General features: G+C 49.5%; 2 protein-coding genes and 1 pseudogene across 7 annotated transcripts; 1 reads left to right on the forward strand and 2 right to left on the reverse strand.

The window, feature by feature from the left end:
- The first annotated feature begins 2,624 nt into the window (after positions 1-2,624).
- Camk2b (calcium/calmodulin dependent protein kinase II beta) lies at positions 2,625-87,796 on the forward strand. Of its 6 annotated transcripts, XM_070014535.1 has the most exons (21): positions 2,625-2,892; positions 40,618-40,712; positions 52,147-52,206; positions 56,551-56,605; positions 58,870-58,935; positions 62,983-63,055; positions 65,701-65,803; positions 65,880-65,963; positions 66,328-66,422; positions 66,542-66,664; positions 66,875-66,958; positions 67,986-68,028; positions 68,994-69,068; positions 73,284-73,321; positions 73,475-73,546; positions 74,935-74,979; positions 76,454-76,502; positions 84,540-84,615; positions 84,702-84,796; positions 85,022-85,255; positions 85,616-87,796. In XM_070014535.1, the coding sequence occupies exons 1-20, from the start codon at positions 2,828-2,830 to the stop codon at positions 85,252-85,254; spliced, it is 1,629 nt and encodes a 542-aa protein (XP_069870636.1). In that variant the 5' UTR covers positions 2,625-2,827; the 3' UTR covers position 85,255; positions 85,616-87,796. The 6 variants fall into 6 exon arrangements, with proteins under 6 accessions (XP_069870636.1, XP_069870640.1, XP_069870641.1 ...); XM_070014536.1 differs by lacking the exon at positions 74,935-74,979 and having other exon boundaries at positions 2,700-2,892; XM_070014537.1 differs by lacking the exon at positions 68,994-69,068 and having other exon boundaries at positions 2,700-2,892; positions 73,281-73,321.
- Positions 87,797-90,343: 2,547 nt separating this feature from the next.
- On the reverse strand, positions 90,344-104,464 carry Ykt6 (YKT6 v-SNARE homolog). The gene is made up of 7 exons (XM_070014590.1): positions 104,146-104,464; positions 100,087-100,169; positions 97,478-97,578; positions 96,288-96,392; positions 95,908-95,973; positions 93,167-93,268; positions 90,344-92,214 (listed from the first exon to the last, which is right to left on the reverse strand). Exons 1-7 carry the CDS (start codon positions 104,247-104,249, stop codon positions 92,179-92,181), a joined length of 597 nt encoding a protein of 198 aa, XP_069870691.1. The 5' UTR covers positions 104,250-104,464; the 3' UTR covers positions 90,344-92,178.
- Positions 104,465-107,660: 3,196 nt separating this feature from the next.
- LOC138822051 (large ribosomal subunit protein eL33 pseudogene) lies at positions 107,661-112,538 on the reverse strand (annotated as a pseudogene).
- Positions 112,539-119,833: the final 7,295 nt, after the last annotated feature.

The following is a 119,833-nucleotide window of genomic DNA, read 5'->3' on the forward strand; positions in this document are numbered from 1 at the left end:
TATTCCCTACAACCACCCCAGCTGCCACCTGGGAGGGAGAGCCCTCCATGCTTACGAAAGCAAGCTAGAAAGGACAAGGTGGGAGGCAGAACTGACATAGCAGAGGGGGTAAAGGGGGAAAAGGCCCCTTCCTAAAGGCGGGAGAAGTGGGGAGGATGAGGGGGCAGACTGAGCCTCTAATTAGAGCCAAAGCCTGATGAGAGAAAGAGTCATAGCTGGAAGCCTTTCTCGATCCCAATCTTTCTGCTCTGCTTGGGAGGCAAGCTCTGGGTCTGGGGACAGCTACAGGTGACTCTGTCTAGGCAGGAATAGCCCAGGTGCCTCTGAGGGCTCAGCCCTTCTCCACTGTCGGGTACTAGATCGACCGACCTTCTTGTTCTATCAGGTGCCTGTGTCCTGCCTTGAATATTTCAGTCTAGAGAAGGGGCTGCTGGGCCCCAAGAACAGAGGGGCACTTGATACAGTAGACCTTCAATTGTACTTCCTAGTGACCTCAAGTTTTTAACACTAGTCCTAGACAGCCTTTGTGTGTGTGTGTGTACACGCACGCGCACGTACTGGAGCTTGAATTTACTGGGCACTCTACCACTTGAGCCACAGTTCTACTTCTGGCTTTTTGGTAGTTAATTGGAGATAAAGAGTCTTATGGAATATTTTTTTTTGCCTTTGATGGCTTTGAACCATGATCCTCAGATCTCAGCCTTCTGAGTAGCTAGGATTATAGGCATGAGCCACCAGCACCTAGCTTCTAGACAACCTCTTTACCTTTTGAAAGATAGCTTCACACACACACACACACACACACACACACACAGAGTTTACAGCATGCTTCTCTCTAGGTGTGTGGGGGTGGAGAGGGAGAGAGGGAGAGAGAACTAGGGCTTGTGCTTACTGGGCACCATCATTACTACTTTACCCAAGGTGAGTGCTCTACCACATGAGCCACAGCTCCACTTCTGGCTTTTTGGTTTGGTTGTTAATTAGAGATAAAAAGTCTCACAGATTTTTTTTTTTGCCTGGTTCATTTTTAAACCATGAGCCTCAGATCTCAGCCTCCTGAGTAGCTAGGACTATAGACATGAGCCACCAGTGAGCCTTTTGAAATATAACCTTACAAAAACAAAACACCCAGAGATAAGCATGCTAGAAATGTGTGTGTGTGTGTGTGTGTGTGTGTGTGTGTGTGTGTGTCTGTCTGTCTGTCTGTCTGTCTGTGTGCCAGTTGGGGACAACAGTTTCCCTTCTTGCTGGTGTTTGCTGAGGTCAAGGCCAGGCTTCCTCTGTCTCGTGCATCTGGGATCCACTTTCTCTTAACCCGTGAGTATCCCTCTGGCTGGCTGTCTCCTTAGGTCAGGGACTTGCCCAGAGTCCTATTTATCATCCACCAGTTGAGTGCCAAGTTCATCCTAGTTGTGCAGGGCCCTGGTGGCCCACTGCAGAACTGTCACTTGTTCCTTTACCCAGGAAATACTGACTGTGGCTTCTAGGGTTAATCCTGGGTTGGCCTCAGGCTAGACAGTAGCTGGCTAGGCTTAGAATCTGCCTTCGGGGAGTAAGCAGGTTTACATCAGGACAGCAGTGTGACCCCATCCCTGCTGGGGGTAGGGATGACATCTTCCTTCCTTAAGAGGAATGTGGGTGCTAGCCTTAGGGACTTTGTGGGAAATTTGGGGGCCCTGCATATGCTCTTCTTCTCCTTGGCCTTCAGACTGGATTCAAGAGGCATTTGTGAGCAAGAGAGAAAAAATGGACCCTCTTACAATAGAAAGTCAGAAGCTAGACCAGGTCTGAAGGAGGGGAGTGACTGTCAGGGATCTCTGGACAGAGTGGCTGTGAGCTCTCAGGATCTGAGTCCCTGACAGCAGCTGCTGCTTCCCTGGCTCAAGGCCCAGAGGCCTGGACTCTCAATATCCGTGTCTGTGCCCCCAGCCACTAATCCCTGGAGAAGCGTGGAGGTTGTGGGACCACCTGAGGGGAGCAGCCCTATCCTCTCACCCTCACCCCAGTGTCCCAGTAAACACGCAGCCTGAGAGACTCAGGGTCAGCTGTAGGCCAGGGGACTGAGGTGTGTGGAGTAGTGGAATCTGGGAAGGAAGGTTCTGGCACATCTTCCTGTGGGAATGTGAGGAAAGGGCTGAGGGAGGATAAGGGTAGGACCGACCCTGCGGCCTCAGGTCACCCCTGCGGTCAGGGGGGAACCCACACTATGTATGATCCTCTAGATCTGCATGTGGGTTAGGATGGGGCTGCCCGCAGCACAGAAAGGGCCAGCTCTGCAGCATGAGTAGGGGGCTCTCGGGTGCGGGGCCCAGGTGCAGTGTGTAGGCCTTGTGCGGTTAAGATCAGTGTGTGTAGGTGGAGGGCGCGGGCACATCCTAGAGCGGGTGTAGGGCGCGGGCACGGGTGTGAGTTCAGGGTGCGGGCGCAGTGCGGGTGCAGGCGTGGGGTGGGTGCGGGGTGCGGGCGCAGTGCGCGTGCGGGCGCGGGCGCGAGGGCAGGTACCGAGCGCGGGTGCGGTGCGGGCACGAGGCCCAGAGTGCGGGGCGCGGGCGCGGCGCGTGCGGCGGGCGCGGCGGCGGCGGCAGCGGTGGCAGCGGCGCCCGCGCCTCCCCGCGCGTAGGTGTGCGGCGCGCTCCTGCGGGGACCGAGCGAGCAGATCTCGCGTGCGCTCGCAGCGCGGCGCAGCCTAGCTCGGCCCCCGCCCGGCGCCACCAGCCGAGGTGTCTCCCGCGCCCGCGCCCGTGTCGCCGCCGTGCCCGCGAGCGGGAGCCGGAGTCGCCGCCGCCCGAGCGCAGCCGAGCGCACGCCGAGCCCGTCCGCCGCCGCCATGGCCACCACGGTGACCTGCACCCGCTTCACCGACGAGTACCAGCTCTACGAGGATATTGGCAAGTAAGGGCCGCGGCGCGCGCCGGCAGACGGGGGACCCCCGCCCTGCCCCGAGGGCCGGCCCCCGGCCCCGCAGGCTCCCGGCGCACTGCGGGCCCGCGCGCCCTCCGCTCCCCGGGCTCCGGGCCCAGGCGCACGGTCCCGTGCGGCCCCGAACCCCGGAGCCCGAGGGCTCTGGGCCGGCCTGCCGGACCCCGGCGCGCGCGGCCAGTCCACCGCAGTGGCTCGCACTCAGCGCGGCGGGGGCGGCAGCAGGTGTCCCCCGGAGCGCCGGGCAGACGTGACGCATTTGGCGGCGGGGAGGTCGGAGAGGAGGGGCCCGCGGGGCAGCCGCGGCCCGGGGCTCGGGAGGGTCGGCCGTGGCCGGAGACCGGGGGTCGGCCGGGTGCCCGCGCGGTCCCCACCCCCACCCGAGGCGGCGGGGGCGGGGGGCGCAGCGGGGCTGCTCCGCGCCTGCTCCGCGCGCAGCCCTATCCGCGCAGGGGCTGCCGGCGTGGGAACAGCTTCTGCCGTAGGTCCCTTAAGGAAACTGGGTTCTGAAGGATTTCCCCCTCCCCCAGATTCTTCTGGAAACAAGAATTTGGAAGGGAGGGGATTGGACGAGGTCCAGGTCACCAAGGGGGAAGGATGAGGGGTTGAGGCGAGGAACTCGAGGGTCCCTGATTTCAGGTTTGGGAGCGTTGTTTCTGTGGCAAGGGGCTCAGGGAAAAGGGGGCTTCACAGGCTTCTCTCAGGTAGGGCGTCATGGGGAACAGGTGCCCGGACTCCAAGACTCCGCTCCGCAGCCGGTGCGAAGCCCTGGATGGACGCGTCCAGACCTGGCTTTGTTCCTGGGGCCAGAGACTGGAAAGGGTCTTCCTTCCGTGCAGCGAGGTGGCTCTCCGGGCACCCCCGGGGGCTGGCTATGGAGCGCCCTCCCCTCCCCCATCTCTGAGCAGCGGGGCGCTGGCGAGATTTCCTCTTACACATCCCGAAGCAAATCCTTTTCTTCTCCTTCTCTTTCTCCTCCGTCTCCTTTTCTTCCTTTACTAAAAAAGTGTCTGGCGAAAGCTTGTGGCGGGCGAGGGACGCTGATCATTGATAATTGTGGAGTGCCCAGATGGAGGCGAGTGGAGGTGTGTGCATTCTCCATTTCTCCCCGCACATCTGCAGAGGATTCGGGGTCAGGCTTGGGGGACCCAGGAGCAACATGGGATCCATGGCTGGAGGAAGTCGATGCTGGATGGTAGGGTGGGTGCATGGGGGTGGGGTGGGGGCCGAGCAGATCTGGAGAGCCACTTGGGCCTGGAGGGGCCCAGCACCCCTTCTCCCTGCGCTATGTAATGCTGTCTGTATGAGCCTCCTGGACACAGGAACTGGAGAAGTTTCCAGGAACTGCTGGGAGTCCTCAGGTGGGGGTGAGGCAGCCTCCTGCGTGGGTCAGATGAGGGCCTGTGGGAAGGGCTGGCACTGTAGTTCTCACCCTCTCCACCAGCCAGCCCTCTTGTCTCCTCACAGAGCCATGTCCTGCGCTGTAGAGACAATTGACAGCAGTGAGCACCAGCTTTCTGAATGGGAAGTCTCTCCTTGCTAGAGAAGTTTGCTTGCTTGCTTGCTTATTTATTTATTTATTTAATTTTTGTGCTGGTCCTGGGGCTTGAACTCAGGGCCTGGGCACTGTCCCTGAGCCTTTTCTGCTCAAGACTGGTGCTCTACCACTTTGAGCCACAGCTCCACTTCAGGCTTTTTGGTGGTTAATTGGAGTTGAGTCTCAGGGACTTTGCTGTCCAGGCTGGCTTTGAACTGTGATCCTCAGACCTCAGACTCCTGAGTTGCTAGGATTACAGGTATGAGCCACAGTGCCAAGGTCTAGAGAGTCGTCTCGTCTCTTCTGCATGTGTGCACTGGAGCCCAAGCCTTTACCCTGAGCCTTCTGGTCTCCTCCATGAAGCCCCTCTCAAGGCTCCCTATGGACCCCCATTTCCTAACCTCCTGCTCACCCCAGCTCTTCCTTTCTTCACTTTGGTGTGAGCAGCAGTATAAGGTAGCCACTGGTTCTAGCAGGGACTGGCTATGGAACCACTGCCATCCTAATGGGGAGTGGAGGTGGAGAGGTGACACTGGAGGTCGAGACCAGTGAGGATTGGGGCTGCCAGCTCCTCCCTAGGTAGGCAAGAGAATGAGGAGGGGGAATGTGTGGGCACCACCATGGGGGGCTGTGGTGACCTGGGTAGGAGAGTGATCCCAGCAAGAGGTGGTTGGCTCAGCCCAGCAGACCTTTGTGGTGGCTACTAGGTGCCAGGCCTCAGGGTATAGAGGAGGAGCGGGCGGAAGGGGACTTATCCCAGAACCAAGCTGTGGAACTCAACTGGCTGCAGTGGCTGTGTTGGCTGGTTGTTGACACTGCCTGCCCAGGGCACAGTTGGTGTTGCTTCCTGGCCCCAGGTGGACACATCCAAGTTTATTTAAAGCTGTAGCTCCTGGCACCCAGTCAGGCGATGCTGAGCTCCCTGTTAGGCAGAATGGCTGGGTCATAGGCCCACAGCTGCTTCTGTGTGATGGGGTACCCAGGCCTTTTCTCTCCCCTGCCCTGTTTCTTTCTTGGATGACTCTGGATCTTTCCCCAAAGGCCTGGATGCCACATCAGCTTGGCACGGGGAGCCATTCTTTGGGGTCTGACCTGCTCAGTGCTCAGTGTGTGCCCTATGTTGTCCAGACTTACCAAAGCTCAGGGCAGTTCCCTGGCAGCTTATGTGCTGGGACTCTAGGAGCAGGCACAGAGCAAGGCAGGGGCATCTTCAACCCACTTGGGCCAGCCAGCCGTATGTTTATAATTTTTTCTATTGGATAGCTTGTGTGTATAACTTTTTTTTATTGGATAGATTGTTTGTGTGTATACTTTTTTCTATTGGATAGATGTGTGTCTGTGTGTCTGTGTCTGAGTGTCTGTGTGTGTACATCCTGGGGCTTGAACTCAGGGCTTCTTGGGCATTGTCCCTAAGCTTTTGTCCTCAAGGCTGGTGCTCTACCACTTGAGCCACACCTGCACTTCTGGCTTTTTGGTGGTTAACTGGAGATCAGAGTCTCATAGACTTCCCTGCCTGGACTGGCTTCCAACCACGATCCTCAGATTGCAGCCTCTTGAGTAGTTCGGATTTCAGGCCTGGGCCACTGGTGCAAGGCTAGATAGATTTTTTAAATGCAGAAATTCCAGGAATAATAAAGCAAACAACAATATCTCAAGTAAAAGTATTATAAGTAAATATTAATATAGTTTTCCCTCACCTATTGTGGTTCAACTATTGTGGCTTCACTGCATTGTGGGTAAATAGTATTCCTCCATCTATCACAGTAGTTCTGTTCCCTAGATCTCCTGTGATAGATGAAAATCCGTGGAGTAGCAATAAATGAACCTCCATATAGGATGACCATGCAACAGAGTTTGCAGATTTCCACCTATCCCAGTGAGGGCTCACGGTAACCCCTTTTCCTATGACTTCCAGTCCACCTTTGCAGTCCCTCCAAGGCTCTGTTTTTGATAGTTAACACACAGATATAAGCATGCATTCTAATACAGATTCTTAAGTGTGTTCTCTTTTTAACTTTGCTGGAAAATCCCAAACTTGTTCTCTTGGTCAGAAGTCTTCCTGACATGTGTGCATGCTATCCTGATAACCGTGAACACAACCATCTCATCTGCTCAGCTCCTGGTAGAAATCTAGGCTAATTCTAGTTTCCTATCTTGCCTACCTCATCACCAATACCATAACATGTGTTTTCTGGTACAGGGTTGAGAATTTATTTGGAGGTGTATCCCTGACAGTAAAGTTGCCAGTAGGGGTCTTCCCTGTTACATCACTCCCTGCAGCCATGGGGGAGAGGCCACTATGTCACACACCATCCCTGGCTATGGCAGATTATAAATGCTAATGAACAGGGAGCAGTGACGTGTTCTGGATGAGACCCATGAGTTTTCTACTTTGGGGGATAGTTGATTGCTGATAATAGGGATGGTCTCCCTAGAGAAAAGCAGTTCCCACAGTTCTTGGATAGAATTTCAGGGGTCCTGGGAGAGAGGACGCTGGTCATGGTTCCTGCTGGAGCAGCACCTAACATGTGGTGTACTTGAAAGGTTTGATTTTATTTGATTCTAGCTGTGCCCGAAAGGCCCTCCACCCACCCCTATTTTACAAATTGAAGAAAAAGCTGGAGGAAAGTAGGCAAATTGCCAAGTGTGGATAAGGAAGGTCCCTTATTTCCAGCCCCCACCCAGTACCCCTAGAACCTCAAACAGGCCCAGAATTGACCTTGACGTGTCCTTGACTCTATCCAGTGACACTCCCCACCCCTCAGTCAGAAGAGAGAAGGTTGCATCATGGGGCTGGTGACCTATCCACTTTCTGAGTGGGGGTGTCGTTCTGAGTCGGGGTGCTTTGGCTAGCAAGCCTGCTGGGAACTGGTAGATGGCCTGCTAGGGAGTTCTAGTATAAACTTCAGAATTTCAGAGTAGATGGGGTTTTGAGTCTTCTTTGCTCTAATGCTGGTTGCCAGGGAAGGGTGGAATCTGGTGGTGGAGGAGGAATCTTGGATTTGCTATTGTGTTTACTTTCTGCTGTCAGCCCTCCCCCAGAGCACTGGGCCCTTCCTGCCTCAGGGCCTTTGCCAGAGCCCCTCTCACCAGATGCTCTCCCATCTCCTCTTCCTGTTCCCAGTCCTCCCCTCTGGTTGTATCAGAGAGGCTAGGTGTGGGCCATTCACCTCCACAGAGCCTGGAGCTGGGTTCCCAGGGCCTGGCCTGGGGGAGGGAAGGGTTGTGCCTTCACCCGTGGACTTCAAGCCTTTGCTGGCTGTTCTGGACCTGAAGAGTCTGGAATGAGGGGTGGTTGTGATTCCCTAATGTAGGGGGCTTAGAAAGAAGGCACACATACTGAAGCTGTTGGCAAGAAGCGCATTAAGGTGATGCTAGTTTAGTTACTATTTAATGGTATTTATATCATAACCTACTTTGCCGAGAGCTAAGAATATATCTGCATGCTTGCTGCTGGACTCTTTCTTTCCTGGTGACAGTTGCTAGAACTTCAGTGGCACATAGTGTATTAGCATACACAGTCTGTGAAATAGAGGCCATGATTATCCCAGCTTCCAGAAGAGGAAACTGAGGCACAGAGAAGTACTACTCTCTGGTGAAGGTCACACAGGGGCAGGGCTGAAATCCACGCAATTTGACTCTAGAAGCCATTTCGGCTCCTTTCAGAAGCGGATGGACCTATTCTCTTTTCTGTTCTTGAAACAAGTGCTGTGAGACTCTGCTGGCTAACTGGTGGGCAGCTGGTGGTTCACTCTGACCCCAGGCTCATGGAGCCCACACTGTCCAGAGCCAGTAGCTTCCATGCTGTCCTTGTACTTTTCCAAACCCAGGGCACTGCCCACAGTTCCTCTTTGTGAAAATGTCAGTTCTTTTTCTAATCTCTCCATGACAACCAATACTCTGACCCCATTTGAGACCAGCAAGACTTAAAGTTTTTTCTTTTATTAGTTGCAAATTACTAGGGCAATATAGTCTTGTAAAAAGAAAATGAAGTAATAGAGAAGGTGCGGTAAAATGTGGCCTTTTACACTGAAGTTCCTTCACTCCTCACAGAGGCCTGGGCTGTTTAGTGTCAGTGTAAGGCATGTGTGCTCACAATACATACATACCTGTGTGCCACATATAATGATTTTTAAGACAGATGGACTCACTATGCATTTGACTGCAGTTTGCCCTATTTACCCTCTTACTCAGCTTCCTTGCTCATGGTCTGGTGCTCTACCACCTGAGCCACATCTCCAGACTGACTTTTTGGTGGTTAATTGGAGATGAAGTCTCATAGACTTTTTTTTGGTCTGAACTGACTTTGAACCTTGATCCTCTGAATCTCAGTTTCCTGGATAGCTAAGATTACAAGCTTGAGCCACTGGTGCCAGCTTGGTAAATCTTCACCGATAGGGATGAGCTACTGCAGAGATATATGCACATATATCAGTCATATTTTTTGGACCAACTCCTGATGGTCTTCTGCAAGGTTGTTGAGAGGATGTGGCTGTCCTGAGGAGGGGCTGTGTTCTCACTGAGGCGACAGAGACCAGACACCTGGAATGTTCAGGGAGCTGTCTTCTGAGACCAAGGTCATTAGTACTTAGAAGCCCGGGGTCTGGGTCTCAATTGAAGGAACCAAAGGATGTATTCTTGACTTCCTTGTCCTTTTCCAGACTCCCCAGGAGTAGGGTAGAGGGAGATTTTGTTTTCTTCCTCTCTCTCTCTTTCTCTTCCTGTCTCTCTCTGTCTGTTTTCCCTTCTTCCTCCTTGCCCTTCCTCCCTTTCTCCCTTTCTCCCTTTCTCCCTTCCTTCCTTCCTTCCTTCCTTCCTTCCTTCCTTCCTTCCTTCCTTCCTTCCTTCCTTTTATTATTGTGTGTGTGTGTGTCAGTGCTGGGGTTTGAACTTAGGACCTGGGTGCTGTTCCCGAGTTTTATGCTCAAGAATAGCACTATACCACTAAGCCACAGCTCCATTCCCAGCTTTTTGGTGGTTAATTGGAGATAAGAGACTCACTGACTTTTCAGCTTGGGATGGCTTTGAACCACAATCCTCAGATCTCAGCCTCTTCAGTAGCTATGATTAGAGGTATGAATCACTGGTGCCTGGCTCTTTTAAAAAAAGTGTGTTTGTGTTTTTCCTTTAGAAAACAGGTTCTAATTGGGACAATTTCCACCACTCCCCTTTTTGTGTCTGTTGTGGGGCTGTTTTTTTTTTGGTTGGTCATGGGGCTTGAACTCTGGGTCTGGGCACTATCCCTCAGCTCTTCAGCTCAAAGCAAGCACTCTACCACTTGAGCCACAGCACCACTTCTGGCTTTCTGAGTGGTTTATTGGAGATAAGAGTCTCACAGAGTTTCCTGCTGGATTTGAACCAAGATCCTTGGATCTCAACCTCCTGAGTAGCTAGGATTATAGATGTGAGCCACCGATGCCCAGCTGTTGTAGGGCTTTAACTCAAGACGCTGTCCCTGAGCTCTTTTTCTCAAGGCTAGTGCTCTACCACTTTGAGCCACAGCTCCACTTCCATTTCATTATTTTTGTGTCATCACTTTTTAAAAGTCCATATTGAGCAAGTCATTTAACAAAAAACAAAAAACAAAAAACAAAAAACAAAGTGGGGAACAAGGGAAGGCAGGATGCAAGAGAGCTCCTGAGAGGATTTTGTATTTCTTGGTCTAAGAGATAAATGTGGTCTTTCTGGAAATTCCAAATAATTTTGGGAAAAAAATTACCCCTTGTTCTCTTCCTTACCAAAAAACAAAAACAAAAACAAAAAAGTGGAATCTGATTAGATTCTTCCTAAAGCATCTTCTACAATCGCAGTAATGTAGCAACATAAAAATGCATTATGTATCAACTTGATTTTTAAAACATTATCAAATGAATATAGTACATCCAACTATGTATTTTTTCAGATGAAAATTAAATTTGGATAAAATGAAAGCATGCTCTCATGTTGGAGGTAGGATTACCAGTTCCAAACTTGGGTGGAATTTGTCTCCCTCAATAGGAGCCCAAACACTGGTGAAAATGGCGCTTTAGGTATTGACATAATGATCCTAAAATAGCTAAAGCTAGGATTCTTTGTTAAAGCAGATGCATACTCTTGTTGAATTGGAGAGCAGATTGGGAGAGCCAGGCGGTGATTTAAGAACTTTCAGAATGTTGCCCAAGGATGTAACTTGAGAACTGCCATCCTTGTGTCGCTGTTCTGTGAGTGGCACGTGAGGACTGGAGGGAAGGACATGCTCTCCCATTACAGGGAGATGGTGCCAGGGGCTTTGCTCCGTGCTCACATGAGTACATCTGTGCAGCCAGCCAACATCCTTTCCAGCAAGGAGCCAAGGGGGAGCCCCGCCCCTTACCCCACAGCTTCAAGTGCTTAAAACAGTGTCCAGTATACAGCAGGTGCTCAGAACTAGCTCAATGGTATACCACAGCTACAGGCTGCTAGCTCTTGGACCTGCCCCATGCTGCCCATCTGCGTTGAGGTACTTTATGTTGTTGCTGCCTCTTCCTTTCTCCTCTTTCTCCACTCCTTCCTCCTCTTCCTTCTCTCCCTCCCCTTCCTCCTCCTCTTTCTCCTCCTCTCATCTCCCTCTTCTCCCTCTCCCTCTCTCTTCCCTTTTTCTCCCCACTGCCTCCTCCTGTTCTTTCTCCTCCTTTTCCACTCCTTCCTCCCCTCCTGCCCCTTCCTCCTCTTCTTTCTCCTCCTCCCCTCTCCCTTCTCTTCCCCATCCCCCTCTCTCTTCCCTTTTTCCTCCCCCTCCCACCTCCTCTTCTTCTTCCTCCTCATTTCTTCTTTGCATACTGGAGCTTGAACTCAGGGTCTGGGCTGTCCCTTACCTTTTCTCACTCAAGACTGGATCTCTACCACATGAGCCACACCTGCACTTCTGCCTTTGTGGTGGTTCATTGTAAATAAGTCTTACAGACTTTCCTGCTTAGGCAGTTTTGAACTGTGATCCTCAGATCTTAGCCTCTCAAGTAGCTAGGATAACAGGCATGAGCCATGAGAACATGGCTTTGTTTCTTCTATTCTTGCATGTTGGGGTTGCATTCTTCAAGTCCATAGGTTTGACACAGGTCATTTGTTATAGGTTGTCTGGGTCTGTCAGGAGCAGAACCTGCTGAAGAGGGGGACCAGTGTGGTGTCTCTCAGCCCCAGCTGCACAGTGTTTGGGTACTACCCAGGCCAGAGCCTCAGAAATGAGGAAGGAGCTATGCAAGTTTGGAGAAGTTCCCAGGTGGTTCCAGAAGCAACTGCTGATGCTGTGAGGCCAAACTCTTGCCTCATTTATAGCCTACTTACATCCCTTAGTCCCTTGAGAGCCTCACCAACTTTGTGTTTGAAGTTTGCCTTTGTTTTCTGTATGTACACAATGACATGAACCTTTACCCCACATTGCTAAAGAGCCACATGTGTGGTTTACATTTTTTCTATTATAAGAAAACAGCTAGACCAGAGTGGCAGCTCATGCCTATAATCCCAGCTACTCAGGAGATGAACAGAAGGATTGACATTCAAGGCCAGCCTGGACAAAATGTTATTGAGATCTGATTACAACCAACAAGCTAGGTGTATGTGGTGGTTCACAACCGTAGCTTAAGTAGGAGTCCTGTGGTCTGAGGTCCACCCTAGGTAAAAAAAATGAGATCCTATCTGAAAAATAACTAAAGCCAAAAAAGGGCAGAGGCATGGCTCAGGTGGTAGAGTGCCTGCAAAGCAATTGTGAGGCCCTGAGTTCAAAAAGAAACCATGAAAAGAATTTTCTTAACACGTTTTTAATAAATCTCCACAAAATTATTATAACATGTAATAAATCCAAGCATTTTAAAAATATTTTGCATTTTTATTTTAAATTTTTCTGTCAGTAGTAGGTCTTGAACTCTGGGCCTGCACATTTTTCCCTGCAGTTCTTCAGTTGAAGTCTAGTGCTCTACCACTTGAGCCACAGCGCCACTCCGATTTTCTGGTAGTTAATTGGAGATAAGAGTTTCACAGATGAACTGCCATCCTCAGATCTCAGCCTCCTGAGTAGCTAGGATTACAGGTGTGAGCCACCAGCGGCTGGCATATTTTTCATTTTTAAATGTCATGTGCTTGAAACCTATCATATATTTTACATTCACAGTGCATCCTGGCTTGGCCACAGCCAAAGTGCTTGTGGCCACATGGTGGTAATTGTTATCAGAATAGACAACACAGTGCCAGAGCTTCAAGATCACTACTACTCTTTATTTCCTCCCTCATCCTTCTCCTCTCCTTCCTCCCCTTCCTCTCCTTCTCCTCTCCTTCCTCCCCCTTCTCTTCTTCTTCTTCTTCTTTTTTTTTTTACAGTACTAGGACTGAATTCAGGGCTTGGCACTTGTTAAACAGGTGCTCTACCACTTGAACCACAGCCTCCTTTTACGTTTATTATTTTTTGAGGTAGAGTGTGGCTTTATGCTCAAGCCTGGCTTGGACTGCAGTCCTCCTACTTGTGATTCCCCAGCAAGGATAATAGGCACATACCCTGCACCCAGCCACTGTCCTTCCTCTGTAACTGCAGCTGAGAGAGTGCATGTGGGTGCTGTGCCAAGCCACTGGTTGAGGTGGAGTCTCAAAAACATTTATGCCTCAGCTTGTTTTTGAATCATGGATCTCTGCCTCTCAGTTAGCTAGGATTACAGGCTTAAGTCACAGCATCTGGCCACATTCCCTTTTATTAAAAAGAAAAAGATTCTGGTTTCTTTAAGCATAATAGTTTCAGTCTGGCTCCTGATTTCTCTTGCCATCCTGTTTAGTTCACTGCACAAGTCTAGTTGCAGGTCCACCATTTGCCATGCATCTTCTGATTGTGTGGAAGCAGTAGTGCAGCTTGGAGAGAGGTAGGTAAAAGCTGAGTAGAGTATATGATAGGGCAACAGGAGTGAAGGGCAGCCTCTGGAAGTGAAGGACAACGAGTAAGGAGGAAGGTTGCTGTTATGGAAAAGGTTGAGAGCCAAGCAGCTGTATTATTTGATAAAAACACTATGAATGGGGCTGGGAAGTTGGCTCAGTGGTAGAGTGCTTGCTTTGCATGCATGAGGCCCTGGGTTTGATTCCTCAGCATAACATAAGCAGAAAAAGCCTGAAGTGGCACTGTGACTCAAGTGGTAGGGCGTTAGCCTTGAGCTGAAGAGCTGAGGGACAGCGCCCAGGCCCAGAGTTCAGTCCCTCACAACTGACAAACAAAACAAAACAACAACAAAACACTACGAATGATGAGTAGAAGGAAATTCCTTCAATTGACAGAAGATATATTTGAAAAACTCACAGTGACATCATATTTAATGGTAAAAGACAATTTTTTCCCTAAGATCAAAAACAAGACAAATATATCTATTCTGTCCATTTCTATTGAACAAAATACTGGAAGTTTTAACCAGAGCTATTAGACAAGAAAAAAAAAAGGTAGATGTAAAACAACCTCTGTTGTGGATAACTTGATCTTGTATATAGAAAATCGTGAGGAGGGCTGGGAAGGTGGCTCAGTGGTAGAGTGCTCACCTTGCATGCATGAGGCCCTGGGATGGGTTCCTCAACACCACATAAGCAGAAAAAGCCAGAAGTGACGTTGTGGCTCAAGTGGTAGAGTGCTAGCCTTGAGCTGAAGAGCTGAGGGACAGCACCCAGGCCCAGAGTTCAGGCCCCTGACTGGCAAAAAAAGAAAGAAAGAAAGAGAGAGGGAGAGAGAGAGAAGAAGAAGAAGAAAGAGAGAAAGAAAGAAAATCATGAGGAATCCAATAATGGTACTACAATTAAAAGATGAAATTCAGCAAAGTTGCAGGATTCACAACCAAGATGCAAAAAAAAAAAAAAATGTCAATGTTCAATCTCATAATAAAACCAGGAAAAGGGGCTGGGAAGGTGGCTCAGTGGTAGAGTGCTTGCCTCCTCATGCATGAGGCCCTGAGTTCAATTCCTCAGCACCACATAATCAGAAAAAGCTGGAAGTGGTGCTGTGGCTCAAGTGGCAGAGTGCTGGCCTTGAGCTGAAGAGCGAAGGTACAGTGCCCAGGCCCAGAGTTCAGGCCCCAGGACCCCCAAAAATCAAAAACAAAAACAAAAAAAATCAGGAAAAACATTGCAAGTTACAATAACATCGGAAGGAGAAAAATATTGAATAACAAATTTAGCAAAAGAATCACAAGATTTGTGTACTGGAAACCATAAATAACTGTTGAAAAAATTTAAAGAAGATCCAAATATGTAGGAAGACATCCCATGTTCATGAATTACTAGGCAATATTAAGATATGTATCAATTACTTTTTCCATTACAGTGACAAAGGCCTAAGAAAGTCAGCTTATTGAATGAGAGATCTGTTGGGGGGGGGGGCTCACCATTCAGAGGTTTCTGTCCTATGGCTTGAACAGAGTCCTTTGGCTTCATTGCTTCTAGGGCTGTTTATGGTGAGACAGAACAGCATTGTGGGAGCATGGTATGGAGCAAATTAGATTACCTCATAGCAGACAGGATGCACAAGTGAGCAGAAGAAGCTGGAGACATGATGTTCCCTTCCAGGTCATGACCTGCCCAGTGATTGCTTCTTTCACCTAGGCTTCACCTTCTAATTAAACCACCAAATTATGACTCCATTAACATTAATCCACTGATGACTTGTGAGCTGTCATGATCCAATACTTTCCCAAAGCCTATCAGTGGGCAACCAAGCCTTTAATGCAGGAGTCTTCAAGGGATGTTTCAGGCTCAAATTGTAACAAGATAACAGCACACTAACATTGTACAGTTTCAATGTAATACCTTAAAATCTTACCTTTTTTTTTTTTTTCAAAAACTGACAAGGCTGTCCTAATATTTACATAGAAATACAGGGAACCCAGAATAGCAAAAACAAGCTTATAAAAGAAGGACAAACTTAGAGGATTTACACATTCTTATTTCAAAACCACACAGCTAAACCAGTGAGAATATTGGCAGAAATATGAAAGCATTAATCAGAGAAATAAGATTGAGAGTCTTGAAATCTATATAGTTATGGCCTGTTGATTTTTTCTCCTCCGTCTCATCCTCCTCCTTCCTTCCCTTCTTCCTTCCATTCCTCCTTCCCCCCCTTCCTCCTTTTCTTCATTATTTTTGGTAGTGTTGGGAATTGAACGTCAGACCTTGTGCATATTACATCCCCAGCCTATGGTTAGCTGATGTTTGATAAGGACGCTCAGATCATTTAATGGAGAAAAGAATAAATGGTCCATGGATACAATGGATATCCATGTATAAAAGAATGAAGTTGAAACTGAATCTGACACCATATTAAAAATTATTTCAAAATAGATAATAGACTTAAATGTAGAAGATAAAACCATAGAATACTTTAGAAGAAAATGGAGGAATACAGTTTTCTGAGGTTTGAACTCTGGGCTCAGTGCTTACTTGGCTCTACCACTTGAGCCATTCCACCAGCCCCTTTTTATGTTGATGAGTGTTTTTATTTTGCCAGGCTTGAGCTGTGGGCCTGAGCGCTGTCCCTGAACTTCTTTTGCTCTTGAGCTACATTGCCACTTCCCCCACTGGGTGCCACTTCTAGGCTAGCTTTGAATCATGATCCTCACATTTCTGCCTCCTGAGTAGGTAGGACTACAGGCATGAGCCCCCAGTACCTGGCTATGTTGATTTTTGGCATAGGGTTTGCTTTATGTCTGGCAGGCTTATGCTGCAATGCTCCTAGTGGTACTTCCCCTTGTTGATAGGTGTGCATCACCACATCCAACCACCAGTCAAGGCTGGCCTTGAACTGCAAGCCCCTTGATTTCAGCCCTCCAAATAGCTAAGATTACAGGCTATAACCATCTTGTCCCATTGGTAATGTTTTGTTTTATTATATGTACAAATTTTACATGAACATATAATATGTATTATACACACATATATATGTCACCAAAAATACGAGCAACAAAAACTAGATAAATTGGTCAGTGTCAACATTAAAACCTTTTGTGCTTCACAGGACACCATCAGGAAAATGAAAAAGATTAAGAAATGAGTTAGAAGCCATGTGTTTGATAAGAAATTTGTGTTCAGATTATTTTAAGAACTCTTACTACCTACCAGTAACATAAACATTGAAAAAAAGGTCTGACCCTGAGTAGACATTCTCAGAAAAAGATACCAAGATGGCCAGCAAGGCATGGAATAATGCTCAGCAATGTTAGTGTAATGGAAATGAAGAGCAATCACTCTCCTGCCATACCAAAACCAGGCATTGGTGGCTCATGCCTATAATATTATTTACTTACTTTGAGGTTGAAATGAGGAGGATCAAAGTTTGAGGCCAGCCCTGACAGAAAAGTTTACAAGATTCCCCCAAAACTGGAAGCAATGGCAAAGGTGTGTTATACTAGATACAAAAGCAAGGCTAAAAGAAGTAGATCACCACCTGAGTGCCTGGAGAGGAAGTATCTCAAAAGTAATCAGTCCTCAAAAGGACTCAGGGGCAGAACACCTGCCTAACAATTACAAATCCCAAGTATGAACTCCAGCACACTGCTGAGAGAGAGGGAGAGGGATCGTACCAATGTCAGGGAGGGTGTGGTAAGAGCTGGGTCCCTCAGAAAGGGCTGGGGTGAAGGGTGAGTTGGTGCAGTCACTTATGGACACACTGGCAATTCCTTCGAGGTCTCCATTCACAATAAATATCCCAGAGATATGAAAACTGATATTCACACATAGGTTTGTTGACAACTCCATTGTCCATAATAGTCAAAGTGTAGAAACAACTCACACGTCTACCAGTTAAGGAATGGATACACAAAATATGTTATATCTGTATAGGCATAAAAAGAAATGAGTCAGTTTTTATGTGTGTTACAATGTGGACCCTTTAGAATATGATATTCAGGAACTACCAGCTCCTACCTGAAATTTTAGCTAGTAGAGGCTCATAGTCAGCCTGGGCAGAAAAATCTGGAGATTCCATCTCCAATTAACTAGCAAAATGTTCAATTAGTGGCATAGCTCAAGTGGTAGAGCACTAACCATCAACAGAAAGGGCCAAGAGAGCTCAAGATCCTGAGTTCAAGGCCTTAGTAGGGGCCCAACAAACAAACAATAGAAAAACATATGCAGTGAAAGAAGCCAGTTGCAGGAGGCCACATGTTGCATGATTCCATTTAGATGAAATGTCAAGAATAGGCCAATTATTTAGACCTGAGGGCACAGCAAGGAGAGAGGATGGAAATTGGCTGATTGCTCACAGGAAGTTTGTTTTGGAAATGTTGTAAATGTAGATTGTGGTCATAGATGTAAAACTCTGAATATATTAAAAGCTATTGAATTATACACTTATATGGTTGAATTATTTGGTCTGTGGATTATGTCTCAAGAGGCATGGTGGCTCCCTTCATTGCAGCCCTCTGCTTGAAGGGCAGCTATGGAACCGTCTTGTCACCAGGGCATCTGATGACGGTGTCTCTAAACTTAGCCAGCCAGTCCCTGGGCCTCTGCCTAATGTGAGCTAAGACTGGAGCTCAGGGTTGAGGCCCAGGGAGAGTCAGATTTCCTCAGAGCTGGCAGGACCAGGAGACACATGCCACCTCCACCCTATCTCTGGATAGAATTGGGTGTGTGTCATTCTGCTTCATTTTTCCAGACTGAGGGCTCCACTTCAGGGACCCAGTAAATGCCAGACTTTGCCAGGGTTGCCTCACCCCACGTGGCCTTCAGGACTGTCCAAAAAGAGACTGCCCAGATCTTCCTTTGACTCTCTGTACCCCTTCCACAGCATCCTTCTTCCTTAGAGGAGACCTGGGCCCTGTTTTTCTAGCTGGGACCCTCATACGACATCTTCCCCTGCAGTGGATCTGCCAGGACCAGGGGATGTGAGGCATGTGTGAGCACTGGTTCACTGGGGAACTTGGCCAGGCAGTGGATCAGGAGTAGGGGGTCCCCAAAGGCTGTGTGTTGGGAGGTCATTGAGAATGGGGTGGTCACAAAGCCACTGTGTGCTGGAATTGTATCCATTTCCTGCCCCTGCATGGTGACTTTCCCGCTGTCCCTTCCTGGACACAGTGATGGACACCCTCTGCTGGGAGGGACATGGTGGCTCTGGAGTGTGGCCTTTGGAGGATGCATGTGGCTACCTCCAGCCAGCTTCTGTGGGAGAGGCTACTGCACTTTCTCAGCCAATGTGCCGTTAGGGCCACATTCACCCAGCTCGGGACCCTCCATGGGTGTTCTGATAACACCAGCTGCTATGCAGAGATGACCCCTTCCTGCTGCTATCCTGGGAGTATGCTGTGGGGGGGGGAGGGGCGGGAGGATACAGAGGCTGCTGTGGTGGGGGGTGCCCAGAGTCACCTGACTCCTGTATGTTCAGGGACATCCTGTCTCCTTCCAATAGCCATCTCTGTGCTTGGTGGCGGGACAGGCTCGGATATCAGGACAAGCACTAAACATGCAGGTGAGAGATGGGAGTGGGTACAGAACTGCCCTGAGGCTGCTAGCTCTGAGAGTGGGTTCTGAGTCATCCTAAGCCTAGCTGTGGTGAGCACCATCCCTTTCTAGGCCTGGACTGGTGCCTGCCCACTCTGTTGGGCCAGCATCTGACACAGGATGTCACTTGGAGTACTACACATCCTACCGATGTCAGGGGTATATGTCTGGGGTCTGTCAGGCAAGGTGGGCAGCTCCAGGCAATTACAGGCTGAGGACGAGTAATCCTGGGCAGGGGACTGCTGACAGCCCTATTCCCTGAGTAACTTTGCAAGATATGCCTGGTACTGTTTGGCCCATTGGGCAGTAAGGGGATGGGAGTGGTCTGGTATAGACAGATGCAGAGGAGAGCATGCACTAGACTCCTTACTTCTAGAGAATGTGGAGAATCTGCATGCTGCCATGTGTGCAAGGCCCACTGCAGGGCAAATGCTTTCTCTGGGCCTCGACCAGCCAGCCTTACTGATGCTAGTTGGCACTTGTGGTCCCTGTGCTAGATCAGGCCTGACCCTTGTAAATGCAGGCAGCCTCCAGGGACCTTCATAAGCTTCTCTGTAGCCTCCTGCCCCCTATGTCTCCCTGAATAGAATGGGAGGGGACCTTGTCCTACCCCAGGGCATCGGGCATCATGTGGACTCAGCCCAAAGAGGGCAGCAGAGGGTGTCCTGTAGTGGGTACTGGGGAGATGCCTGAGGAGGTGGGGATGTGGAAAGCAGCTCAGGCAGAGCAGAGGAGGTGAGGACAACAGGTGTGGGAGAGAGCAGGGGCAGGGGCCCAGCGCTCCGTAGTCTATCTGGCCTTCCTTTTTGTACACTGGCTTCTCCTGCCTGGGTGGCATGAGCATGCTCAGACCTAAGTCATCCCTGGCATTTTTCTGTTTCTTTTCTTTCTTTCATTTTATTCCATTATTTTAGTAGTTACGTTTAGTACTTATATTCCATTATTTTAGTACATTATTTTAGTACTGGGCTTGAACTTAGGGCCTTTGCTCACTAGTCAGATGATCTCCTACTTGAGCTAGGCTCCAGCCACCATAGCATTTCTCAGATGAGAGTCAGGAAAGCGCCTGCCCCTCAGTGGCTGAGTGGCAGCACCATGTGACTGTCTTCATTCCCTCAGTGCCCACCTCCATGTTTGAGGGACAGAGACTGTGCCCTGCTCCATCCCTCCCAAACATGGGCACTGTGTTGGTGAGGCCACAGCAAACAAGCAAGTGTTGGAGCTGCAGGTAGTGATCAGGTGGTTCCCCTACACATGAAGAGTGCTTGCAGATCAATAAGAAAATGTGCAAAGCACCACTGAGCTGTGGATGAAGTACATTAAGCAGGCTGCTCAAAAAAGAGAAACAGGAAGCTCGTGACATGTAAAACCCAGAACACAAATTAAACAGGACTCAGCCTCCTTCATTCTTCTTTGCAGATCCTTTGAGGCCTCTTTAGGTGGGGGTGGCCTACCTGCTAATGAGGCCACCTTGTCCAGTCACAGGCTCAGCCTCCTCCTGTAGCTGAGGGCCTAGGCTCTGGCCTGCAGGCACTCGGACACCAGAGCTATGGAATGGTCAGACTTGGCAGAGCCTAAGGGCTTCCTTCTCAGTGTGGGCAACAGAGCCCAGGGGCCTGTCCCTGCTGCCACGGAGACTTGAGCTCAAAAATCCAGGGACAAGCTGGATGCCAGTGGCTCAGGCCTGTAATCCTAGCTACTTAGAAGGCTGAATGTAAGGATCAGGGTTCAAAGCTAGCCCGGGCAGTAAAGTCCATGAGACTCTTCAATGAACCACCAGAAAACTGGAAGTGGTGCTGTGGCTCAAGTGGTAGAGCACTATCCTTGAGCAAAAGAACTCAGGGTTCAAGTCCCAGGACTGGGACTATCATAGGTACTGTTTTTGCTTCTTTACAGGTTGTTTGTTTTTTCCCAGTCCTGGGACTTGAATCCTGAGTTCTTTTGCTCAAGGATAGTGCTCTACCACATGAGCCAGAGCTCTACTTCCAGCTTTTTAGTGATTAACTGGAGATAAGAGTCTTCACAGGCTTCCTGCTCTAGCTGACTTTGAATTATGATTCTCAGATCTCAGCCTCCTACCTGTAATAGGCATTGGCCACTGGCACCCATTTGCCCATTTTAACATTTTCTTGTTTTTGTAGTGTGAACTCTGTGTATTTTAGAAAACCAGCCTTTTATCAAATAGGTAATTTGTAAACCCTGTCTTCGGGATGTAGTAGGCTTGTGTTTTCATTTTCTAAACAGTATCTGTCACAGAACAAAATCTTTGCATTTTGATTAAGTCCAATTTACCATTTCCTTTTTTGCTTTCATGGATTGTGCTTTTGGTGTTGTAACTAAGAATCATCATTGAACCTAAAGTCACCTACTTTTTCTTATTTTTAAAAAGTCTATTTTATTTAATGAGGTTTATGTTTTTACATTTTACGGTGGTAAGTAATTCATTTTGAGTTAATTTTTATAAAAGGTGTAAGATCTTTGTCTAGATTCTTTAAAAAACAAAAAACAAAAAAACTAATCTGGGCGCTGGTGGCTCATACCTGTAATCCTAGCTACTCAGGAGGCTGATGAGATCTGAGGATCGTGGTTCAAACAGCCTGAGCAGGAAAGTCCATGAAACTCTTGTCTCCAATAAGCTACCAGAAAACTGGCACTGTGGCTCTGTGGTAGAGTGCTAGCCTTGAACTGAAGAGCTCAGGGTCAGTGCCCAAGCCCAGAGTTCAAGCCCCACAACTGACAAAAAAAAAAAAATCTAGTTGTTAGCTAGGTAACCAGGCCTCATACCTGTAGTCCTAGCTACTCAGCAAGTTGAGATCTGAGGATTTAAAACCAGCCTGGACAAAGAAAGTCCATGAGACTCTTATCTCCAGTAACCATTAAGAAGCCAGAAGTGGAGGAATAGCTCAAGTGGTAGAGTACCAGCCTTAACTGACAAAGCTTAGGGACAGCATACAGGCGTAAGCCACTGTACTGGCACCAAAACCAAAAAAATCTTGTTGTCCATTAGATTCAGTACCATTGTTGACAAGATTATCTTTTCCCTATCTGATCTCTGAAGAACTTGGACTTTGTACTTTTCCTTCAATATTGTATTGACTATTCTTTTCCTTCTCCTAGCAGCTTTAGAGGAAGTTCATCATAAGCACAGAGTAACTTTTCTTTACAAGATTACAGGCATGAGCCCACTGGTACCTGGCTTCTACTGAAGATTTGTACAATTGTAAAAGAGGTACTGGCCAGCATATTTCCAGATTGGACAATGTCTTTGGTTTGGGTTCTAGGGTTACTCTAGTCTTACAGGATAGGTTAAGAAGTATTCCCTTTGTTTCTATTTGCTGGAAGCATTCCCTTTGTTTCTGTTTTCCGAAACAATACATTTTTCCCTTAAATATATGGTAGAATTCACAAGTAAATCCATCTGGGTCTGGTGCTTTCTGTTTTGGAAAGTTGTTAATCACTCAATTTCTGTAAGATGTATGCCTATTTAGTTCTTCATTTTATCCTTGTGAGTATGTGTGTGGTATTGTCATTGTGTTTTTTGTTTTTTGTTTTTGTTTTTGGTTGGTTATGGGGCTTGAACTCTGTCCCTCAGCTCTTCAGCTCAAGGCGAGCATTCTACCACTTGAACTACAGTGCCACTTCCAGTTCTCTGGTGGCTTATTGGAGATAAGAGTTTCACGGACTTTCCTGCCCAGGCTGGCTTTGAACCATGATCCTCAGGTCTCAGCCTCCTGAATAGCTAGGATTACAGGCATGAGCCACCAGTGCCTGGATTTTGTTTGTTTTTTTGATGTTTCCCATGTATCCAAGGCTGACCTTGAACTCATAATCATGCTTCAGCCTTCTTAGTGGTGGGATTACAGGTATGCCCTACTGTTGCATAAATTTTGATGAATTGTCTTTCAAGGAATTGGTCCATTTCAACTAATGAATTTGTGATTATCAAGGTTTTAGAATTCACATTATCTTTTTAAATGACAGTAGCATCAGTAGTGATAGTTACTTTGATTCCTATTAAGTATAAATGCTTTCTGACCCTTCCTTCCCATTCCTTTCCTTCTATCTCCTCTCAGTCTGTTAAGATGAAAAGTAGCTTTTAAATTTTATTTTATTGATCTTTTCAGCTTCTGGGTTTGTTGCTTTTTTTCTGTATATTTATTTCTTGTTTACAATTCTATTGGTTTCTGCTTGCTTTGGAGGGGTTTTGTGTGTGTGTGTGTGTGTGTGTGTGTGTGTGTGTGTGTGTGTGTGTGCGCGCTCGCGCGTGCGCGCGTGCTAGTATACTGGGGCTTGAACTCAGAGCCTGGGAACTACCCCTTAGCTTTTTTGAGCCATTTGAATCACAGCCTCATTTCTGGCTTTTTGTTGGTTAATTAGCACTAAGAGGCTCACGGACTTTCCTGCCTGGGCTACCTTTGAGCCACAATTCTCAGATCTCAGCTTCTCAAGTAACTGGGATTATAGGTGTGAGCCACAGTGCCTGTTTTGCTTTGGCTTTAGTTCTTTTTGTTTCTAGTATTTTAGGGTAAAATCTTATATTACTGACTTCAGATTTTATTTATTTATTTATTTATTTATTTTTGTTGGTCATGGGGCCTGAGCCCTGGGCCTGGGCGCTGTCCCTCAGCTCTTCAGCTCAAGGCTAGCACTCTACCACATGAGCCACACTGCCACTTCCTGCTTTTTCTGCTTATGTGGTGCTGAAGAATCGAACCCAGGGCTTCATGCATGCTAGGCAAGCACTCTACCCTTGAGCCACTTTCCAAGCCCCAAGATTTTTTTCTAAGATATGTGTTCAGTGCTATAAAATTTTCTCTCAGGTTTTCTTTACCTGCATTCAACAAAATTTTGCAAGCTCCATTTTTTATTTTCATTTATTCAAAAAGTTAAAAAAATTTTCCTTCAGACTTTTTCTTTGACCCATGTGACATTTAATATTCATGGATTTTGGTCTTTCCAAGCTATCTTCCTGTTGCATTTGCTGCCTGACTTTTATCTTTCCATTTAAAGTATGTTTGTAGCTCAAAATGGTGTCTGCCTGGGTGAATGGCCGTGCACATGTAAGCAGAGGGCCTGTGCATGGCTGATGCTGAACGAGATGCCCATAGCTAGATCTGGTGATGGACGGCACCAAGGCCAGCTCTATCTTCTCACACTCTGTCCATTTCAGACAGGGGGTGTAAGTCTCCCCTTGTGGTAGAGGATTTGCTTGATTCTCCCAACAGTCCCTTCAGGCTTTGATGCACACGTTTTGATGTTTTGTCGTTAGGTGTGTCACATACATTCAGACTTGTTAAGTCTTCTTAGACAACAGACTCTCTGAACCTATGCCAGCTTTATGTGATTAGAAGTATTGGGGTTTTTCTTGCTTTTTCTTTTATAAGGGGAAATCCCTTTCTTTCTTTCTTTCTTTTTTAAAGTTATCTTTAAGTATCGGTACCAAGGTGTTTCCATTCAACATATCAGTTTGTAAGCACAGTGAGTATTGGAGTTTGAGCCAGGGCCTAGCGCTTGCTAAGCAGGCCCTCTATGTTGGGGTCATGACTCCAGTTTTTAAATCATTTTAGAGGGTAGGGTCAGGGCTGGCCTTAGACCATAGCCACCCCTATAGCTCCTGCTATGGCTGGGATTACATACATATGTCACCATACGTAGCTTATTTGGTGAGATGGAATATTGCTAGTTTTATGTCCAAGTGTCTTCCAAGTGTGATCTTCCCAATCTGCCTCCTGAGTGGCTGGAATTACAGTTGTTCCCCACTATACCAGACATTTAGCTTAATGAGTGTTAGTATATCTTTCTCCATCTATCTACTTTTGAAATTGTGGTACAATGTACATAACATAAAATTTATCATTTTAACTATTTGAAAATAATCACTTGAGCATTTAATCTGTACCAGTTTGTGCCCTTTTTTTAACTAAAGTACAAAGAAATACTGTTTTCATCTCCATTTACAAATGACATTGTTTCTTTAGGACCGCATAATTAGTAAATAGCAGAGTCCAGACATGGACAAAGAATCAAGTGCAGGCTGGGGGCATGGCTCAGTAGTAGAGCAATTACTTAGCATGAGTTCGTCTCTAGTACTAGAAATGTGTGTGTGTGTGTGTGTGTGTGTGTGTGTGTGTGTGTGTGTGTGTGTGAACTACTGGCCCTATAACCTATTGTTTTCTCATATATATGTATATATATGTCATATATATATGCATGTACATATATGACTCAGTTACTTATATTCTAATGTGGTTAATCAAATCTTCTGTTGTGCATTATATATATATATATATATATATATATATATATATATAACAAAATTTCACAATTTTAACCATTTTCAGTGGTAACTGCATTCATGCAGTTGTCCTATCATCCTCACTATCTAAGTTGAGAAGGTTTTCTTTTCTAGTAAGTTTGAAGCCTTGGGTTCAAACCTCAGGACCATCAAACAAAACTCATTAACTCCCCACTCTCTCCTTTCCCCAGGTCCCAGTAATGTCTACTCCCATTTCTCTCTGTGGGTTTGCCTACTCTGTGCACTGCTCATAAGAGGAGGCATGCAGCATTTGTGCTCTGTGGCTGTCTTCTGTCACTTAGTGTAACATTTAAAAAATTCATCCATGTTATACTATATGTCAGGATTTCTTCCCTTTCTGAGGCTGCACACATACAAACACAAACACACTACACTTGTGTGTATATTTCACACTTGGTATAGCCATTCTTCCGTGAATGGAGTTGTGAGCTCTTCTACCATTAGACCATTGTGAATATTGGTATACAATATTGGCATACAAGTGTCATTCTTTCAATGCATTTGGTGCTACCTGGGAGTAGATTGCTGGATAATTTGGTAAGAGTGTGTGTGTGTGTGTGTCTGTGTGTGTCTGTGTATGTGTATGTGCTGGGCCTTGAACAATGGACCTGGGTGCTCTCCCTGAGCTTTTTTTTTTCTCAAGACTAGTGCTCTACCACTTGAATCACAGCTCCACTTATGGCTTTTTGATGGCTAATTGGAGATAAGAGTGTCATAGACTTTCCTGCTCAGGCTGGCTTTGAGCTGTGATCCTCAGATCTCAACCTTCTGAATAGCTAAGATTACAAGACTGAGCCAAGGCCCCTGGAATTTATTTAAATTTTTGAGGGATTGCTAGATTGTTTCTTATCATGGCTATCGGGGCATTGTGCTATCAGGCAAGTGTTCTACCACTAAGCCAGGCCTTCAGCCCTTTTTGGTAGTGGTAATTTTTGAGCCAGGGCTATGATTCCTGACCTGGCCTTCGGTCCTGTCTTACATTTCCCACAGAAGCTGGGACAGCAGGAGTACACCACCACATCCAGCTTCAACTGTTTTGACATGGAGTCTTAAGAACTTTTTTGCAAAGGCTTTTGTGGAACGCAGTTCTCCTGATCTCAGCCTCCTTAGTAACTATGATTACGAGGGTAAGCCACTGTTACTGGTTTAATTCTTTTTTTCTTTTTTTTTTTTTTTTTTTCCAGTCGTGGGGCCTGAACTCTGGGCCTGGGCGCTGTCCATCAGCTCTTCAGATCAAGGCTAGTGCTCTGTCACTTGAGCCACACCACCACTTCTGGCTTTTTTCTTTTTGCTTATGTGGTGCTGAGGAATCGAACCCAGGGCCTCATGCATGCAAGGCAAATGCTCTACCACTGAGCCACCCTCCCAGCCCCTGGTTTAATTTTTTTTAAGTTAAAAGTTTTATATTCATTATCCTAATGAATGTGAAGTGGTAACTCATGGTTTTGATTTTTTTTTTTGATGTTGAGAATCTTTTCATGAGTCTATACTGAGCATTTGTATATCTTGTTTGGTGAAGTGTTTAAGTTCTTAGCTTATTTTTAAAACTGAGTTTTTGGTTTTTTTGTTGTTGACATCAGGAATTCTCTTATGTTTATTCATTGCTAGCTAAATGAATTAGAAACTGTTTCTCCCATTCTGTAGGTGGCTTTTTTTTTCACTGTCTTTTTTAGCAACCTTGGGTACTTTTCCCTTTTTTTCCATTCATTTCTAGTTATTGAAACAAGGCCTGGTACATGGTAGACAAGAACTCATCACTGAGCCACACCCCAAGTCCTGAGGTATCTTTTGATAAACACAGAAGTTTTATGTCTTTATGAGATCTAATTTCTCTTGCACTTTTGGTATTATATCTAAGAAATCATTGCTAAAGCTAATAGCATAAAGATTTCCAGATGTGTTTTCTTCTAGTTTGTAATTTTATCTCCTTTTCCTGAGACAGCATCTCCCAGTGTAGCCTAGGCTGGCTATGAACTTGCAATCCTCCTACCTTAGTTTCTCAAGTGGTAGGATTACAAACATGAACCACCATGGTTGGATCTATAATTCTATAATTTTCTCTCCTAAATTTAGGTACTTTTGAATTAATTTTTGTCTCTGGTGTAAAGTAAGGCCACCTTGGTGTTTTGCAGTTGAATGTGTGTTAAAAGACTGTTCTTTTCTCTCTTTTTTTTTTTTTTTTGCTGGATGTGGGACCTGAACTCTGGACCTAGGCGCTGTCCCTCAGCTCTTCAGCTCAAGGCTAGCGCTCTACCACTTGAGCCACAGCGCCACTTCCAGCTTGTTCTGCTTATGTGGTGCTGAGGAATCGAACCCAGGGCCTCATGCATGCAAGGCAAGCACTCTGCCACTGAGCCACCTTCCCAGCCCTGTTCTTTTCTCATGAATGGTTTGCCACCCTTGTTGAAAAGCATTGGGCCATGTATGAGAGGGTTTACTTCTTGGCTTTCTGGTTTACCTTTCTGTGGTATGTGTCCTGTGTGCTGGTGGGAATCAAACCCAGGGCCTGTGCATGATCAGCAAGCACTCTGCAGTTGAGCAATACTCTAATCCCTCTCTAACTTTATCCTCATGATCTTTATGTCTGTTCTTATGTCAGTACCATACTGTTTTGATTAACTTTGCTTTGTAGCAAGTTCTGAAATCACAAAAGTATGAGTCCTTTCTTTGTCTTTTCTTTCTTTTTTTTGTTCTTTTTCTTCTTTTTTGAGATGGTTTTTTGGCTATTTGTTTTGTCTTGGAATTTCAGTGACTTTTGGGATGGGCTTTACTATTTTCAGAACAAAGGAAAGCTGTTGGAATCTTGCTAAGGAGGGTATTGAATTACTGGGTTGATTGCTTTGAATAGTACCCATTTCTCTACTCTGAATTTGTTTATGTCTTTATGTTTAAATTGGCCTTCTTGAAGAAAGTTGAGTCTTTTTTAATCTACTGCAGTTTCTGTTTTTTAGTTGGTATATTTAAACACATTAATATTTAAGTGATTATTGTTGTATTTAGATTTATAGCTACCCTATTTGTTACTAATTTCTATTTCTCTACTTTTGTCTTTCTTTGTGTATCATTGCTGTCATTTTTTTGCCTTCTGTAGCTTAATTGAGCATTTTACATGGTTTCATTTTCTCATTATCAATTATAATTCTCCCCTTTCATCCTTCTGCTCTTTTTTCCTTTTTGTGGATACCCAAGTAGTTGCAATAGACATTTAGAATAATCCCCATCCACTCTGCATATTACGCTATGTCACTGGAGGTAAAGTAGTTCAAGTCCCTTACAGTATTCTTTTTGTGTGTGTATGCCAGTACTAGACCTTGAACACCAGGCCTAAAGCTTTCCCTTGGCTATTACACTTATGGCTGTCACGCTATCACTTGATCTACATTTCCACTTCTAGCTTTTTGCTGGTTAATTGGAGATAAACATCCCTTGGAGTTGTCTTCCTGGGCTGACTTCATACTCCAGTCTTCAGATCTCATCCTCTTGAGTAGTTAGAATTATAGGCATAAGTCACTAACTTCTATGCTTTATTATTTATTTTATATACATACCTATTTATAACTTATTATTTAGTGCAACCTACTCTTACTTACCTAAGCTATAATCACCAAATACATTGTTGATATTATTATTTTGAATAAACTATTACCTCTTAGATCAACTAAGGATAGGAAAAGAATTCTATACCACTGTCATTCATTTTTCCCTCTCTTCCTTTTTCTATGTAGATTCACATTTCTGACCTACGCTGTTTTCCTTCTGTGTTAATCATTTTTATTATCACTGTAACCAAATACTTGACAGAAAAAACTTAAAGGAGCAAAGATTTATCTGGGCACCAGTGGTTTACATCAGTTATCCTACTTACTCAGGAGGCTGAGATCTGAGGATTGTAGTTTGAAACCAGCTCAGACAGGAAGGTCCAAGAGACTCTTGTTTTGTTTTATTTTGTTTTTGTCAGGCTTGGGGCTTGAATTCAGGGCCTGGGCACTATCCTTGAGCTCTTCTGGTTAAGTCTAGCACACTGCCACTTTGAACCACAATGCCACTTCCAGTTCTCTTGTGGTTAATTGGAGATAAGTGTCTCACAGACTTTACTTCCCAGGCTGGCTTTGAACCAAGATCCTCAGATCTCTGACTCAGTAGTGAGGATTGTAGGCATAAGCCACCAACATTCATCTCAGGATACTCTAATCTTCGATTAACCACCAAAAACAAAAAAAAGCCAGAAGTAGAGTGTGGTAGTTTCCTCCATGCAAAAACTCAGAAACAGTACAGACACACAGACACAGACACATCATGCTTTCTGAAGAATTTCTTAACATTTTTTTTGTAAGACAAGTTAACTGGTGACCAACTGCCTTTATTTTTGTTGGTGTATATAATGTTAAAATAATGTCATTATTTCTCTTTTTATTTTGAGAGGTAATTTCTATGTGAGTGATTCTTTCTTTCAACATTTTATATGTTGCTTTTGCTCTCTAGTTTCCATGGTTTTTGAGGAAAAGCCCAAGGCAATTTTTATCTTTGTTCCTGTATAAGTAAGCTAGTTTAAATTTAATTTTCTTCATTTACATATTCATTTATTTTGCGACAGGGTCATGCTGTGTAGCCCAGCTGGCCCTGTACTCAAGAGCTTTCTGTCTCAGACACCTGAATGCTTGGATTATGCATGTGAACTACCACAACTATATGACTTTTTTATTTTTTATTTTTATACTTTAAAGCCTAGATATAGATTTCTGGAGATTTTGTTGTCTGTCATTAATTTTAGAACGTTCTGTTATTATTTCGACGTTTCTCCTATTGTTTCCCCCAATACTTTCTTCCTCTTCTGGTATTCCCATTGCTTGTATTTATAACTTTTGTAGCTATTGTAATTTGCCTTTCCTTTTTTTCCCTTGCATTTCAGTTTTGGAAGTTTTTATTGATGTACCTTCAAACCCACTTCTTTAGCCATGCCCAGTCTGTAATGAGCTCATCAAAGACATTCTGCCTTTTTGTAATAGTGGTTTTGATTTCCACCACTCCCTTTTAATTCCTTATGCTTATATTGCCCATCTGTTCCTGCATGCATTCCGTTGAGTCATTAGAGCTTTTAACCCACTAACTAGCTCTTTCAGATCCCCAGTGTGATTGTTCCAGCCTCTCGCCATAGCTGAGTCTGCTTCTGGTGCTTTCTCTGTATCTTTGGAATGTGCTTTTCATCTGCTTTGTGGGTTTTGTTGTTGTTGAAAGCTGGACATGAAGTACTGGCCTAAAGGAACTGGTACATAGGCCTGTAGTGAAGTGGTGGTGGTGTGTGGGAGAGAAAAAAAACATTCTAAAGTCATAGGATCAGGTCCCAGTGTTTAGTGAGCCTCTTCCCTTTTTCCTGGGCTCTGACCTTTGCATATACTCCTTCGTCTCTTCCTCCCACCTCCAGTTGTATTGGGGCTTGAACTTGAGGCCTGGCATTCTCACTTGGCTTTTTTTGCTCATGGTAGGTGTTCTATCGTTTGAGATATACCTTAACTTCTTGCTTTTTGCTGGCTAGTACAAGATAGAATTGTTTGCTTAGGCTGGCTGTAAACCATGATTTTCAGATCTCAGCCTTCCAAGAAGTATGATGATAGGCACAAGCCACCAGTGCCTGGCTCCCTTTTATCTCTTATGTGATAAGAACAGCTAGGGGTTGGACATTGTCCTTCTCTGGGGCAGGCCTGGCTCTGACTAACCAGCATCTCCTGGAGGCAGACTTTGTTAAGAAGAAAGGAATGCTCTGGTATATTTCAAATGATTACTTTCTTGGGGCTGGGAAGGTGGCTCAGTGGTAGAGCGCTTGCCTTGCATGCCTGAGGCCCTGGGTTTGATTCCTCAGCACCACATAAGCAAAAAGAAAAAAGCCGGAAGTGGTGGTATGGCTCAAGTGGTAGAGCGCTAGCCTTGAGCTGAAGAGCTGAGGGACAGTGCCTAGGCCCAGAGTTCAGGCCCCACGACCGGACCACACCCCCCCACCCAAAAAAAAAGATTACTTTCTTCCTCCCTCTGCTCACTGTGAGGACCTGGTAGGTCTCCTGGAGGTAAACACAAGAGAGTGAGTGTGCCCTGTGTGGCTGAGCACCTGGTAGTTGAACTCTCAGATTTGTCCACACTCAGTTTCCAGCAGTTCATCCATAATTCCCTGCCTGGCACTGGTTTCCAAGGAGGTTTCTGCTTTGGTAAGTTATATTAGTATTTATCTCCAAATTCAGGAGCAGTATTTTGCTTTTGCTTATGACTCCATTTTTTTTTTTTTTGATGGATCTGAAGAGTTGTTGGTTTTCATTTGTGCAGACAGCAGTGACAACCTCTATGCTGTTCACGCTGGGCCACAGGTCTTAAGCTTTGTTTTTCTCATTCAGGTCTTTAAAAAATATTTAGCCAGGCACCAGGGACTGTAATCCTAGCTACTCAGGAGGCTGAGATCTGATTTTCACAGTTTGAAGCCCGAGCAGAAAAGTATGTGAGACTTTTAATCTCCAATTAACTATCAAAAAACTGGGAGTGGAGCTGTGGCTCAAGTGGTAGTATCAGTGTTGAGTAAAAAAGCCAAGGCCTTGAGTTCAACCCCCAGTACTGGCAGAAAGAAAGAAAAAGAGGAAGGAAGGAAGGGAGGGAGGGAGGGAAGGAGGGAGGGAGGAAGGGAGAGAGGGAGGGAGGAAGAGAGGGAGAGAGGGAGGAAGAAAGGGAGAGAGGGAGGGAGGGAGGGAGGGAGGGAGAAGGGCAAGAAGGGAGGAAGGGAAAGAGAGAAGAGGGAGGGGAGAGAGAGAGGGCAGGAGGGAGAGAAAGAGAGAGAGAGAGGGTGCGCGTGAGAGAGAAAGCGCACAAGAGAGAGAGCAAGGTGTCATCTGAAGCTAGTCCTAGGCTAGTTGCCTAGACAGGAAAGGAAGTCAATTCTGAAGCCCTTTGCTGAATATACATGGTACTCTCCGCTGGCCATCACATTGCTATCATCCCAGGAGGAGTGTTTTGGTCCTTGTCTCCTGCTCTGTCCTTGCCTTGGGAAAAAGCCTCCTGTGTAAGCCCCTGACCTTAGGGATTTAGGAGGGGGGTAGGGAGGACACAAGAAGAGAGAAAGCAGGAAGTGGCTCTGTGGCTCAAATGGTAGCACGCTTGCCTTGAGCTGAAGAGCTGAGGGACAGCGCCCAGGCCTAGAGTTCAAGTCCCACGACCGACAAAAAAAAAAAGGGGGGGGGGTCTCATGGACTTTCCTGCCCGGGCTTGCTTTGAACCTCAATCCTCAGATCTTAGCCTCCTGAGTAGCTAGGATTACAGGCGTGAGCCACCGGCGCTGAGCCCTGAGGTCTTAGCCAGGTGCCCATGGCTCATGCCTGTAATCCTAGCTACTCAGGAGGCTGAGATCTGAGGATCACAGTTCAAAGCCAGTGTGGGCAGGAAAGTCAGTGAAACCCTTATCTCCAATAAACCACCAGAAAACCAGAAGTGACTGTAGCTCAAGTGGTAGAGCGCTAGCCTTGAGCTGAAGAGCTGAGGGACAGCATTCAGGCCCAGAATTCAAGCCCCATGACCGACCAAAAGAAGAAGAAGAAGAAGAAGAAGAAGAAGAAGAAGAAGAAGAAGAAGAAGAAGAAGAAGAAGAAGAAGAAGAAGAAGAAGAAGAAGAAGAGAGAGAGCAACCAGGGTCTCCAGATGCTGGCAGGAGGAGAATGGAGCAGCTTTCCTGGAGATGTGAGGAGCCTCAGTAGCCCAGTACACCAGCTACTGCATATTGACATTGCACAGGCCTTGTTTTCTTGGGCTCCACAGGGGGAGCCTACAGTCTAACTGTGGCCAGGGTGGATGGTGGCCTGCTCTTGTACAGATTGGACCTGTGAGGTCGAAGCCAGTGCAGTGACATGGACATGGACATGGGTCACTACGGTACTGTTCTCATATCCTGTATAAGGAGGTGCCCCTCAGCCTCTATGTGGCTGTGTGACACTGGGGACTCCCCCACTTGTTAGATGACCAGGAAAAGGATTAAGAGGCAGCCGTTTATATGTGGTCCTTGTCAGACAAAAACAGGGCATTGTCATAAATGTAAAGAAAACATCTCTGAGCATACTTCATCGTTGTTTGGCAGGATGGAGAGGCAAGTGTGCAGAGTGGATGTGGGTATCTGGCATTTGCAGCACTAAGGTGAGGGGCTCTGGCATTGGGTGGGGGGGCACACATGCCAGGAAGGAGGTCCTGAGGAGGAGGTTCCTGGTCACAGGAAGCCCAGGATGAGGCACAGGCTCAGCCCTGCCCTGATGAATGTACAGAGAGAAGAGGGAGCCTTTCTGGGATCTCCAAAGTCGTGATGCGAAGGGCAGCAGCTGGTTCTGGATAGGGATGGACATGGAGCTTGGGTGTGTCCTGGACTGGTACAAACCAGCTGTGTTTTCTGGATGTTCACCCAGCTCAGTCATCTGTTGTTGGCATCTGTGGGTCACATGGGGTTGCAGAGAGGTGGGGAATGTTCAGGTCTAGGAGTGAGTGAGTGAGTGTTTAGTCCTCCAGAGCTTTTTTTTTTGTTTTTTTGTTTTGTTTTGTTTTGTTTTGTCGGTCGTGGGACTTGAACTCTGGGCCTGGGTGCTTTCCTTGCACTCTTCAGCTCAAGGCGAGTGCCCTATCTCTTGAGCCACAGCACCACTTCCAGTTTTCTAGTGGTTCACTGGAGATCAGAGTCTCATGCAGTTTCCTGCCCAGGCTGGTTTTGAACCGTGATCCACAGATCTCAGCCTCCTGAGTAGCTAGGATTACAGGTGTGAGCCACTGGCGCTCAGCCCTCCAGAGCTTTAAAAAAAATTTTTTTCACAGTACTAGGGTTTGAACTAGTCTGCTTACTAGTTGCTTTACTGCTGAGCCATGCCTCTTTTTTTGCACTGGTTATTTTTGAGATGGGGGTCTCACTTCCTGGGCATGTGTCTAAACTGTGACACTCCTATTCTTCGATTCCCTCTGTAGCTGGAATGTCAGACATGTACCACCATGCTCAGTTTTCTTTGTCTCACAGAATTTTCTGACTGTAACATCAAGCCTCTCCATCTTAGCCCCTAGGTAGCTGGGATTACAGATGTGAGCCGCTAAGCCTGGCAGGAACCTTTGAATAAAGATTTCTGTGGTCAAGTCAGTGAGAGAAAGATGTCACCTCACACATTTGCCTTGGAGACACAGGATACAGACAATTGTGCCAAAGGCCCTAAGAAGTCTTGCAGTGACAAAAAATGAAAGAAACATTGTTTTGCCTACTGATAACCTTTGTTTTTTTGTTCCCCAACCCCCTTTTATGACTAATGTTCCATAATTTCATGCATTGAAGCCCTAGGTCCATTACCTTAGACTGTACCTTATTTGGAAATAGAGTCAGTACAGATGTAATTAGTCCAGTTAGGATGTGGTCATACAGAGGTAGGACTGATGCCATTATAGAAAGGGGAAGTCAGATCCTGAGAGATGCACAGAAGATTCCATCAGATGATGAAGGCATTGGAGCAATGCATCTATGCACCAAAGATCTGGAGCCCAGGGCTTAGAGCAGGAGAGAGCTTCAGAGTCACCCATATTTTCTTGGCTCATGTCTATAATCCTAGCTACTCAGGAGGCTGAGACCTGAGGATCATGGCTCAAAGCTAGTTCAGGCAGGATAGTTTGTGAGATTGTTATCCCCAAATAACTACTAAAAAAACCCACCAGAAATGGAGGTGTGGCTCAAGTGGTAGAGTGCTCAAGGATGGTTGATTGGAAAAGCTAAGGAATAGCACCCATGACCTAATTTCAAGTTCCAGTACCAGCAGAAAGAAAGCAAGAAAGGAAGGAAGGAAGGAAGGAAGGAAGGAAAGAAGGGAGGGAGGGAGGAAGGGCGAGGAAGGGAGGAAGGGCGAGGAAGGGAGGGAGGAAGGAAAGGAAGAGAGAGAGAGAGAGAGGAGAGAGAGAGAGAGAGAGAGAGAGAGAGAGAGAACTCATAGTAATCTCAACATTCTGTTTGGTGTGGAAGTTACTGTTTCCATGCATTGCCTAGATACAAATTAGAAGTATGAATGGGCTGTGTGGTTGTAGTGCCAGCTACTCAGAGAACAAATCAAGAGGATCTCTTGAGCCCTGGTATTCTGCCCAGCCTGGAAACATGTTGAGACCCCTATCTCAAATAAATATAGTAAACAAATAGGCCCACTCTCCTTCAGTCCCTTCTGGGATCAAAGGTGGGAAATAACAACTTGGTTAAACTTCAAAATAAATAAAAGTAGCTTCAGTGCAGGCCCTCTGTGTGGTCATGAGTGTGTACCTTCTGACTGACCTTGGTCCCAGCCCAATTTGGGACTGAGTAGGCTAGGAGATTGGACATAGATGGCCTGGGGGTAGTTTCAGCCAGTTAGTAATTTACAACATGAAATAAAGGTGTCACATGCACAGCTTATTCTAAAAAGATCTGCTGGTGAAGATCTGCTGGAGAGAGGATCATTTTTGTCCCTAGGGGACAGTGGTAACCCCCACTTGCAGAGTGGAAGGTCCTTTCTTGAGTGGAAATGTCCACTTAGAAACAAGTCAACACAGCTGGATCTTTGCTTTTACTCAAGCTTCCTGGACATCTTTCAGCTCCCCAGAAGAAGAACCTCTGGACTCATCCGTAGCCCTTCTGTGGATGAACAAGGCACCTGACATGGCTCTGAGACTGGCCTTCAGAAGAACAGAAATGCAGTACGTTGTCAAGCAACTGCAGGTGCCCACAGGAGAGGGCCAAAGTCCAGTTGGCGGGTTTTGTTATACAAACAGCTGGCCTGATAGGAAGCTGATGTGGGCCCTGGACAGGATGGTGAGGCGCAGCGCAGAGGAAGGGAAGACTGGAGTGGCAAGGAGGAAGTGGGATGTTATGGGCATCAGGGTATGGGGGAGGCATGGAGGCAGAGGGAAGAGCAGAGGAGAGAAGCTATTGCCATCAGAAATCACCAAGGACTCAGAATCCAAACCTTGAGGGGCAGCTGCTGGGGTGAGGGGCTCTTGGCAGCCGGCTGTGGGGAGCCTGGTTCTCTGTCCACACCACCCTGGGATCAGAATCACCTTGCCAGGACTTTCTGGGTGCCAGGTCCCACTCTGTGGCATTTACACATTTGACTTTATCCAAACATTAGAGGGGACTAGGATAGCCAGCCCCCTTCACTGGTGGACATCCCAGTCTTCCATGCAGCTGATAAAAGCACCTGACTGGAGTAGGATCTGCTGTGGACACAAAGGACAGGCTGGGCCATGGAGTGTCATTCTGGTGGCTAATGGTACTCCAAGAGCTGGCAGCAGGAGTGGGGCTGTGAAGGCTGTTCTGTTGGTCCTACTGTGGGCACCAGTTTGCTAAGTTCACCCCAAAAAGCTGTGGGTATGACAAGGCAGTGGGAACAACTGGAGAGGGCTGTAGTAAGTAGAGCAAAGCCTGGTGAAACAGACAGGGCCACGTGGGAGGGGCCAGTGGGAGCTATGGGTAATCAGCAGCAGGGGCTAGGTTCTGCTGGAGGTTGTTTGGGGGCAGCCCAGTTCAGTGTGTTTAAAAATCCAGAGCCAGACTTTCTGTGAGGGTTAGCAGGGCTGGGAACAGCAGCTGGGAGGAGCAGTCTATCATAGGGTGGAGGAGCTGAAGGGACGTGGGAAGAAAATAGGTTCAAATGGGGTTCCTATGGATGCACCATCCTCTGACCTCTTTCTTGCCATTGATTTGGGTGGTGGTCTATAGAGATAGGGTTCCTCTCCCCCCAGGGCATTTCTCATTCTTGGGGGAGGCATCTGCCCCCAGACAACCCCCTGGCAGCTCACAGAAACAGGCCATGCGGTTCCAGGGCTCTGCTCCTGCTCAGATCTAATTCTTCCTCTTCTCTCTCAGGACCCGTTTCCTTGGTACTGTTGAGCCCGCTATAAATGAACAGTGTTCTTGAGCCTTCAGCAAGGCAAGGACTCAAAGAGTATTTTCTTGTTTTAATTAGCTTTATTTGATTTTAAAAGCCTTATAACATGCTTGGTGCCTGGGGACCTCAGGATCCGAGCAAGTTACTCAAATCACTTTCTACTAAGACATCCCTCCCACACCAGGCAGTCCGCAGGTAACTTTGGTGTTCAGACAAGGTTCATGGCTGGTCTCCAGCAGAAACTCAGCTTGGGATGCCCAGAGCCCTTTCCCTGCCCTGATGTAGCTGCCACCCATCCTCCCCACCTATGCTTCCGGAAAAGCAAAGAGGCCTTCAGCCCTCTATGGGCTCCACATGGAGTCCCAGGCTATTCATTCAGTTTCCTCTGGGTCTGACCAGAGAGGTGCAGCTTCCATCCTCCAGAAGCCTGTCTACTTACAGGGGAAAGCCTTGGCAAGTTGCCTCTCATGCTGGGCCTCCAGTGGGTTCCACTCCTTGTTGGATGGCTCTAGGAGTCCCCTCCTTCAGGGATGCTATAGGGAGCCCCCTCTTGCTGACCCTCTCACCAAAGACTAGCCAAGTCTTCTCTCACTGACTTTTTTGTAACCATTCTCGTCCTACACCACTCAGCTGCACAAGGGCCCGAGCGCCAGCAATTCCATTGTCCACTGCCAACCTGTGCCACTTTTTGGTCATTTCTGATTCTTGTGTCACAGGCTCAATGCTGTGCCTGGCAACAAGATCGAAGGCTCTTGTTGGGCCCTGTCTGTGGAAAGCCACGTGGGAGGGGCAGAAACGTGTAGATAAATGACTCTAATCAAGAGAGAAACTTAAATGAGACCCATGTGGGAGAATACTAGAGGATGTTGACTTTCTGTAGGGCCTTGAAGAATGTACAGGAGTTGTCCTGCAGCAGCAGGCACAGACTCACATTGTATACCAGAGACCTTTGTGTTGTCTCCATAATTGTGGGTTCTAGAGGGCAAAGTGCTCTGGGTCCACCAGGAAGATGGTAATGTCATTGTCCTTGGAGATGTCAGGGACTTAGTTGTGGCCTGCATGGCATATGCCAAATGTGCTCAAGGCCCTTCCCAGAGGTGTCCTGTGATGACATCTAGCAACTAAAAGTGCCTCTGGGGAAGAAGACAGACGGGTGAGCAGCTGCTAGCCAGGTGCCTGCAGTGGGAGGGGGAGGGTCTTTATGGAGAGGGGCTGTTCTTGAATAGCTTCGGAAGGACAGAAGAGGTGGGGCTGAGATGCTGGATGCGAGGCACAGTGACAGGACCTTCTTACCTCACCACCTGGCAGCCACCTTCTCCTTCTGGGGGTATCTAGGTCACTGGATGGAGACCCTGTCCTCTTCTCCTCACAAAAGCCACTCACTGCCCTGGCCTGTGACAAAGAGTCAGGCCTCCTTTACCTCTGGGCTCTATCTACAGAGTTGGCTGCCCCATTCTGTGCTTGCCACCGTTTCTGGCACATGGTGGGCAGCCCAGTGCCCCACTTACAGTTCTCCTTGATATCTTCCTTCTTCAGGACCTATTCCTGCCTCCTTCCTTGCTGTGCAGCTTCACTGACCCCTGTTCACCTCCCCTGATCCATGCCAAGATAGATAGCTTCAGAGCCTTCTGCAGAAGTAAAATGAGTGTTTGACCTTGGCAACCCCTGACCCACCCACCTGCTGAAAGCCTCCATCATTTTGTTCCATGCAGACACCTTGTGCTGGGGAAGGTTGTGGCACACAGCTGTTACTTGTATTCTCACTGGGGTCTGGACATCAGCTGAGAGCCTGCTCTTTCAATGGAGGAGGGGTAGTGGATGTGTGGGCTCCACCTGGGCACAGTGCCTGGCATCTCAGGTCATCAGAGACTGTGATCCTGATGTGTGGATCACTGAGGCTCAGCCCTCCAGTAAGATCCATCCCATGCGCCCAGCTCGCTTCAGGACCTGGCTGGGGATGCTGCCAGCCAGGCTGCAGGCACTCTGGGCTGTCAGTACAAATGGCCATTCAGGGCAGAGCAGAGGCTCTCAGCTCTGCAGAGTCCATAGGTGAGCAGTGGGTAAGAGTGGGGCAAGTTTCTCCCTAGTGCCAGGAGGCCCTTCTGTTCTGACATACAGATGAGGGGCTGAGATGTGCATGGAGGGTTTTGGAAGTGAAGGACAGATGATTAAATCAGAGCAGGCAGCAAGCCCAGGCCATCTTCTTCCCCATGCTGTCTCCCAGGAACAAAACCTGTGCAAACAAAAACAATCCCCTCTCTTTACATTTTTCTTCAACAGGAACATTTTGAGAATGTAACTGACACATTTAAGTGAAAAATGTCCAATGGAACAAAAGGCTTCAGAGTGAAGTACTGTGACTTCCCTACCTCCTTTCCCCTTCTGAAAGCCCCTGCAGCCCTGGGGCCTGGTTGAATTTAAAAAGCAAGGTACAGCAGGGGTGTGGTGGCTACACCAGTAAAATCTTGCATTTAGGAGGCAGAGGCAGAAGAATCATGAGTTTGAGACCAGCTTGGATAACAGAGGGAGACCCCATCTCAAAACAAAACAAAAATGTAGCTCAGTGGCTGCTTGCATCCCTGATCATAATAACTTGAGTCAGTTGGAAAATATTGAATTAGATATAGTGTGAAGATTTATTTTTCCCAAGAAAGCAAGAAGTACATTTTTACAAAGATTTGCCTCAATGGATTGTACCAAAAAAGAAAACAAGTTCATTGTCAACCACTGTGTTCTATCCTGGGTCCTTGCGGGACAGGTCCCTCAGGCCACCCCAGCCACAGGGGCATCAGAGGCAGTGCTCTGAGTGGGTGTCAGAGGAAGTGGGCACTTGGGAGTACAGACAGGTCACTGGTATACCAGGGCTTGGCTTCCTCCCTCCTGGGCTCCAGTCTAGGAAGAGGAATGCCTCTGAGGGCCATGATCAGGGCCTCCCTTGATAGCCTCTGTCTCTAACCCATACCCCTAAGCTCTGATTCATTTTGTTGACACATACTGGCTATTGGTATATGAATGTCACCCCCTCCCCAAGACTCTATACCAATACTATCTCCTAGGGACAGTGGAGGGTCTCATGGGCCCCTCTCTTCTAGCCTTGCAGTTTAATTCCAATACAGCTGGGCTCTGGAACTAGTGACCTGGCCTTCCTGGACCTGGTATGGAGCACCTGAGGGTACATTCTGAAAGTTTGTAGGGCTGGAGCCTCATCCCAGCTGATTTACAGCAGAGTCCATAGGTTTAGCTGAAGTTGAGTGGTATCCCAAGGGCCTCCATTCCAAGATTTGCCCCAAAAGTTGGCCCTTGTCTTGCTGATGACCAGTGGGGTGGGGTAGGAGCCATTTGGGAGGGACACAGGCCTTCTTTGATCCCTGGCCAAAGGATCCCTGCCCAGCCCAAGGCCTGGCCAGTGGCTAGATGCTGAGTGTTTGTAGGAGATTAATTGGCTCTCTCTTTCTCCCTGTCTGTCTTTGTCTCTTACCCTGCTTCCTCCCCAGGGGGGCTTTCTCTGTGGTCCGACGCTGTGTCAAACTCTGCACCGGCCATGAGTATGCAGCCAAGATCATCAACACCAAGAAGCTGTCAGCCAGAGGTAGGGCCGGGCATGTCCAGCACAGCCACAGTGGGCGTTGGGTAGGGGCAGGGAGACTGATCCTGTGGATGGGTTTGCAGGTGGGGCTCAGTCTGATTTGGCTTCAGAGGTCATAGAGTAGAGGCTGTGGTGAGGGGGATGTTGGTGTCTTTGGGAGTTTCTGAGGGACATGGGGGCCCTTACCTTCAGACCCAGGATGACCTTCACTGTCTGATTAGGATTCTTGGAGCCTCAACTTGGCTTCCCCTTCCCAAGTCTCTGCCCCAGAGCTAAGAGGACAGGTATTGACTGTAGTAAAGTAGAGGGGCCTCTCTCCCCAAGAAGGCCAAGGGTAATTACTGACTCAGAGTCTCAGGGAAATTGCAGGGCTGCTCTTGGTGTCTTCCCTCTGATAGAGTCCTGGCACTGAGCACTAGGAGGGGCGGGGGTAATGGACAGCTTTGTAACTGAGTCTTCTAGGCAGTGGGAGGGCCTAAGGAGGCCACTGTGGACTCACAGGGGTATGTGGCAGGGTCTGTGTGATGCTAGCCTTGCAGCATCCTGAGCCATGTTGGGGCTGAGCAGACAGATCCACCCTCCCAGGGTCAGGGGCACATCCTGTCAGAAACCAGAGTCAGTCTTCAGTGAGTTCCATGAGGATGAGACACAGATATGAGTGGGCTAGGTGTGGGAAGAGTCCCCAAGGGGGCTGGGATGGGGGCCTGACAGGGCTGTGAAGGCAGGGAGTGGGTGCCTCAAGATGACATTGCCACCTCACCTCTCTCCTCCCACACCCACCCTCCTCCCACCCCTCCTAGGACCTGGCTAGTGGCCCTAATGAGCATCCACACACAAATCCAAGCTAGTTGGGAGCCAAGGATCTAATTCTTCCTGACAAGGCCAGATGTTGAGTGTGAGCAGCAATGGAGCCTTCTCCAGTTGGCAAGTGTGTATGGGGGGTGAGGTCTACAAGAGCTACTGTTCACAGCCCTGTGACCAGTCCAGGGGGCTCACACAGCTGGCCTGCGATGAATTTGAATTCCTGCTGTGTACCAGACCAGCAACCCCCCACCAAGTATTTCTTCCTCTTGGGAACATTCCCTGAACCCAGGCAGGGGATCCTCCAGAACCTAGGGCGCTCTTGTCCCAACTTCTACCCTGGTGCTAAGTGGTTCCAGGGCTGGTCAGTCTCTGTGTGAGTTCCTGGTTCACCAGGACCAGGGAGGGTGATGCTGTGCAGAGGCCTGGGTAGGGAATGAAGCCAGGCAAGTGCAAGCCACAGCTTTCTACTAGCCTTCAGATGAGGCAGAGAGATGCTTTTAGGGGTAGGAGCCTGGATGTCCCCTCTTCTGAGACCCTTCAACGGGCTAGATGTCGACTCTGAGCCTGTGGTGGGCTCTGCTGGCCTCTCTCAGGCCTGGCTTTCTGACAAGGGTGTGATCCAGTGCTTGGGGCTTTGAGTGACCTGGGATGAGTCCATGGCTGGTGCAAGGCTAGTTCCCAGGCTGTGAATCTTATTCAGGTGACATCTCTGAGGCCTGGACATACCTCACCACTCACAGAACTCTACTGTGGGGAGAAGCTCTGTGAGGAGAAGCAGCCTTAGGCTGTGTGTGCATGCCTCTGTGTGTGTGTGTGTGTGTGTGTGTGTGTGTGCACATGCGTGCTCCTGTGTGTACAGGGCTGTGACAGGGTATGTGTGCATGTGTTCATGTTTAACTTTTTCAAACATTCTTAAATGTAGAGAAAAATGACACAATAAACTTCAGTCTATTTCACTTGTGCCCTAGACCTCAGCCCATCCTCTGACCTGCTTGTAAGTGCTTTGGTACCACAGGGTTCTAAAGACAATCACATACACTGCCTCACCTAAACCCAGCAGTAGTTCCTGGATATTGCAAATCACACAGCACTGTTACTGGTTCTGGTTTCTGGTTTCTGGTTATCAGAGCTTCATGGAGGGGTGCTTCTGGGTGGATGCCTGGCACTAGCTTTGGCTGTCATGTTATGACTTAAACTTCACTTTCCCCAGTCATAGAATAGGGCTAAAACTACACAAAAGTATGTGCAGTGGCTTGAGTGGCCCCATTCTCCGCCTTGCTGTCCCCCTTTCTTGACAGTGGTGACTCCCTGCTTCAGCGGGCCTTGTGTGGACATCTCTGTAGCATTCTGGTGGCACCTGCAGACTCCAGGCCCTTTATGCAGACCTTGGGATGTTTTTCCACTGACACAGCTAGCTCACCTGGAGGCCTCCCCAACACCCATCCCAGAACCTAGGAACTCCACTCCATCGCAGAGCCCCAAACTCTCTGCCTGTTCGGTTCTGTGTTCTCCCTCCTATAATGCCCTTAAAGAGGGAATGTGGGGATAGAGTCTCAGAAAAATAACGAAGGAAAGTTCTAGATGCCTGTACCCCATCTCATATTTACACCAGAACCAACATGAGGACCTCACCTCATTTCTTCCAGCATCTCTGGCATCCCCATGACTGTGGGGTACAATATCTCTGCATCTGGGGCAAGAGGGAGCTCACTAGGCTCAGCTGTAGAGAGCAGACTGGCACTGGATACACCAAAGCCACGGCCACCCAATAACTGACAGTACTCAGAATCACACTCACTATGCCATAAGCTCGAACAGTTGGATTTTTAAATTTTAATACTTAATTAAATAGAGAATTGTGAAACATTCAAAGTCTGTGAATGTGCTAAATAATTAGAGATTATTGAACTACTGTTAACAAAAGCAGTTAGAGGAAAATTAATTGACTGGGGGGGGGAGTAAAGAGATTATTAGGTACAGAAATCTTAGAAACATTTTTTTGTTATTGCCTCTCCCTGCCCCACCCTGCCCCGCTGCTCATATTACATAGCTGCTCCTGGGTGGTTCCTTGTGTCTCCATGATGCCCTTCGTGGAGGTGAGCCTGCACGTGCTCACTCCTAGTGCAGCTGCTTAGGAGGCAAATGCAGAGGTGACCCCTGGTGAGGCACCGCATATGGGGGATCACAGGGATGGTGAGGGGGGCTTCACTGGACCACCTCTCCACTCTGAAGCAGGGACTTGTATGTGCTAAGGGCCACCCTGCTGCTCCTCTTCCATCCTCAAGGTCAGCAGTGGGCCCACAGAGGCTGAGACCCGAGCCTCCCAGCTGGCAGTGAGGGTGGTCTCTGGGGTTCACCCAACTGGGGCTGACTGAAGTTCGGTCCAGTGAGCAACTCATAAGTAGGTGGGGGTGGCAGGTGAGGCAGACATCCCAGAATGGAGTGTCCATCACCCAGCACCTAAACAACAGGTGAGGAAATCTGGCCGAGTTCTGAGGCTTCCCTCCACACACAGGCTGGCCATTGCTCTTCTGGGCACCTGGCCTCCCCAAGTCTCCCATGACTTCCTTGCTGGGGAGGGGGACAAATTCGGGGAAAAGGCGGGGATCTGTACTCCTGCCTGAGGCCTGTCTGCGCCAGCACCAGCTCGCCACACCTAGCAGTGCGCCTTCCTGTGGCCTCGCGACCCACAGCCCAGAACGACCCCTACCCAAGGGGATCAGCTGGGCTGGCCCTGGAATCCGCGGAACTGGGTTAATGGAGATGCAGCAGGGCAGTGCAGGCCGGCCGCGCATGCGCGGAGGCTGCGTCTGCCCTTCCCGGACCCTGGGCTTCTCTGTCTTCTCTCTTCCTCTCCGTCCCCTTTCCTCTCCTCCCCTTCCCGGATCACAGCTCCTCCCTCCCCGTCCCGCTCCCTCTCTCCATGCAGCGCTCCTCCTGATTCCAGCCGTAGACCTTTCTGATGTTCCTTTGCTCGGGCTGGAGGTTATGGGTAAGGAGCGCTGGGAGCGCTGGAGGTGGGGTGTTTGGAAGCCTGGTGGGGTCCCCGTTAACATCCCAGGGGCCAACCTCCAAGGACAATAAGGGAGCCAGGCTGGCCAGCTAGATTTAGCCGTTAAATTTGAATTTCAAAGAAAAATGAAAAAAATTAAGTATAAGCATATTCACATTGAAAATTTATTTAAAATGTTTGTCTGGAATTTAAATTTACCCAGCCATCCTGTTTCTCTGGCAACACAAAACAAGACCATGGAGTAGACAACTTTTTGGGAATGAGTTCATTAATTCAGCAGCTACTGAGAAAGGCTTTTGAACATTAAACCCAGAGGAAGGAGACAGTGAGGAGCCCCTGGCTGCAAGGCAGGGAGGGCTGGGCCCCAGAGCCCCCTGCTCACAGGTACCAGGATATGCCTGCTTGTATGGACACAAGTCCCCGGATGTAGCTGATCTGGTCCAACATCTGGTTTCAGAGCTCCTTGGCCCCTGAGGGGCAAATGTCCCATCTCCTGTCTGTTGGGATAGGGAGGGTTAGAGGGTTCATCCTGAGCCAGGGAGGGCAGAGGAGTGGTGGACTTCCCTGGCCCTAGTTATCAGGAAGATCAAGGAACTCCAGGTCCTGCCTACATCCTTTTTCTGCTGTTCCTGAGTCCCACGTGGGTGGCTCACCTTCTTGGGGGGTGGAGTTGGGGACTGAGTGGTGATAGTTGGTTGACATCACAAGAGGCCCCTGAAGGCAGCCTGGGGGGGGGGAGGGTAGAAATACTGGGGGCTATCCTGGGCCCTCTGCCTCAGTCTCCTCTTCTATAAAATGGGTGAGAAGGGGCCCTAATGCTGCCTAGAGCGGACATCCCCCCAATCTGGAGACATCCTGACTGTCATCCCCGCCCACCTTAGATAAGTGCAGTGCCAAAGAGTAGATGGGCTCTGCGGTGAGGCTGCAGTGTGGTGTCAGCTCACCCCTCCTTGTCCGACTTTGGGCCACCCCAAAGGGGACAGGGCTACCCGAGGCTTCTGCTGTGAACATTAAATCCTTAAGTATCATGCTTTCAGTACTGTTACAATTAAAAAAATTGTGTGAAATGTAAGATCAATAAAACTAGAATGTTTTTAAATTCTTGCAAAAAAGGGGCTGGGAAGGTGGCTCAGTGGTAGAACGCTTGCCTTGCATGCATGAGGCCCTGGGTTCGATTCCTCAGCACCACATAAGCAAAAAGAAAAAAGCCGGAAGTGGCGATGTGGCTCAAGTGGTAGAGTGCTAGCCTTGAGCTGAAGAGCTGAGGGACAGCGCCCAGGCCCAGAATTCAGGCCCCATGACCGGACCCCCCCCCAAAAAAAAATAAATTCTTGCAAAAAAAGAGAGCAGATTTCCCTGGAGTAGTCAAGAGTTGGGGTGCTGACTGACTGACTGTCAGCAGCCAGTGAGCACCTTTACTTGAGTCACCTCCTCTTCACTGGTTGGTGAAGGCAGGTGTCCTGTCTACAGGATGACCAGTACAGGTGCTGACAATGGACAGATGAGAGGGACTGCAGAGACCAGGAAAGAGGGTGCATGCACCTGGGCCCCTCAGGCTGATCTGGAGCATGAAGTGAAGCTGAGGGAGGCAGGCAGGCTTTGGTGACCAGGAGAAGTGGTCCAAGTGTCCACAGAAGAATGTGCTTCACTGTTTAAATAATTTCATGAGCTGTAAGGAATGAGCAGGAACTATGCCTGGTCCCCTCGGTGAGGGAGTTGCCTGTCAAATCCCCAGTGGCTAAGTGCAGGACCTGTGCTTAGACTGGTTGAGACCTCCCTGGTGTCTCTGCATGTCAAAGCAGCACCAAATACTGGCCTAAAATTTAGGCCTTACACCACTGCCTCATACTAAATGCCACAGGTTAGCAGTGAAGGAGAAGTTAATTCACAAAGCTGAGCGCTAGAGATAGTTCTCATTCTCATTTAGGGCACCGGGAGTGGCTGCAAGAACATGGAGGAAATGCAATAGGGGCCTCTGCTATGTGGCCCTACATGGGCCATGCAGCACCCTGTGTGTCCAGACCCCAGAAGGCGGGGTCATTGCATGTGATTGACAAGTCATTCAGAGGTCACAGCTTCATCGTGGCAGCCTTCCTGTGCAGAGAGCATTGTGCAACCACATTGATTTTCAGGGTCCCTCCAGAGCCTCTCTGCCTTTCTTTGTGCCAGTGGGGTGTCAGGCAGCAGCAGGACAGGCACACAGGCACCCCTGCCTCATGGTGGTTGCTGGCTGACGCTGTCATGGTAATTGCTAGTTACTTTCTTAAAACAAAAGCCACAGCCAGAGCTGCCTTTTTCTATCTCCTCCGCCTGTGTCCTCTAGCCTCAGGTGGCTGCAAGGTCTGGATGGGTGTTCTCTGAGACCCCATTGCTAGTGGTCAAGCAGGAGGGGGTGTGTGCTTCCACTGCTTCTAGCATCTATCTCTGCCTCTACCTGGCCTCCCTGCATCTGCACATGCATGGAGAATTGGGGTGACAAGATAATAACCTTGCCTTGTGGAGTGCAGGGAGTCTCTCCTGGGCCTTCTCTAAAGCCAGACCAGAACTAGCACTCAGTGGGCAGGCAGGGCAGAATTGGGAATAATTTTCCTTTCAGAAGGAGTACCCAGGACCTCCCTGTGACCTTCATTCAGCCCCAGCACCAGCTGTACCCTGAGATTGGTCAAGCAGGCCTGCCATGTGACCAGAGATGACCAGTATGCAGGCTGGTTTAATTCCATGTGAACCAGCCACAGGAATCAGGGGGCTGCCACAAGCCCTTGCCTGGTTGATATTTTTTATTTCCTTTTTTTTTCTTTTTGATGGGGTTTGAACTCAGGGAATTGAGATTACTAGGTAGGTGTTCTACCACTTGAGCCACACTCTCATCCTTTGTTTGCTTTACTTTTAAGATAGGGCCTCATGACCCTCCTGCCTATGCCTCCCAGTAGCTGGGATTATAGGTATAAACCACCATACCTTTTTTTTTTTTTTTTTTTTTTGGTCAGTTGTGGGGCTTGAATTTTGGGCTTGGGAGCTGTCCCTCAGCTCTTCAGCTCAAGGCTACCACTTGAGCCACAGCACCACTTCCTGTTTTCTGGTGGTTAATTGAAGATAAGAGTCTCACAGACTTTCCTGCCTGGGCTGGCTTTGAACTGTGGTCCTCAGTCTCAGCCTCCTGAATAGCTAGGATTACAGGCGTGAGCCACCGGTTCCCAGCTCAGAACGTTCTTTTAATCCAACCTGGTGGCTTTCTATCAAAAAGGGTGGGCTGCAGGGTTCCTGAGTACACTTGCTTGAGTGTGAACATGGTGTTAAGCTCGGTGGTGGGTCAGGATGTGTGAGGCAAGCACATGTGTGTGGGTCTGTTGGTGCCTGATAATGCTCAGAATGCTCCTCGTGGTCCTGTGATTTGAACATATTGGTATTTCTGATTCTTGGAAGCTCTTGGGCTGTGAGATGCAGGAGCTGAGAAAGACAGTGCTGGTCACAGGGGGACCGTGGTCTTGCCAATTGCTGAAGAGACAAGGAGTAAGGCCCTGACCCCACTGTGGCCTGGAATGTTGGACAGGTGCAGGCTTCTTGGGGGACAAGAAGAGGAGGGCCAAGCCTGGCGTGGAGGCACTCCACCTCTGGATGGGGTGGGACTGGTTGCCCAGCCTCAGTAGTGATCTCTGTCCCCCTGCCACTTAGGCAGGGGCTGAGTGCTGGAATGTGGCCTGGCCATCAGGACATCTCCAGCCACTCCTCATCCAGTGTTCCCATGGCTATCTCAGGGCAGCATGCAGGTAGGCCGACATCTCTCAGCCTTAATGATGTTGGTCTCAAACTTGTGATAGCTGGCTTGGCCTGGGGGATTGGGGCTCTGGAAGCTGAGGTCAGGCTCTCCTAGCCGCCTGTGCCCAGACCAGGGTGATGGGGACAGGCCCTCCTACCGACCGACTGACTGGGTCCACATTCTCAGGTCCCCTCTCCAGTCACACTGCATATCCTTGAGAGCCACTCTCGGGCCTGGGCCCCACCTCTGCTGCTGGCAGGTGGTCCCTGGGAATGAGGTCTGTGGTATCACTAGTGACCTCCCAGGGCTTCCAGAGGGCAATGGGGACATCCTTGAGCATCCGTCATACACCAGGCACATGTACCCTCTGCATATGATTTTGTGATCAGTCCAGAGCATTCCCTTGGGACCCCGAACTGTCATTGTTCCTCTCATCCAGATGATGCTGGTGGAGGGAGGGGATGGGAGAACAGTTCCAGGCCACATGGCAGGTGAGACTCAGAACTGAAGCAGCTCCAGGTGGGCTCTGGTCTTAGGTGACCATGTTTGGGACTACTTTCACTCAGCTTCCTCCTGGTTCCCATAGTTCCAGAGGCCCAGAAACATGCTTGGGGGCTAGCAGAAGGCAGCCCCTCCTTGCAAGTGGGCCTCCTGTCTCTTTCCTGCCCCTCCTCTGCTCCACCCAGACTCCTCCCTTGACAGCCTGCAGCTGGGTGCCACCCACATTCCTCCTGTCCTCTGCTCACTGGCTCCTCTCACTCGCCACCCCCATCCCTCTCTGCTTTGAGTCACCCCTGCCAGGGAGCAAGGAGGTGGCATAAGGATGGAGGATGGTGCCCATGGCCTGGGGTAGGCATGGAAACCTCTACCAACATCACCTGTACCTCCCTCCCACCAAGACCCTCATGGCTTCAGAGAAAGGAAGAGGAAATGATGGAGTGAGTAGCAGGGATTTACTAAAAAATGTCACCTCAGTTCGTCCTTTGGAGCCTGATGCCATGGCCACCAGGTACCATTCCCATTGGACATGAGAATTCCTGGGTATTGCAAAGTGGCTGCCACTCCTGCCCCCTCCCAGCCCCCTATTCCTGGCCTCTCAGGACATCCTTAGAATTAAACAGATTATCACCTGAAATGTGTGCAGAACAGATGGTGCCTGTCGTGTGGCGATGCTCCAGAAGGATGGGTCACATGCTGTGTGGCACCTTGGGGCAGCTCCTGACTGCGCCTGTCACCGTTAAGAAAGTGGCAGATAGGAGAAGCCCACTGCCCTCGCTGAGCCCTGCAAGCATCACACCAAGGCCTCCCACGCCTATGGTTCAGCACTGGCCATTCCCTGGGACCCATGGTTCTGTGCATCAGTGATAACTTGACCTTTAGTTTGTGTGATGTCCTGGTGGATGTAACCAAGTGCTGCCCTGCCTGTGACACCAGGAGTGCTTTGCTTTGCTCCAGCCTCAGCAAGTGTATGACCCAGGCTGTCTGTATGACACAGACTCTCTGTTTTTCAGACTACTGTGGGGAGAAGGAAAAGAAGAGCCTTGTCATCAGGCCTTTGACTGCTTCCCTTATGCCAACATTGGGGTATCTCACCTTCCTCTATAAGCACTGGCTTTGCTAGCCCCCCTCCACAGTGGTATCTGAAGGAGTAAGCAGGATTCCTGAGTTGGGGGGGGGGGAGGCTGCGGGCACCAGCAATCACTGGCCCGTACCCCCCAGAGGAGCAGAGGACATAGACCAAGGTCCCCTCACAGAGCCCGTGAGCCTGGAGGAAAGACCTTGGCTTTGAGGCCCAGTGAGCACCTGCTCTGTATGGTGTGTGGGAGTGCCTTTGGTGGGAGCTACTGACACCCTGCCATGAGTCAGTGTGTGGGTGTGCAGGGCTCGGCTGGGGCTACTTCCCTTCCCCATCGCTTGGTGGCCCCAAGCCTTTCAGGTGTGCCAGCGTTGGGTCCCACACACTCTGCTGACCTTGAAGCACCTGGCAGAGCAGACAGCTGAGCAGGCCAGGACTCCACACTTGAGATGGGGGCGGTGTCACCTAGAAAAGCTCCAGGGCCTCGGCATTCCTGAGGGTGGATCTCAGGAGGTAGCGCTTTTCATTAGAATTCAGGCAGGCGGGTAGATAATTGTAGGCTCCAGTTTAGTTTGATCTTTGAGTAAAATTGTGGGGCTTTTTTTGGTATTTTTGTTTTTTTTTAAATCTATGCTTTTATGGGGATATAAATGAGTGCTGTATTGTATCTGTGGGGTATTTTCTCCGGTAGGAGCATTAAATAGCGCATCTTTTGCTGGAATTTCTCTAGGTCAGCCTCCTCAGGAAGCAGGTGTGTGTGTGTGTGTGTGTGTGTGTGTGTGTGTGTGTGTGTGTGTGTGTGTGTGTGTGTGTTTCACCATCAAAGAGAGGGTAGACATTTAGTCTTGCAAGGCCCACCCTGTGCCACAGTAGGAGATGCTTGGGTGCCTTTGGGAACGAGAGCTGGAGTGCATTTGAAGGAGAGGGAGGCAGGACTTCTGGTCATTCCACCTAAGCTTCTGCTGTCCCTCCACCCAAGGGCCAGGCACCAATACTTCCACAAAAGCATCAGGTGCTGGTGAAGAAACAGATGGGAGCTGGGGTGCACAGGGCAGGAAGTTTGAGGGCCTGTCCAGTGGGAAGAGGGAGAGCCCGCTGGATGAGCTCCAGGGAACATGTATGTCTGCAGGCATATATGGAAGAGCATTTGCATATGTGTCCCACAACCCTATATCATATAACACCCATCTCAGGACAGATGACTCCTGAGATGACTTGGCCAGGCCTTCCTGCAGATGGACAGGGACCAGACTTCAGCCTGGCTTGGACACCTTCTAGGCATCCTTTGTAAACTGGCACCTGCTGAGGGCTGAGGAGTTCCCTTGGTGAGGAAGGTGCTCCCCCCCCCACCATGGACTTGATTGGCAGATTAATTATATGTGCTTGCCTTCTGGCAGGCATGGGGGCAATGGACACTAGTGCCTCTGCCGGGTCTCGGCGGGAGGCAGGCGCTGTCCTTGGTGCTGAAAATCCTCTTGCCTTTCTCTTGGCTATGTTGTGCTGCAGTGGGAGGCTGAGTGTTCAAGGCTACACTGGGAGTGGAAGGGGCAGCCTGGGAACTCTGACCCCTTGCTACACCACATTCTGTCATGTGACTAGATCCCATGGATCTCTCTCCTTCTGTCACAAGTGGGCTTCTGCTTTTTTGGCTTTCACAATCTCCATTAGCTTTTTAAAAGCCTCTTTGGCACCTTTGTTTGAAATATAAAACTTATGACTAAATAAATGGATCCATTTTTGGAACCCCCATGGAGAAAGTTCCTGAGGAACACCAGTTCCTGGGAACTGGGGATCCCAGTGTCTGCTGGCTGGGGCCTCTACAACTCCTCTGTCCAGGGCCACTCTGAGGCCTGTGCCATTGAGAGTGGTATAAGCAGGTAAGCAGATGTGTTGTTCTGCAGAACCCACCATTGCCACAGAAGAATGACTTTGACTCCAAGAGAAAGCTTCAAAGAGTATGGAATCAAGGCAAATAAGTGAAGGAGTAAATCTGCAGCACTGTCTATTCTTTCAATCAAGCGGGGAAACTTTCAGCCTAGAGTTAATCTACCCACTGCCTCCCATAGGTGTCCCTGCCCCAGGTGCTACCACTTGTGGCTCGGAGGTGCCCATACCCAGCAGGTGAAGTCAGCCTGAAGGGTGCCCCAGGGCCAGGCCAGGGGTGGGCATGTCCTTTGGCTTGGGGTTGGTGACTGCTGCACACCCTTGTGGAGCTATCATGCCATGGCTGCTGTGAATCCTCAGCTACTGGGGCACAAGGTGATGCCTTGTCCTTTTCTGTCCCCAGATCACCAGAAGCTGGAGAGAGAGGCCCGGATCTGTCGCCTGCTGAAGCATTCCAACATTGGTGAGTGACCCCAAGGTGGTGTGTCTGAGATTCACTGGCTGAACACCTGGCAAGAGTGCCCAGAAGCCTGGGCTGGCCTCATCTCCAGCATCAGGGAGTCTGGTCCTATCAAGAAGGGGAGGGCATTTGGCAAGTGAACCACCTGTCAGCCCTGCCTGCCTGTGTCTGGGTTAGATGGGAGCCAAGATTTTCATGGGGCATTGATTCCCCCAGAAAACCCAGCTGCTCTACATGCCAGCTCCTTCCTGGAGCCTCAGAGAAGTCCTGAGCTGGGTCATACATGCAGTTCCAGTCCCTGCAGAGACCCAGGGGTGCAGACCCTGGTCAGTCGGCTCAGATCTCCTAGGTCACTAGGTTCTGCTCATGCTTTGCCTTCCTGCTACACATGTGCACACATGCATGTGCACAAGCACACATGCATCTGTGTCCAACTCTGGCCCTCTGAGGACAGCTGGAAAGGGGTGGAGTCCAAGTGCCCCCTCTCCCTTAAAATTAGAGATGCTCTGCCTCCTCCCAGGGACCTGGTAGGAGGAGCCAAGATGACTCATAGGGGCAGGAGCACTGGTATGAACTGTAGAGACCCTCTTTTCTGACACAGCCTGCTTGTGTAAACCAAGACCTTGATGGAAGCCCACCACACGCTCCTGGGCAGACTTCCCATTTGTGACATCATGTAAATGATGCTTACTTCATACAGTTGATTCATGTGTATGTTAGTGATCTGCACCACAGAGCAAATGACACCAAAGTCCTTACCACCTAACACAGGTGTACTGGAGAGTCATTCGGCCAGCTTGGCAGGCTTTCATATACCTGTGGTGGAGCTAGTGAAAACACATGTGTGGGGCTTTTGTCCAAAAAATATTGAGGCTTATGCCAGGCATAGATGACTAATTTCTATAGTCTTAGCTACCCAGGAGGGTGAGATCTGAGATTCATGGTTTAAAGCTAGCTTAGGCAGGAAAGTCTAGGAGACTCTTTTCCCTAATTAATTACCAAATGGAAATGGAGCCATGGCTCAAGTGCAAGAGCATTAGATTTGAGCACAAAATCTCAGCAACAACACTCAGGCTGTGAGTTCAAACATCAGGACCAACACACACACACACACACACACACACACACACACACACACACACACACACACACACACACACACACACACACACACACACACACACACACACACACACACACACACACACACACACACACACACACAATTACTGAAGCCAAGGCTGGTGACTCATGATTGTGATCCCAGCTATATCTAGTAGTTATTCCTTTGTCCCCTGGAACCTCTTTGCCCATGAAAAGCTTTCCCTGCTCAGTCAGGGAAAGAGGAAGCCTAGTAGCAGGGACCCCAGGATGGAACAGAATGAGGGACCCTGTCCTCCCCCTCCCATGGAAGACTGAAAGCAGTGTATCAGCCTGGGTATGATTTTACTCTGTCTTCTGATCCAGGGCTTCCCAACAGGACTTGGAAGACACTGCTGGGACCTTATTTTTGCCACCTCTGGATGCCATCAGTGTTACTTGCCTGCTGTTTTTATTTAAATAGATTTTGTGACAATTCACTCTTTTGCTCAGGCCAGTCTGTGAATTCACAGGTGTAATGTGCTAGTTAGGTTTTCTTCTAAATCATTAAAATAAGCACCTATTTTAAAAATGTTTTTTTAAAAACCCCAAAAACACAAAAAAACAACGTTTTATAGCCAGGCACCAGTGACTCCCAGGAGGCTGAGATCTGAGGATTGTGCTTCAAAGACAGCCAAGGCAGGCAAGTCTGTGAAACTCTTATCTCCAATTAACTACCAAAAAGCCTGAAATGGAACTATGGCTTAAGTGGTAGAGACTAGTCTTGAGCAAAATGCTCAGGGATGGGGCTGGGAAGGTGGCTCAGTGGTAAAGCACTTGCCTTGCATGCATGAGACCCTGGTTTCAATTCCTCAGCACCACATAAGCAAAAAGAAAAAAAGCCGGAAGTGGCGCTGTGGCTCAAGTGAGTTGAAGAGCTGAGGGATAGTGCCCAGGCCGAGTTCAGGCCCCACCACCGGATCAAAAAAAAATGCTCAGAAACAGCACCCAAGCTCTAAGTTCAAGCCTCAGGACCAGCACACCTGTGCATGTGTGCACATGCACACACACACACATACACACACATTTTATAAAAAGTGTCCAGATGCACACTGCCTGGACTCCCCACACAGAGCCCCAGTAGCTCCTTCACATTATAGGCTCTGCTGCCTTATAAGGAGACAGGACACACCTCAAGTCCTGCCCATCTCTGGCAGGCCAGAGAACAGTACCTGAAGGCCTGCAAATTCTACCTGCAGCCCATTCTTCCTGTACCAGGAAGAAAAGAGGTTGCTTAGTAAACTACTTAAACACCCCAGACTCTGCCTTTGAGGGCTCCAAGAGATAGATGAGGGAAGACCCCTCCTCCTCATGGTTCCCCAGAACCTTCTCTGTTCCCAGCAAGCAGGAGGAGGAGTGAAACTTGGCTCAACTCTAGGGATTTCCCATGCAGGCACTGGAAGGAGGCTACCAGAGGGTACTCACTGTATCCTATGGAGACACTGGCCAGTCTGGGTGGAGTGGTGAATGAGGCCCTAGGACCAAGGAAGGCAGAAGTCAGCCAGAGAGGAGATGTGAGGAGGTGAAGCCCTGACACAGGTTCACAAGCCTATTCTTGCTGGGGGCATCAGCCTGGGCCAGGTCAGTGTTGGCTCCCAGACAGCCCCAGGGGAAGAGAACTGCCCTTGTCCCAGGAAGCTGAAAGGACATGGGCCCTGAACGAATGGGCTAGGGAAAGTAAAGAAGAAGCTGTGCCTGGATCTGGGAAATGGAGTAAGAAATGAGGAAAGCCCGGGCCTCATGTGTCTTTGCTAGGCCAGTGCTGTTGTCCAGATCCATAGCTTTCTGTCCCGGATTTGAGAAGCAGCCTAGGTCCCTAAGTGGCCCCAGATCCTGGTACTGCAACTCAGTTACATGGGATTCCTTACACTCAGATGACAGTGGTGACAATGATAATAACTGGGCTGGGGTTTGCTTAGTGCTCACCATATCCTGTGAGTTTCATCATCACCATGGCTCATGAGTAGGTGCTTTTATCCCATTTCACAAAGGAGTAGACTGAGGCTCAGTGCTGTGTGTCTACTGTGGCCCAAGTCACATAGCCAGCATAGTGGCCTGAGGTACATGGCTCTGCATTTCGTGGTCTGTGGCAGGACTCAGGGCTACCCTTGCCCTCAGGGCTTGGAGGCCTTTGTGCCTGAGGTGTGGATGCTGTGAGAAAGGCCATTGGTCTGGAGCTACTGGAGCCCAGCAATCTGTAAGGCAAAGCCTGAGCCCCAGAGACCAGATCAAAATTCCTGGGTGGGAGGACTGTCAGTCTGGGTCCTGGGAGGGCCCTGGAAGCCAGCTAGAAACTAGGACAACATGACCGGGTCCCAGGAACAGGCTGAAACTGTGTAGACTATTTGTGCCTGAGGCCCTGGGGGCTGCAGGACCAAGGAGAAGCTGGAAGCTCTTCACCCTTAACCACTTATGGCTCAGTTTTTAGTGCTGAGAAACAATGAGACCACCAAGATCAGCCTGCTGGGGTTCCAAGAAACAGAGAGGCCAAGGCCAGTGCAGTATGAGCACTGGAGCCAGACTAAGCCTTGCATCCACATCCCTCTCTATCTTTTGTGGGCTGTGTGACTTTCAGCTCATTACTCAGCCTCTCTGTGCCACTCATCTGTAGCCACGCAGGGTGGTTGGCAGGTTAATTGAGTTGACACATGCAAAGTGCTCAGAGCAGCCCAGGCATTTGGTGAGCACTCAGTGCCTGTTGTCTTTCCAGCAAAGGGAAGATTCAGAATGTGGAAGAAAGAGCAGGGTACAATGTGAGTCATTCTTGGGAGCTCCTTTCTGCTTGGTGCAGACGAGGGAGCTGCCCTATGCTGAGACTGCCCTGCTCCCCCCTCAGTCCTTCCTCTGTTTGCTTTTGTGCTCCTTGCATCCTCTCAAGCTCCTGTCCTGTACCAGGCAAGGTCTAGAGCCCTGAAGCTGTAAACAGACTTTGGTATGCAGTGTAAAAGCAAGGGCACTGAGGAGAGGAAGATAATGGTGCCCCACACCCTCTGGCCTGAGGTTCTGAAATTGAAACTTAGGATCTGATCCTTTAGGTGTTGCTGCACCAGGCAGCCTGTCCCCATGCTGAGGGTGGGGTTGAGGGGGTGGGAGGGGAGGGAGCACTCTCTCTAAGCAGTCACACAGGTTGGTGTGTGCCTGGGTGGGGTGGAGGGTGGGTGTGTCCAGGGCTACCAGCACACATTTAATGGCTTCTCTCCCCCACAGTGCGTCTCCATGACAGCATCTCTGAGGAGGGTTTCCACTATCTGGTCTTCGATCTGTAAGTGCCAGAGTTAAGGATCGCCAGCCCCAGTCTGGCCTCCCTTAACTCTCCTTGGCTTTGCACTGGTCTAATGGCTTCCTGTGGGGTAGAGCAGATATCCTGGGTGTCCCCCATCCCCCCCTACCACGCAAAAGGCCAGTGGGAGTGAGAGAAGAGGGAGGACCAGACAGAGCATTCACCTTCCTTCTCTAGGGCCCTCATGCTGGCTGGTGTGGGTGTGTTGCCCGCGTGCATGGGTGCACATGTGTGGATGTTCTGAAGTGTGTGGGTGCCTGAGCGTGTGAAGGAAGGAGAGCGTGTGTGTGGGGGTGGCATACTGGGTCTGTGCATATGTGTGAATGTATGTTTGCACACGTGTTAGGAGTGATTTGTGGGGATAGATGCATGTATGATTGTGTGCCTGGTTGTGCTGTGTGTGTGCTTGCACATGGACGCACAGGCACGCACACAGTAGCTGAGCAAGAAGGCGTCTAGAGCCAGTGCCGCCTCGCACTTCCTGCTGGATTTAGAAGCGATGATCTCACCTCCCTCACTCTTGACAGCTCCCACCAAGCACTGCTATATTTAGCTGTCCGTGAATGAAGGCTGCTTCAGGACCCTGGGCTAGATGGGGGCCCATGGGCCTTGGCCTGCCCTTACAGCCTGCAGACCACACAGCCAGGGAAGCTGGATACTGTTGCCATGGTAACCACAGCCTCCCACAGCTGCCCTTGAGCAATAAGCAAACGATGACAGGAAGTACTTCCTAGAAGCTGCCTCTCAGCCTCAAAGAACAGCTGCTCAGGCTGTGGGGTGTGCAAGCCTGAGGAGCCTCCACCCACAAGGGATCCTCTGGTCTAGAGAGTCCAAGGCTGTATCTGCAGGGGCTTGGTTGCCTTCAGGCACCCCTTTTCCAGACCCTGTCTGGAATTGGGTAATTTGGACTGACCCAAGCTCAGCTACAACTTCCCAGCTGAGGTTACACCCTGAAATTGCACCATGGCCTGGAGGCTGGTGGGCTTGCTGAGTTCCCTGTGTACTCTGGACCTCCCTTTCACTAGCCTCTTTTCCCAAGATGTGGAGAGGCCTCTGGATAGAGGGTGGCCCTGTCCAGGGCTCCTAATAGCCAACCCATGGCTGCAGGTGCTCGAGGTGCTGTGCAGATGTGTGCACATACATGTCAGGGCTGCAGCAGCCCAGGCCAGGTAGATGTAGAAGCTGGAGGTGGTGAGTCCTGAGGGCCCGCATATCCTTCTCCTCAACTTGCAGCGCAACAGAGTTCAGGACTAGCATCTCCTTCCAGAGGCTTTGAGGCCCCTTGGAAGTTTGGGGGTCTGTGTCAAGGGTTCAGGGGCTGGATCTGGACATGGAAGAGGCTTCCATGTGGGTCAGGCTGCTGCCCCTCATAGGAAGTGGAGGGGCAGGTATGGGCATGTGCATGTGGTCCTGACATTGCTGTTTCTGCTTTGGGCATGGCATGCTGACACTGAAGCCATGTGGCTTGGCCAGGTCTAGTTCAGGCCTTGTAATTCCAGGACCACTGCTCCAAGACTGCCAACCCTCAGGTAGCCCTGTTAAGGGCCACAGTTCCCTCAGAGACAAAGTGAGACCTTAGAAGGTCCTTAGTCTGAGGGACTTTGGGGACCTCAGCGTGATCATTGGGGTGGATTTAGCCTGGAGCAAGGGCATACTAACACCAGCACTTCCTTGCTTTGTTTTTCTCCAATACTGAAACCCAGTCTCCATTCCTTTGGGTCACTCCTGCCAAGGACCTCATTAGCCCTGAAGGCTAGACACAGCTCTAGACTGGGGGATTTGAGACCGGCGGGGGAAGGAGGGGGGGAGAATCTTCTTAGACCTAGTCACAATGTGGGCATAAGATAGGAGAGCCCAGCTGAAATTCCCATGCTACCCACTCTGTAGAAGTCTCTTCTGTCTGTCTCTTAAACTCAGTGTGTGGTACAGTGGTGAGGACAGAGATACCAAAGGTCGTATGAGAAAGTGAGCACTTGGGATGTTGTTAGCCCTGAGTTATGATAGCAGTAGGGTGGAAGTGGTGACAGAGATGATGGTGATGATGATATGGTGATAACAGTAATGGAGGTAGTGATGGTGATAATGGTAGTAGTGGTGGTAATGGTAATAGATGGTAATGATAGTGATGGTAGTAATGGTGGTGGTAGTGGTGGTGGTGGAGATGGTGATGGAAGTGGTGGTGGTGGTGGTGACTGTGGAAATGGTGATGGTGATGACAGCAATGTGGCCATGTACTTTCCCTCCAGGGTCACTGGTGGGGAGCTCTTTGAAGACATTGTAGCAAGAGAGTACTACAGCGAGGCTGACGCCAGGTAAGTTCAGGGCCTCATACCACCTTGTTCCACCCTCCTCACCCTCAGCCCCTCCTCCCTCAGCCAACCCTCACCTCCTGTCACCCACCCGGCCCTCATGGAGGGTGCTGGCGGGAAATGCCCCCTGCTCTGTTGCCCTGGGTGCTACAAAGAGCTGCCTGGTGCAGTTGCAGCTGGTGTGGCTTTGACTCAAACAGAGGCATGGCCTCAGGGAAGTTTTTGTGTTTTGTAAAACAGCCTGGAAGTGCAGCCCCTGGGAACACAGGAGGATGATGTTTTTTTCTGTTTTACCTATAAGAGAAGCAGACAGTAGTGTGAAGTTGCTCTCTGCTCTGAGCGGCTGTGTAGGAATGTCATGGAGTTGGGTTGTCTGCTGGGCAGAGGGTCCTGGTGGCCCTTCCAGATGCTGGGCATCACCTCCTTATAAGTGCCCTGTGGCCATGCCCTCCTGCACTGTACGGGTTCCTCCTGCCTGCTTGTGGTATGGGCATCCCTGTGGTCCGTGGAGACTTTCATGGAATCCCCCCTGCCTCAACAAGTGTCCCTCCCCACAAAATGGAGGATCAGTGCTGCCCAGGAGGGGCTTAGGCGCAGAGGGGCTGCTGGGTAAGCCAGAATGGCTGTCTTCCCAGATCAGTGGCTACTTTGCCAGGAAGCTGGGCAGCCTTACTAGACTGCCTCAGTCTGTCTCTGACAAACATGCAGTGCCCCCTGGTGGCCATGATGACTCCTGCAGGCCAGGCCTGCAGAAGAAGTCCTACCTGCCTAGACACTCTTCCTGCCACAGGTGCAGGAAGGGAAAAGCCAGGTATTTATTCTCAGGTGCTTAAGCTGTTTGGGGTCTCAGGAGCCTTTGGAGCATTACAATAGAGGAGGAAGGAATAACCCTATATCCCCTGCTAGGGCTCTCCTACCAGCAGGTGATCCCCAAATTCCCCTAGGGATATTGGATTCCAATGTGGGGGTGTCTTGGGTGCTTGAGGTCCCCTGAACCCAGGCCAGAAGAGATGGGGCTCCATCTCACAGCATGCTTTTTGTTTCTTCCCACACATTCTCTGCTTCTCTGGGGCTTGGGGCTCCAATGATGGCTGACCGGTAGTTAGATTGTGCAGTGGGGTGAACAGCCTGAGTGAAGGGAGTGCCAATACCCAGGCAGATATTTTGGAGGCAGAGCTACACGGAAGAGATGGGGCATGAGGGAGCCCTGTGGAGAGGCCCCCCCTGAGCTGGTCCTGCAAGTGAGACAGGCCAGTGACCATAGGGCAGCACCTCCACCATTGTGCTGGCTGAGCCCAGGGCCTGCAAGGAGGGAGAATCATGGCAGCCGGGATTCAGACTCCTGGTGGCCTCAACTAATGCCTCAGGTAGTGTTGCCTGGAGTCTGACTTGGAAATCCCTATGGGTTGTACCCAGTGGCAAAGAGGGGGAGTTTGACTTTCCAGAATGGAAAACTACCACTGACTAGAGTCAAAATTGCTAACAAAGAAGACCAGGCCCCAGGTGGCATGGACCAGAAGCCCTGGACCAAACCCAGTGGGAGGGACACTCCTAATAGTCACAGATCTGGCCCTGCAGGTGTGTTGGACGCTCTAGGTGCCTGCCAACCACTTGAACCTCTCAGGAAGAAGAAAAAACAAAAGAGGAGTGACTGTTAGAAATGAACCCACTTCTAACCAAGACTGGAAGTTTGGAGTTTGTGGGAAAACTCAGGGGTGTCCAAGTCTTCCATAAAACAGGAAAAGCAAAGTTAAAACTCTTCAGAACCTACTTTAAAAATTAAAAAAAGTAAAAAAGAATACCCTTAGAAGCTGCGCACAATGGTATATACCTGTAGTCCTAGCTACTCAGGAGCCTGAATTGAGCCCAGGAGTTCAAGACCAACCCGATTAACAAACCCAAATCAAAACAAATCAAAATCTCATTGGAGTTCCTGAGAACCTAGACTATGAGAACGACATCTGGTACCTGGCTCATATTTAGAATGACTCTTGGGAATGAATCTGACCACAGAATTAACTTCCAAGCTGCTCAGAACATGACAGACAGCCCTAAGGGGCCAGCCCTGCCCAGGGAAGGTGGCATGATACTAGTTGAAGATGGAGATCATGGCCAGAGCAGCATGGAGAAAGGTCCCTGGAGAGTAGCCATTTCCCAGGTGGCTGCTCATGGCTTGGGAAAGTGTTCTGGCCAGTTTAGATCTCCTTAGTCTGGCATACCCCTGGACACAAGGCTCCTGGAGAGCCGTGGCCTGCCTTATTCATGAATATGGTGATCCTATTAGCGTGGATTCAAATCGTGACAAGAGGGCCAGGTGAGGGGGAGAGAACTGATATCAGCACCAGGGGCCACGCTGTGTGTACACCTGGAACAGTCTGGCACTGTTCTGGGTCCTGTACCACTAAAGGGGAGCTGGTGAGGACGGGGGGGGGGGCTGGACAGCACACAGAGCCATTGCACATTGGCTTTTAGTCATGGAGACTTCCTGGAGAGCAATGGTTTCCAGTTCTGGGCCAGAGTTTCGGCCAAGATCTGAGGCTGGCTGAGCCCTGGTGGCTTACGCCTATAATCCCCTATACGCCTATAATCTGGTGGTTGAGATCTGAGGGTCCAGGTTTGAAGTCAGTCTGAGCAGACAAATCTGAATCTTATTTCTAACCAGTAAAAATCCAGAAGTGAATGATAGGAATGATATTGTCCAAGACGAAATGTTCTTATCACCTGATTTATGAAATCGTGACCCTTGTACAACTCCTAAATAACAAAAATAAAATTATATGCACACACACACACACACACACACACACACACACACACACACACACACAGCCAGAAGTGGAGGTATGGCTCAAATGATAGAGTGTTAGCCTTGACTAATTCTCTAGTGTGTGAGGCCCTGAATTCAAGCCCCAGTACCAGTACACACACAGACACACACACTGGAGGAAGCTCACCCAGCAAAGTACTAATTTCCATCAGCACAGTGTAGGGAGTGCAGAGAAGAGCCTGGGCTCCTGCCAGTGTCCAGAGAGGTGACACTTTCTGATAACCATAGACTCTACCCAAATTTCTGCACAAGAAGAGTGCCCCAGATAGAGGGAAGGCTGGCCGACCAGTAGGCCTGTGCCAGCAGCAAAGATGGATTAAAAATTAAGTCTTGTAGTCAAAACCAGAGGCCCATGGTCTTCACAGCTGTCAGGATAGACCAAGGCCCATAGTGACCACAGCTCTGCAAAGCAGTGCACAGGGACTAGCAGCTGCTGGGAGGATCAGGAGGAGCCGCTTCACTTTGTAGGTCAGAGAAAGTCTGTCCTGGGCAGCCTGTGGCAGAGGACTTGGGCTCAGACATGTTTACCCAACATGGAGCTGTCCCCAGGGATTGGGGGCTAGATTGCACCCTATAGGGCTTATGCCTGGCTCCAGGGAGAAGAGAGCTCAGGCCACACACATAGCCTTTTGTGTTGAAGCACAAGTAAGGGAAGGTGGCCCGAAGACAGCTGAGAAAGAGCCTTCCCCAGCAGGCATGTTCTGGAAGGACCTGAGACGATGGCTGGATGGGGCCTGTATATGGCCCCTTAACCTCAGGATCTGAGCTAGCTAACAGGTAAAGCTGTGCTAGTTAATGTGGAAGCCATGAGGCAACATGTTTGCATTTGTTTAAAAGGAAATAATACATATATTAGCACATTATTGCTGCTCCTGAGTGGGCAGAGCCTGGGCCTGCACATATCTGTGCACGATGACCCCCTGCCCATGCCTGCTGGGCCCTTCCCTGCCTCAGTCTCCCTGCCTCCTTGCCCCCAGAGCTCATCTGGGGGCAAGCCTGCCTTGTAGAGTATAGGTCAGCCTGGCTTCTCTGCCCATAGCTCAGAGTCAGCCTGAGTCTGGGGAGGGTCAAAGTGGGAAGGAGAGTGTTTTCCCAGAAAGTCACTTTTTGTGAGTCCAGCACTACCTCCTGAGCAGCACCACCATCCTCCCTTATGCCTCCGGCTGCTCCTCCATTCCCACCATCCAGCGCCATCCACCTAACCTGCCTGCTGTTTGCCACAGTCACTGCATCCAGCAGATCCTGGAGGCTGTACTCCACTGTCACCAGATGGGGGTTGTCCACAGAGACCTCAAGGTGAGTTTCCCCCACGTGGCAGGTGTTTATCATCCCCACCTGCATGCTGTGTTAAAGGAGGTGAGGGGAAAGTGGAGTGTGGGTAAATGTGCACAGCGTGGGCTTGTATGGAGACCAAGTGTGCATATGTACATGTATATTGTACATGCCTGTTGTGAGAAACACATGGCCAAGCTTGAAGAATAGACTCAGATACACAAAGTACAGTGAAAGTAAGATTTAATGGTTAATAGCAGTCTTACAAGATGGAGTATCTGGTAGGCAGGCACATCCAAAGCAGTTTCTGTGGGCATTTTACTCTCCTCCCCTGATTCCTCATTGGCAGAGAACTATGGGCTGTACATTCACAGTCTCATTTTGTTCTATGGGATTATTTGAATACATGCACCTCTTTGTACAAATGAGCTTTGGTTGTCTCCATCTCTTCATGTTCTCTTATGGCAGGAAGGCTTCTCTGGGTTTGTGCGTTCTGGCATGCACACAGTTTTTACTTATTCTCATTTCATTGTGCTCCATCCTTCCTCTTGCTAGTTGGCCTCTTTCTTTCTTTCTTTCTTTCTTTCTTTCTTTCTTTCTTTCTTTCTTTCTTTCTTTCCTTCTTTCTTTCTTTCTTTCTTTCTTTCTTTCTGTCGGTAGTGGGGCTTGAACTCTGGGTCTGAACACTGTTCCTCAGCTCTCTTCAGCTCAAGGCTACTGCTCTACCACCTGAGCTACAGCGCCACTTCCGGTTTTCTGGTGGTTTATTGGAGATAAGAGTTTCACGGACTTTCCTGCCCGGGCTGGCTTTGAACCGCAATCCTCAGATCTCAGACTCCTGAGTAGCTAGGATTACAAGCGTGAGCCACCAACGCCCGGCCTAGTTGGCCCCTTTCTAACATCCTATTGACCTACCCTGTTTGTCTAGGAATCTGACAGGTACATAAACTTTACAATAAACCACTAGGTCATTGTGAAAGCAAGTTCCTTAGAAACTTTCCACTAAGGGTCTTTAAGGCCTTGCCTTGAAAATGGACCACCACTAATTTTATTTCTAACACTATCTATATGGCTATATTTACATGCAGGTACACTGAGGCAAGTGTGCATATACTTGAGTATACAGATTGAGGTTGCATTGTACATGTGTGTACACGTCTGTGGGATGTCTGCACATCCTGTCCAGTCTCTCTTGATCTGGGGCTGGCAGCCTGTCAACAAATGCACAATCAGGGTCTCTCTTTCTGGACTTCCATCAAGATGCATCCCTGGTAGGTGGGGACACAGGGGACAGAGGGCTACTGGGGACAGTGTGGTGACAGCAGGCAACTACATCAACCCCTTTCATCACTCCCTGCTGCCTAGAGATGGACTGTAGGCTCCAGGTTCTGTGTAAAAGATTTGTCAGCCCCAGGACACAGGAAAGCTGCAGCCTCTCAGAAGCCTCTGCATGTGGGAGCCTGATGAGCCTGGGGTCCCGGCCCTGGTCGCCTTGGCAAAGTCAGGATGATAGGGCCAAGTGTGCCAGGCCTATGGCCAGGAAGAAGGAGAATTCTAGGGGGACACCCCCACCCCTGGCATGCAGTATGGACCCTGCTTGCTCTGCAGGCATCAGCCAGAGCTCTGGGAAGCTCTGCTCTGTCTGTGGCATCTGAGCGCTTGTCTTTGAAATGCACATCTCTCCATGTGGGACTGATACACTTCCAGTTCAAGAACCATGCTTGCACCATTTAAAATCTTGGAGAATGTGGGCCCATGTTAAGAAAGCAGTGGCTTGTAGGCCACAGTGTGATGAGAGCAGTCTATGAGAGGAAGGAAAAGGAAGCTTCCAGGCTGCCTGGGGGGCAGGGTATCCTCTGGTGGTCAGGGATGAGGGAAGCCAGAAGCAGTAAGCTCCCTTGAAGACTTTAAGCACTGTGGGGCACCTCAAGGACCAGGAGATAGCGCAGACACGGGGCCAGGCAGCTGGACAGGAAGGCAGGGGAAGCATCAGTCCCAGCAAGTCTAGAGGCAGCTTCTGCAGGATAGGGTCTGAATTGAGTAACGGTGCTGCTCCCAGGGGGCTTTGAGTAATCTGTCTTTCCTTACCATGGGTGCAGACAAGAGGTGGTTGAGGCAGAAACCTCCTTTCTACTCTGTGTGCTAGTGCTGGCCAGAGCCAGGGACTCTGCCTGGCAGGTGGGTGTCCTGGGCATGTGGACAAGCCTGGAGGGCCATGGAAGCAGGAAGGGCTGAGCCCCTCAGTAATGTCTCCCCCAACCCCCACCTTGCACTATTAAGAAAAGGGAGGCTGCACCAGAGTAGTGCTTCCACCAGGGGGAGCCCCAGCCCTGCAAGCATTGCAGAGTTGAATGGCCTGCCCCTGGGGAAGTGGGAGCTCACATAGAAGAGTGAGCTGGAGCTTTTAGTCCCAGACTTCTGATCTGGGATATAGGGGATCCAAGCTATGGTTGAGAGCCAGCTTCCCTCTGAAAAGCTGCTATCCTTGTCCCCAAGGGGATTCAAGCAGTAGAGTACAGGCTTAGGGTTCAGCCATGCCTGAGATGTCCATGTGAGGGGGCATGCGGTGTTAGACAGGTAGACTGTTGTTCTGCAAACTGCTGTCATCTCTGTCTTGTGACTGCCTTGGGTGTAAACGCCACTCCCTCATGGCTGCCACCTTGCTGTAGCCCGAGAACCTGCTCCTGGCTAGCAAGTGCAAAGGGGCCGCCGTGAAGCTGGCAGACTTTGGCCTGGCCATCGAGGTACAGGGGGACCAGCAGGCATGGTTTGGTAAGTTCCCTGATGGGGAGGGAAGAGGGTGCTGGCAGCCCTGTGCAGTCCTTCATGGCCTCTTCTCCTTCCATAGGGTTTGCGGGCACACCAGGTTACCTGTCTCCTGAGGTCCTGCGGAAGGAGGCATATGGCAAACCTGTGGATATCTGGGCATGTGGTGAGACTCGTGTGTGGAATGGGTGGGTGGCACGTGTTTGGCAGCATTTCAGGGCATTTTTAGGCTTATTAACTCCGTTCTGGAGTGTGTAGGTGGCTGGCTTATCCTGCCCTGGGTCAGAGCAGCATGGCCAGGAATGAAGGGACTGGGGCCTGTCAGGGGTTGTCAGACCACCTGGCAAGGCTACTCCTTGCACGTGGTCTCCCCTGGGCAGAGGCTAGCCTGTCTGGGCACCCTGGTGAAATAGGTTGCATATAAAGCAGGAAGGGTTGTTTGTGCCATCCTACCAATATGTCTGCTGTTGGAGAGGAGTAAAGGGACATGGAGGACCCCAGGGCCCTGCTGCTCACAGCCCTGTCCACAGGGGTGATCCTGTACATCCTACTGGTGGGCTACCCACCGTTCTGGGACGAGGACCAGCACAAGCTGTACCAGCAGATCAAGGCTGGGGCCTATGACGTGAGTGCATGCACTGGGAGCCGGGGGGGGGGGTGAGTCTTCTGAGGTCATGCCCTGAGTGCTTCTCCTGACCCTGGCCTGAGAATGCTTCAGCCTCTTGGGACATTTTACATCCACAGTTCCCGTCCCCTGAGTGGGACACCGTCACCCCCGAGGCCAAAAACCTCATCAACCAGATGCTGACCATCAACCCCGCCAAGCGCATCACGGCCCACGAGGCCCTGAAGCATCCATGGGTCTGCGTAAGTCGTCCCTCAGCCTGGCGGGCGTGGTGAGGGCCCTGAAATGGATTTGGGTTTCTCTGGGTGTTCTTGTGGTCTTTGGCCTGGGAGACACTGACAGCTTTTGAGGGCAGAGCAGTCTGTGAGGGACCTCAGCTGGTCCTTTCTCCCATGGCTGAGACTTCCTTGGGGACAGCTTGTTGCTGTCGGTGACCTCCCCTTTCCCCACAGCAACGCTCCACAGTGGCCTCCATGATGCACAGACAAGAGACTGTGGAATGTCTGAAGAAATTCAATGCCAGGAGGAAGCTCAAGGTGAGGCACCACTCAGCCCCCACCACTGCTGTACAATCTGTCCCCACGAACCCTGGGCTGAAGTGTCAGCAACACCTGCATTGACCCAGTGGCAGAAGGGAACTCCTACCCCCACTATCCCCCCCCCCACGCGAACTGCTCATTCTTAAATCCCAGACCAGAAGAGTCTAACTCTGCAAACTGCCCAAAGTGTTCTTGTGGCCCTGGTGTGGACTTGGCTCCAGGCACAGAGCCAGCCCCTCCTAATATCTAAGGCAGCTCCTCCTAAAGGAGGCCTGGCCCACAGCTGGTTGATAAGGAGTAGAGACAAATGCTATTCTTTTTTTTTTTTTTTTTTTTTTTTTGTCGGTCGTGGGGCTTGAACTCTGGGCCTGGGCGCTGTCCCTCAGCTCTTCAGCTCAAGGAGAGCGCTCTACCACTTGAGCTACAGCGCCACTTCCGGTTTTCTGGTGGTTTATTGGAGATAGGAGTCTCACGGTCTCTCCTGCCCGGGCTGGCTTTGAACCGCGATCCTCAGATCTCAGCCTCCTGAGTAGCTAGGATTACAGGCGTGAGCCACCAGCGCCCGGCCAAATGCTATTCTTGTGGGCAATGAAAGTCAGGAAGGGAGGTGAACAGGGCTGGTCTTGATGGTCACTGTCTGATCAAGTCTGCCATCTTCAAAGATCCTTGGTGCCAAGGGCAAGGCTAGGCCTTTTGCCTGACCGGTTCTCCCCACTGCCCCCTAAAAAACAAAACAAAACAAAACAAAACAAAACTTCCAAGGAGCAGGGAACGGAAGCACTAAGGGGAAAGTCAGAGGGGCTACTATGGTAACAAAGGAAGTTCTCGGGTCTTAGGATCTTGGTGCCATGGTTAGTGGTCCTGGGTGTGCTTTGTGGATGGAGGCAATCTATCTTACTGCAATGTTGGGCTCCTGGAACTCACCACTTGCAAGGTTGAGCTTGCAAGCTAGAGGGCAGGGGGTCTTCTGGCCAGAAGCCAGCAGGGGGTGCTAACAGGCAGTCCTGGCTCTGTCTCTCCCCAGGGGGCCATCCTCACCACCATGCTGGCCACCAGGAATTTCTCAGGTGAGACGCTCTTCTCCAGGGAGGATCCAGTGTCACCCTTGTCCAGCAGGTGGCGCATGGCAGAACGCCCCTTCTGTCATTCCCTCGGCCCCTCTCCACCAAGCTGGCCTGCGCCAGCCTCTGCCCTCAGCTCCAAGACTCACTTGCCCAGCAGGCCTCTTTGGTCCCCTTCTTGGGCAGCCAGCCACCAGCCACCAGGCTCTGCTAGTGCCTGCCCTGTCTCCGTCATGTTGGGTCTTGTGTCCTTCACCTGATGCCCCAGTGTCTCTGCTGCCCACCACCTGGCCTGCGCAAGGCGTCTGTCGGGCAGCCCTGTGGCCCCCTTGTTTCCGGTGCTGTGAGTTGGGGTGGCAGGGGGGGGGAGTGTGAGTCGGTGCACAGGCATCCCTTGTGAGTCGCGGACAAGCTTCCTACCCTGGTTGCTCAGGGTGGATAGTGGGAAGATGAAGTCTTGAGGGTCTATTGGAGACCTCCAGGGCCTAGGGCGCTGCAGGCCCATCCAGGGCACAGCATTGGCCCCAGTGCCCAGACAGCTTTGCCTGTGGCTTCTTCGTCGTCCGACACTAAGTGTGTAAAGCGTCTGTGGTCGTCCTTCCTTGTCCGTCCGCCTCTGGCACCCCACCCCCCCGCCCCCTTCCTGTTACTTTGCTGTGATGCTGTACTGCCGGGTCACATCAATACTAATGGGACTGTCCTGTCTGCTGTATGCCCAGTACACCTCCCCCCACTGGGCACAAGAAGCCCCACCGGGGTGTTCTAAGGAGAAAGGAGGCAAAGGCTTTTCGTTGTCAATCGGCCCAGTCTTGTTTCACTCTCCTGAGAAAGGGATTCTGGAGCCATCTGCCACCTAAACTTTAACTCTAATCTTCTTCTGCTTCCTTTGTCTCTTCTCTTTCCTCACCTCGCCCCTCACCCCGTCTGTGTCCACCCCCTCCCTCCCTTCGTCTCTAACCTGGTGCTAACAGTGGGCAGACAGACCACCGCTCCAGCCACAATGTCCACCGCGGCCTCCGGCACCACCATGGGGCTGGTGGAACAAGGTAGATGTGTCTTGCCCAGTGTCCACCCGCTCCTGCCCCTCCCTCCTGTTGGCATGCAGCCCCCCTGCTGCACGCAGCTGCTGGCCAGGCCCCCCAGAGCCACCCCAGAGGCTGGCAGGTCCCCCGGGAGCCCTGCTCCCACCATGGTCACAGCTCAGCAAAGTGTACTCAAGGGCAGGGAGGCAGCCCCCCTCCACCCCAGTTTCATCATCATAAGAAGAGGGCTAGCTAGGCAGCCTCATTTGGCTGAGTCTCTGGCTCCTGGCCTCTAGGGTTTAGGAGTCTAGAGACACTTGGACTTCACAAGGAACCACAGGGTCTTCTGCTGGGAGTTCTGGATCTGGAAGGGTAGCTGAGGTGGGGGGTGCTGCCTCGAGGGAGCAGTAAGACCCATGGTTGGTCCTTCCCTCAGGGCAGGCGGAGCTGGTGGTCTGCTGCAGTTTCCATATCCTGTGTACCCGAGTGCGGGTGAGGGCCGCTTCAATGTCCAGGCAACTTTGAAGGCCTCTTCTCACAGCTTCTTTTCTAGAGACCCTTTTCACCTGGTCCAACACCCACAACGGGGAGAGAAGATTGCCCACATGCTCCTTCTGACAGTGTGGGCAGACTCCCCTTGGGAGCTGGGCTTAGGTCCTCTGAGATGTAGGTGGCTCTAAGATGTCTTCATGGGCTTTTAGCCACCACCTCCCCTGAGGAATGACACAAGTTTAGGATGGCTACCAAGCACACAGCACTAGCCCAGGTCGCTCCCAAACCTAGCTACAGTTTCCTGTCGCACCCCCAGTGGTGGCTGAGGGCTGAGTGTGGAGATGACTCCACCTCACAATCCCTACAGCCAAGGCTGGGCTTCACAGCCAGCAGGGCCCTCCTGAGGGAGACCTGGGCAGTCCTGGGAGAGGCCTGTGTTCCCTACACAACCAGGGGATAGGCCACATTTGACAGCCTTTTTGAAGTCTGTGTGGGAGTGAGGGAGGGGCTGAGTTAGGAAAAGGTGAAGCAAGTGACCCTGGGAAGGTCCCAGGGGACAGTGACGTGAGACAGGCTACTTCTGAGCCATGTCCTGCACAGGGTTCCTGCTGCAACACCCGCCTGCCTGCACAGTGAGCAAGGGGCCACGGTGCATGAGGCCACCTGCATGCGTGGCTCCGCCCCGGATACTGAGAAATACTCCATCCTGGAGGGTGATCATTGCATGTGGTGGAGCCCAGCATGGATGCCCAGGGTGACCAGCTAGGGGGTGAGGCAGAGGTGGAGCTGAAGGTCCCAGCCACACTCCACAAAGACATGAGTCCTGAATTTCCCTTTTCCATGCCTCTGTCACACATCCTTGCATGGCAGAGCCCCTTGCTCAGCAGGGAAATCCTTATTGTGGTGTGCTGTCCTTCCCCAATTAAGCAGGCATGAGATCTACGGCGACCCCTAGCAGCTAGGGCAACTGTGGCTCAACCTGAGCAGCTGGCAATAAGCAGTACGGGGTGGGGGTAAGGTGAGGGGGAAGAGTCACCAGCCTGTGGAGTCCCCCTCCCAGGTGTCTGGGATCCTATACTTGCTGCGTCCACCTTGGCTCCGGCTGCGCCTTATAAATGCTTTTAACTGGAAACACCATGAAGGAGGCTTCTCTACCTTCAGACGGTGGGGTAGGTGATGTGGACAGGCTCCTGGCCACAGTAAATCTCTAGTAGAAAAGAGAGACATGAATATTGGATAAAGAACTGGCCCCAGAAAACTCATGGCCAGGAGCCGTGCACTGGGAAAGGGCTGAGCTGAGGACCTAGCATATGCACAGGGACTATAAGCCCAGGTCCACAGAAGGATGTGGGAGCTACACAGATGTCTGTGCAGGGCTTCTGGGCCTGGGATCATCCAACCTTCAGGGGAGGCGCTCAAAAGGAATAAACTCTGACCTCTGACTTCCCACAGATAACTGTTCACATCTCTACTAACACAGCTTGGAAATGTGGCTTTCGACAGACCCAGGGATACAAATGGAACATAAAAATTTAAAAACTGGACATACATTTTTAAGACCAGAAACCATCCTGGGGTCTCTGAGCTCTGACCCAGTGCTTCCCTTCCTGTGAGAGTCCTCTGAAAAGGAAGGGGTGCGCATCCAGCAGTCTCGACCTGGCCTGGCCTGTGCTGCGCTGCTTCTGCCACAGAACACTGCTGGAAATGCACTGCATTGGCCAGGGCCAGGAATCTCCTGCTGGATTCATTATTCGTGGTTTCATTATTAATTTCAGGCTGGCCTCTGGAAACTACCCATTGAAAGTGCCTCCTCTTTGCAGTTTGTGTCCTTTGAGGGGATAGGGGTTCCTCCCTTGCAGCTGACCAACCCACCATAAATATCCTTACGAAGGAGCTGAGTGTCTCCTCCTTTGGGCCCCAGCTGTGTAGGCAGCAGGGGGAAATTCCAAGCTGAAGCCACAGCAGTACAGGGCCTGGCTCCCATGCCGGAGGCAGCCCAGGCCATGGCAGATCCATGGGAATGAGAGATAGAGATAACGAGGACAGGACTGGCTTGTCCCTGTGGAATGTTACTGGCAAGCAAAGCCCAGCCATAGTGAGAGCTGGGCTTTTGTAGGCTGCGCTGCGGGGAGGTGAGAAGTGACATTTCTGGTTCTAGGAGGCTACCCAGCTGGTCTGCCCTGGGATGACAGAGGTGGTGCAGCTTTGCCAGGCAGCCTGAGGCCTTGAGAGAATGGAACACGGCTCCAGAGTTGGGCTTCTGGTTAACTCCAGAGAGACCTGCTTGCTTCCTGGATCCTGGATGGACCTTAGCTTAGATCTACTCTCACGTTAACTGTGTGCCCACCATAGCAGCTCCAAATACCCCTCAGAGTAGTAGGCAGCTGCTAGACAGCCATACCCCTCCCTCTGCACGGGCTCTGTGTGCAGGGCCAGCCCATTGTCACCTTGGCTAGGGAGTGAGTAGTCAGCAGGCTGTGGACCCAGGCCTGGTCTCTGAAATGAAGCAGCGGCTGTCAGAACTGCACTTGAGGGTAGATGCTGGGCATGCACCCTCCCCTCCTGAGGGGTAGAGAAAGGGGCCTGGGAATTTGCATTTCTGGCCATTCAGGGTGGCATTGTTGCTGCTTCAGGGTGGGGTGGGGGTTATGAGAACACTACAGCACTGTCTCTGGGTTCCTGTCCCCATGTCTCTGGCCAGAACTGGCACAGGTCTTCCAACAGGTGCCCTCCAGCAGGGAGAGCCTAATGTCAGGTATGGCTAGCCAGAGAGTTACACTACGTCCTTCCCTCTGGGCCTGGGGACAGGGATCTCTCGTCACACACCTTGCTCACGCTGTGCCAGTGCTTCTGTAACCCTGTTCCAGCCACAAGGCCGTGTGGCTCTTCTTGGGGAATGCTGGGGCCAGGACAGGCTGGCCTTGCTGCCCTGTGTGCGGACATGACTGAACCAACACAAATCCTGTTTTCTCTCTTCTTCTCTCTTCCTTCCTCACTCCTTCCCCTCTTCACCTTTCCTTTTCTGTAAGGTAAGCTGACTTCTTCTTTTGTATTCTTTTCCTTTTTTCTTGGTTTTAGTTCTGTAACTGAGGTTCTCACATCTGCTCTGGAGGGTGTTGGTGCTAGGGGTAGAGGAAAGGGCAGAGCCAGGCCCGCCCTGGCCTGTGACGGGGTCCTGGAACCAAGGGGGCCTTCTGCTGGGCTAGGGTGCCTGACAGTGCTGAGGGCACTATGGGCACTGTCAGAGCCATCAAGAAGTAGCCCACAGCCAGGGCTACTGGGGCAGTTCAGGTGGAAACTATCAAGTCTGGAGCCATTTGGCCCTGGTAAAGTAGGGGTTGGGGGCTGAGAGCTGGGCACAGCCCGCTGCAGCCCACCACCCTATGTTGGGACACAAAAAGCTGTGAAGGGCATGATGGGCATGATCTTCCCTCCCTGCCCAGCTACCCACCATCCCGATTTAGTCAGCACAGGGCTGGGAGGCTCTTCCATGCCCTGTGGGGGATTCCGGGGGTCCTGGAAGATGTGGGGGCAGGGCCATCCCTGGGGGGAGGGGCCCTGGGCAGCCTGGCCCAGCCTCCTCTGGAGGTGCTGCTGCTGCTCGGGGCTGGCCTCAGTACCAAGGCCTTTCCTGCCTGTGTCCTGGGCAGCCCTCCTGGGGAGAGGGCAGAGGCAGGGAGGGGCTGGGACAGCAAGGCTGCCTGACCCATGGCCCTGACTGCACTTCCTTTCCTCCCCATGCAGCAGCCAAGAGTTTACTCAACAAGAAGGCAGATGGAGTCAAGGTGAGAAGCCAGCTCAGCCCTGAGGGTCCACATCATGCTGGTTCTGCCCCTCACCCGGAGGCTCCAGCTCTTGGGCCCACCATACCCCCAATGGATATGGGAGAGATTAGGTGTCTCTGCTCCCCCTAATAGCTCTCCTTTCTCTCTCCACAGCCCCAGACAAACAGCACCAAAAACAGTTCAGCTATCACCAGCCCCAAAGGATCGCTCCCTCCAGCAGCCCTGGTACTGAGCTCCTGGCCCCTGTCTCTCCCACACCCCAGTGTCAGAGAGGGCCCCTGAGGTGGGGTCAGCAGCCCCCTGCTTGTCCCTGAAGGCCCACTCCTGCTGCCCCCTCCAGTCCCACAGGGAGGGAGACAGACTGGAACAACACAGTGGGGGATTTGCCTTCCCAGAGGAGAGGCCACAGGTCCTCAGTTCAGGCACACTCAGGGCTGCTCAGAAAGCCCGTCCTTAGGGAGAAGTCTGGTGTCACACCAGGCTTGGGTCATCCCCCCAAGAAGCGACAGTAAGGGATGGTCAGGAGGATTTGAGGCAGAAACAAGGGGGAGGTGCCTAGCATCCCTATCCCTCCCCAGAGACCTTCCTATTCTGCAGATGACCCAGATAGAAGAGGTGAGGCTGGGCTCTGCAGGGGTGTGTCGTGGTGCTGTGGGGAGGTCAGCAGCAGCCAGGCCAGGCTTGGCTGTCTGTAAGTGCTTATCCAACCCAGCGTCCTCTGCTGGTCCCTATGTGCCCACAAGGGAGGCATAGGAGCTCCTTGCTGAGTAGTGGTGAGATTGCCCATGACATCCCTGTTGCGGTCCCCTTGCCTCCAAGAGGGCCCTTGGCCAGGCTGAACCCCCTGCCCTTGGGCGCCTCCAGGTGAGCCTCACAGCAAGTGTCCAGGGATTTGGAGCAGTGGCTGGGTCACAGGCTCCTGAGTTTGCTGGAAGTATATTTGGTGATCTCCATGGGTCCCAGTCCTGGCTTTTAGGGAAGCAGCCCAAGACTGCCCATTCTCAGGCTGACTTGCTGAGTGGCCTCCCTTTAACTCATAGGAAGTTGCCCCTTGTTGGGGACAGGGAAGCCACTCAGAGCAGCCAGGAGGTGGCAGGAAGGTACCAGGTGCTAGTTCACCCAGCAGCTGGGGAAGCCCACACACAGGCCTTACAGCCAGTCCACCCTTGGACTCCATCCATCCCACATGCTACTCCCACCCCATGACATCTCAGGCCTGTGCGCCTCTGTGCTGGGCAGAGGATCAGACAGCAGAGGGCAGAGAGAACTCCCAAGGCAGAGCCCACACACCTGTAGCTGCTCTTAGCCCCTGTGAGATCCATCGAAGGACAGGAAGCGCCGTCTCCAGCCTGGAAAGATCTATTGGTTCCACCATTTGGTCCAGCCCCAGCCTGCTCCACCACTCAGGGCCATTGCTGACCACCTGCTGCTCCATCCCTATCAGGCCATCTTGCTGACCACCTGCTCCTCCATCCCTGTCCCTCTGCTCTGCACTCTCTCTGGGTGGACTCTGGCCACCGCCCACTCCTCTGTCTCCCTGGCTCACACTGTCCTCTGCTTCCTTCTTTCTCACTCTCCCTCTCTTTCCTTCCTCTGTCTGCTGCCTTCTGTAGGAGCCTCAAACCACCGTTATCCATAACCCAGTGGACGGGATTAAGGTACTGCCACCGCCTCACTCCTCAACCTTTCCTCAGGCAGGAGGCGCGGGCCCAGGAGGAGGGTGTGGATGGTGATCTGGGGAAGCATTTCTGCCCCAAGGGAAGGCAGGTGTGCAGCCACCAGTCCCCCAAGGCAGAGCAGAGTTCACACATCCACCAGCCCGGAGGACCACAGCTGGACACACTGACTCAGGAGAAAACTCACATAGCCACGCATGCTGCCACAGTGCCAGCCCTCAGCTCCAAGGGGCGCTCTCCACCCAGGCCCTGGGTCTGGGCCTCAGATGCTTAGGGCAAGCTCCCTTCTCAGAAACTTGGCCTTTGCCCTTCCAGCTGCCCTCCGCCCCCACCCTCTGGCGTGGCCCCAGCGCTTCTGCTGAGCGGACCCCTTCTGCTCCTCTCTGCTCTGCCATCTGCTCCCATCCCATTGGCATCATCACCTGGGGCCGGGGAGGGGCTGGCTTTCTCTGTGGTGGGAGGCACCAGTAGGAGGCCAAAGCATTTGGCCTCAGCTGTGCTGGGCAGGCAGGACAGACTCATGCCTGCATCTGGGCTACCTAATGAGCCCCCAGAGGACCTCAGTGGGACCCCTGTTTCTCTAAGATTCCCACCCTGGGCCATTCTCTATGGTGGGGCTAGGGAGCTACAGCTCCCACAGTGCTGAGGTGCAGAGGCCTGATTTCCTCCCTCCCAAGTAGCAGGTGTGCCTTGGGGCCCTCTGTGTCTGAGATTGGGTTCTGTTTCTCCTCTGAGAGGCCCCTAGACAATGTCCTATGCTGGGATAAGCCATAACTCTAGACCTGAAAATCCCCAGTCTGGCCCAGGGCTTAGGCTAGTCAGTGTCCACGCTGGAGCGTAGTCCTGCAGGTCCCAGTGAGGTGCTCTTCCTGAGGGACACAGAGGTCTTCTGGGGACTGGGTGGTTCACAGATGCTCCTTTCCCCTGAAATACAGCAGCCACTTGAGGGTGCAGGCATTGAGCCTGCTTGTCTAGGCCTGAGAGGGACATGTGGTCCTGGGAAAGTCTCACCTTTTCTGGGAGAATGGATCCCCGAAATCTGTTCGCCTTGTCTGCAGAATGCACAGCTTCCAGGGCCTCCCATGGTAGCCAGAGTCCATGTGTTTTAAATCTTGGGATTTCAAAAGGCCTGGTCCTCTTTCATCAGTGAGCTGAGCAACCCAGGCCTCCTTGAGGAAGGTGAAGTTGAGGCCCCAGCTGTTGGGTATGTGGATGGATGCAGCCTGTGGGGAGCAGAATGAGCTCTTGGGGGACAGTGCCCTCCTGAAAGCACACACAGGGTGGGCAGGCTTCAGTCACTGCTTCCTTGGAATTTGGGGGCTGGGACACAGCCACCTTAGGGAGGGTCTTCCCGTGACCCCCTGTGAGGTCTGACCTGGAGCCTGAGCTGGTTCCACTGGCTGCATCCTGCCTATCTCTGACCTGGTCCTGAATTACACTTCCCCTGTTTCCTTAGGAGTCTTCTGATAGCACCAACACAACCATAGAGGACGAAGATGCCAAAGGTACCTGAATGGAGGCCTTGCCTGGCCCTGCAGGGCTGCTATCTGGGCTGGGTGGGTCCTGGACTACAGGGTCCTGTGTCTCAGGCTATGTGTGCAGCTGTTCGGGGCTTGCCCTGTGCAGGCCACAGTGTTTCTGAAATGCACAGGGGTGGCTGGACATCTTAGGCTGCAAAGTGCAGATGGCCTGGGCCAGGATACCAGTTCCTATGGGGACAAGCGTGTGGGTAGAATTTGCTCAAGATGTTTGTCTTCTTTTAAAGTTTAAGCTTGTGGTTCCACTCAGCTTGCTGCACTGGATGAGAGGCTGGGTGCTTCATGTTTTCTTTGCTGACTTGGGAGACCCTTCCAGAGGTGGGCTTCTATGCCATAACCCAGCAGGGGCCCTTCCCACACTGGGCCTAGTGACCCTTGGGCACGCAGCACCAGGGACTGGGCCCCCGGCATCTGCCTCCCCAGGATGAAGGCTGATACTCAACTCTCAGCTGCACCTACACATATATAATGAGCTCTAAGTTGTCCTCAGAATGGTGCTAGAAGTCACTCTGCTAGACTCCACTCTGCTCCTGACCACCCTACCCAGCTTTATTGCTGTCCCTGAGAGTCCCCCACACTCCAGAGGAGAGATGGTCAGGGGGCTTTGAGCCCTGGATGGGGGAGAACAGATAGCTGTGCACTTACCCCTCAGACTGAAATAGACCCAGAGTCACAGGGCATGGATACCATCCATACTGCTCTGTCCCAGGCCTGCCTCCTCAACCTGGCCAGAGGGACACTGGGCATTGAGGGAGGTGGCTGGACCTCAGGCCTGTAGGAGGACAGGGGAAGACAGACCAGAGATGCACATGAGACTTAGAGCCAGATCGAGGATCTGAGCTGGGACAGGCCCCAATACTAAAGGGTTGCATTTCAGCTTTGTCATACCAGGGAGGACCCCCCTCCACCCTGTGGCTAGGCCACAACTGGAGCAGCCCCAGGGGCTATCGTGCCAGGGGATGACAGTCATTCCCACTTGTCAGCCTAGCCTCTGGAGCTCCTGACTGGGAGCCACTGATGCAGCCCTAGGGGCAACCTTCTCCACCTCCGTCCCCCTGGTAGTGGTCTGGGGTTCTGCATACATAACTTCTCTCCTCGTTCTGGCCTCTTACGGCCCTGCCACTTTCTCTCCGGAGTACTCGCTGCTGCCCATCTGCTGCCTCTGTTCCACCCCAGCCCCCAGGGTCCCTGATGTCCTGAGCTTGGTGAGGAGGGGCTCGGGAGCCCCAGAAGCTGAGGGGCCTTTGCCCTGCCCATCTCCAGCTCCCATTAGCCCCCTGCCAGCCCCGTGTAAGTAGTTTGGGCCCTGCTGCTGAACCCCCCTCACCTCCCAGCTAGTGACCGGTGGGACACTCACATCAAGGGAGGATCAAACTTGGGTTGGTGGCTCTAGCCCAGCCCTTCTCCTTCCCCCCATCTCCCGCACTGGGATTCCACAAGGCACCCTCTGTGTGAACCTAGATAGCGCCCATTGATGGCCTGTTGGGACACTGCCTTAACCCACCTTCCCGCTCAAGTTCACTGGACAGCCTAGGAGACCTAAAGGATCAGGCCTTGACACCACTACCTCCAGGTCCTGCCTGTGCCTCTCTCTGGCCCACCTCTGGGGGGCTTAAGTAGGGGGCTGGCTCCCAGGTCCCCTTACTTGAGAACAGGGGCCTCACTTCCTCCCGCCTTCCTTTTGGCTCTGCCATCTCCTCATATGTCTGTCTGCCTCGTGTTCATGTCTTGTCTGTTCCGCCCCAGCACCCAGGATCTCTGACATCCTGAACTCGGTGAGAAGGGGCTCAGGAACCCCAGAAGTCGAGGGCCCCCTCTCAGCGGGGCCCCCGCCCTGCCTGTCTCCGGGTCTCCTAGGCCCCCTGCCCACCCCGTGTAAGTAGTGGCCTCCAGACTCACTGCCTCTGCTGCTGAGGGCTCACTGTGAATGGCCAGTGCTCAGCTTCCTGCACCTGCCGTGCATGGCCCAGGCCTAGTCCCTGGCCAGGGTGCTGATGGTGCCTGGCCTAGTTGGGCTTCCTGGGGACACATGTGCTAACTCAGCAGGCAGCTACCTGGCTTCTCCCCCCAGGACCCGGCTCCTCCCACTTTGGCTCATCCCCCACCCTCACTGCATTCGTGCACGCTGCCCACCTTGCTGTCAGTTTCAGGCCTTTTCCTCAAAGGGTCTGTCCTACACCTGGGCGATTGGTTGGCCCCTCTGGGCCCTTATGGACATCTCTGTAGAAAATTTTCTAGCTACATTGACTGTGCCTCACCTACAGTACCCAGGAGCCTGCTTCTGGGGCTGCCCCTGGATCCCTGTAAACCCCAATCACTCAGCACCACTCCTTGTGGAATGGGGGACTGAGGAAGGTGCCTGAAGGGGAATGACAGACAAGGAGACATTACTGAGAAGAGGCCTGGCCTTCCACTCACCGGCTCTGTGTACACGGGCCAGGACCATGCTTCCTCTGGGACATACCTTCTCTCCTACAACCTTTCCTCTGCCTACCTATCGAGCATTCCCAAGCCTCCAGCGCAGCGCTCTCTGGCTTCTTGCGGGCCAGGTTGCCTCTCTTTGGAGGTCATCCTCTGCCCAAGGCAGCTTCCAGCGCCCATCTAGACAATAAAGGCACCTGTGTTCCTCCTGGTGTCTCTTCCCACATCCCATGTTCCTCCACATTCCCCTTTTATCCTGTACCCCCAAACCTCTGTATCTTCCTTCCATTCCCCTTCCCTGTCCCCCTAATACCCTCACATCCCTTCCTGCAATCCTTCCTACTCTCTGGCTTGGCTCTCAACCTGTAGGTTTCTTGCCCCACTTGTGTTCATGTCTGTCTGTTCCACCCCAGCCCCCAGGATCTCTGACATCCTCAACTCAGTGAGGAGGGGCTCAGGGACCCCAGAAGCCGAGGGCCCTTTGCCAGTGGGGCCCCCACCTTGCCCATCTCCGACTCTCCCTGGCCCCCTGCCCACCCCGTGTAAGTAGCACTTCAAGTGGCCCTGGTGTCTCCTGGGAGGGGTTCACGGAGGTGAGCCCTCACCCCCACCCTGCATAGTCTGCTGCCAGCCTGGCTGCAGGGATGAGGGGCACAGGGCCTCTCTGCTGGATCATGGAAATTTGCATCAAAGTGGATGAAGAAGCCACAGGTCTCAGAAAAATGTGGCTCATAGTCATGAAGTGTGTGTCTGTGTGTATGTGTGCACACATGTGCACACGTATGCCTATGCATGCACACACCTGTGTAGAAGCATCCAAAGCAGCATTCAGCAGCCTGGAGCACTTGCTGCCCTGTGGCTACACTTGATTCTGATGAGAGTGGATTGAGCAATGATCCCTGCAACACAGGAGCAGAAGCCCCCCTCCCCCAGGACAGGGCCACCTGCGTGAGAATACACCTTCCTGGATATAGGACAGGAAAAGAAATTCAGTCCTGGGCCCTGAGAAATTCTCACATTCTGGCTGTCAAGCCAGACATCAGTGAGCAGACTTGAGGGGCAGCCAGGGGCACGGGCGGGCGGGGGGGCAGGCGGGCGGGCGGGCCGGCTGGAGAGGCAGGCGCAGGCGGGGCAGCTTCCCCAGCCTGTGTGCTGACTGCCCGCCAGTATCACTTACAGGGATGGATGACATCCCAGGGCTGCAGCCACCGCCACCCCCACCTCCGGGGAAGCGCGGGCCTGGGGGTGGCATCCACATGCTCTCAGAGAACAGGTTGCTGGGCCAGGGGCCTGGCATGGCCGGGCAGTGGCTGGGTGAGTACTGATGTCGGGTGAGGCCTAGGGCAGATCACCCCATCTTGTTTTCAGGCTAGGCCTGGGGAGGGGGAGAATGGGCTGTTGCAAGTGGGAGGGACCAGGGCAGAGGGGAGGGGACGGAGTGACCCAGAGAAAGTAGTGGTCCTAGAGATGGGGTTCAGTAGCCTGAAGCCACAAAGGGGCATAGATCCTTACTGTGTGGCCTGGGAGTATTGGAGCATATTCTGGGGAACATGACACCCTCCCCCAGCATTGCAGCATTGCGTGGTGGGTAGAGTAGGCTGGAAGTAAGGTGCTGAAGTGTGAGACCAGGTTCTAACTGGTGATTGGGGGGAGAGGGGGACAGACCAGGAAGTGGACAGACAACAGAACTAAAGAAGGAGGCTCAGGGAAAGGTGCATGTGGTTAATAGGCACTAAGTGAGGCTTCTAGGAATATCAGGACCCCCATTTCTGCAGCATCTCATCTGATTACAGAGGCCCAGTGTCTGCAGCAACACCTGTCCACTGGGTCTGTAGTAAATAGGTGCTCTAGGGAAGAGCCAGGGGTGCACTGAATGGCTGCATCACCCTAGGGCCATGATCTTGAGCTTGGCTTGGAGAGGTAGCACGGCAGGGATAATGGAACTATGAACAGGTGTCTTGGGAGGGACTGAGCAGAGCTGGGGGCTGAGGGCAGAGACATTGAGCAGGCTTAGGAGGAGGACCTGATAGGTAGGTTGTGGGTCCCCCTTTCCTAGGAAGGGATCCCTTGCCTTACTGTGGAACAGGGCTCTGTCCCTCCCCAAACACAGGACCCTCCCCACACAGTTCTCCTTGCAGCCTGGCCTCTTTCCCTAATCAGGGATTACTATGATCTAGGCTGATCCAGGCTGATCTCTAGGCAGCTGCTCTGCCTCTGGCAGCTCCAGACACTGAGGGTGGAGGCTTTACCAGAAGGCAGCAGGGGTTGGGGGGGGAGGGGGACAAGCCTTCATGGGCTCCACCTGGATGCTTGGGGCCTTCCTAGGGAACTTCAGGTGGGGGGTTGGAATCCCATTTACCCTGGGCCTGGGTAAAAAAAAACCTACTCTTGCTAAACTTCAGCCTCCATTTCAGTGTATGGACAGCTTGTCTGTAGCAACAGGCCTTACTACCTAGGCATTCGCTTCACTTTGGGCTCTTGATCCCTCCTTCAGGGCACTATGCCCAATGGGGTCTGGACAGCAGCTATTTCACAGGTCAGGAAGTGTCTGGCAACGTCAGCTTCCCTTTCTGTAGAATGGAGGTTGGCTCCCACAAAGGACTCTTTCCAGTAGTCACCAGACCTCTGACCTCCTCTCTGTTTACTTAATCCCTACTCTTCACACAAACTACCACTTTTAATGTTTTTATGGTTTGAAAACAATTATTGAAGTGAAGACGAGTTCCACTTTCCAGGGTGTAAGAAAGCATGCTGAAGTCAAGAAAGTAACTCACTCAGTTCCAGCCTCATAAGTGGGGAGGTGAGGGCCTCCTATGGAGGAGGCTGCTCCTGTCAAGAGAGACTAGCAGGCTGGGAAGGTGGCTCAGTGGTAGAACGCTTCCCTTGCATGCATGAGGCCCTGGGTTCGATTCCCCAGCACCACATAAGCAAAAAGAAAAAAAGCCGCAAGTGGCGCTGTGGCTCAAGTGGTAGAGTGCTAGCCTTGAGCTGAAGAGCTGAGGGACAGTGCCCAGGCCCAGAGTTCAGGCCCCACGACCGGACCCAAAAAAAAAAAAAAAGAGAGACTAGCAAACATCAGGAGTGACTGGGGCTGTAGAGGGCATAAAAGGGAACCCCAGTGGGGCTGGGCAAAGAGCTGGCTGCAGGTTTAGAGCTGTCACACCTGAAGCTTGGAGTCTCCTCCAGAAAGCACAAGAAAGGGGGATGAGTACTCAGAGGGGGTGAGATTGATTGGAATATGTTGTATGCATGTGTGGGGCTGTGGAATGAAACTCTCTCCTGGATAATGAATGTATGTTCATGTTAAATGAGATACAAGAGCCAGGCATGGATGGCTCACACCTGTAATCCTAGCTATTCAAGAGGCTGAGATCTGAGGAGCTCTAAAGCCAGCCTAGGCAGGAAAGTTCAATTAGCCACTAAAAAAAGCCAGAAGTAGAGCTGTGGCTAAAGGGGTAGCATGTTAACCTTGAGCACAACAGCTCAGAGACAGTGCCCAGACCCTGAGTTCAAACCCCAGGACTGCCCCCCCCAAAAAAAGAGCAATGAGAAAGGGGGGCAATGCCAGAGTTTTGTAGCTGGGAGGGGTGGGCTGCAATATCAGGGGCTGCCTTGGGATCCAGAAGGTAACAACAGAAGTCACCATTGTGTGTTTGATTCCTCTCCCAGAACCAGGCACAGATCAGGGACCCAGAGCCAGAACTGGAGAAGGGATTTGGAGCACACAGAGGCTGGCTGTTTAGAGCAGATGACTGCAAGCTATCACATAATCTAGATGCAAGCTCAAGTCCATGAGTGTACATGCACACATACAAGCATGTGTCCAAACAACACACAAATGGGGTACCCATGTACTGTGTCAACAAATAGGCATGCATGAGTATTCATGCCCTCAGTGTGTGTGCACTCCCATATGTACACACATACATGCACCCATGCTCATATGCATTGTGTATGAACACTGCCTGCACAAGCACACATGGATCTAGGTTCCATAGGAATCCAGAGCCAGTACAGCTCACATGTGCCCAGGCCAACACAGATGTCCCGGTGCTGGCACACACATGGCACACCACCACTCTTACATAGTGGATGTGGACTTAGTTCCCTCTGGAAGTGGTGGGCTGAGCACCCAGAGGGCATGGAAGCTGAAAGTGTGACAGACAGCCCTATCATTGCTTCTCTGCTTCCATGTTTTTTGTTTGTCCTGGATTATGTGTTTGTGTGTGTGCACATGTGTGTGCATTTCATTCCTGGGGCTTGAACTCAGGACCTTGCACAAACTAGGCAGGACTCTACCCACCCTTTTGTTCTCACTTTTTGAGACTTTTGTTCTTACTTTTGTTTTTTGCTACCTATGCCGAGGTACTCTCAAACTCTCCATACTCCTGTGTCTGCCACCAAGTAGCTGGGATTAGGGCAGTCTGCCACTGTGCTTGGCCCCCAAAATTTTATTTATTGAGGTGCCAATATGGGGCTTGAGCTCAGGGCTTCACACTCTTGCTTAGCTGTTTCACCCACCACTGTCACTCTACTTGAGCCCCCACCTCTGGTTCTCACTTTTGGTTGCTTAACTGGAGTTGAGTTTGGTGAATTTATCTTCCCTGGGTCAAACCTTGACCCTCAGATCTCAGCCTCTAAATACTAGATTATAGGATGAGCTACTGGTGGTACCTGGCTGTAAATTTTGTTGAGGGCTTTAAAATTTTATTATAAAGATGATGTATAGAGGGTTTCAATTATGTGTCAGGTAAAAAAGTACATTTCTTTGTGGACAATGTCATACCTTCCCTAGCTCCAGGCTAAAAGCTGTCTTATAATTCTACTGTAATCAAAGCAGTAAGGAGGGCTTCCAGCAAGTGCCCCAGAGGCCAGTGCTCGGAGCCTTGGGCCTGGGGTTTGCAGACAGTTGAGGTGGGAGAGTCTTCAAACAGTACATGGTCCAGGACTGAAGGCAGGTAGAGAGATGTGGAATGCAGTAGCCAGACTACCCTGTCTTCCTGCATGGAGCACAATCTCCCAAGTGATCCTGCTCTTGTCTTTCCTCAAAAGCCCACCCTCCTTCCAGGGCCCAAGCCTGCTGACTGCTCTTCTGTGGCTGCTGCCAGCCTTTGGTGACCCCTGGGAAGGGGGCACTCAGTGAGCAGGCACAGGTGAAGGATGGAACAGGAGGCCAGGCCAGGGCCCATGCTATAGGGAAGCCCAGGGTGGGGCCAGTAGATGCAGGAGGGGAACTGTGGGCTGAGTTATAGGGAGGTTCTGTTGTCTTCCATTCTGCATTTTCTGTACACTTTGTAATACCTATGGAGTATTTCTGCTATTTAAAAACATTTTCTCCAAGAACAACACGGTGGATGCTATGGCACTTGGAAACAAGTCATTGGTGTTGGTGAGGGTGCTGGGACAGTTTGGGCATAGGTGTCAAGGTCTGGGAAGGGGAGCCAGTTCCAGGACTGGGGCGGGATGTGCTGTGTGGATGGCACCTGCAGCTCTGGCCCAGCCCAGCCCTGCCCTGGGCTCTGGAGGGCTGTCCCGGAGGGTGCAGGCCAGTGCCCACTTGTCACTTGGGGTATCTTCCTGTAGCCCGGAAGCAAGAGATCATTAAGACCACAGAACAGCTCATCGAGGCTGTCAACAATGGAGACTTCGAGGCCTACGCGTGAGTCTCTGGGGCCTGGGGCTTGGGTGGGCATGTGGGCTGTGGAGGACAGAGGATGCCCCCTCACTTGGGTTCCCACCCCCCAGGAAAATCTGTGACCCAGGCCTGACTTCATTTGAGCCTGAAGCTTTGGGCAACCTGGTCGAAGGAATGGACTTCCACAGATTCTACTTTGAGAACCGTAAGTGAGGAAGCTGGGGGGGTAGACTGGAGGAGGTGGCTGGGTCAGGAGAGCCCCCTTCCCCCTCGGTCAGGGCTGGGGCTGGGCCAAACAGAATCGTGTCTCCCCACGTAGAGCTGAGGTATGGGGAGGGCGGAGGTGGGCGCAGGGGTCGTTGTGGAGGGCATGTGAGCAGGGAGCATGCGTGTGGGGGGTGCCCAGTGTCAAGCCCCCACCTATCTGCAGTGCTGGCGAAGAACAGCAAACCGATCCACACAACCATCCTGAACCCACACGTGCACGTCATCGGCGAGGATGCGGCCTGCATTGCCTACATCCGCCTCACGCAGTACATCGATGGGCAGGGCCGGCCCCGGACCAGCCAGTCTGAAGAGACCCGCGTGTGGCACCGCCGGGATGGCAAGTGGCAGAACGTGCATTTCCACTGCTCGGGCGCGCCTGTAGCCCCTCTGCAGTGAGGTGAGTGCTCTGGGATGGTGGCTGGCTGGTGCAGAGTGGTGGGAGCCGCTCAGGTCCCTTCCCTAAGTTTACCACACAGAATACAGCTTGGTAAGCCAGAGGTTTGGGGAACCCAGGCCCTCCTCATCAGAATCTTTGACATCTGAGGCGAGAGGACCCAGATGGTAGGTTCAGGGGCCAAAACCCAGGCAGAAGTGGAGTCTGTTGCCTGAGCTTTTCCTGGTGGGCCCCTTGCTGGATATGATCTTGTTCTCTCCCTGGGGGAGTTGGGGGGGAGGGGACACCTTGCAGATGGCCAAGCCTTGGGTCCTCCAGGGCTGGGGTAGCATGCTGAGAAAGGTGACCTAACCCTTGTTTCAGAGCTGCACCTGGTTTCGCCGGACAGAGTTGGTGTTTGGAGCCTGGCTGCCCTCGGGCGCACGGCCTGCCTGTCGCATGTTTGTGTCTGCCTCGTCCCTTCCCCTGGTGCCTGTGTCCGCAGAAAAACAAGACCAGATGTGATTCGTTTTTAAAAATAAGATGACGACAACCATACACACACAAAAAAATTGACATCGGATGAAATGGAAACAAACTAAAGAATGGAAAAAACTGTAAAAAAAAATCTGGCATTTGTGGGGCCACCCCCCCCCAAGCTCCACGTGTGTCCATTGCTCTCCTGGCCTTGGGGGACCCTCGGGGCATCAGTGTACCACCAGGCCCCCACTTGCGTGCTGACCGGTGTTAGTCTGTAGGTTCGCACTCACCCCATACCTCAGGCGTCTGCATACTCCTGCCAACGCATGGGCCCCGTGTGCTCGCCTGACTGTCCTAGTGTCAGGTGTCTTGGGGAGGGATGTGGGGCTGCCTCCTTTCCTGCTAGTTGTGCCTGAGAGTCGCTGCTGTTCCCGCTTTCTTTCCCTTCCCTCATCCCATGAAGGGCTGGGTGTGGGCTCCCCCACTGTGGACCCACCTTCCAGCATGGATTGTCTGTCCCACACTCTGGGAGTGGGCAGAAAATGGCCTCTCCCCCCTCCCCCAGAAGGCCATCAGAAAAGCCCTCAAGCACTCTGAGCTCCATTTTGGTTCTTTGGGAGTAGGGTGTGGAGGGGCACAACTTGTCTCCAGGCCCCGTGCCTGGCAAGAGCTGGCCAAGAGGACATCTGTCTGCAGCTCCAACTGGCACAGCCATGGAGAAGGAACTGTCTAGAGGCTGGCCTCCTTCCTGATTGGGGTGCCTGTCCCCTGCCAGCCAGAGCAAAGCAATGTGGCCCTCACCCTGTCTGGGCAGTTCTTCCTGTGCTGCTAGGATCAGAATCTACTGAGGACTGTGGGCCTCCAGTGCCTAGTGGATGCAGGGAGCAGGCCAAGCTGCATCTGGAGTGTTTGCCTATGGAGCTTGGGGTCTGGGTCTCAGGATGTGGCTGAGTGATGTAGCAAGTAGTAAAGATGGGTCAGAGGGCAGGATGCTTCTAGGTAGAGTCAGGGGTCCATGTGGGCGTCTGCTGGTGTTGGGAGCACTTTCAAAACCTGGACCTGGGTAGAAGCCATGGTGGGAGCCAGCCATGGAAGTACAAAGATGTTTGGGGCTACAACGTATGAAGCCCTTCCAAGCAGGCTAAGAATACAACCTAGGAAAAAGGAGGTCTGAGGCAGAGTTGCGTGGGTGTGAGGCCTAAACATCAGCAGGAAGAAGGGAGGCTTGGCTCTGTACATTATGCTGCCTCCAGGGCACTGGCAGTGCTCCAGGCATGGGCTACTTGGGCTTGCTGTGATTTGGTCCCTCTTGATGGCGCCACAGGAAGGTGGGACTGTCCTAAGTGCAGCTGGGTGGGGGAAGTGAGGCTGCAATGGAGTTGGGTGGGGGCCACCAAGAACCGTAGTTGCAGGTGTTCAGGGGCTTCCACCCTAGTGTTGCCCACTTGCAATTCATGTTTTCAACAAGGATTTTCTTTATCTCCCTTCAAGTCAAGTCAAGCCAAGGAAGGGGCATAGAGTGGGAAACAGGACACAGGATCCTAAACTCCACGGGGACTGTCCACCCATGGACATTCAGAGTGGACATCACCTTTTGTCCACACTGTGCCCAGGACAGCTGTCCCTATCCATGGACACAGGGTAAACATCTGCCAGGCTCTGTACAAGTGGCTCCAGACCACTGAACATTGGCCAGACTTGCCACAGCGTGTGGCTCCATGGCTGGCTACCCTGGCGTCCTGGGACCTCCTTCTCTCCTCTCCCACTCACCTTGTTAAATCCACAGAGCTGCCTGTCTGGGATAATTCGTTTGTTTTTGTTTTCGTTTTTGTTTTTTGTTTTTTCCTGGGGGATAATTCTTTTGCATGACCCTTTCTTAAGAGCAGGCCACTCCTGCTCTGCTAGCTAGGTGTTCACGGGTAGAGTGTCGGCCAGGCCAACACTGTGGTGCTGGTGGCCTTCTCTCTTCTCTCTTTTTGCTGAGTTTCATTGTCTTTTCTTTCTGAGCCTTGTAGGTGTACAAAAATTATTCTTATTTTGTTCTGTCTCGGGAAACTGCAAATAAAAGAAAAACAGGACAAACTGTTTCAGGCCCAGCTGGGTGCTTTATGCTGGACCCTTGCCAATTCCCACCCACAACACAGAGCCACACCTACCCCTGCCCCAGACCCGGCTCAACCCCAAGCCTTGATGGGGTGTGGAGGGATACAGGGGCCTGAGTGCCTCTAGGGTACCTATCAGCTCTCCCCATTTCTTCATATTGTCCTCTCCAGTCTTCTGGACCCCAGCCTGGATGCTGGAACCAAAACTGGCCTCCAGCTCCAATGCCATGACCTCTCCAGTCCCCCACTGGCTGTAAGTTCAGTATACAACATGGCCAGAAAAAGCCCTTTTTAGGCAGGAAGGAGTCCCAGGACCAGGATTCTTCTTTCACCATTCCTCCTATTTGACACATGTTGGCAGTTCTGGACAGGAAGACATGTGCCCAGAACCACCAGGCCTTGTTCCCATGCGTTATTCAGATAGACACACGTGTGCTAGTATTCACCATTCCTCCTATTTGACACATGTTGGCAGTTCTGGACAGGAAGACATGTGCCCAGAACCACCAGGCCTTGTTCCCATGCGTTATTCAGATAGACACACGTGTGCTAGTACCAGTTATAAGGCAACCACTGCAGAGTGAGGAGGCTTGCTTTGCTCAGAGGCAGCCCAGATCCAAGATCTTAGATGGGGACAGAAAGGACCTAAGATATTCAGGGGCAGTTGAGCAATCAGGATCTTCATGGCCAGATACTGGGGGCCCATGGGCCAGCTCTTCCTGGATGTGAAGAAAAAGGCTCCAGACTAAGTACAGGACAATCCTGTTTCCCTGTAATTTCTGCCAGGCCTGTCTGGCAGAAGCTTTGCCCAAATGTCCCTCAGCTATAAACTGTACCTCAGCTTAGGGCACAAAGCCCCTGAGGGCCTTCCTCAGGAACACTAGCCTCAGCTTGTACAACCTGAATTCTTAAAATCTCCCTTCAACCTGGAAGCCTTGTCCTGGGTAGCCGCTGCCTACCATTTCCACAGCCATCTGCTCAATGTGGGCTGACTTCCACTCCATTCACCCAAGGTCCTGCTACTGTTGTCTGATATTTATATTCTTCCTGGGATAGACGTTTGAACGCCAAACATGCCCACCCGTTAGGTCCAATTAACTTGTAGCAATATGGATGCCCTTGTACCTCAGTCTTGACAGCTAGGAGCAGCAAGATCCATGTATCTGCCGGAATTGGCCAAAGTTCCCAGCTGCTTCTATCTTGAGCATCTGGTTCTGGATACCTTTGCTCTGTCTGTGGGGAGGGCCTCCATCTCAGCTTTGTGGTCCCCTTGGGCTATATTGGGAGGGTGTTCTTAGGTACGTGGGCGCACAGGTGGTAGATCCCAAGAGACAATATGAAAAATCTAGGCCAGTGCCCACAAATACAGCAGTGACAGGCTCTGTATCTAGGACTCCACTCCCCTATCAGCTGTAATCAGAGGAGCTTTTCCAGGCCAGACCTCCCCCAAGAAAGCTACATGCTACAGATCCTGAACCTCCTACATGCATTATTCCTGAGACATTTTTGCTCACAGTCCTGGTGGGGCTTTGGGACAGCACCCAGGAGGATTAACCAACCCTACATGAGGCTTTTTTCCCCCTTCTTTTCAGGCATAAGGGACACAACTGAGAGGTATTTCAATCACCTTTACAGTATTTTGGGAAAGGTCCTCAGGCTGTCACCCCAAGAAGGCACAGGTTAATCCTGAGCTCTGCCACGGTCCAGGGCTGCCTCCAGCTACAAGAATCGCAAGTACAGGCAGCAAGCAAGGCCTGGTCAGCCCACTCGGACACAAACAGGTTGCAGAGGCCTGAGTCTCCCCATCCAACGTGTGGGATGGCTGCACTCCTCAGGGATTTCCCACATGCCCTAAGATGTTTCCACATGTGCTATGGAAAGCCAAGTGGTTTCAGACCAATTAGGGGGCAGGGGACAGGGAGGGGAGAAGAAAAGCCTGAGTGGGAAAGTACCTCCCTCCCAGGGTTTGCACTGTAGTACACCCTGGATGCGAGAACCCAAAATTGGCCTCCAGCCTCAATGGTGTCACCTCTCAGTCAATACATTGGCCAACAAGAAGAGCCAGGAGGGGCTGGGAAGGTGGCTCAGTGGTAGAGCGCTTGCCTTGCATGCCTGAGACCCTGGGTTCGATTCCTCAGCACCACATAAGCAAAAAGAAAAAAGCCGGAAGTGGCACTGTGACTCAGGTGGTAGAGCGCTAGCCTTGAGCTCTTCAGGGACAGTGCCCAGGCCCAGAGTTCAGGCCCCACGACCGGATAAAATAAAAATTAAAAAAAAAAAAAAAAAAAAAAAGAAGAGCCAGGAAGGTGTTTAGGCAGGAAGGAGCCCCAGGTTACAGACTAGAAAACAGAAATGATAGGGCTGCTTGAGGGTGCCCTCATCTGGTAAACAGCAGAGAGAACACAGAGCTCTTGCTAGACAGTTCTGAAGAAAAGGTTATGGTACTGGGCCTGAAGCTACATCTCCTGGGTGGCATATGACCTCTTTCCACAGGGGCTGGACTTGGGAGGGAACAAAGCACAGAACTACATTGGAATTTCAAAGACAACTTTATCTAGACAGTAATCTTCTCAAAAAGAGAAATTAGGCAGCAGTTATTAAACTACTCTTGCCAAATGATTTAACATAAAAATACAACAGACAACAGGGAAATGCAAGCCATCCATCCATTACAGAACCTGAGTCAGACCCACTCACTCCTGCCTGTTGAGGAAAGGCAGGTAGATAGATGTGGGTGAACATGGTCTCACTTCTTCCCCCAAACTCACCCCTCCATCACTCCCCAGCCTGCTCCACAGCAGCCAGCCATCCCACCATTTTCTTCAGGGTCCAGACCCACTTCACTCATCTTAGCTATCAACAATCAGGCTGAGCCTGTAGCCTTCAAGGAGGCCCTGGACTAGGGATGTATGGCAGTAGGCAACTTATGTGAGATGGCCACTCCAGAAGGCCCTAAAGCCTTTTGGTCTGCAGCGCCTATGGCAGCCTAAACTAACCAGGGGAATGAGACCTCAGTAATAACAGAAGACTCCATCTCCCACGAGACCTCAGTACTAACAGAAGACCCCATCGCCCACGCAATCCCTGCTCACAAGAAGTGTTCAGGAGTATGGCAAGCTCAGGACAGGGCTCCTGAGGATCAGAGCACACCAGTTAAAAACCCACAGATGACAACATTCTAGCAGGAGTTTCTGTGGTGCCACATTGAGCACAATGGGGTATGAAGAGGCAGTTTGGGACCCCAGAACATCCCAAGTCCACCCTTTGGGCTGTTCCTGCTTGGTTCCAGGGCTGGGCCTCAGGGATGTGCCAGTGTCTCCTGATGAGGAGAGGCACCAACTTAAGATCAGCACTCAGGCTCCACCCCCTATAGCTGCCTCCTACCCAGGAAGGAGCTTTGCAGGTCAGTGCTGACCAAACCACAGCTGGGTGCTAGTAGTTTTGGGCTGCTGCACCTACTCCTGAAGCACAAGGCAAAGACTTGTTTAGTTGTGAAGGCCCTGGGCTTGCCAAGACAGTCTTGGGGACAGAGGCAAATTAAAACCAGTCTGGGGATGACAGCACCCACTACTTTTATCTTTATGGTTAAAGTCCAACGGCAAGTCCAAGAGGGTGTGTCACCATGCTGGGCAGCTGGGGGCACCTGTGTCTGAAGATGGGACACTCCCAGCTGACCTACCCAACCATCAGAGCGGCCTGTCTCCTGGACAGAACAACTACAACCCACCCATCCCACCCATCCCAGCTCCTTCCAAACACTTCCCATGTTACCAACGTGGAACTGGTGGAAGGTGCTGTACGTCAGGCCTTGCCCAGCCTAGTAGACAGGCAAGCTAAAGAAGTTTGGACTTTGTGTGAACCACTAGCCTACCACATAGCTCTGGTCACTGTGGTGGACTGCCTGATCCCCCACAGTGACACATACAAGATTCAAACTCTGCCCACCCTAACCCTGTCACCAGTGTCCCCCCCGCCCCCCACTGTTGTTAATATAGTTAATGCACAAATGAAATCCCAAGATGCACCAAGGATCAAGAAAGAACTGCCCCTGAACTCCCTCCCATAGCCTTGGGAGCTGGCAGAGAACAAGCCCTTCAGCATCTACAGGAGCCACTCAGAGTTTATGTTTTCATTTCCCTCAAAATACACCTTTTCAGGCTTCAAATTCTTCCCAAAAGTCACAACCAGACATATGAACTTGAGCATGCCCCACCCTTCTACCACCTATCAGTTCCTCTTGGGACTTTAAAGTAAAAATGGCCAGTCTATCCTGCTCCAGGTCTTTCAGAGCATCTCTTCTTCTCCGGGGGCTGCAGTTCTGATGAGAGTGACAGTGACGATCAGTGCAGGCCACTCTGGGCTGCATCACATGATTGCACAGCATGAGTTTTGTTTCCGGGCCTTGAAAGAAACAAAGAGTAGTTGAAGGGGGTTGGAGGATGGTGGGTGTGTCCCAGCTTGGGCAGGTGTGGGAGGCAGAGGTCCACCGGAGGCAGCTGGACAGAGAACTAGTACCAGGAGAAAGGGAAGGAAAAGAGACAGGGACCAGCCTCTCAAGAGTCTAAAGGAGGCTGCCTACCAGTAGATCCCATCACAGAACTTCTATTGCCAGGCTGGCATCCTTATTCCCACTTGATTAATGCTATCAAAAAGTGGGTAAGTCCTGCTGTAACAAGCAAAGAACCAATAATGCAATCTGGACTGACTGAACATCTGAACAATGTTCTGCTGTGATCCTTCCTAGGGGAAGGATGAAGTTCTTCCTGGATGAAGTTCTTCCAGTGAAACATAAACTCTCTGCTCACATCTTTTGTGGGAACAAAATAGCTGTTACATCTTTACTCTTGCTTCTGGTCTCAGGATGTTCTCCTAACACCACCTGGCCATTCCCAACACTGTGCAACACAAAGTAAATGTACATACATAGACAGGCCAAAAGCCGACATCCACACTGGGAAATATAAGCACTGCCTGGAGAGAACCAGGCAGTCAGCTGGAATCATCCTGCCAATGCAACAGAGTTCAGCTAAAGGGAATGCACTAGAGAATTCCGGACCTTTTCAAAGGGGTGAGCATCTTAAAGACTTAGGCCTAATTTTTCAGCCAGCAGAGATAAAGGGTAAACCCTGGTGATCAGAATGGGAACTAACGGGGAAGGGGGGATTATGGACTCCAAAATCACCCAGGCATAGTCACAGAGCAGAGCAAAGAGAGACTAAGTGAACCTGCCACTAACTGCAAGGACTGGGGAGTGGAATCCAAATCCACTCTGGCAAAGTAAACTGAGGATGATTCGTTCCCAGTGAAGGGTGCCAACAGAAACAAGCTGTGAGGGTCAGTGGCAACTACTCACCGTTTTATAGAAGGCTTTAGACTGCGTTCCCAGGACTTCTGATTTGGACACCAAGTCATCGAGCTTCTCTCCTCGCTCTAACAAAGACTCCATGGTGTTGTGCTGGACAACAAAGAGAAAAGAACTCTTTGTGCTATTCAGTAACTGACTTCACAAGAGCTCCTTGTGGAAGAGTTCAGTGCCCACTTTCCCAAGTTCCACTCCAACAGATGCCACCAAGCATGGGAAATGGGTCCCAGAACAGTGAATGTTCTAGTCAAGGGATGTTCTAGTCCCGTGGTGTTTAGAAGCACACACATACCCACATGCATGCATGCATACACATAGACCCCAACAGACTTGGGTAAGCTAAGAAAGCTCATGCATGTTTATACTTGTGTAAGTGCATACCCTTACACAGGGAGGAGTCTCTATGAAAAAAAGCCATACTGGGCACTAGATGGCTGCAATGGGATGGACTATGGAACCTCTAAGAGTCACATTAATTGGAAAGAGGATCTTTGCAGATATCACTAGCTAACATGGATTAGGGTGGGCCCTAATGCAATGATTGGTATCCTTCCAAGAGAAAACAGACACACTGATGTGCACAGAGGAGAAAACTATGTGAGAACCTGGAGTAATTCACCCCCAAACCAAGGAATAGTAAGGATTGCTAGAGCCACTGGGAGTGGAGAGGCCAGACCACTTTCTCTCCCACACAGCTTTGGGAGAGAACAAGTCCTGCCCATACCTTGATCTCCAACATTTGGCCTCCAAATTGTGAGCATATAGTTCTGTTGTTCTGAGTTACCCAGTCTGTGGTTAACTACCACAATGGGAAAGCTGTGCTGGCTGGTCCAGGAAACACAGAGAGGACTTGAGATGAGACAAGTCCAAACTGAGCTGTGCTCTAAGTGTGAACATACTGCACTGCCAAGCAAACACCTTGTTAGTGATTGCATGTTGAAAAGATAGTATTTGGATATCCTCAGTTAAATGAAATTATTACATTTCATCTATTTTCCTTTTGTCATTCTAAAATAAGACTCCCACAAAATCAGAATTACACATGGTGTGTTTTCTACAAAGTATTCTATTTCTGATTCATATATACAGTGTTTTCTGTTCCTGACAGTACCTTGACAGAACAAGCTCTACTTTCCTAAAGGGGCTACAAGCTCTAAATTTAAGAAATGGTAACACTAGCCCATGTTTGAAGGAATATAGTGATGGAAGGCCTCAGAAGAGCCAGTGGCCTTGTTATCAGGGCCATTAAGGAAGCAGCAGCTCACTTTTCTTTCAGGCAGCCATCGCTAGATGTTGTCTACAAATGGGGAATGGAACCAGGCATGGAATTAGAAGTAAGGTTCTTTATCCTTATACATAGCTGGGCAACTCTGATTTATGACAAAATGTTAGCTGGAGAACAAGAAATACAGTAAATGACAGAAAGCTTGCCCAACATGGTCTAGGTACCAGGTTTGAGCCTTAGTAACAAAAGTAACAAAAAAGTTGGCTAGATTAAAGTTAAACATTAATAACCCAGATTTTACAACTGTAGTTGGCACAAGGCTGGGTGAACATAGCTCATCTTCACTGGAGAGGGTAGGCATCCCCAAGTTCTGTGGTTTGCACAGACTCAAACTCAAGTAGCACAAGGAAGAGATACAGGACTTGGGTTGAAAATATGGAGAAATATCATCTCAGTAATCAGAAAATCCAACAGGTCCAAGACAGAGATGCTTCAAATTTTTCACACCATTTATTCCAAATCTGCATTATTTAGAATATGGTCAAAGACCTACATCTTAAGTCCCTTGGGCTGCCATTTATTTGAGGCTTCCTATGTAGCCCAGCCAGCTTCAAACTTATGATCTTCCTGCCTTAGCCTCCTGAATGCTAGGCCTGAGCTGATTTTATAAAATGCAGGTCCTCAAGCTCCTCCCAGACTAATAAGCCCCAGCCCAGGAGATGCTGATGCTTGTTAAAACTCTGCCAGTGTAGACAGCAAAATTTTCTAGCAATACCAGGTTTTCTTCTAGGCTTCATATCCAATCATTTATTCATCATCTGCTGAATACCAACATAAGCTAAAAGTTGTAAAGAGTGCAGGAATGGAAGGATGGCCTCTGGTGCTTATATGCTGGTCAGAGAGATGAGTATACAAATTGTGCCAACACAGTGCCATTCAGGAAGACTTGAGCCGGGAGTGCTTGCCTAGAAGCAGAGCAGAAATGGATGTAAAAGAAGACAAAGCCCACATGTGTCTCTTTATCTTGCAGCAGATTTGAGAGCTAGGGAAGGATTTTATATAGAAGTGACAGATCTATGGCTACTGACTTATGGAATTCAGGAAGTGAGGGAACCAGTTTGAGGTAAGGAAAATAGAAAGCTGCTCACATTCCACATGTGTACAGAAGAATTAATTGTTAAGGGTGATTCTGACACAAATGCAGATTCAATCTCATCTAAAACAGGCCCTTGTTGTGGAACACGGGTGCCATTGGAGAGTATAGTGTGCTTCCTTTGGCCAGAATGCTACAAAGGGAGGAGGTACAATAGCCACATTGGCTCCCAGTTTGGGCCCCTCTAAACAATTGGTGCTGTGAACCAGGATACATACAGGAAGAAGGGACAGTCTGACAAAGGTAGAGAAGTGACATGGATACCATGAAAACAACGACTGACTCAGCACACACGGGGCAGTGCATAGCCTTCTGCTCCTCATTTTTGGTTTAGCTCTCCATCTTCCTACTTACCAAAATGATTTTGGTCTCATCTAGTTCAGCTTGCACTTTAGTCATGGGGTCAGCTTCTCGAGGGTTCTAGGAAAAAGAACCAAAATAAGAACAAAGTTAGGACTGCACTGGCTACCTAGAGACAAACTCAAACAAGGAAGCTTAATTTTCACAGCAAAAAGACAGCTTGTTTAACACAGAGAAGAGAAACAAAGAGCCCACCTATAGATTGGATTCCCAAGCTATAGTCACATCTGAATGTGACTGTCTGTGTTCTTCAAACAGAAGACTCAAGAGAAAATACTGGCAACAGAAGAGAAGTTATCAGACCTGAGTGATCACCATGGATGGCCCTTTCAGGATCATGAGGATTTTGGGCCACATGGTTTCTCTAAACCTACCTGGTATCTACTAAGGTGAGCATCCAGGGCTGTGTACTGGATTGTGGCAGGAGATCCTACTGGCCAGTCTATCCTGTCGACCTGCTTGGAGAATTCATCTAATACCTGCAAGACAAAGTATCCTCAGGAAGTCTCCCACCCTGTTCTACAGCCTCTTTAGCAGCCAAAATGAGACACCAGAGCCCAGGAAGGACATTTAACTGCAAGGGATCCATCGAAGTTAAAGTTCCTCTTTCCAAGTATTTATCATTAAAACATAACCTAAATAGTTGAGGTATCAAAAGTGAAATACAGCTGAGTATGGTGGCTCATGCCTATAATAATCCTAGTAACCTGGATGGCTGAAACTGAGAGGATCAAAGTTTTAGACCAAAGTTTTAGGCAAAAAAAAAAAAAAAATTCCAAGAGTCCATTTCCATGGGAGGAGCTGGGTATGGGTGAGATGTGTCTGTCATCCTAGCTATTACAGTAAATGCAAAACAGGAGGACCAAAGTTCAGACATGGTCCTGGGCACAAAGCAAGATCTTATCTCAGAAATAACCAGTGTAGGAAAGACTAAACACATAGTCCAAGGCCCTGAGTTCAAATCCAGTCCTGAAAAAAAAAAAGGTAAAGAACCTCATCTGGAGAATAAAGGTATTTGCATTGAAAATGACAGAATTGCAGAAGACACGGCACTGGCCCTCTTATTTTTCTAAGATATTCTTCAAAAGTGAATGAGGTTCTCTGAAGTTAAGCAATCATCATGTTTCATGTGCTTGGGCATGTTTTAGTGCTATGAGGGAATAACATGAAGCACCCATCTTCAAGTGTATAATTAACACCATACAAAGAAATAAAATGCCCAGGTGCTGAGCTCCATGGAGCAACTGACTTACATCAAGGGAGGGCACCACTGTAATTGTAGGAGAAACATGGAGTGGATGCAGGATGATCCACAGAAGCCTGGGGAGGAGGACAACAGCTGTGAGGATACAAGGCACAGCTGGCCCTGTTCCACAAGAGAGGACCTGGACATGCGTCATGTGAGGGAACCTGTCAGGGATGTCAAACTGTATTCTGATTTGGAGCAAGGGGCAATGCCTGAAAACATGAAGCTTTTTGGCCAATCATCCCTTGTGCCAAAGGCACTATCCACATTATGGTCCAGACTCATCACCCTATTCCTGCTTAGATAAACCACACTTACCTTTTCCAGTAATGTAAAGGCCACTCTAGAGGGGTATTCACTGTCAGCAATGACCACACCTGCAAGACTGTCATTTCGAACGTAGACATGGCATAGATACTCTAGGGAGACAAGAGATTATACATATGGACAATGAAATGAGGGCTTCACACTATTTTTAATCCCCCAAATCAAAGCACTACAATACTGACTCCTGCTGAGTCAAAAGAAGCTATCTGAAGCTACTCTGGCATTCAACTGCTTGGGTGAAATCTGTGGAGAGTGGCCCATACTCCCTTAAGATCTGTAAGTGCCCGAGGCTTCATGTACAAAGCCAAAATGAGCTACAAGGAGTGAGAAAACAAATCCCAGGAAATATATCCCTAGGAACATTTCCTGCTCATTTCCTCAAGCTCAGGTCAGGTCAGGACTATTTGTGTCTTGGCGATTCACAGATCACTAAAGCTCTTGTGCTGCTCCCAACTGAGGGAACGCCACACAAAACAAGCAGCCTTTATTTTCTTAAGAAACCTTTTCAGAGTGGCCCAAAGCAGGAAATTACCTCTCAAGGCCTCACTCTCCCTTATTATGGTAACACAGTTGGACCTGCTCTAGTCTGTGGTATGTGTTGGGGGGAAAACTGGGTCTAGAATAATATTTGTCACTGCTGCTGAGATTCCAGTGTGAATGCACTGGTACTAGTTCTGCAAAAGTCACAATCCACAGGATTGTTCATTTCTATCACTTCGAAAGAATTGAGAAATGACACAGTTCACCATACCCCAAGAAGCAGAGAAACATTAATAATCACAACTTATAAATAAGAACCTTCTTGTCCTTAAGGATCTGACCCAGAAAATTCCAATGCTAAACAACAGGAAAACAAAAGGTGACAAGATTATAAGCTGTTGCTATCAGAAAAGGACAGAGATCAGTAAGAACAATTTGCCAGAATGAAGCCACATGATGGATTAGCACCTGATTTTATATATGTTCCCAAACACAGGTCTAAATGCACATATTCCACAGAAACTGAGAAGCTGGTCAGTGTTTCAGCAATTGTTTTTAAGTAATAAAGTTAGGAAGAGAAGACAGTCTGAGAAAGAACACAAATGTCTATAACTAGATTTTACTTCTGTGATATTCTCAGAACAGGAATCCCACGGGAAGAATATGCATTCAATACTGCTCATGGCATAACTGATATTTCTATCATCACTTCAGTAACTCCATATCAAATAACAGGAAGTTAGTACATGCATGGGTAAGGTGGCTTTTGTTTCTGCCTGAAAACTTACATGAACTCTGAATTATGAGAGAGATAAAAGAATGACTTTCCAGATTCTTAGTCAAAACAATAACAAATACCTAAGGAGCACAGAATATAATATGACCTCAAGATTACTAGCTAGCCAGGCAGTTCAGAACTTTTAAATCATAGCTATTTGGGAGGCAGAGACAGGGAAATTACAGTCTAAAAAAGACTCCTGGCCAAAAAAAAAGATAGACTCCATCTTAACCAATGGCTGGGTGAGGTAGCAAATTCCAGTTAACCCAGCCACCCAGGAAAACACAATGGCTGGATACAGTGATGCAAGGAAGCACAAGTAGAACTGAAGCCCAAGCATGCAAGGAAGCACAAGTAGAAGAACTGAAGCCCAAGCCAGCTAGGCCATAAAAGTCAGACCCTACATTGAAAATAACCATCGGAAGCATTACTCAAGTGGTAGATGGCCTGTCTAGCAGATGCAAGGTTGTGAGTCAATCTCCAGTAACCCTCCCCAGGAAAAAAATTACTAGCAGGAAAGTTTTTTAATGTAAAATTTTAATTATTAAGGTGATATACAGAGAGGTCACTGTTTTATAAGTCAGGTAATTCATTTCTTTCTTTCTTTTTTTTTTTTTTTGGTCAGTCATGGGGCTTGAACTCTGGGCCTGGGCACTGTCCCTAAGCTCTTCAGTTCAAGGCAATCACTTTACCACTTGAGCCACAACGCCACTTTTGGTTTTCTGGTGGTTAATTGGAGAGTCTCATGGACATGATCCCTGCACAAGGATGACACGCAAATTTGTGAAGCGTTCCATATTTTTGTACCTTCAGGGATAACAAGAACTGTAATAAATGAATTTGAGGGGAGGGGGGGAGTCTCACGGACTTTCCCGTCCACACTGGCTTTGAACCATGCACAGTCCTCAGATCTCAGTCTTCTGAGCAGCTAGGATTATAGGCATGAGCCACTGGTGCCTGGCTATGAATTCTTTTGGGGCAATGTCACCCCTTCCTTTGCTCTCTCTCAATTTCCTCCTCCCACCCTGAGAAAATGCTTTTTGAGAGGCATGCAGATCTAGAGGGTTAAAGGGTTTACTGCTCCAAGAGAATCAGACCCTTACTTCTCAGCCTCTTAGTTAAGATTCAGTAGAGAATTAGACCCTAACCTTAAGTGGCTTAAGCTTTAGAGGTAGCTTTATCCAGCAAGTTTAAAGTTCAACATGGAGAAAAGGAGGCAAGAGAAAACATATTATCAGAAGTAGAGCTCAGTAGCTCTCTCTGTGGCACTGAGAGAGCTGTGTGTTGCCTGAGGAGTGGCAGCTAAGCTAGCACCCACTTAAAAAGCATTGAGTCCTCTTACCTTGTTCTTTGACAGAAGCTCTGCTGCCTTTTGCTGAGCGCTCCACAATCAGTTGACTTGTGAAGGTCATGAATTCCTGCACACTAAGAAGGACACATTTACTTATTACTTTCTTCCTATCACTTTGTCCCCAATATGAGATAAGTTAACCTCTGAACTTCTAAGTCAAACATACATTGCTACTTACATTCCCTTTCCTTCAACCATAGTAACAAACAACAAATACTCTGTAAATAGATGCAAATACAAAAGCAAAACTCACCATTTAAGTCTCATCTGTTTGCCACCCAATTTATCAAAACAACCCACTTCTGGGGAATTTTCTTCAGGCCATAGTTAATTGCTAGGAAGATACAAAACCAACTCCTGCTGTAGCCACTGGATTGCCCTGGCAATGCCACTCACCTTCCCAATAAGTGCTACCTCATGACTGCTGGAGCCCTAGGCATTCTCGAAGAAATGAAGGAAATGGCTAAACCAAGATAAGGGAAGTGGGAAAGAGTTCAGACCAAGACTGAGAAGGAAAAGGTTTTTCATAGGCCCAAAATGGAGATCTAGCTAGAAGGGATCTGTCACAGAAGACGGTTCAGCCAGAAGACTAGGTGCTATGAAGGGGTCTCTGAGGGCACGGCCAAAGCCAACAGAACAAGTGGGAATCCAAGCAGGATGCTTGCAGAGCCATACAGTCTGAAGACCTGACCCCTGGGATCACAGTTCTTACTGGATGTCAAGCAAATTAGTGTGCACTGCCTTAGTAAAATCAGAATTGGTATGATAGTTAAATTAGTTAATACATGAGAGTCTAGCTAGTTAATATATGGCAGTATAGATCCATGGTAGCTTGCTTACCTACTAAGCTTTAGACCTTGGATTCATTAACAGTACTTCCCTGCCTCCAAGAAAACAAAATCAAACAAGGAAGCCTTTGCTTTTAAACTAAAAAAGTGATGGTGCTTAAGAGTAGGACCAAAGACAATGGAACAATTATATTAATCTGAAAGCCTATCTTATAGGGCTTTAAAAAAAAAGCTAGGAAACTATTTACAAGTTTTAAGCTTGAGGTCTTGTGTTAGGAAAATGGAAGAAAAAAGAAAAGGAAAAAAGCCAGACTCCATTCTCAACAAGCTAGGACTGTTTATTGAGGAACTCAGAGGAACCCAGCCTTCCCTTGGGCTTGAAGGCTGAGCTAAGGTGAGGTAGAGGATTTGAGTCAGGGGGTTTATGGAGTCTCAGTGAGGAGACAGGAGTTACTTGAGTTTAGTATAAAGTAGGTATCTGCAGAGAATAGGGTAAGTATTCCCTTATTCAAGGTCTCAAGCTTTATTAAATGTTCAAACAGCTCTACATCTGTCTTGCCTAGAAGGTTCCACCTACACAGGGTCTAGTTCTTTCAACCTCTTCCAACCTTTTTTAACCCTTTCCTGGCCTCAGAGCCTTACAGGCTAAGCCCACAATGGAATGTTTACACCCAGGCTCAGGTTAGATTGTGCGGCCTGTGTCAAGCACATCCATACATACCTAGGTTAATAGGGTGTGTGTGTGGGGGGGGTCAATCCTTCATATTCCATCTTTAAATACACAAAAAGATTGGGCAAGAGAGGGGAGAGGCCAGTCCTTCAGTCTGGTAATCATGGACCATGAAGGATGGAAGCAATCAGGACTCATGAGAAAATGGGCTCAGCCAGAACAAGTACTATTTTAAGAGATATTAGCAAAGAGGTCCCTTCAGTGTTGTCCTCATCAAGTCATCTAAGACTAGTGCGGATATACCAAAGAATCAAGGTACAAATCCTACAATGAAATCTCTGAGAATCTTCAATCTAAACAGAAAGGAAAAAGAAAAAAGAATAAGAGCCAAGTTGGGACCAAAAGTCCCATCAGAGAAAAGCAACAAGGGAGCAGAGAACACAGTAAACGTCAATATCAAGAACTTCAAAAGATGATGCAATAATTCTTTTGCTGGATAAACACATCAGAAAACTTAAGCAGGTCATATCTATTTAGCCATAGTCTAGCAGCATTTTCCATAAAAGGCAAAATGTGGAAGCAACTCAAGTATCCAAAGGCAGATGAATGGTAAGCAAAATGCATATATATGTAAGACTATACATTATTCAGCTTTAAAAAGGAAATTCTCAAAAAAAATGAAATTCTAACACAGGAAACATGGATGAACTTATGCTAAGTGAAAGAAGCCAAACACAAAAAGACAAATATGTGATTCCATTTATATAAGATCCTTTGAATAGCTAAAAATTGAAAACAAAGAATGCTGATTGCTAAAGACTAGGGAAATTAAGGAACAGGAAGTTGGAATTTAATGGATACATTTCAGTTTTACATGAAGATGTAAATACTACATGAAGATGGGAAATACTAACAAATACACATTATGGATGCAATTACTAGTGAGCATTATACTTCAAAATGGGTAAGATGACAAATATTTTGTTTACTTAATTTAAAAAAAATAACAGCTTCAACACTTTTTGTTTTTTAAGGTGGGTGCTAGAGGCTTACGCCTATAATACTAGATACTCAGGAGGCTGATATGAGGATGGCAACTAAAAGCCAGCCCATGGAAGAAAGTCTGTGAGACTCATTTTATCTTTTTTTTTTTGGTCGGTCTTGGGGCTTGAACTCTGGGCCTAAACGATGTCCCTCAGCTCTTCAGCTCAAGGCTAGCACTCTATCACTTGAGCCACAGCACCACTTCTGGCTTTCTGAGTGGTTTATTGGAGATAAGAGTTGTATGGACTTTTTCCAGCCTTGGCTGGCCTTGAACTGCAATCCTCAGATCTCAGCCTCCTGAGTAGCTAGGATTACAGGTGTTTGGCACTGGGCTTGTGAGAGTCTTATCTCCAATTAATCACCGGAAAACTGGAAGTGATGCTGTGGCCCAAAGTGGTAGAGGGTTAGCCTAGAGCCAACGACAAGCTCAGAAACAGCATCCAGGCCCACAGTAAAAGTCCTATGACTGACTAAAACAAAACAAAAACAGTTTTAGACACAGCCAGCAAGGCCTCATAAAGCACTCTCATCAAGTACAAAACAAGCTGGAGGTGTGGCTAAGTTGTAGGGACCAGCCTAGCAAGTCATGAGGCCCTGAGTTCAAACCCTAGTCCCATCAAAAGAATGTTGCACTAAAGTAACAAAAACAGAATCCAAGTGTCATACTGACACTTGATTTCAAGACAACTGACAACGTTCTTGCCCTTTTGTGCAAGACTCACTCTACCCCCTACCATGAATGGGCTGGATCCAGGGGTGGTGCTTCTAACACTTATCTTCCAGCAGTTTTCCAGCAATTACTGGCTTTGTAAACGCTACAGACCCTACGCCTCCTTCCCAATCTTTTACTGGATAGACAGCCTTTTTCTATACAAAGCCTGCAATCTGGGTTTGAGCCTACAATATGGAGTTTCAGTGACTTCACCTCTCTCATACAGAGTCGTTGGGGAAATCTCATGAAGCAAAGCTGGCTCTCATGACACAGTACAAGCGCTCTCTGGTCTGAATCCCTGGGTGCGAGATGCTGGTTTAATATATCCATTTCTGTGACTCGACCTACCAGTTTAGAACATTGGGGCGTGAACCTCGGGAATCTGCTTTATTTCAAAATCCCCTTCTAATCTTCCTAGAAGGGGAGTTAGAAAAACACCGGACGAAAGCCATACGCACAGGAATGGCTGGGCTGGTGCCCCCAAAGTACTGCTCCCTCACAGAGGAGGAAGCCTCCGCCAGCTTCCACAGTGGGAAGATCTCCAGAGACCCCAGAGCCTGTCCTGTCCTCCGGGCCGCCGACCCCGGCCAGCCGCGCGCGGCCACGCCCCCGCCCGCCCCTCCCCCGCCCACCCCTCGGCCAGCCCCGCCCTGGCCTCGCCGGACCCTGCCCAGGCTTGGCCGACCCTCTCCCCGGCCACGCCGGCCCCCGGCCCGTCCCACCGACCCTCTCCCACTCCGGACCCTCGGCGGCCCGGCCGCTCCGCCCCGGCCTGGCCGATCCCCACGCCCCAGGCCCTCGCCGGCCCCCGGCCCGCCACGCCCCCGCCCGCTCACCTAGACCTCTGGAAGAAGCTGAAGGAAGACACGTCGTAGGCGGCTTTGAGCAGAACCACCTTGGGCTCGCCTTTATAGAAGACGCTGAGGCTGTACAGCTTCATGGCGCCACGCCCTCGAGCCGCCGGTCCGGTCAGCCGCGAGGCCGGCTCGCAGAGAGCCGGGGGCCGCGCCACTCAGAACCGTCGCTACCGCCCCCCCGAAGCCACCAAGACCACCCGGCCGCGGGGACTGGGCCGGGCCCGCTCCTTCCTCCTGCCTCGAGGTCCACTTCCGGTTCCGATCAGGTGCTGCCACTCCCGCCCGGCAGAGGGTTGGGGACATTGTACGCGTGTCACGCCCGGATGTAAGGAGACCGGAAGTACGTTGCAGTGAGGGGCGGGGCCCCTACTTGCGAGCCCCGCCCGGCCGGTTCCCAGCGTCTGGGGTAACCCGGCCACGCTCCGCCGCGTTTCTGCTGTTCTGTTGTTCGCCGGTTCCCCACTCTTTCTTGAACCCTGTGCTTTTCCCTTGCCGTTCCTTGAAAACAGCCAATGCAACCTCTTGGTCAGTGGCGCCTGGACCTGTTAGGCCCCTAAGTCAGGGTTTATGCCATCCCATCAGCACCGTTCTCTGCAACCCACTTGGCTGGGTATTTCCAATTGCAGAGGTTCAAAGGACTGTTCCACGGGTCCTCCTGGTTTACAGCAGGAACTGCTGTTGGCAGTGGCAAGCTCCAGCCACCCAACATGTGGACACAACAGTCTTACAAGCCAAGATTGTAATATGGCCCCATCTGCCTTGAGCTGACACAGTGGCCCTACAGGGAGTGGGGCTAGAGACATTTCTAAGAAAACGCCTTAGAACCCTTCGTTGTTCAGAGGACAATGCTTAGGTAGAATAGATTTAAACATATCTACTTCACTAGTAATAACTGTTTTGAGGTTTCCTGCACTTTTCCATGTGATATCTTCACAAAAGCAGGAAAATCTTACTAGCTTACATGCATAGAAATAGATTCGTTTTAAGAAAATGTTAGTAAAAGAGTAAGATTTGGGTTTCAAATGTGAACTCTAGGGCTGGGAATGTGGCTTATTGGTAGAGTGCTTGCCTAGCGTGCATGAAGCCCTGGGTTCGATTTTTCAGTACCACACAAGCAGAAGTGATTGTGTGGCTCAAATGATGGGTGCTAGACTTGACCAAAAGAGGCACAGGGACAGTGCCAAGGGGCTGAATTCAAGCCCCAGGACTGGCAAATAAATAAATAAAATGTAAACTCTAAAATGCTTAACGAACTCATTTGCAGCTCCACTCCTGGCAGCTCTTCCTACTTCTCACCCCTCTTGTTCAACATCTGTGGTCCTTAGGAAGCATCACTGTGTCATGAGATTGCAGATTTCTCAAGTTCATTCATCTTATTGTAAAGCAAGACTTGTCTTCCATTCTATTGTCCAAGCTATCACCCAACTGGAATTGGGTACTGCAACACCACAAACAAAAGTGAGCAAGTCACGTGTCAGTGGCTCATGCCTATAATCCTAGCTACTCTGGAGTCTAGGGTCTAAGAATCACAATTCAAAGCCAGCCCAGGCAGATAGATCTTCACATAAACCTTCAAAATTCTTTTTTTTTTTTTCTGGCAGTCATGGGGCTTGATCTCTGGGCCTCAGTGCTGTCTCTCAGCTCTTCAGTTCAAGGCAAGCACTCTGCCACTTGAGCCATAGCACTACTTCCGGTTTTTCTGGTGGTTAATTGGCGATAAGAGTCTCACAGACTTTCCTGCCCCAGCTGGCTTTGAACTGCAATCCTCAGATCTCAGCCTTCTGAGTAGCTAGGATTACAATTGTGAGCCACCAGCGCCAGACTTCAAGATTCTTATTTCTAGTGAACCAGCAAAAAGCTAGAACTGGAGGCATGGTTCAAGTAGTAGAATGCAGGCAATAAATGGAAAAAGCTGAGACAGGGTACCAGGCCCTGAGTTTGAGTTCTCAAGCTCCAGTATAAGCACACACAAAAAAAGAGAGAAGTAATAGCAACTAGCTGTTAGTCATAAGTGAAGGACAAAGTACTGAGGTGATGAATGCAGCATACATAGTTGTGGGGTGGCACAGTTCTTGAGTCCATGATCCTCCTTGAGTTGGTGGGCCCTAGGTGTATGGGGAGTCCTTCTGCAGACAGGACTGGAGTAATAGTGTCCATGACCACAGGTTCTGGGCAATGCAGAGACATACAGCTTTGTCCAGCTTACAGGACATGACTGCTCCAGCTGCACAACAGAACCTCCAGGGCACTGGATAAAAGTTGTTCAAGGAGCAAACTCCCAGGAAGCCTAGTTCAAGTGGGAAGTCCCCATGCCTGGGACCCTGTTCTCTCAGCCCTCTGACAGTCAGCCAAGACCAGGTAGCTGAGCCTTTTCACTCCAAAAATAGCCTCTGCAGCTCATATGATAAGGGAGCGTTCAAAGAGGCAAACCATGTAGTACTGGGAAATGAAACCCAGGCATGCTAATAAGGGAAAAACAAGTAGTCTACTACAGAGCTACCCCCCCTTCCCAGTGCACAAATTTGATGCCATCACTCTGAGTCCTCAGCAGACCCAATCCCCAGAAATACTGCTCATTCCCCTGCTCCCTCACTGAGGTGTCCCAGCTCTTGCTGGGCTCTTTGGGTCACAGGGAAGGCAGACATGGCTGGCCTGCCAAACATTTGAGGTCTATTGCCAGCTATGTCAGAGAAAAGGAGGATCAGAGGAAGACAGAAGCAGGTGAACCAGGTAAAGGCTTTGGGAATTAGTATGGCAGAAGATATGGTTGTCCCAAAGACATCCTCTCCAGCTGGAAAGGTAGCTGAGCTGGACAAAGATCAGGAACTTAGAATTGCGATACATGATAATTTAGGCAGCTGGCTTGTCCTGTCAATAATTGATGGCTGTGAGGTTTCCCTAACAGAAAATGGAAGAAAGTCTGCAGAGAAGATAAAAAGGGAGCAGGCAGGACAGCCTGTGTACAGTGTCCTTGTGTACCTCTCACATCCTCAAGTGAGTCCAGGCACTACCTGAGAACAGAAAGAAAGATATGAAGGAAGGGCAAGTAAATGAGCTGTGCCCTCAGAATGGTGGGTACACCAAACACAACCTAACAAACAATGGTAATAATAAGGAGGAAAATAATTCTACAAGGAAACTACACTTCAGGGCATAGATGCCACTGGGCCAAGCTGCTCTGCCACCATGTGATGGCTTGGACCAGAGCCAACTGAAGGACATTCCCACTGCTATTAACAGATGGTTGGCCACTGATCCAGGCCTCAGCCAATCAATACTTTGTCCTGTAGGGTCCTGTCTCACACCATATGCAAATCTTCCCATCCGCAAGTCTGTGAGAGCAGACCAGTGAATCTTGAAGAATGGTGAGAACTTGAGGTACACCCTCAGAATAGCTAGGGAATGGGCACACCAAACACAAACAGTCCCAGAAAGACTTAAAGGTTGAGCATTTGTTGTTGTTGTTCCCAAGAGCACAAACGTTTTTCATAAGCTTAAATTTTGGAGGGGTACAGCATCACATAGATTCTGTGTCCAATAGCCTCAGCAGTAAGGTTGCTTTAGAATTTGGCACAACCATGCCACTATTTCCATGAGTTACCTTCCCCAGATTACTCTGGTTTTGTTCAGTTTGCCACCAGGAATCACTGTATTGTTTTTTGCTCAGTGTACATAAGCACATATCTTGCCCAAGTAGAAACTGGTATCACCTAAGACATAACCACCTTCAGTTTTTTGTTTTGTTTTGTTTTGTTTTTTCGTCAGTCGTGGGACTGAAATTTGGGCCTGGGCGCTGTCCCTCAGCTCTTCAGCTCAAGGCTAGCGCTCTACCACTTGAGCCACCGTGCCACTTCTGGGTTTTTCTGCTTATGTGGTGCTGAGGAATCGAATCCAGGGCCTCATGCATGTGAGGCAAGCACTCTACCACTGAGTCAACTTCCCAGCCCAACATCTTCAGTTTTAAGTAGTGCTGTGTGCTCCCTTTGGTTCCCGGGACCCCACTGATAGCCTTGCATCACAGCCTTCCAGAAATTTTGTCTTTTAGAACTCCATTCCCAGCACTCCTCCACAGGCTCCAAGATGGCAGAGTGAAGAATTATATTAAATTTCTTTTAATTTTTAAAAGGAAATGTGAAAAACATTTTAACAATGTTTACATTTTGGGATTGGAAAATGCTTTCCTTAACAAAACATAGCCCCAAAATAATTATACATAGACTTAAACTAGGCGCCGGTGTCTCATACCTATAATTTTAGCTACTCAGGAGGCTGATATCTGAAGTTCAGGGTTCAAAGCTTGCCCAAGATAACAAATCTGAAAGACTCTTATCTCCAGTTAGCCATCAAAAAGCTAGAACTGAAGCTGTGGCTAAAGTAGTAGAACACCAGCTTTGAGTAAAAAAGCCAACAAGCAGCCAGATGCTTATGGCCCACACCTATAATCCTCAGCTCAAGAGGCTGAGATCTGAGGATTGTGGTTCCAACCTAGCCTGCACAGGAAAGTCCTTGAGACTTATCTCCAATTAGCCACTAAAAAGCTGGAAATGGAGCTGTGGCTCAAAAGGTTAGACTGCTAGCCTTGAGAAAAAGAAAGAAAGAGAAGGGAGGGAGAAAGAGAGGGTGAGGGAGACAGAGAGAGAAAAAGAGAAGGAGGAATGGAGGGAGGGAGGGAGAAAGGAAATTGATAAAGCCATTTGTGAAGGCAATGTAGTCCTATCTGCCAAAATGTCAGATGTCTACAACATTTGAACTAGCAATTCAGCATCTAGGAACCATTGAGAAAATGAACATGTTTGTTCACAGGTGGATGTTGTTATAAAAATACACTCCAAGCAACACCAGAGTCACGACTGAAGACACAAAAACAGTCTCAGTAAGGCAAAACTTACTTTGGTGCAGAAGAGTGCACCATAACCAAAATCCTAGCAAGCTAGCACACAGAGCAGCTGGACTTCTCCCTTACTTGTCTCTAACGCCCCCATCCTTTGCTCACATTGGCTGAGCTCAGGTTCACAATCTGCTGGAGACTGGCTTCTTTAAAAGAGGGCAAAAACTTTTTTTCCCCAGAATATGACTTAATTGATAGAAATAGGATGTAACTAAAACTTAATGAGCTTGTAAGAGGATGTCTTGACAGGAACAGGAAGTAACTAAAACTTAATGCCCTTATAACAGGATGTCTCACAAAATTGACAGAAAGGAATCCCTTTGACCCACTTTGGTAGAAAAGACAGCTTTTTTTCACATATTTTTTCACATATTTTTGTTGTAGCCTTCTTAGTAATAGTGAAAAACTCAAACTGTCCCCATGACTCTTAATGGGAGTTTGATTTTTAGACACAGAACATCCATCTGGAGAGATCTTACTGTCACCCTCCTCGCTTCCTCCGCTGGGCCTCAGAAAGACAGTGAGTTAGGGCTTTTCTTGAGCCCTCCTTGCTCTGTACCAATGCCATCCAATACTTTAACCATTAGGGACATTGAGTGCTTGAGAAACAGCCAGCTCTAACTGAGAAATGCTCTAAGTATGGAATCCACACAGGAACTCTGAATCCTAGGCCAGAAGCCTTGCATTATATTCCAGATTGTTGAGTGAACCGTAGGTTGTTCTCACACTCGGCCTCTGCTCCTTCTACCAGGTCTTCCACTGCATGGACTGACAAGGGGAAGTGTGGGGGTGCGTCCTTGTCTGAGGATTCCAAGCAGGGCAATACACAGTTCCTATGGGCCTCTGCTCTGGTACTGGTGAGCTCAGCTGGGCCAGGCCCATTTTTCTGGTTCAGGTTTCAGGACTAGGCAAGGAAGGCAGCAAGAAGCTTGTGGTTGCCCCAGCACACATGTCAGTGCTGGTAAGCAAGGTGGCTGCTGCTTTTCTGATTCCCAGACATGGAGGCCTTTGCACCTGGGGAGATCCTGAGACACTGGCCTGGGAACAGGTGGCAACCTCTTACCAGGTCGGCGGTCACTGTGGTGACAAGGTGACGAAACGGTCACCAGGGTGATGGGGATGGAGGCCTTTGGCCATCAGTTCCAGCTTTCTGCATGGTAGCTCTAATGACAGGATGGTCACTATGGCAACCACAGGCCCTCTCAGGAGCACAGAGGCCCTGGCAGGAGAGTCCCTGCTCTACACCGGGCCAGAACAGGAAGCATTGAATGTGACTGACCCAGGGAAGCTGGCTGGGACGTGAGGGACACAGTCACCCATAGTCAGAAGTCATCCTCAAGCCACTGAAGAGTGAGACCCTCTCTGCTGAATGTGTCTAGAGAACAACGAGCCCTAACTGCTCAGCACAGCTGGAGAGAAAGTCAACCAGCACTGAGAATGCTATTCTGGGATCATGGCCCTCATTAGAGAATACCCTATCTGATAAGGCCTAGGTGGGGAAAGGTCTGGAAAAGAACAATGAAAAGGAGGAAACTGTGACTGAATTGCAAACCCCAAACCAGCTTGAGGTGGACTACGTTCTCCCAGTGGCCTAGCACTGGCTGTGACCTCTGCCAGGGAGAAGCCAGGAAACGTGGTAGGTAACGCTGAGACCCAGCTCACCGGGGCTGGCGGCTGCGCAGATGCTGGATCACAGAGCCAGGATGGAGGCCGCCAAGAAGGAGAAGGTAGCTCTGCCTCATGGGGCATTCTGGTAACGTCTGTTTGTGTGTCCCTAACACTCAGTTGTTAGACATTTGCAAGGGCTTGCACCTCAGATTCTGACTTTATGCATAAACGCTTTAAGAATAATGTGGCTGGGGTCCCTGCTTCCCATACAGGCCTTATAACCTGGTTATTAGACTGCCATGAAGTCTGGGGAACAACTTCCATGGGAGAGAGGCACTGGGGGCACTCAGAGCTCCAGATGGGGGTGCTCAGGAGCCTGGAATCATAGTAGAAAGAACCCACTGCCTGATTCTGAGGCAGCACTTGACAGACTTCACAAAAGGCCAGAAGTGTTTGGGCTTCCTGCTTGCAGGAAGCACTTCCCAGGGAGTCCTGCTAAGGAATAGAGGAAAGTCCATATTCCCAACAGAAAGTTCTAGACATCCTCCAAGCCAACTCTAGCAGTGAGCGAGGACAGAGATGGGTGCTAGGACATTTGTTGTGAAGCAGTGGGAGAGAATGTGTACACCTCTCCCATGCTGGGAATCAAGCAAAATGGTGGAAAGACTGAGTCAGTGGGCAGGATTCAATCACTTCGGGCATGTTTTTCTCTGACTTCTCTCTTTCTCTGTGTGAAATTACTAGGTCAGCATAAACATCCCACCGGTGAGCTTCTAGCAGAGCTAATGATGTTAGGAGAAAAACAACCACTCCATGTCAAAAGGCCCACACAGTGCAAGCAGTAATTGTGCCGGAACCCTAAGTCTCACAATTGCCTGCCACACTGGTGCTATAGTCTAGATAAGAGATCCTGCCCATGGAAGCCATTTCAGGCCCCCTGGGGGAAGGGTGGTGGTGTCTTGGATTGGCAAAGCAGAGAGGTTGCTAGAGACAATGATAAGTGGGTGTATAGGATGAAGATCTGGTGCTTTCCCCTATGGCAAGAGAGAAACCATGGTGTGCACATGCCTGTGTACATGTGTCTACAATGAATAACTTCAATTCAGGCTGAGATAGAGCTGTCCCTGAGTCCTGCCTTCACAGCCACTTAGGAAGTGAGCCATCTCCATAGGCTGGTGTCTGTTCCCAGAACTTGGGTCTAAGCTAATTCTCCTGATTCTGCTCCCACTGGGAGGGGTTGCTTGTCTTGCCCAGTTTGGGTACAAACTTTAAGGGAGCACCAAAAAATGTCATTCACCAAGGTAAGATGACTATAAGACTATAATGACTATAAGATAACACTATTCTAACATTCCATCTTTAAAGGGTCAAAATTAATGCAACATTTATAATGAACAAATATTGAATGTAAATGAAAGCAGAATGAATATCACTTATCCCAGAGCCAGGCAGCAGGGTTCAGGGTTAGATGAAAGTTTGGGGACAAGTAGTGCTCACCTCCCTGGCCTTATCTTGGGGAAAACTGGCATGGCCTTGGGATTGTTTTAAATACCCAATTTTCCCCTTTAGCTGCCCAGGCCCTTAAATTCCAGCCTTGTGCTCTCCTGGGATGTGCCCCCTTCCCCATTAAACCTTCTTCATAATTTCAAAGTTGTTTCCCGGGCTTCAGCAATGGCTGTATCTGTGTGGGCTCACAGGAGGAAATGTCCCATTTCCCTTTTTTTATTGTATTAGAGAGGGCTGGTTTTGCTCTTTCTACTTTTCTTGCTGTAAGCAGCCATCTTGCTTGGACTGACCTTCTTATCTTATCCGCAGTCATTCCTTTATTATCTGCAGTAGCACATGGCCCCATTACCATGTCCAGTGGCTTCTCCATGTAGCCATCAGCTCCTTGGGGACAGGTCCTGTCCTACTTTTATCCCTCACAGTCCTTTCCTACTGACTGTAGCATTATACTCCATCCCCTGATGTACCACAACTTCTGGGTGGCCTGAACTTGGACTAAAGACACCTAGTGGGTGGGAGATAAGGGGTTCATATTGTCAGGCTGGCACAGTGTTATGTGAGCAATTTTCAGGAAGGAAATTGAGGAGGCAGCATTCCGGGTGTCCAGCCTCTCGTTGTCTCTCTCTTGCTTTGCTTCCATTTTTCTCTGATTTCTGCTGTGAGATTACACAGTACCCACATCTAGCAAACTTGAAAAGGCATCCCAGATGTGATTAGCTTGTTGGGAATAAGTTGATCTTTCTCAGATGCTGGTAGGCTACCAGCCCCTCCCCAACACCTGTCACCAGCCCCTTCCCAACACCTGTGCAAGGCCTGGGTCTTGCTCACTGGAAGTAAGTTTTTTTTTTTAATGTTCATCCTTTTGCTGTTTTGCTTTAAACCGTGTGTGTGTGTGTGTGTGTGTGTGTGTGTGTGTGTGTGTGTGTGTGTGTGTGTGTGTGTGTGTGTGCCAGTAATGGGGCTTGAACTCAGGGCCTTGAGTTCTCACATAGCTATTTTACTCTCACTTAGCTCTTTTGCTCAGGCTTGTGTTCTACCAGTGCCCAGCCTCTGACCTCTGGGTTTTAAAACCTGATTCCACATCTCCCATAATGCACAGATTCACTGTCACTGCCTTGGGACAGCCAAGTGCAGAAGTCTACACCAGGTAGCAAATCTGGCAGCTCCAAGGCCCTCAGGAGAAAAAGGTTCTCCTGGCCCTGCCCCACCCCACAACACCACAAATTACCTGTTGCTCATCTGGGAAGCACAATAATCCAGAACCACATTTAATGATAGAGATACTTTGATGCATATGGTAAGTACACAATGAAGACATGTATGTCCATCACTGTGTATTTGTTATTGTCATAATAACAAATTGTCCCAAATTTTGATGTATAAAACAACATATTTATTATACTCTAATTCTGGAGTGTCAGAAAGGCTAGTTTCTCCTAGGAGAAGTTGGGGAACAACTAAAGTTGTGAACATCTAAAGACGCCAGATTCTTTGGCTTATAGCCCTGTTTCCCATCTTCAAAAGTAACAACTGCCTCCATCACCTCTGCTTCCATCAACAACTCTTTCCTGGCTCTCCCTCCTCCTTCTTCCATTTTGTGAGCATCCTCTGATGACACATGGCCCACCCAGACAATCCAGGATCCTCTCCTACTCATAAGCTCCTAACTAAATCACATCTGCCAAGTCTGTGCCATGTAAGGCAACACATTCACAACTCCCTAGAGTTGAGTGATCTGTAGGAGCCATGACTTTGCCTTTTATACTGCGCTGTCACCACAACCAGGAGCACTTCCCTGACTCTCACTGCAATCCCATTGGCTTATTGGTTTAAGAACCAGTCTTCATTACCCATGGCCAACTGAAATCTGAAAATGTTAAAATTAATAGTAAGTTGTTTAAAAAAAAAAAAAACAACTCAGCACTTCTCTGAGTAGATGAAATATCTTTCCATTCTTCAGTCTTGCCCAAATGTAAATGACTTCTTTGTCCAGTATATTTGTGCTGTATTTACTACCAGTCCATCAGGAATTTAGGTAATGTCTCAGTTATCAGATTGTTATCAATTGTTATCAATGTTATCAGTATTTTCATTCTATCTTCTAGTAACCCTAACCTACCTCACTTCATCTCATTTGTAGGCATTGTGTTCAGTATAGTAAGATATTTGGGGGTGTAGTGTGGACTTGCAGTGAGAACCACTCAGTCTGCAGTGAAAATGTAAAAGATTTTATGGAGCGAAAAGTGCTGACGTGCCAGGACCACACCTGGAGTTGGGAATCCCAGGAAACAGCTGGGAGTACCAGTCCACATTGGCTTTTAAGCATTTTTTGGCAATGGCAGGGAAAGGGGAAGATTGGGTGTTGGTTTTAGCCAATGATTGTTACAAGAAATTTGCACCTTAAGTTTAAATTTCCCACCAAGGTTTTGCTGGCAGAAGGCAGGGGAATAGAACAAAGGTTGGTGATGATTCAGCTGGGTTAGGGCTCCCAGTGTTCAGAAAACCGCAGAAACAGAGTTACAGAGTTATAGTTACTAGCTAAAATAGCTAGGTAGTTACTAGGGAAGTCTTATCCACAGAAAGCACAGTTACATTTATATCTTAAAATCATTCATTATCCATTTTATACAATCCAAGTCCTCCACCATATCAAGGGCTGGGAATATGGCTTAGTGGTAAGTGCTTGCCTAGCATGCCTGAAGCCCTGGGTTTGATTCTTCAGTACCACAAAATCAGAAAAAGCCAGAAGTGGTGCTATGACTCAAGTGGTAGAAGGCTAGCTTTGAGCACAAAGAGGCTCAGAGGACAGAGCCTGGGCCCTGAGTTCAAGCTCCAAGACTGGCCAAAAAAAAAAAGATATTCAGACAGGAATCGCAATCATATGGCTTTATTATAGTTATTGTTCTGTTTAGTTTTTGTCATTGATCTTTTGATTTTTGTTTGTGTGTGGAAAAGTGTCTCTCATTACATGTATACCTCCAGTTGGCCTTGAATTTACTGTTATAGTCTAGGCTGGCTTTGATCTTTTTGCCTCAACCTCCCAAAAATGGGATTATAGGCATTTATAACCATGCATGAATGGTTGTTAATCTCTTGCTATGCCTAATTTATGAATTATATGTTATCATAGGAAAACAATATACATAGATTCATTGCTATCTGAGGTTTCAGTTATCCATGGTAGTCCTGGAATGTATCCCCTTAGAATGAGGGGGCTGATACTGTACACATGCACAAACACATTTTTCATAACGTTCTTACACTGAAATACTATCATAAACAACCACACAGCACTGTGGCCCCTTCTGGGCAGTATAGAAGAGAGAAAGGGAGGAAGCTGGATCACACTTAGATTGCTGTCTACATCTTTCATGCTAGACTTGCCTGCATAGCCCAGGAAAGGTGAGCCCTGGGGCCCAGAAGAAGGCAGGGGATAAGAAGGCTCAGTGAACAGCAGGAGGAGGGGACAAAGGACCATGTGGAGGCGAGAAGGAGGCTTCTGGCTGGGCAGCTCTTAGAAGGATTTCAGTTACAATAGAACATAGGCCCTTTGCCTCCCTGTCTGATCTTATTTCTGGGCAACTTGCCCAGCGAAGGCTCAGCAGGAGGGAGTTTTGCTCAGTGGCCTGTGTGCTTGGTGATGGCTCTGAGACTGGAGGAACCCTCAGGATATGAGGAGTCTCCCAGACCCTGAGCAGAGGAATAAGCCTTGCCACTGAATGGAAAGGACAGAGAACTGCTCTGCTGGTTTGTAGTGATAAAGGGACAGCATCCTGTCTCACTCCTGTGTGCATGGCGATAGCCAATGCAGCATGGAGCTGTCGTCACCTCACTGGAAGATGTCAGCATCTAATGGAAATACGCACTCTACAGCCCTGCTGCTGAGAGAAATAAAATATGAGCCACAACACAATTTTAAGATTTCCATTTGTCATATTACTAAGGCTAAAAGTCAATGAAATTAGTGTTTATGATTACTTTATTTAACCCAATACATCCAGTTTATTACTGATATATTTTACATACTGTCATTGATATTGTCCTTAAAAACAGTTTCTTAGCTTCCTCCAGCTACCATCACAGAAGGCCGCAGACTGGATGACTTAAAAAATAGAAATTTGGGGGGCTGGGAAGGTGGCTCAGTGGTAGAGCATTTGCCTTGCATGCATGAGGCCCTGGGTTCGATTCCTCAGCACCACATAAGCAGGAAAAAAAAAGCCAGAAGTGGCGCTGTGGCTCAAGTGGTAGAGCGCTAGCCTTGAGTTGAAGAGCTGAGGGACAGCGCCCAGGCCCAGAGTTCAGGCCCACGACTGGACCCCCCCAAAAAAATAGAAATTTGGGGCTGGGATGGTGGCTGAGTGGTAGAATGCTTGCCTCACATGCATGAGGCCCTGGGTTCGATTCCTCAGCACCACAGAAACAGAACAAGCTGGAAGTGGTAGAGTGCTAGCCTTGAGCTGAAGAGCTGAAGGACAGAGCCTAGGCCCAGAGTTCAGGCCCCATGACTGAAAGAAAGAAAGAAAGAAAGAAAGGCAGGAAGGCATGAAGGCAGGAAGGAAAAAGAAAGAAAGTAAGAAAGAAAGAAAGGCAGGAAGGCATGAAGGCAGGAAGGAAAAAGAAAGAAAGTAAGAAAGAAAGAAAGGCAGGAAGGCAGGAAGGCAAAAGAAAGAAAGAAGGAAAGAAAGAAAGGAAGGAAGAAAGAAAGGAAGGAAGGAAGGAAGGAAGGAAGGAAGGAAGGAAGGAAGGAAGGAAAGAAAGAAAGAAATTTATTTTCTCACAGTTCTAGAGTCTGATCCAAGGTTAAGGCGCTTGCAAAGCTAGTGTCTGGCAAGGATTTCTATCCTCCCAAGGCTTTACTTGTGTGGCATGCAGAGAGGGTGGGGGGGCATGCTTGTGCTTGTGTCTCTTCCCTTGAGAGTGCTAATCTTACAGGACCAAAGCCCCTATCTCATTTTACCTAAATTGCCTTTGTGGAGGCCCTGCTCCACAAACAGGCACACTGGGGCTCAAGGCTTCAACAAATGAATAGGGCAAGGGCACACTCAGGCCATAACATAACAAGCAGTGTGTGTGTTATTTACACAACATATCTTAATGTGGATTTGCTCAAGAGCCACATGTAGCCAGCGGCCACTGTGGTAGACCATGCAGCTCACAACTCTGATGGGTGGGGTTAGTCAAGATTTTCTGGCCCCAAATAGCACAAATTCAGAGGAACCACTGGATACACAGGTGATATACCATCCTTTGGTATTCATTGGAGATCATCCCCAGCATCCTCATACATCAGACAACCAAAATCTGAGAACATACTTGTCCTTTATGTAACATAGATAGCATTTGCATACCTCCTGTATACTCTAAATCATCTCTACACTCCTTATGATGTCTGATACAACTTACATCTTATATAAATAGCTGTTATAACAAGGAAAAAGTCTGTACATGTTCCATACAGACATAATTTTTCTGAATTTTTCATCTGCAATTAGCTGAATACACAGATAAAGAATCCATGGACACAGAGGCCAATGTCTGCCAGCCAACCCAGCCCTACATAGATGGAGTCTTGGTGATTGACCGCTGTCATGTGCTGGAGACTATCACTATTCCTTCCACTACCGTTGAGGGCTCCTCATATTGTCAGTAGGAAAAAGTTCCATCCTCAGAGATTGAGTTCTAGGATCACCAACTGGCTTGGTCCTAGAAGACCTTAAGTGCCCTGGTGTCCGTGGGCAGCCTCTGTATTCCTACATCCATCATTCACTGGTGAGACAAGGGATGCCAGATTTAGCAAATAAAAATTTTGAATGAAGTCAGGTACCAGTGTCTTACATCTGTAATCATAGCTACTCAGGAGGCTGATATCTGAGGATCTTGGCTCAAATGTAGCCCAGGCAGACAAATCCAAGAGACTCTTACCTTCAATCATCCAGCAAAAAGCCAGAAGTAGATGTGTGGCTCTAGTAGTTGAGTGGCAGCTTTGAGTGATAAAGTCAATCAAGAGTGTGAGGCCCTGAGTTCAAGCCCCAGCACCATCACACACACACACACACACACACACACACACACACACACACACACACACACACACACACACACAGTCACTTTTGTAAACTAAGAATGAGCATAAAACTCAACAATTTTGAAACAATATGTTCTCTACTACCCCTCCCAACATATTTCTGGTCACTAAAACTATTATACTTGAGTATTCACCAGGGCAAGTTTCAAAGCTGTACACAATTTATGGAAAACGATGCTACATAAAACTGTTGTACAGCCGTGTGATCAGGTGCAGGTCCTGATGGCTGGGTGCTTTCCACACCATCATTTAGGAATCCAGGCTTCTTCTATTTCATGATGCATTCCCTAATCAATAGTTGCATTTAGCCAAGAAAAGGTGAGATCATGGAAGAGCCACTCCCTTCTTAAACATCTGAACCAGACACTGGTGACTATAATCCTACCACTTAGGAAGCTGAGATCTGAGGATTGTGGTTCAAAGCCAACCTGGGAAAAAAAAGCCTAAGAGACTCTTATTATCTCCAATTAAACAGCAAAACAAACAAACAAAACCAAAAAGCCCAAAACAAAAAAAAATCTGGAAGTAGAATTGTGGCTCAAGTGGTGGAGTACCAGCCTTGAGCAGAAAAAGCCAAATAAAAGGGCAAAGCCCTGAGTTCAAAACACCGGTACTGGCATGAATGAATGAATAATAGAATGACTGAATGTAGAAATGGTAAGCCTCACTTCCACACAAATTCCATGCAATGGTCTCACTGCAAGGGAGACTGTCCTGCGAGCCACCTAGCATTGTCATCAAAGTGGACAAAGAGCTCATGGACTTGGGTCCACAATGAGCAACCTCTTCACAAACTACTGATCTACATAGAACATACATGCTTCTCACACATTCCCATGTGTAAAATCTGCATCTAAATCCATAAAGTCCTTGCAGCCATGGCAAAGTCCTTGGGAACAGGAGGCAAGACTCTCTATGAGATTCAGATAATTCTGCTTGGGTCCAGGGGCCTATAAACTAAAATAACTTACAAATCCATCAGGGAAGAAGGAAGCATGACAGGATAATTGTATTAGCTGTCATTGTAACAAATGATTAGGATAATCAGCTTATAAAGAGAAAAGGTTGGATGCAGCTAGCTCAGTGGTAAAGTGCTTAATATGTGCAAAGCCCTGACTTAGATCCTTAGCACCACAAGGAAACACACACACACACACACACACACACACACACGCACGCACACACGCACACACGCATGCACGCACGCGCGCACACACACACACACACACACACACACACACACACACACACACACGCATGCATGCACATACATACCACTTAAGAAAAAGTTTATTTGAGCTCACAATTTTGGAGGTTTCAGTCCATGATTGGTTGGTCCATTCCTTTGGTTGGGGCTATGGTGCCACATTTTGATAGGAGAGTATAGTGGAAGAGAATTGCTCATCTTGTGACCTGGAAGTGAAAGATAGAGGAAGAAGGGGCTGATGCCCCTTGAGGGCATATCTCAGTAATCTAAAGACCTCCCTTTAGACTCACAATCTAAAGGCTCCACAATCCTTAATAGCACCATCTTGGGATTTAAGTCTTTACCACATGGACCTTTGAGGGACAAGATTCAA

This window comes from Dipodomys merriami, unplaced genomic scaffold (genome assembly GCF_024711535.1).
Source record: "Dipodomys merriami isolate MVZ:Mamm:240054 unplaced genomic scaffold, mDipMer1.0.p SCAF_98, whole genome shotgun sequence".
Taxonomy (NCBI): Eukaryota; Metazoa; Chordata; class Mammalia; order Rodentia; family Heteromyidae; genus Dipodomys; species Dipodomys merriami.

What these genes read in the sequence shown, in the direction of transcription:
- Camk2b (XM_070014535.1), top strand. Translation starts at nt 2,828, where the DNA reads ATGGCCACCACGGTGACCTGCACCCGCTTCACCGACGAGTACCAGCTC. An exon ending in TTGTCCACAGAGACCTCAAG is followed by an intron (nt 63,056 to 65,700) that starts GTGAGTTTCCCC and finishes ACCTTGCTGTAG; the next exon opens with CCCGAGAACCTGCTCCTGGC. An exon ending in TCAAGGCTGGGGCCTATGAC is followed by an intron (nt 66,423 to 66,541) that starts GTGAGTGCATGC and finishes TTACATCCACAG; the next exon opens with TTCCCGTCCCCTGAGTGGGA.
- Ykt6 (XM_070014590.1), bottom strand. Translation starts at nt 104,249, where the DNA reads ATGAAGCTGTACAGCCTCAGCGTCTTCTATAAAGGCGAGCCCAAGGTG. An exon ending in AGCTTCTGTCAAAGAACAAG is followed by an intron (nt 97,579 to 100,086) that starts GTAAGAGGACTC and finishes TTGTCTCCCTAG; the next exon opens with AGTATCTATGCCATGTCTAC. An exon ending in ATGAGACCAAAATCATTTTG is followed by an intron (nt 93,269 to 95,907) that starts GTAAGTAGGAAG and finishes TTTGTTGTCCAG; the next exon opens with CACAACACCATGGAGTCTTT.